Source organism: Gopherus evgoodei, chromosome 18 (genome assembly GCF_007399415.2).
Source record: "Gopherus evgoodei ecotype Sinaloan lineage chromosome 18, rGopEvg1_v1.p, whole genome shotgun sequence".
Lineage (NCBI taxonomy): Eukaryota > Metazoa > Chordata > Testudines > Testudinidae > Gopherus > Gopherus evgoodei.
Window position 1 is genome coordinate 10017933 of NC_044339.1, and position 143192 is coordinate 10161124.

General features: G+C 43.5%; 6 protein-coding genes across 6 annotated transcripts in view; 1 reads left to right on the top strand and 5 right to left on the bottom strand.

The window, feature by feature from the left end:
- Positions 1-14688: 14688 nt before the first annotated feature.
- Positions 14689-20756, bottom strand: C18H1orf158 (chromosome 18 C1orf158 homolog). Its single transcript, XM_030537909.1, has 4 exons — positions 20492-20756; positions 17889-18002; positions 16678-16855; positions 14689-15592 (listed from the first exon to the last, which is right to left on the bottom strand). The coding sequence occupies exons 1-4, from the start codon at positions 20600-20602 to the stop codon at positions 15309-15311; spliced, it is 687 nt and encodes a 228-aa protein (XP_030393769.1). The 5' UTR covers positions 20603-20756; the 3' UTR covers positions 14689-15308.
- A 1114-nt stretch (positions 20757-21870) lies between these two features.
- LOC115636905 (arylacetamide deacetylase-like 4) lies at positions 21871-29356 on the bottom strand. Its single transcript, XM_030537610.1, has 4 exons — positions 29030-29356; positions 24700-24916; positions 24210-24273; positions 21871-23221 (listed from the first exon to the last, which is right to left on the bottom strand). Exons 1-4 carry the CDS (start codon positions 29204-29206, stop codon positions 22447-22449), a joined length of 1233 nt encoding a protein of 410 aa, XP_030393470.1. The 5' UTR covers positions 29207-29356; the 3' UTR covers positions 21871-22446.
- A 5105-nt stretch (positions 29357-34461) lies between these two features.
- Positions 34462-46480, bottom strand: LOC115637058 (arylacetamide deacetylase-like 4). Its single transcript, XM_030537895.1, has 4 exons — positions 46304-46480; positions 43216-43432; positions 40457-40520; positions 34462-35236 (listed from the first exon to the last, which is right to left on the bottom strand). Exons 1-4 carry the CDS (start codon positions 46478-46480, stop codon positions 34462-34464), a joined length of 1233 nt encoding a protein of 410 aa, XP_030393755.1.
- A 4458-nt stretch (positions 46481-50938) lies between these two features.
- LOC115637027 (arylacetamide deacetylase-like 4) lies at positions 50939-57348 on the bottom strand. The gene is made up of 4 exons (XM_030537840.1): positions 57166-57348; positions 53750-53969; positions 52099-52162; positions 50939-51719 (listed from the first exon to the last, which is right to left on the bottom strand). Exons 1-4 carry the CDS (start codon positions 57346-57348, stop codon positions 50939-50941), a joined length of 1248 nt encoding a protein of 415 aa, XP_030393700.1.
- A 13297-nt stretch (positions 57349-70645) lies between these two features.
- On the bottom strand, positions 70646-82890 carry LOC115636995 (arylacetamide deacetylase-like 4). Its single transcript, XM_030537795.1, has 4 exons — positions 82731-82890; positions 78038-78254; positions 75315-75378; positions 70646-71767 (listed from the first exon to the last, which is right to left on the bottom strand). Exons 1-4 carry the CDS (start codon positions 82884-82886, stop codon positions 70993-70995), a joined length of 1212 nt encoding a protein of 403 aa, XP_030393655.1. The 5' UTR covers positions 82887-82890; the 3' UTR covers positions 70646-70992.
- Positions 82891-96866: 13976 nt separating this feature from the next.
- Positions 96867-143192, top strand: part of DHRS3 (dehydrogenase/reductase 3) — a 46594-nt gene continuing 268 nt past the window's right edge. Inside the window, exons 1-6 of the mRNA XM_030537770.1 lie at positions 96867-97866; positions 133027-133170; positions 134397-134516; positions 135370-135608; positions 136552-136677; positions 138268-143192. The exon at positions 138268-143192 is cut by the window's right edge and continues 268 nt beyond it. Coding sequence (XP_030393630.1) covers positions 97672-97866; positions 133027-133170; positions 134397-134516; positions 135370-135608; positions 136552-136677; positions 138268-138352 — 909 coding nt within the window. The 5' untranslated portion in view covers positions 96867-97671 and the 3' untranslated portion in view covers positions 138353-143192. The remainder of the gene's footprint in view (positions 97867-133026; positions 133171-134396; positions 134517-135369; positions 135609-136551; positions 136678-138267) is intronic.

A 143192-nucleotide genomic window follows, 5' to 3' on the forward strand; every position in this document is an offset into this window, starting at 1 on the left:
CTCTTTCTTTAAAGACCTCAAAAGGGAGCAGTGAGTGGAACAGCCCATCCCCTCATTATTTTGTCCACCAAGAAAGCTAATATCCGCCATACCCATTCATTTATTTGCGGGCAGGGGAGGAAGGGGGGACATCTTGAACTCTTCTTGTTTCCCAGGCGTGATCCTAACATGGTCCTTGAATTGTATCTTTGAGACTTTTTGTTTGGACTAACCCAGTCTTTCGTCTCCCTTTCTACCTTTTCCCATTACCAGTTGTTGTTCTAGGTTATTGTGACATCCTATGAACTTACACTCACTTCTTAAAGTTAAACTCACATTAAGGTAAAATTGTAGGCCCAGTTGTCACAAGAACTCCCACCTCAAGCACTCCTGTTGCTAGGCTACGACAGGGTACTTTCCATGCACCAGCCTTACAAAAAGACAGTCCTGAAGTAAGACATACATTTAAAAGGTTGGGCCTCACATGGGGTTTAAATCCATGAGCTGGGGGTAGTTTTGAGGTTCGGCAATCTCTGTTAGCAGCAATCCCTAGGGGGCCTGTGCTGGGGTGGATTGTTTGTGGCCTTCTCAGGTTGACCCTCTTCAACTCTGAAAACAGCTGATAAGGAGAACGGCTATTCTGTATTTCTGAGCCCATGTCTCCCTTCAAGTAAAAGCAGTGTTTCTCCCCCGTCGGTCACTATTGTGTGGGTGGAACTGGGCCCTAAACCAAACTCCCTGAACCCAACCCACCATGGCGGTAGAGCTAGGAATCCAACCCAGGAATTCTGTCTTACAAGCTGCTGGTCTAACCGCTAGACAGTGTTCCCCGGAGTGGGTGCTATTAGGTGGTCTGAGCCTGATAATACAAACTGTAACAAAGAACATAATGAGGTGTATCCCCCACAGGAAGTTAAAAAATTGCACAGCATGGTATATGCGATGTCGCACCTCTTTTACCAAAGCCCACTGAAAGCAATGGAAAGACTCCCATTGACTCTAATGTGCTCTGAAACCAATGGGAGGTAGGCAGCTAATTACCTTTGAGGAGCTGGACCTAAATGCCTGCCTACTCCATGGTATTGCCCACCCATGCTTAGAGTTACTCATGGTTCCACTCATGCGTTAGGAAAAATTCCCCTCTTTTGTGGCCTTCTTACTTCCATTCATGCCTCAAGATCTGTCTTTGGGAGTTTCAGATCCTAGGCCCTATATTCCCATTAGAAGATCCTGAGAGAATGCTGCTAGCTGCCAACATGGAGTTTGGTTTTCTCCTCTGCTTCTGTAAGAGAAGTCTCTGTTGGCAACACTATTTGTGAAAGCTAGATCCCCTCAATGTCCCCTTGTCCTCCTGAGGCTGGGGCTTTTCCATGAATTCTGCTGCTGTCCCCGTGAGGGCACATTGTGCTTTTTGCAGAGGCAGCAGCAGCAGAGACTGAGTGCAGTGCATCTCCGTGTATAAATCATCACCGGTAGTGACTCATTCATAATCCTCCAATCTTTGGCCTGAGGTTGGACGCTGAAATAAATGTAGGGTCTGTGAGAAAAGAGAAAACTGTTCTTGTGCTGTTTAAGAGCTTTCTCTTCACTGATGTTGACATAGATCTAGTCACTGCAAAGATCACCAAGTATCACTGAAGTTTAGAGAAATAGACCATTGCTTGTATTGAGAGAGACATCGGCTCCATTTCCAGGGTCAGCATTTCTTTTTTCTCAATACTCTGCATGAAATCCTGGCCCCACAGAAGTCAATGGCAGTGGCAAAATTCCCGCTGATGTCACTGGTTCCAGGACTGCACACTGTGTTCTGTGAAAGACCTGCTAGCTGCATGAGGCTGGTTAACCCTGCATGAGGCTGGGTAAGCCGACCTGTCAGCTCTGTTAGATTCCAAAGTTTTCCAGACTGGCCAAACAAGGTTCTTTCTCTGCTGTCCAAATGCTGCAGCTGAGCAGACAAAGGAGGAAGGCCTATTACTGCCCTAACTTACAAGGTTGAAACTCTCACAGGCTTTAAATTGGGAGTTTCATCCACAAAAGTGAAGGCAAAAATTGATCCTAGTAAGTTTTGGGTCTCTCAGAAATGCCCTGCAGTTTAATCTTTCTCCTCGTTCTCCAGTCTGTTTGTGAGACCAACAGCCTATGTGAATCATCTCTTCACCTTTCCCAAGACATCTCTAGGGAGGGTAATATCTATATCCTCGCATCCCCTCTGAGGCTTTCACCAGCACAAAGCTGATTTCAGAAATGAGTCCTCTGCACTTGGAGCCTTCTAACAAAATAGAACATGGGGGTTTCAGAAAGGCTTTTAAAGCACTCATACTGCACCACAGCACAGAGCTATCACCGAGGGCAATGTTTCTCAAACCGGGGCCCACGGACCCCTAGAGGTCTGTGAGGGGGGTCCGTGGGCCCCACTGATCAACTTCTCCCCCTTCCTCCCTTAACTCCTCTTCCTCCCAGTGCCTCCTGCATGCCAGGGAACAGCTGTTCAGGCGCCTGCAGAAAGCACTAGGAGGGAGGAGGAGGAGCAGGAGGGGGCACATTCAGGGGAGGGAGCAGAGAGAGGAGGAGCAGGGGTGGAGTGGTGGCAGGAAGAGATGGGGCTTGGGGGAAGGGATGGAGTGAGACTGGGCCTGGAGCTGAGCAAGGGGCTTGACGGTTCTTGGGTGTTCTAAAGTTTGAGAACGGCAGCCCTATGGTACATAAATACCCAGAGCACGTGCTTCAAACGATAACCTTTAAAAGATGCTGTTGCTGATGGGCATCTGATCACAGCCTGAACCTAGGGCAATCCGTGACAGTCTATCATCAGCTAGCCACCTACATGTGGAATAGAGACCAGGATGCAAAAAAAATCCCACAAGTCTCCAACTACTAAGCTAAACAAGCAGATGTTCCCCTATCTCAGCTAGCAGAGGGAGTCTGGAACAGGCCAGTAGCAATCAGGGATAACCAGTACTGCATCAGCCCCTTCGCTTGGGGCAGTCACAGTCTGATAAGGGAGTCCAGGCACTGCACTGGTCAAGCAGCAATGCTGGTCTTCCTAAAGCAGGTGCATTGGGGAGGGTGGGGACATGAGCCTCCATGCCAGCTAGTAGAACTGCATGAACGTTGGAGGGGCATATGCTGCAACGAGTGAACGGGTGTCGGCTGCCAGGCCAGGGTGCACTTCTCTGAGTCCCAGAAGAAAACCAACAGTATCCTTCTTGAGGACCCCTTACACCCAAATGTGGCCAATGAGTTAAATGCACAGTCTGGTCCATGTATATATTTAAATCAAACCTTTACTAAATCGGCTGTCAAAGATGCACAGTTTGGAATATTTACCTGACAGGCATCCAGACCCACTCAACCAAATATGCAGCCCCTTAAATTAAACCCAAAATATCGTCTGAGGTACCAGCCTAAATTACATATTTACCCAAGAACAGCTCTGAGGTAGATACATGTTTATGCAGCCAGTCCGCGCTTCTTATTTGAGAGACTGGGCTGGCTTATCCAAACATATTTTTCAAACACTGTCAGTGTATTTAGGCCTCCCCAGATTGGGAGCTTTTTGGCCCAGGGACTTGCCTTTGTGGTGTTTTCACACTGCCTCACACAATGAAGGTGGGGACCTTAGGTGCGACTGCAATAGAAATAGTAAAAATAAATGAACAATAAAGAGCAGTTCCCCCTGTGTCGTGAATACACCTAGAGAATTTTCTTCACAGCAAATAATATTGGCTTCAACCGGCCAGTATGTTACTTATATCTATCAACCACTCCCCATACCCTGAGTCATTGGAGATTAGAACCTCAGATCTTCAGCACCAAAATCACAGGCCTTTACTGCATGAGCTGAAGGAATATCTCACCTACCTAGTGTTAGTAATGGGCTCTAATGGTACATGTGGATTAGACCAGATTGTGATCACAGTTGCCCAATATGTTATGTATAGGAATACGTGTATATATATATATAAATGGGCTATTCTACAGAAAATCCTCAATACCACCCAAGTTGTTCCTTTTGTTATATGTTTTCCATGCACTTATCCTTTTCGGCCTCTGTGGCTCTTGTAGTAGAATGAGGGAAAACAAGAAAGAACAAAAGTAAAGCCTCAATGAGAGAGAGAGAGAGAGAGAGAGAGAGAGAGAGAGAGAGAGCATAGTGTGTGTCTCCTTTGTAATATCCAGCATCAACTCTGTCTCACAAAATGGCGGCCACCTGTGCAAACTGGCAAACTTCTTTGCAAAGCAAATTTACAGTACAGGTTAAAAAAATTGAGTGTTTGCACTGCTGCATACCCTACATTCTGGGTTAGACTGTACAACTCTTAAATTGGTAAGCAGTTATTCACTCAAGCAGTCCCATTGATTTAAAGGAGGCTATTTGTGTGAGTGGTCACCTATTTCAGTAAAGGTCGAACAATGAGTTTAGGGTGCATGTTATGTTTACTAAAGCCTTTAAGGGAGCTTAGTCACTAGGGTAATGTGAAGAGATATGGTTAAGGGTAATATCCAGTACATGAGGTCCAAAAACTAACTCTTATTTAAACAAACAAAGAAACAAAAGTGAGAGGGTAATGACAAAATGAGTCACTGCAGTGGTAGAATCCCAGCTCACAACAGCACTGCCTCAGACCTGCCACCTCCCCGTGCATGGATTGTACTGTACCACCAGTCAATGTGACTAGAAACCCAGCGAAACTCATCAGGCTGGTTGGACTGTCCACCCTTCTTGAAATACAAAAGCATCAATGGGAACAGAAAAAAATAGTTTTAGAAATACTTTCTCCATGTTAATGATTTAAGTTTTTCAGTAAGAAGCAGAACATTATATTTATTTAAATATTTAGGGCAACATTGTCAGACACGGGGTGCTTATATTTAGGTATCTAAATCCATCTAAATAAGTGGCCTTATTTTTCAGGCATACTGAAATCAAAGAAAGCTTTGCAATTCCCCTAGTGGGAGCCCCATCGGGCTCACTGGGTGCGTGTGCTGGGCAGTATTGCTCAGACACAAGTCAGTGGGAGTTCCATGTGCACTTTTTGAGGGCAGAATCTGGCTGTGTCCCCTAATAAGGTGTTGGTAATGCTCAGACTAGAGACACTGTTTAATAGCAAATATGACTTTGGATGCTGTTTTCAGAGACTTACAAGGAATATTTATAGCTTCCAAAAGGAGACTTCCTGGCCATACTAACAACCTCACGTCAATTGCCTGTTTCTCTCTGGGCTTCTCCCTGAAATCCTCTCCTTTTCCTCCCTAACCACCTTAACCTCCCAGCTGGCATGTACAATCCCTGTTAGAGCTGAGCCAGCCAGCCTGCATCAGGGTTCCTCGGTCAGCCCCCACCCTCCAAAGAATCCAGCTTCTTGTTTGCACAGCTCATCTGGGCTGACACCGATCTCTTTTGAGGCAAGAAATGGGCTGGCTTTGAGAGGCGTGTATCAATCCTAACTAGCTGCCTGTCTCTCTGGTGTCACCGAGATTCAAGTGTGGGCCAGATTTCACTGTGCAAAGCTCCATTGTCCTTCTGTAAGGAGGAATGGCATTCCAAAGGGGGACGGACTTACCAGGGAAACAGGCCTACTGATGCTGTTATAAAATAAATGGAGGGGGGACCGTTATAACCCAAATTGCAGCCAGTTCTTGTGCACAGAATGCAAAGAGCCCTCCCCTCCTGTATACCAGTTGCATCCGTTATGTCAGTTGACAGCCTCAGCCCCTCCTAAAGGAGCAGGAGGAATGTCCCCGCCCTGCATTAGCACTACATGCTGCTCTCAGCTAAGATGGCCCAGAGGCTGTGCTCCCCAGGAACTCAGGGAAGCCTCTTGCCTTCTCCTTCCCACTCAGGACTGTGCCTTACTAGCTCGATCTGGCCCTATACATCTTTATTATTATGCTTCCAATTAAATATACAGTCCCATGATTGCATATCTGCAGTGCCTTGATCTTTTCTGAATAAAGCTATTGTCTGTTTTTCCAACATCTGCCTGAAACTAGCTCCTTTCCACCATATCTCTGGGAAGTGGGGATGCAGCTGTGGTTTGTTGCGGGGGTGAGGTGGCAGGTAAGTGGGGTAGCAATGAGGCCTCTGTAGCCCAAGAAGGGGGAGGAGGAGGCATTTTTCCTAACAGACTTTAAATCTAACATTCAAACCATCCTAAAATAATTAGTTCCCTTTCAGCCTTTGTGAACCAAATAGCAGGGCGCATTTTTCAAGCCCCACAATAATCAGAAGAATCCTACTTGGTTCAGCCCTGACCTTTTGCACTTCCCCTCTAACTGAGAGCTTCCGTATCTTAATAAGTTCACTCTCCCAGGTTTTTCTTCGATAGTCCCCACGAGAGACCACTCAGTGCAATGGGACTGTCCTCAAAAATAGAAATAAAATAGAAATCATTGCCCACGTTTTCGTTTGATAAATTCCTCCCTCTCCCCCTTGTCCTCAGATACAGCTTGGCAAAGCTGCCATGGATATATTCCCGCTCAGACCACCTATTTACACTCCTATGGGGGATGTTTGTTGATAATGACATAAACAGAAGAGATTTGTACTTTCTTTTAGATGCTTTCTCTGCAGGCTCGTGGAGGCTGGTTGCAATCTGCAATCAGGCTCACATTTGAATCAAGCAGGCAAAACTGATACCCAAGGTGAGTTTGGAGCCAAGTTACAGCAGCTGTAAGGATTGTGCCGTATCTGACTCAAAAGAGAGTACACAAAGCTTAGCCTGAGGAGGTCGGGGCCTGAGAAAGTACAGTCTGTACCAATGTGCATATTTTCATTCCACGGTGGAACAAAACCAAAACCTTTTGAATGTTTTCACAGAAGGGAATTGTGTGAAATGTTCATTTTCTGCTTGGGAAGATCAGAGTTCTGGTTCTGATTTCTCTCTCTCACTCTCTCTCTGGACAGAAGTGACCAGAGGGCCCTGAACCTAAAAGACCTCTTGACAAAAGCTTTGTTGAACCTGACACATCTCAGTGATACAGTCCGGCTTTGAAACCGTTTATTTTGACTATATGGAATATCACTGACAATAGATTCAGAGACTTTAAAGTCAGAAGGGGCCATCATGATCATTTATTCTGACTTCCTGCACTCTGCAGGACAGACTCTCACCTACCTTCTCCTGTAATAGACCCATGACCTCTGGAGATCCATAAAATTCTGATCAGCTCAAATAAAATTATTATTGATTATTCTATTTATTAATAATAGTTTGCATTATATAGAGATTTCGGTTCTAATACCTCAAGGTGATTTTCACATATTAATAATTTCACGCAGCACCCTGTGAGATAGGATAAATACTGTGACCTCAGTTAATAGTGATGGGTTCAGGCTGCAAAACTTGGATCTGCTTTTCAGAGTCCTCAGAATTCAGGGTATTTGGCTCCAGGAATCTGTTTCGAGCCTATCTCTATTTGTAGACTTTCTATTCTTGTCTTTTTGCTTTCCAAAAAATTTGGAGATTTTTTAGTTGTAAAAGTTTTTTCTTCCTGCAAAGTTCAAATCCTCATTGTGAGAAGAGTGAGAGTTTGTGCTGTGTATTTTTCTTTAATTAACCCTGCAAATAAGTGAATGTTTCTATGCTCATATATCTGTCTGTAAAGGTAAGCTACAAAGGTTAGTCTGCATATCCTGTCACCCTCATCTCCCACTGAATTCGTTGCTCTAGTAAGACAGATAAAAATGTGAGAACATAGGATTGGCCATACTGGGTAAGACCAAAGGTCCATCTAGCCCAGTAGCCTGTCTTCCGACAATGGCCAATACCAGGTGCCCCAGAGGGAACAAAAAGAACAGGTAATCATGAAGTTATCCACCCCCTTGTCGCCCATTCCCAGCTTCTGGCAAACAGAGGCTAGGGACACCATCCCTGCCCATCCTGGCTAATAGCTTTTGATGGACCTATCCTCCATGAACTTATGTGGTTCTTTTTTTAACCCTGTTATAGTCTTGGCCTTCACAACATCCTCTGGCAAGGAGTTCCACAGGTTGACTGTGTGTTATATGAAAAAATACTTCCTTTTGTTAGTTTTAAACCTGCTGCCTATTAATTTCATTTGGTGACCCCTAGTTCTTGTGTTATGAGAAGGGATAAATAATACTTCCGTATTTACTTTCTCCACACCAGTCACGATTTTATAGACCTCTATCATATCCCCCTAGTTGTCCCTTTTCCAAGCTGAAAAGTTCCATAATCTCTCCTCATACAGAAGCCGTTTCATACCTCTAATCATTTTTGTTGCCCTTTTCTGAACCTTTTCCAATTCCAATACATGTATATCCTTTTTTGAGATGGGGCGACCACATCTGCACGCAGTAGTCAAGATGTGGGTGTACCATGGATTTATACAAAGGTAATATGATATTTTCTGTCTTATTACCTATCCCTTTCTTAATGATGCCCAACATTCTGTTCACTTTTTCACTGCCACTGCACATTGAGTGGATGACTCAGAGAACTATCCACAATGACTCCAAGATCTCTTGAGCGGTAATGGCTAATTTAGATCCCATCATTTTATATGTATAGTTGGGATTATGTTTTCCAATGTGTATTTCTTTGCATTTATCAACACTGAATTTCATCTGCCATTTTGTTGCCCAGTTAACTACTTTTGTGAGATCCTTTTGTAGCTCTTCAAAGTCTGCTTGGGACTTAACTATCCTTAACTATCCTAAGTAAATGCCATTCAAACCAGAATCAGTTCCATTATCTCTAATATTATCTCCAGACTGTCCATTCCGTTTACACATAGAATGCCTTGCAATTCCTTTTTCAAAAGTTTATGATGAGATTTCTTATTTCTCCCTTTTTTTCCCCATGTCATTTGTCAAAATACTAGCTGCGTTACCTGCTGAAAGATCAATGATGAAATTACATCATCAGTAACTTTTTTGTGTTGAATGAATATAGGCTTTATAATTTCTGGAGGGATGGGAGTGAGGTGGTTGTGTTAGACACAGTAAGGTGAGGACATGTGTTTTGTGATGACTTAAATGTTTTGTTTTCCAAATGTAACCAAAAGCAAGTACACACTCTATCCCTGTTTGCCCCATAGCATGAAAGAGGATGGTATGATCATTAATGGGGTAGGAGTCCATGATATCTTTTATATGTGCCTATCCTACCTCAGCACATTGATTACGGCTGTCATATAAGACCCTGGCCTTGCAAACTCTTATGCACATACTTAATTTCGCTCGTGTGCCCAGAACGACTCACATGCATCAGAGTTAGCAGGATCTGTGCCTTAAATTGCAACAGAACTGGACTGAACCCCGGGGCAAAGGAGAAAGAGGGAAAGGTACTGTGCTGACAGATGCTGGCAGCACCCCTGCGTTCAGCTGGGAATCTCCTTCATGTACTTTGGAACTGCCGAGAATTGTCTCGATATTGGTCACTCATTCTGTATCACAGCCAAACACAAGTCACTGGAGTATCAGTACCGTGTTCTCTGGAATATTGCATCACAGATTATTTGAGCTCTGAGGAATGTGACTGAAATAAGAGTTCATTCAAGGTTGGCTGCGGGTTACTTGATCATGGCCTGATTCTGCCACTCTTGCTGACATTGGGTAGCATCAGAAGGGCTGATTCAAAGCCCAGTGAAGCCAAGGGGATCTTGCCCACTGCAATCATCATGACTGAGGATAGAAAAATCCTGACTCTGCTGCTTTCATAGAATGAGTTCAACACAGGCCTGGAATCTTGAGGGTCTATACCAAGCCACCGTTAAACAGCAGTGACACATGGATGCTGTTTGCATTGTTAAAGTGAAAAGAAAACGGATGAAAATTTGCAGTGAATTTATGTTGTAAAAGCAAATACTTTGCTACTGGTTAGTCCCAACCGCAACTAGCACCTCCTGGAAGTTTTTTTTGCATATTTCATTTGTAAGCAGATTATTTTGAAGAGATGTCCTGTCCAGTCCACCAGCATGATATGATTCTTTGGGGTTTTCTGCTATACACTCTAATTTTACTCAGTCATTGCATTAGCTCAGACCTGTGCAACAGGGAGCCGAGCCCTCTTTGCTCACAGGTTTGAAATGAATTTCTTCATGCAAGTTTCATAGGGCTCTACCTGTGTGTTTTGATGATTCCCAAGCTGGGCATTTCTCAACACGTGTAAGCTCTGGTTTTATACGTACTGCAGATAATAATCATCAATGTTTCATTCATCATAAATGTTTAATATTTATAAATGATTGATGTCCAGGTTTCCAAGCAAATAGATAGGACAGTGTTAATGAAGAATACATTTGCATGCATGTCTAACCTGCATTTGGAATATATGGGTTCAGGTTTGCTGTTGAGATGCACACCCATCGTACCATCATTAACAGGAGTTACATGTGTGACCTATAGCACACATTATTGAGTTACAGGTCAAAATGTGGTTGTGGGTATAGGAATCCCAGATGTGATTGTTTCAGTCCTTTGAAGGGAACTATCTTATTCTGGATTCCTTTTAAGGTTGCTTTTCTAGTGCTTTTATGATGCAGCTTGTTGCTGGATGTGCTTCAGTGACCCCTGCACTCTCACTCATATTTATTAATTCTCATTCTTTAAAATTGGCCTGGTTTGATAGTCTTGGGACTCAAAAGCAAAGTAGGACGCTTAATGCTTCGTGTATTTATCAAGACTCTTCTAGCTCAGAGGGATTTCATTAACGATGCTGCTGTCTGATCCCTGGATGCATGACTTGTGCTGAGCCCGCTTGGCTTGTATGTGGCCCTGCAAACAATCACATGCTCACATCAATTAGCCAATATGCACTTTACCAATAGATGGCACTGTTGCTCTACACCGATGGGACTAAAACATCAAGGTATCAGTCCTTCAGTTGGCTCAGAAAGTGATCTGAGTTTGAAATCACATGCAACCTGAAAAAACAAAACTCTACGTTATAATGGGTAAAATTCAGCCCTTTGCAGAAGCCCAGTCCAGATCTCAGCACCACTCCTGTTGTCCAAAGGCCTTGATCCTGCAAAGACTTGGGCACATGCTTAACTTCAAGCACATGAATACTTTTTTGAGCCCTTGGGCATCACATTTTCAAGCTTTTTGCCAGAAACATGAGGACTAGAAACTTAATATTTTTTAAAATAAAAGCTCAGCCTCTCATGTGGCCACATGACTCCAAGAGCTGGGGCTTTAAGGAAAAATTCCAAATATCACAAGACTCACAATAAAATTGCAAGAATTGGTTATACTGTGTTTCATGGGACTACTCCTGCATCTTGGAAGGGGGTTAGACTAGATGACACCTCTGGTCTCTTTTAACCCTATGGTTCTAGGATTCTACTCATGTGATTAGAGTTAGGCGCATATATGTCTACAAGTTCGGGCCTTATTGTCATACAGAAGATTAAAATAAGTTTTAAAGTAAATAGACTTGTAGCAACATATCTCTTTTATCAAACCCACAAGCTCATTTAAATATAAGAGGAGTAGCCAGGACTCCTGGGTTCCCACCCTGACTGATTGTGTGTACTTGGGCAAGTTACTTGTGGCTTAGGGTATTCCTACTTGCAAATTGAATATAATTCTAACCTGTGTGACATGGTTTCGTGTGAAATTACGAATGTGTGTAAAGTGCTGCGAGACCCTTGCCTGAAAAGGTGCAAAACCCTATTAATTATCGGTATTGGTACCCATAATGAGAATCCCAGTCTCTTCATCAGCTCATGCTAGGTCAAGCAAGATAGAGACAATTATCTCATGTAGGCTATCAGTTCAAACCTCATGCTGAAATTCAAAGGGAAGTTATGAGGCACACACACATATATTTTAAATAAAACAAAGTAGGTAGTGGTGTGGACAGGTGCTGTTCTCCTTAACGTTGTCACACAGCTGTATCTCCCCTGTGTTTGTCTTACACAACCCGCTAAGCCTGATAGCTCCAAGCACATCACACGGAGTGAGGTTTTATCAGTGCTAACCACAAGAAGCACGATCCAGTCACCACTGAGGTCTATGTGAAGACCCAGGGAAAGTAGTACACTATACACTACCAGGCCAGGTTTAATAGAGAAAATGGTTGAAATCCGTTCAGTCATTTTTAGTTACTACTACTGTATTTAAAGTATGTTAGAGCGCAATAAACCTCCCCACTGCGTGATCTGACTTTTACAATGTGTGATAGTAATGGCAAAAAACCCACTGCAATAAATGAGATCCTCCAGAGAAAGGATACTCTAGCATGGAAGGAGGGGTAAATAATTGATTGGCAACCCTAACGTGCAGGTTCAGGACAGGTATTTGGCATTATTTCAAAGCTTATTCTAGCATTTTACTCTGCTAATGCATTGGTAGGTCCTGGCTAGATAGTCATTTGTGCCTGAACTGAACCTCAGTATGGGCTAAGTTCAGTCCTCAGGAGCAAGTGTGATTTAAATGCACATCTGTGGAATGACAGAGTTTGGATTGTATCGTTAGTCTGTCTGCAGCTCATTCGCAGACTTGCCGGCAACTGAAAACAGTAGCAAGGTGCCATGTGCAGCAGGATAAAGGCCGCTTCCTGTTATGCCTTCTAGGTTTACAGTGTTTGGTAACTTAAGGCCAGGCAGCATGACTTACTCTGCAAATGTCATGAGACATTTAGTAAGCTAAAGCCAAGGGCACTTGAAGGTTTGCTTGAATATTGGATTGAGAGCAACCTTGGTTCACCTTGTATGCAGCCATCTCACATGTTTATACATATTTGCAGGTTGGGGGGGTTGAGAAAAAACAGGTTTCTGGCCAGTTTCTTGAAGTGAAAGCAATAGAATTTTGAGAAAAAGAAAAGGCAAGCCAGGGGAGAGAGACACGTCCTTCCAGGGTCACACCCATACTGCACAGTGCATTTCTATTCCAGCCACACCGATAACTGGTCTGGAGACTGTGGCACAGTGTTTAAACACTAAATGTGCTCTTTCGGTGGGAGCTTAGGTAATGGGTCTGTGCCAGATCCAGGATCTGAACACCTCTGAACTTCAGGGGACTTCAGATGTGGTGGCTTGGGCCCATCTCTTGCAGTATGCTGCTGGAACCCTCCCTTTCTGTGCACCAGTCCTGTTCAGGGAAGAAATGGTAATAGGAGCGCTTGGGGCCTTTTCACTCATCTCCTTGTGCCCTTCCAAAACCAATAACTATTATTTAACCATGTTACTCTCCCCACTCCAGAAATGTAAACTCCCAAACCCCAAATTTGATCACCCCCAAACAAAGGGAGAAGGAGTTGGATTCCAAACCTGGACCCTGATCCTAATGTTGCAGCTGACCTTCCTTTTCTATAAGGGGCTGATCTGATATCGCTAAACTTTGAGGTTTCAAAATCTGGAGTAGGCTTTTTCTGTATGGTCCTATCTCTAAGGAAAGGTAAAAATTAAATGCAGAAAAACATGCACGCACACAGAGAGACTCGCTTAAAAAAATTAGGTCAGTAAAATGAAAACGTATTATTTCTTTGTTCGTTTATTAATTTAATATTTATATCACAATCTGTAACAGCCTGTCCCATAATCTGAAATGAGCAATATTGAGAAATGGACACACTATATAAAACTATTACCATTGTGAAACCTGTCCTAAATAGAGATGCATGACTTTATAACGACGCCTGTATAACTTGTCATGACAATAAAGTTGTTGATATTGAAATTGCCATATATCCAATGACAAAAACCTTTTAAAATCAACGCCTTTTAAAGAGGCCTCCCCCTCCATCTCTAGTTTTCTCCTTATTGTTGAGTTTGTTTTTGTAGGGTTGCCCATGAACACTGAACTGGAGCATTGATTTATTTTTGCTTTTAAAAAGTGACTGAATTTGTTTTGAAATAAAACAAACAAACAAAAAAACCCACATGCACACAATTATATGAACTTGGTAAATCAGTTTAGGGAAACAAAGTTAGTTTGTGTATTCTGCCCAGTTTGAAGGCTTTTCTAAACAGAGACAGTTTTTCTGCAACAAGCTTCTCCCTTTAGAAGTTATTATTGTACTTGAGTGCAAAATGCAAGTGAAAATTGAGGGACAGATGCTGCACCCTTTATTCAAAATAACACCTTACTCGGCAATGGGCTGATTGGCATGACTTCATATTCAGGTTTGATTGTTCCAGCCTTACTCACATTGGCAAGCACTTACACAGGTAGTTCCGTAGCTGGGAGTTCGGATGGGACAATCTGGCTTTAAGGGATCAGGCTGAATTCACAGTGTAAAGGACAGTACAAAATGTAATCAACACAGGTCTGACTAAGAGTTAGTCAAATCCTATTTATCCTGAAACACTAAGTGTCATTCACCCAAATCATTTAATTCCACTGCTATGCACTTAGAATTTCTGGTAAGCATGAGTCAAACTCATTACAGATTTGCAAACTAATTCAATCACAATCAAATACATCAATTTCTTCCTAGCCTGAACAGGGCCGTGTTGATTTCTTTGTTTTGATCTTTTGGCACTTATGTAATAGTACCTTCCATGCTGATGATCTCAAAGCACTTCATAATCATTATTCACCCACCCCCACACGGACAGCCATGAAGTAGGAAAATATCCTCACACCATTTTATAAATGCTCAGGTCAAACAAAAATATGCAAAACAAGCAAAAGGTATGCAAAACGGGCAGATATATAAGGCTGTCCTTGGGAGCCAAAAAATCTTACTGTGTTATATCGAACTTGCTTTGATCTGCCGGAGTGCACAGCCCCATCCCCCCAGAGCCCTGCTTTACCGTGTTATATCAGAATACGTGTTATATCGGGTTGTGCTATATGGGGGTAGAGGTGTAACATATGTTTTACCCATTGCACTCATGAGAGATCCTGTATTCACTCTAATATAAGTGTCCCCTGTCATATATGACAGTCCTCTTGTGTAATGTGTATAATATATAGGGTACGCTCCCTGTATATGGAATATATATCCTACTGCTTCTTTCCACAAGGGAGCGGCACAGAAGGCCCACCCCTAAACTGAATAAGGTCACTCGCTCAGTAGAGGCCGTGGGTGATGGTGACTTTTGTCAGTGAGTAGGCAAAGCTGATGCACGAAGGTGAACTCAGAGCCCTTCACAGCAGCACAGAAAGATCATGCAGATTTCTGATTCAAGTAAGGGAAACAAAGTCCACCCTGAGGAGTTGCCACTGGTCAAAGGCAGAGCTGGGAATGTAACCTAGTCACCCTACATTCCAGTGCTCTGCTCCAATCAGTAGACACCACTCCATCTATATAGCCTAATTCCTATTTCTGCCAATAGCACATGGATCAGAATAGACTTAGTGTTTGGTCAACATGCTGTATTTGAATAGCAGTTAGAGTATCGCAATAAGCACTCTACAGCATGGCCCCAATGGCTGCCGGGTCTCTGACCGGCTGCTCGGAAACTTGAAGGCATTTTGGTGCGCTGTCACATTCCAGACTTGCACTGAGGTTGTGGGGAAGACGCTGCCCATCATGGGGGGACCGGTGGCAATTTGTGACCGGACGTCGGCGAACGGCAAAAGCAGAAACAGGCGGCATCTCATAAGAAACAGTGTAGACACTGTTCATCACTCCAGCCTCTTGGTGGGTCCATTTTTTCATTAGTTGCTCAAAAAGGCCATAGTTGGTGGGTGGCTCTGGAACAAACAATGATGAAATGTCATAGTAATAGAAACAATTCATGGCAACTAGGGTTCCATAACACAGGGCACATGGGGTTAATTCAGAACTTCGTGACAATAGTGAGGACATAATTTAGACCCTCTTCCTCCAAAACCAGAGACCTTTACTCCTCGACTGGAAAGAGAAGCACGGTGAGCTGTTGACAGTAGAGGAGCTATGACACACAGGCGAACAGTTTCGAGTCCATGCAGTCGAAAGCAATGGTATATAGGCACACCCTCTGGTGCATAGAAAAGTTAGTGTAATTACATTTAACATTTTAGTTCACAATTTTCCCTGGGTAACTGAACCAACTTACTAGAATATGGGTACAGTTTTCTAAAATACCTAAATGACTTAGGAGCCAAAGTGACTTAGACACTTAACTAGACTTACACTTCCAAGGCCCAGATCCTCAAAGGTATTTAGCCACTTAATTCCCATTCCTACATCAAAATGGGATTTAAGTTCCTAAGCCACTTAGGAACGTTTGTAAATTTTGCCCTGAAACCACAAGTGTATTAAGCAGGTGCCCCTTCAACTATAAGCACTTAAAGTCAGAATGAAGCTTGGGGTACTTCAGCCCCCAAATTCAGAAGTTCCGAGCTCGAACCACTAGATGGGACATTAATGACTTTGTGCTTATGCAATAGAAAATTAACAGAGAGTCTACCCTGTCTGTTCATAACACTTAGCACTCAGTCTGAGGCACTTCTAATCTTCAAAGAATTTTGCAACCAATAGGCCAAATTCTTCTAACAGTTATATCAGCATTATTATCATTGGCTGTTGCACATGGGAGGAAAGTTTGGTCCATTAACTAAACTTCGTTACTCTCCTCTGTGGTGGAGAAGCATTAATCATTATTATTTATATTTTACAGATGGAAAAGCTAAGGTGCAGAGTGGGTAAGCAATTGGCCTAAGGGATACAGCAAGCCATTTGGAGACAAAAGGTTAGAATTTAGTGAGGTTTCTGGCTCCTAAGGCTTGAATGCTGAGCTCTAGACCAGACTGTCTCTCTGTCTGTGAGCGACTGCCAGGATAACCTTCAAAAGTACCGAAAATGGGGAAATCTGATTTCTCCGGGAGCCAGGCTAGCTTTTGTCCATTCCATCTGCGGAGCGGAGGCAGCATAGGATTATAGCCATGTCTGTTGTAATGATCATCATACTGAGTTACTAAATTTCGGTTGCTCGGTTCTTCATGATGTGTAAACAGATGCTGCTTTGGCAGGCCCTGTAAAGAGAGGTGCACGAAACCATATTGCTTGTACGGGCAGAGCACTTAAAAGATGCTGGAGCCTATTAGGTCAGATTGCACCCCAGGTGATCTGGCAAATATGGGTCAGAACCAAATCCCCAACAAACCCCTGCTTTTGCACTTGCAAAACAGCTACATATGTAGCAGCTTTGCACACACACCCATTCAGGCATGTGCAGGTGCAGTGAGGTATGCAATTGAAAAACTGATCCTCACGTGTTGCTAAAGTATTCTGAGGCATTAAAACACACATACAGTACAGGTATCTGGAGGAATTAATCAAGGTGCCTGGGGATGAGGGCATTTTGCAGGAAGAGACATTGTAGGGGTGGTGTTTGGGGACAACTCTAACATTCTGGAGGATCTGGGCCCCATTTAGTGCAAAATCCTTTCCTGTTACATGGGGGTGCATTGGTGAGAAGAGGGCACAAGGAGCCTCTTCCATGTGCACATCTGTGTTGCAGCAGTGCAGGATCCACTCCAGGCACTCTGCTGGGGGATGTCTTCCCTTAGGAAACATGTCCTATTCCTCCTGCACACATGTTGGGGTTAACAACAGGAACTGTGGGGGGAGCTACAAGAAGTCTTGAGGGATTTGTGTTTTCTCCCTCTTCCGCAAGCCGGCCTGCCCCAAAGCAGCATTTGGGATGGCTCTGTATCACTCTGTACCTTCCCCGGATACACACACATGCACATATTTGGGCAGAATTTTAATCTTAAATTTAACACGTGCCTGTTTTGAATGCTGACATCTACAGTCTTAAATCTGAGGTCTTGTCTATATGGCCACTTAGTGCACGGCAAGCCAGGGTGTAAATCTACAGCCCTCTAGCCTGCGGTTTCAAACAGCAGTAGATCAAAGCACACTATGGAACTTTTAGCACATGGTAGCAAAGGCTATGTGACCATTCAGCTCCCAGTAGGCTGGTGCACTGTAGATTGACACTCCTGCTTGCCGGGTACTAAATCTCTGTATAGTCAAGCCCTGAGACTCCCTTTTTTTACTTACATCAAGTTTCTTCATAATGGTTCTCCTGACTGTTTGATCTGTTCTGTGGCCAGGGAAGCGAATAAAGTCAGTCCCATAGCTGCTGTTGCTGGGTTTCCCAATGTCTTTTGTAAACTAAAAGAGATCCAAAAGGAGACACTCGCTACGTAGTGATTATTCACACTGAAACCACTGCTCGTTGGGAGAGATTTTCAAAGGCCCAACATGCAATTAGGTGTCTTTTGTACAGGGACCATTCACTGCAAGCAAACACACTCTTGCTTACAGTACTACAGGCAAAAACCATTCTGCTTCATTCAACTATCTACAAACAGAGTAGGGGAAAACATACGCTTACGAAACAGGAAGGGAGGGCTAGAACATGGCTCCAACCCGTAGTACTCTGGTAATCCAGTTAATCTCTTGCTGGCCACTTTACTAGAGTGTCAAACTCCAGCTGAACTGGGTGACTCACAGGTGCTCTTGATGATGTCCCCCTTCGGCCTTCTAAAGATCAACGGAACAACTGAATTAAAATGAACAGATCTGGCAGATTTGCCCAGGGACTCTCATTACAAATGATCCCAAAGCCCCGATGCTAATGATTTCCTACCCCGCACTTGGGAGACACTTTTTGCTTGAAAAGGCCTACTCTGAAGACCTTGGCTCAGATGTTACAATCAACCAGTAAAACCAGCCATTGTAAAAAGCCTGGGATGGTTCTTATGTGTAGACATTACAAGTTCACCAATGGCTTGTTGCCACACTTATTCACCTAGTGTAGGTTTAGCTACTGGAAGGAAATGATCAACATTCATTTTGATCCTTCATCCATCTACCACCCAATGCTGGATTGTTCCCTACACTATATCTTCTGGGATTTTGTCCAGTCTAATTTTAAAAATCTCAAGTGGTGGGACCTCTTCCACTTCCCCTGGGATATTATTTCATGGTCTAATACATCTCACTGTCAGGAAGTGTTTCCTGATCTGCAACCTATGTTTTCCCTTTTTCATATCCTCTTATTTTATACTGCCAGGCAACACCCTAAATAATTCCTCTCCCTGTATAATGTCTACACCCTTCAAATATCTCTTCCCATTGAGATCCCATCAGATCTCATAAGATAAATGGTGTCAGGCTGAGTGAGAGTTTGGCTGCAATTCCAGGAAATAGTGGGGGGCTGCCAGAAGGAGTTTGAGTGATTTTAAAAGGAGGCAGTTCTCTGAATCAATACTGAATCAATGTGGTGTATTGGGTTGCTGTGCCACTGGATTTGCTGTTCTTTACCTAGCTTGTAAAACCAACATCCAGAATAACTGTGGTCATTCCAGTCCCCATGGCACTTTTTATAAGGAGATCGGGGTGCTACTTGGAGCAGTTTGTTGAGGGAGAAGGGTAATCAGGTCTTGAACAGTGTTGTTGTGTACTATTAAACAGTTGCGTGTTCCCACTCTGAGGTGGCTGCAGTTTAGTGGTGGGTATATATTCTTTTTATGTATTACAGTGGTGCATAGGGACTCCAGCCAAGATTAGGATCTCATTTTGCTATGTCCTCTACAAGCATAGAGTTAAGACAGTCCCGGGCTTACAATGTAGGCTAGATCGCTATATACAATTTGTTCCATTTGTAAATTAATTTGACATAAATTGATATAAAAAGTGCCACTTAAATATAAGATAATTTCTACAGACCATCTGTTTGGAACGAGAGAGGCTGACTGTGAAGAACAGAAACAATTCTAGTATCCTACAGTAAAAGGAGCTAAAGTTTTTTTTAAAAGGATCTTAGGCACCCAGTAAAACTTGAATGTGTTTATTTTCTTTACGTATTTAAAATAGGGTATTGCTTCACCCCCAGGAAGAACATGTCTGACGTGTCATTATGAAATGAGCTGTTTTCCTTATTAGAGAAAAGAGATTGCAGGGGTTGGCTGCCACGCTGTGTGAAACAGGGCTATGCTAAAGCAGAATACAATAAAAATGAATAATAAAAATAATGAAATGGACATTATAAAGCATCTTTTACCCAATGACAGCATGGCACTTGACAGATTTTAGTAGCTGGTTACAAAGTATATATGCTAGTACAGGGCTGTCTGCATCCACCACAGAAATATGGCTGCACCTGACTGGGATGCCTTTATGCAGAATTCAATAACAGTGCAGGACAAAGAATCTCCTATCCACCTGAAAGCATGAATGGATGGGGAATTGGAGGTACACAGAACTTAATTACATAACTGGAAGTGAACCAGAAAACTGGAGTGAACATACCTGGTCTTGGGAGAAGTGCCATGGGATCTTTAATGGCCCAAAGTTGTCAGGACCACCACTTTGTGTGTTGTCTGTAAGAACCTCTCCATCTACACCACATTCCTGGGCATGCATCATGCTTGGGCATTGCTTTAGTAATGGCTCAGTGGGAGGAGTACTCCCTCCTGACTAGAAATGGAAGAAGGCCAGTGAACTTTGTGGTCAAGGCACCCAAGGTTCTGCCTTTGTTCCTCTTTTGAGACGGGCCTGGATCCAAACTCTCCTAAAGGTTGGTGTCTGATCATCTCCAGAGCATCAGGTCTGACCCTCTCTGTTCCCATTCTCCCTTTTCCTTTAACCCTTCTTACCCTTTTCCTCTCTTCCAACCAGTTTCCAATGAGCACTTTCGCGGAGTACTCTGGTTTTATTTTCCAGCTGGGAAGGTACCATTCCTGCACATCCCTCTGAGATGTAAGCATTCTTAGTCTCAGCAGCACCCTTTCCCGTCCACTCCTGTAGAATCAATGCCTCCTCTGCCCTTCCCCTTCTGGGATGTGAATGGTGGTTCTGCGTTCATGCAGCAGAGATCAGGCAGAACGAGATCTATGCTTCCCTCTACTTGTGTGCAGGGCGAGCTAGTTAATGTGTGGAACTCCCCTGCCTTGGAATCTCCATTGTTTGCTGTCTCCATGGTGATTGTAAATGGATGCAAACACTCTTTAAGCAACAGCGGATCCTACTGCTAAGAGAGAGAGGCTCCTGCTGCATTGAAGATAAATGGAGTTTTGTTTCTGATTTCAATGGGAGCAGGATTGAAAACAAAATAGTCCAACAGTTCTGTATATTACAAAGACAGAGTAGGAAGGACATAATTACTGGAGCTGAAATTTGGACAGGGCAATGGGACTAGCTTTACGGAATGCTTCTAGAATTTAGTAGGGGTACAGCCAATAGGATTACTACAGAAAGTATGCAGGTTTTTGTAGAAATTACTCTAAACCTAAACCTAAAAAAAAAAAATCAAACATGTTATCCTTTCTACAGAGTTTTTTTTAACCCTCTTATAGAATTCAATAGCAGGGATATAATTAACTACATTTTATAGGATGGTTCCCAAAAAGGTTGTGATTTCCTAAGAGAGTCTATAGAACTTTTCAATAAGGGGAACATCTTTTACTCATAGAGGTGAAAGAGAAAACAGTGCAGGCAAATCATCAAGTATGTCTCACTGTAAGGGAAGATTTTAGTTCCCTAATAGAACATAAGATTAAACTGATACAACACTGGATCTTACTAAAAAGCGGTGGAGCATTGTTAAATGGAAGCACAGAAATATTTCTGATGTTTCTGTAGAGGGATGTAGCCAGGGCCAGCTCCAGGCACAAGTTTATCAAGCAGGTGCTTGGAGCGGCAACTCCGGAGGGGGGCGGCACTTTCAGGTATTCAGGGGCAATTTGGCGGAGGGTCCCTCACTCCCGCTTGGAGCGAAGGACCTCCCGCTGAATTGCCGCAGATCGCGATCGAGGCTTTTTTTTTTTTTTTTTTTTTTTTTTTTGGCTGCTGAGGTGGCAAAACCCCTGGAGCCGGCCCTGGATGTAGCAAAGATGCTTACTTCATGACACCACGACTTTGGTGGGCACATTAGATGGACAACAATGATCTTTTTTCATGTTTCATTCTATTTACAGGTGTGGCACACTGGGCAAAACAAAAAGAGGTACTCATAAAATGTTTGGCTAATCTTTGTTTAATGCAATATAAGTCATATTCTGCACTGAGATGAAAAATATTCCATGATCCATAGTGAACCCTTAAATTTGCAGAAGACAGAAGACCAAGGGTTTCACCACTGCAGCTGCATGTAAGTTGGATGCTTGTACCGCTCTCCGAAAGTACTGCAGTGCACCGACTTTGCATCATAATGCTGTGATGTAGGTGGCGTGTACTTTTACTTACATACATAGGCACACATGCACCATATCTCTCCATGGAAGGATTAACAGTCAGGCCATGATTGAATCAAATGGGTCAAACCAGAAAATCAATTACAAATCTTCTTTAATATTTACTGATATTTATAAAGACAAAAGCTTGCAGCATGATGCAAAGAAATCACTTAAAATATGTAGGTGTGTAATCAACATTCCACCCAGTAACGGAAGGGACTTCACGCAAGCCTGTGGACTTCATCACCAACGGAAACCATGTCATGGCAGCTCATCATGTGATATAAGATACTGTTCCTACAGATCTCTTCCCAGACTTTGGGGGCATATATGAAGACCAGAGGAAATATAAGACCCAATATTTGAGAAGATTGTTTTTATAAGCTCCTGAGAAAGTTTACAATGTTGTCCAGTCCCTTTTTTCCAGCTGGAAATGACAACCTGCCCTTATCAAACAGGCTTATGATTCCATGGAACCCATTCTCAATGTGGTACCAGGTCACTGGCACACCACCATCCTCTAATCGCTTCTTGTATAACAGGGCATCATCCCTAAGCACGTCATACTCACAGGTCAAGATAAAGGACTCAGGGAGCTGGCGAACAACAGCATCTTCAGTGAGAAGTGGGGAAAAGGTTGGCTCACAGATTTTTTTAACAGCCTCATAAACTTCATTTGAGGATTGGATGGGCACCTTCGGTTTGTACCCTCTGACCTTAAATTCCTTAGGGATATTGTCTGCACTTAGCCATTTTCTAAACTTCAGTTTTACATCTACAGGCATATGGCAACCCTCCAGGACATCTTCCAAAAATGACGCATCCCCCTTGAGGTACTGCAGAACATAAAAAGCCGTACGTTCTCTGAACAAGATGGGGACTGCACAGTTTTGCTGATATGATGGCAAATTGAAGTCTATTGCCTGGAGGCATGGATAGATTAAGACCTGAGCATGCACCTTTGGAAGGTCTGGTCTACCCACTAGTGTTTGGCAAACAGCAGCAGCAAGATTGCCCCCAGCACTGTCCCCACTAATGATAATACAGGCAGGATCCACTCCATAGTCTTCTGCAGTCTTCATAAAGTGTGTGGTAGAAGTGAGACAATCCTCGTACTGTGCTGGGTACGTGTGCTCTGGCGCCAGACGATACCTAATATATCAAAGAGTCAGGGATTATAAAAACGGAAAAAAATCATTATGATTTGTTGGAAGTTTATTTGCTACAAAATCCTCCACTTTCAGCCCTCCTGTTGTTTTGCAGCCATGGACATCGATATTATCTCATAAACGTGTACCCACCCTCCAAACGATCATTCTTATATTTGCAGATCACAGATAAACTATGACCAGCTGGGCCAAAAGCTGAGGATTGTCTTCTGGTTAAGGCATTAGACTGAAACTCAAGAGAGCCATGTTTGATTCCCAGCTGTGCCACAGACTCCCTGAGGGACCTTGGCTTAGTCATTTAATCTCTTTTTTTAGCCCTCCATTTCCCATCCGTACAATGGGGATTAATTATACTTGTTTTGTCTGTGTTATCTATTTAGATTGTGAGGTGTTTGGGATGGGGACTGTCTCTTACTGTGTTTATATTGGGATCAGCATCATGTGACCCCAGTTTTGGTTGATGCCTATAATCATAATACCTAGCTCTTATAAGTGCTACTGTTATACAACAACAATCTTTTTTACTATCCGTGCTATGAAAATACATATATTTCTTGTTTATTTCTTATTCAGGCAAAATTTTCATTTACCTCAAGGCCTCAACGGCAGTTTGTGGACTAAGATGAAGATTTGGCTCAATATCTGACAACTTTATGCTAATTGCTGGGCGCAAGACAGATTTACTTTTATTAAAATGATCTGATAACTTCTTTCCAATTTTTTTTCCCCTGGCAGATGACAAAATGTGCTCATATATAGCAATCTTATTCTGAGTCTGTTCTGTCTAGCTCAGCACAAAAGCGGTGAAAAGCTGCAAAATCGTAAAGTCAACTTGAGCATCTTGCTGAGCCTCCTGGATTCTTGAAAATATAGTCCTCTGAGATGGGGGGCACCCTAGAACAGTGCAGCTATTGGCTATCACAATGAAGAGTAACTAGTTCCTAGAAAAGAAATGAACCAGGCCCACTTACTCAACAGACACGACCACTGATTCGCTTTCTCTGGCAATGTAGCGGCATATGGGTTCATAGGAATCTGGAAAACAAATGTTTTCATTGGTGTCTTGCTAGCACTCTAAGTAGTAGCAATTCTATACCCTGTTAGCGCTCTGATGCATTTAAGGGAAATGACAATTCTCTCCTTTCCCCCATCTAAGTCCCGCTCTTCCCCACCCTTTATGCACTATCCCGGCTTCATTTCTCACTGTCCCCTTTGTTCATCATGATATCACACCTCTTTCCAAGCTGCCCCACTGTCTGGAACAGCCATGTAATGTTCACCAAGTCTTCTCTTCTTGCAGCCAACATTTGCCAGAGTATGTATGTATTTGCTGGTGAAGAGTCAAACCACAAACCTTCTTCCAAATCTCAGGCCCAAACCAACTTCCCTTTGATGTTTGTAAAAATGGGGTGACTTTTTATCTTTAATTATCCAGCATATTTTTTCTGTTAAATATCTTACTAATGCTTCCAAACATCCAGCCTCCTCCATGAAAGTAGATGACCCCTCTCCTTCGGCCAGCAGAAGGTGCTCTAGGCTGGTAAATCCTCACTGGCACCTTCCCAAACTGCAGGTCCTTGATGAAGAGCTTTGGGTCCTCTCCTAATTTCTTTCCCTGTCGCATATAGCGGGTGAAGCCAAGTTGACTGCACAGACCCAGCTTCTCCAAAATCTTTCCCTGTTTAGAGTGAAAGAGACCAGAGATTAGCATAAAGAAACTCCATTCTCCTCAATAGGCATAAGCTGTGCTCTCTCTGGAGAAACTAAGGCAGGATCAAAAGTCTAGAGCTCATACAGAAAAAAAGTAATGAATGTAGAGTTTCAGGAGCTAGCACAATACAGATAAATAAAATAAAAATAACAACAGCAGCAGCACCACAGAGAAATGAAATGCAGGCAATGTCTATGCAGCCATCTTCTCACTCTGCGTTATCATTGGTCCTCTGCCCTTTACTGGAGAGTTCTGTCTCCTTAGGTTATTCAGTCCTTAGTTATTCTAAGAGTGCCACCAAGGAACCAGATAAGTTACAACTGTAGTGGTGGTTTTCTTGACATGGGCATGCATCCACAAGGACTGAGAGAATAGGTCACCAACCAGAATTCAGGTTACAATGATTTTTCATTATACCAGCAATTAGAAGCAAATGATTCTACCATGTACCCATCACCTGGTCTGCCCTTAAAAGAAAAAAGCAGGCTGAAAATCAAGCTGTACCACAGAGTAATTTGCCGTCCAGATGGTAGGTAAAAATAAGGAATAGATTCTAATGCTTTTGTAAATTCCAAAGGATGGTATCAATTTTTCTCCAAATCTACTGAAGGTAGGACAAGAAGTAATGGGCTTAATCTGCAGCAAGGGAGATTGTTTGGTTCTCTGGCCAAACCAAGAAATCAAATAAAAATCATTGTGGGTTTGCCCCAAAACAAAAAAAGTTTTGTTTTTTAAAAAATTGTCTGTTTTGGGTCCAACAAAATATTTTGTTGCAGTGTTGAGTTTTTTTAAAATCCTGTTTTAAAAAAAACAAATTTAGGCAAATTTGGACGCAAAAGTCAAAAATATCGAGATGGTTTGTTTTGAAAATGTTGAAATGGAGTATTTTGACTTTTTCAGTTTAATTTGTTTGGCCAAAGCTATTCCACAAATTAGTCACAGATTCGCGAACGCGATTCAAAACTGCATTATTCGGCAAATAACACCTATGTCTGAAAATGTTTTGCCTAGCTCTAGTTATGGGTAAAGTGATGGTATGAGCAAAAAAATGAAAGGAGATCAGCCAGGAGACGTATTGAAAGCAAGGGAAGAAAGAAACCTTGAATTTGCTACATAAAGGTATGAGCAATTAGCAGAGCCCTAATGCACTGCCTACAAGAATCAACAAGGGGTATAAGATGTAAGGAAAAATACCCTGAATGAATGTGAATGTGAGCCCAGTTCACTGGGTGATTATCTAATCTAGATTCAGTGGGACTTTGTACCACAGATAATGTTAGCAGTGGGCAGTTACTTCAGTGCAATTGTCCTTGAGCCTGGCAAGGTGATTTCTGGGAGCGAGTGACATTCGCAGGCTAATGACATCAGAACAGTTTAATATTCAGTAACGTTAAGCTCTCAATATGAGGCTCGTGGTTATGGGTCCAAATGTGATATATGGTATTGTTGACTCAAAACTGTAACACATTACTTGGAATTTTATTGAAACCATAACCCATTAAATTTGTTTCTTCCAAAAAATTGAACATGTCATGGTTTACTCCCTCTATGCCACTCTCAGACTCTATCATACTTCTCAGAGACTTCAGAGCAATTATCTTCTGTCCTGTCCTCTTTTTTCCTTTTCTTCTGATGCAAACTGCCTCACTTGATAACATCTGGGTATTTGTCACTTGCCTCTTGAGTCAGAAGGTTATTAGCTCAGAATTTGGGCTCATCCCCACTACTAACACCGCAGTGTGTTAATTGACATTGGAATTAATTAAAGAGGCAGCAGGTTTAAAACAAACACAAAGAAGTATGTCTCCACACAATGTCCAGGCAACCTGTGGAACTCATTCATTGTCACAGGATGTTGTGAAGGCCAAAAGTATAACTGGATTTTTAAAAGTATTAGATAAATTCATGGAGGAGAGGTCCATCAATGGTTGTTAGGCAAGATGGTCAGGGACACAACCTCATGCTGCAGGTGTCCCTAAATCTCTAACTGCCTGAAGCTGAGACTGAACAATATGGGATGGATCACTTGAAATTGCCCTATTCTGGTCACTGCCTCTGAAGCATCTGGTGTTGGCCACTGCTGGAAGACAGGATACTGGACTAGATGCACCATTGATCTGATCCAGTATGGCAGTTCTTAGGTTCCCATGGAAGGTGCTGCACCATTCAAAAAGCCTTGCTTCAGACTACATTCCTGCTGCATGTCTCAGGCAAGGATGGGCGGGTGGGCAAGAACAAATTAGAGCTAACTAGACACTTCACGAAAAAGAGTCAGGGTGCCCCAAGGCTATTGTTTCCTCTCTTCAAACAGGTTATAGGGCCTGAGCTATAGCTCATGGAAGTCAATGAGAGTCCTTCTACAGATGTCACTGGGTTTTGAATCCATCCACTAATGTCCAAGTCTATTCTCAACAAAAAATGTCCGTCACATTTGCCTCAACTGTCACTGCATTATGATAGAATTAGGTGGGTGAGGTCATCTCTTTTTCTGGACCATCTTCTGTTGGTGAAAGAGACGAGTTTGTGAGCTTACACAGAGCTCTTCTTCAGGTCTGGGCAAAGACCTGTGTGTAATCTCAGAAGCTGGTCTGTTTCACCAACAGAAGTTGGTCCAATAAAAGATATAACCTCACTCATTTTGTCTTTCTGTTATCCTGGGGATAACACAGCTACAACACTGCAAACTGCATGACTACTCTCAGTAAAGTAATTACCTATGAAAGGCATTTTGTTAAACCAGTAGTGAATTTGCTTGTAAATAAATATGTTCCGTACACTTGACACTGAAGATAACCAAACTAAGCAGACTCTGTGAAGTAGTGATTTAAATTCCGTAAGGTTCTGGTAACTTTAAAGAAGCTAATCCTTGTGCTTTTGATTATATATAAACACTGGGTGACTTGATTTGTACAGTCGTATTTTCTAGATACCAAAACAATTGAAATAAAACAACTGCAAACAATATTGTTGCCTCAGTATATGCCTTGGTTTTTTTTAATTATTCCCAGTTTAAAAATGTTCTAAACCCAGTCACTTATATTGCTGCATGTAAAGCTGACTTATCATACAGTAGCCAATGTGTGGTTAATAAGAGAGAGAGAGAGAGAGAGAGAGAGAGACAACTGGATTTTCTGGTTTGGGAAGCTGGAAAATCCAGAACCCGGTTGTTAAAAATTCAAAATGATTCATTACATTCTTGTCATGAACTGTAAATTCACATTGTGTTACAGAATTCCACGCCATTTGGGCTATAGCAACTCTGGATATTCCCGGCTGAGAAACAAGTATGTCTTTGCTTTGTTTTGCTTTTATTTTAAAATAATCTGCAGAGGTTAAATACCTGGATTGAAATATACATTGAGTCATAGAGCCATTTTCTATTTAAAGGATTTCTTGTGCTTCCTTCAGTTTGCCCTAATATTGATTGACTGGACCAGAAATGTCTCAGATCACCAAGGTCTGCTGTCATTGCAGAGTTCCCCATAAGCCACAGGTTGGAGAGGTTATTGCTGGAGAGCAGTGGGCACAGATAGGTGCCTCTTGTGCCTGGGTCCTGCCCTCTGCTGAGCTTTGCCTCCCCACCCCCGGACCTTTCCTGCCCTTCCTGCCACCAGCTGATGAGTGGGGAGAAAGTGCTCCAGAACTCTCCCTTCAGAAACTAGCAGGGAGAGTACATTGTGTGAGCATCACGCTGCCTGCAGGCAGGGCCCACCATAGACTTGTTGGGGCCCAGGGCAGAAACTAAAGAGTGGGACCCCACCCAGCCTTCTTTACCTGCTCACACATTGGATTTCTGCCAAAGGCCAAGCCACACTAACCGGGGTCTGAGCCACACAATCTGGGGCCCCCTGTGGAATGGGGCCTTGGGCAATTGCCCTGCTTGCTACCCCCTAACACCAAACCTGCCTGCAGGGCAATGTGCTCCTGGTAGGGTTCCTGTTCCAGTAGCTTTCACCGCAAGTAAATGCATCTGGCAGGGTTCCTATTTCCGGCATTTGCATTATGCTTAGAGTGACATTTACATGCTCACCTAAGCACCCCACCTGTCGGAATCCTTTGTGTCAGACAAGGTAAACTCACCAGAACCGCTGTGCCAATCAAAATACTATGAAGGATTCGGAGCTTTAAAGGCTGGTCCACTCCAAGAGGGATTTCTGAGTTGGAGAGATCAAAATAAATTGTCCCCACGACTAACAATATGAAAGCAGCAATGAAAACTGCCAGTACTAACACCAGCAGTGCATAAACAAATTCCATTTCGTGTAACGAGGCCAGACGTAGCCAGGAATCTGACTTTCGCTTGACTCCTCCGTTCTCTGTGATTTGTTACTTCCTGTTTCTGGAGCACCTCTGCCTGTAATCAGGCTGCACTAGAATGAATTTTTCCCCTTCTCAGTTACAGGTCGTGCAAAGGCCTCTCGGTTAGTTAGCAAATGCAGCAGAGTCCTCCAGGTCTGGAACTGTAATTCGTCAATGAGTCTCACAGCTGTGCATATGCCAGCAGCTCTGCCAATGAGGTGTTAGACACTCCAAAACACTGTACAAGCTGCCAGCTATTCATACACCGAGACTGCATTTAATCTTACATTGATTGTGGGAAGGATAAAGGGGGTGGGCCACGGTAATCTATGTCTATAGTTCAGTCTCATGTCTCCAGGATGGTATATGAGACTGTTCGTAGGTGATATTTATCTAGGACTATGTAAAGAACCTGAAGTTCAAAGTTTGTGGTATGCAGATACATTTACCAGAAGAGAGAGAAAAGACTGTACTGTACATTGCATGTGATCTGCATCCATAATTTATTCATTTCAGAGTGCACTGGGATTATGCCATTATTTAAAAAAAAATCAGAATGGGACCTTTAGAAAGGCATTAGCTAAACAACAAGCCATTTTATCCAAAAAAAGAGAGAAAGCAATCCCATTTTAAAGTCTGAGTTCAGATAAGCATCCCAAATTTTAGACGTGTAGCAGATAATAGGAACTCTGAACATTTTGGAGGTGCTTACGTCATGCCTGCATTTGCGGTATCTCTCAGCAATGCAGTCCAGTGTTCCCAACTCTCATGGTTTTATGACAAGCATCTCATGATTGGGGGTGGGGGCGTTCTTAAAGGCCCAGCTCTGGGAATGATGGAATTACATCAGTATCTCAGCTTCTATTTTAAAAAAAAGTAAATGTCTAACCCTTGTGGTTGCGTAGAGAAGATTGAAAATGTGACCCAAGTATCCCCCAAGGGCTCAGAAGCCAGAAAGCAAAGAAAATGTACCTGACAATTATTTTTGTAACATTTCAGGATTTGTAATTATTTTTGGAGGCCTGATTCATCATTTTCGGTTTGGGATTGGCCACTCTGCATATCCCTGCGCTTTCCCCAAATATTCACTGGCAAGGATAATCTTGCCACCAATAATAAGATGTTTGTTGGAAATGGGGTGCGACCAGATGCAAAGGTGAGAGAGCAGTCTGTTTGATTCCCCACTCAAAGCCCAAGACACAGAGCTGTTGAAAGAACCCCACATTAATTCCAAAGGCTATTGAATTGTTTTACATCACCAGTGTTTGGAAATTGGTTCTGAAAAGCCAGCAATCATGGTTTATATTTTCTAATGTCATGTGGTTACTCTGTTAGCGTACATAGCCCCTTTGTGTTATTTCATATTTATTTCATGACATAATAATGATAACTCTGCAGATTTAGAGCCCAATTTTGCAAGTTCCCATTGAAGTCAAGAGGGCCTTATGCATCGAACAACTTGTGCCATCTAGACCTTAAGTTTTCAGCTCAAGGACATTATTCTTTTCCTTTGTTCATATGCTTTCATATCATTATGAGGTTACTACAAATAATGATCTTCTACATGGCGATATCTCACTAATTCTTATGGAAATGTAATCATAGCCAGCATTCTAGACAGAGAAAAATATTTTTGATCAAATCAGTCTTTTTTTTTAAACAGTAAAATATTCAGCTTTATTTAAAATGCTCACAGTGCAAACGCATGTGATTACAAGGTACTTTACTTGCTTTAGTAAAACATTGTCACAGACAATGCTGTAATTTTGGCTTCAATATATTAAGTCTAATATTAATTTACTGAGCCATAATAGAAAAGCTCTCTGACATCTTAAGGTAGATGTGGATGCGAAAAAATGGTCTGATTTAAGAGTTTAATTAGACCTTCAACCAGAACCAAGGTATGGAAGAGAAAAGAGTATGAATAAGTGAAACGTTCCAAACTTCCAGAGAGCAAATCCTTTATTCGGCAATACTGTGTCATAGCACATATAACTGCAATGGTTCTGAGAGTGAGAAAGAAAAGCAGCCCTCTTCCCTAAAAGAACCTTTATTAGTGACTGATTCACTCCTGCTGAGACACAGCACTGGAGGCTTACTGTCTTACAGGAGTTACTTAGGGTGACCAGATGTCCCAATTTTATAGGGACAGTCCCGATTTTTGGGTCTTTTTCTTATATAGGTTCCTGTTACCCCCCACCTCTGTCTCGATTTTTCACACTTGCTATCTGGTCACCATAGAGTTATTACCCTTTTTTGATGCAAGAGGCTAGTCAAAGTAGCCCTCAGTATGTTCCAGCTGGGAGCAGGAACTGATGATAGAGTCTGTTATTTTATTTAATGCCATCTTGCTTATTTACAAGGAATGTACAAAGGCTTGCTTCTGCAAATGCAGAGGGAACGGAAAGCAAAAGGAGTGCTTCTTTTCAGCCAGCACCCTGACTTAGGCCCTCTCTCTAGGGTCCTGGGCTACGCTGTGTTTACAGGCTTCTACTCAGATTTTTTCCAGTTGTCTCTGTCAGCCAGTCCCTCAAAGGTACCTTAGGTGCCTATCTCCTATTGAAATCATTGGGAACTACAAGCCTAAATACCATTGAGAATCTGGGCCTGTATGTCTGTCTTCTCTCACAGATACACCCAGCCCCACCTGGTTACAATACACATCTCCGCCCTCTTTGCCCTTGGGTCCTTAGTTTTCAGACTCTATCTTGCTTTAGGTATGGTCCCTTATCTGTCTCACAACTCTCTTAAGTAGAGGGCATGTTCCTACATGAGTTTTTAATGAGATTTTAACTCAAGTCATAACAAAGTTTAACCCAGCTCATAGCAAAAACTCTTTCCCAGCATCCTTTTCTGGCAGCTGTCTCTTTAAATTTGGCAGAGAGAAGCTGCTGTAGCCCTAAAGTGACTGTTTTGCAAATGGTTAAACATCTAGTTAAACCTCTGTGCAAGAGAACCAGTGCATAGCTTTACTCTAGTACTTATCTGGAATAATGTAGCTTTCAGATAAATGTACCATTTGCAGTGTCCATCATGTCAGCTGAAGAAAAAGGTAGTTTTATTATGTTGTCTACTTTTAATATGATAGTTTTCAGGCTAAAAACTGCTGCACTGACCTTACTGTGGTAGAACTCTGCTGCACTTACACTGTAAGAGTCATAGTATAAATGTTTTTTCTGGGTGATTGGTTCAAAGGTTATGTTCTGGCTGTGCTGGTCAGTTGTTCTGAACAGCAGCAGATGTGAGAATGGGAAACCTAAATGCCTGCTAACCAAGCATCACCTGAAAATACTCAGTCATATTCAGGGTCGGCTCTTCCATTTAGGCGACCTAGGCAGTCACCTAGGGCACCAGGATTTGGAGGGGCGGCATTTTGCTGCTCTCGGCAGCAATTCGGCGGCGGGGGGTCCTTCCGTGCTCTGGGTCTTCAGCAGCAATTCTGCGGCAGGTCCTTCATACGCTCCGGGACCTGCTGCTGAAGTGCCCCGAAGACCAGGAGCGCGGAAGGACCCCCCCCGCAGCAGAATTGCCGCCGCCACCAGGGAGCGCGGAAGGACCCTCGCCTAGGGCGCCAAAAACCCTGGCGCCGCTCCTGGTCATATTCTGATACCAAATGTAGCTGATGTTTGTTTTTCTTGAGGAATTAATTATGTGACTCTCCCATTTCTAGGAGAGGGAGAAGGAGGCCCTTTGTGGCTTTCTTCCCGTTCCCCAGGGGCGGGGGGAGTAAAGAGAGAGAAGTGACCCAGGGACTTGATGTCAACTTGCAGAGTATACAGGAGGTGCACAGGAGTTTCCAAGGATCACATGGGTCAGATATATGCATAATAATTCACTAAAGGGTGGCACATGATGTATCTACCAAGAAACAGTAGCTCACTGGTCAACATAATCGCTGCAAAATGTATGCTCAGACAATATTTAAGAAGTTATGTGTCTATCCTGAAAATGTTGTTCTTAAGGCAGGTAACCAGGAGGTGACATTCTCAGACAGTTTCCTTTCAGGCAGGGGGTAACAGATGCTTATTTCCAATCTGGTCATTGTGTATTGTGTGCCTAATAATGTATGCCTCTTTGCGTTTGATTTGATTTGATTTTCTATGCCACCATCTGTTTCCAATACTTCTACCTGCTCTGACTTGTATCTCTCTACTTTGTTAAATCAGCTTGTACTTGTCTGCATTATAAATATACCTAAGAGCTGCGTGTGAAGCAGAACAATGATCTGAGGTGAAACTGGTTCGCTGGGGTGTCCTGCTTCTTTGGAAGCAGTGAATCTGTGAATACTGTGAATGTCCAGCAGACTGGGGCTGGGCACTCCAGGCAGATGCTTGGAGGACTAGGGGGTTGGAGTGTGACTATTGCTGACCTGTAGAGAGAACAGGGCCTGCATAGACCTAGAAGGGAATGCTTATGTTTCCTGGGGCCTGTGGCTAGGATTGCCAAGTGTCCAGTTTTCGACCAGAATGCCCAGCTGAAAAGGGACCCTGGCAGCCCCGGGCAGCACTGCTGACAAGGCCAGTAAAAATCCAGTCGGTGGTGTTGCAGAATTAAGACAGGCTAGTGCCTACCTGTCCTGGCACCACGCTGCACCCCGGAAGTGGCCAGCAGGTCTGGCTCCTAGGCAGGGGGTCCACCTCCTGCACCCCAACCAAGGCCTCAACCTACAGCCCCTCCTGCAAGCTGAATCCCTCAGCTCCACCTCCCAGCTGGAGCCCCCTCCTGCACCCTACATCCCTCATCCCTGGCTCCAGCCCAGAGCCCGCACTCCCAGCCCAGAGCCCATACCCTCTCCTAACCCCCTGCCTCAACCCACAGCCCCCTCCCACATTCCAAATTCCTCAGCTCCACCCCCTGGTACTGCTTTGCATTGTGTGTTTCTTTTTCTATTGTACTCCTGAAAGCATTGTTTAATTAGTTATTAAAATTGCCAATCATTTAAAAGGACAAAAGAAATTATTACTCCAGTCTGGGAGTCAAAACTGAACAAAAGACAAATGTACAATACCCTGTATTCTTATAGAATGTGAACCCAATAAGCCTTAAAAGTAGGCCTGTTTATTTTGCCCCTTCCCCCCAAACTAAAACACAGAAGAGAGCAGAATCAAAACCACAAACCCCTAATCCTGTCATAGTAATTCTTTTATCCAGACTTCCGGAAACTTGGTATAAATATAGACTTTAAAATATATACAAACATTTAAAAACAGTTTTCATAAGCTTTTTAAAAAGTTTACAATGTTATCCATTGCTTTTTTACCAGAGTGAAATGATAGAATCCCAAAATCAAATAAGCTTATCACTCCATGGAAGCCATCTTTAACGTGGTACCAAGTCACAGGGATGCCACTGTCTTCTAAGCGTTTCTTGTAGAGCAGTCCATCATCCCGAAGCACATCGTATTCACAGGTTAAAATATAAGACAGGGGGAGTTGGCTGACAATGGAATCTTCAGCCAGAAGAGGTGAAAAAGTTGTCTCTAAAGCTGGTTTAGCCACCTCATAGACTTCATCTGAGTATGAAGTGGGCAAATGTGGTTTGTAGCTTCTGATCTTAAACTCCTCAGGGATATTGTCTGGATTTACCCATCTCCCATACTTCAGTTTCATGTCCAAAGGAACATGGGACCCCTCCATGACATTTTCCAATACTGAGACGTCCTTCTCCAGATACTTCAGACAACAGCTGATAACGTGCTCTCGGTACAGGAGGGGCACTGCACAGTTTTGCTGATATGAAGGCAAATAAAAATCTATTGCCTGAAGGCCTGGATAGATCAAAATCTGAGCAAGTGGCTTTGGAAAATTTGATCTGCTCACTAATGCTTGGCAAACAGCAGCAGCAAGATTGCCTCCAACGCTGTCCCCACTAATGATAACACAGGCAGAATCCACCCCATAGTCTTCTGCAGTCTTCATAAAGTGTATGCTAGCAGTGAGACAGTCCCTAAATTGAGATGGATACTTGTGCTCAGGAGCCAAACGATACCTACAACATTGGAGACATTTGATTATTGGAGAGGCAGCAGAGACTGGGGGTTGGGAGGACAGTTCTATTCCTAGGCCTGTCACTCACCTTGCAACAAGCTTCTTCATCTAACCGTGGCCATGGCTACACTAGAGAGTTGCAGCGCTGGTGAGGGGGTTACAGCGCTGCAACTTAGGATGTGGCCACACTTGCAAAGCACGGCCAGCGCTGCAACTCCCTGGTTGCAGCGCTGGCTGTACACCCGGTCGAGCCTCGGGCGTAGCGATTCCAGCTCTGGTGATCCAGCGCTGGTCAGCAAGTGTGGACCCCACCAGCGCTTTTATTGACCTCCGGGGTATAAGGAGGTATCCCAGAATTCCTGTCTACAACAAACCGGAAGAAAGGGGGAGCTCGGAGTTCAGCCAAACTGCTTATTTAAAAAACAAACACAGCTCCTGTTTGCTGAGCGAGCGGAGGCAGGCAGGGGAATTACTGTGGAATGTTCACAGCTGTTTGCTTGAAGAGAGAAACAGCACGCTCACATGGCAGAGGGGGAGGGGGAAGTCCGTGTTGAGCAGATGCTTATCCGGTCTGACGGCTATTTAGGAGTACATAATTTGCATTTAGTGAATGAGAGAGGGGTGGGGGAAGGGGGTCAGAACTTTTAAAATGATTGAAGGTAGGCACTGTGTGTCTTCCAGTCCTTAGAACTTGCAAGGCAGGGAGCTGAGAACAGTTTCAGCTCCAAAAATCCATTCTCTCTGTCTCCTCCACGCTCCCTGTCACATTCCACCCCACCCCCCTCTTTTGAAAAGCACGTTGCAGCCACTTGAATGCTGGGATAGCTGCCCACAATGCACCACTCCCAACAGCGCTGCAGATGCTGCAAATGTGGCCACACTGCAGCGCTGGTAGCTGTCAGTGTGGCCACACTCCAGCGCTGGCCCTACACAGCTGTACGAACACAGCTGCAACTACCTGCGCTGCAGAACTCTAAGTGTAGCCATGGCCTGTGTCTCTGTTTCCCTCACGCCCTTTGACTGCCCTGTCTGTTCAGAGTGCCGGTTGAAATTTTTCAGACAAAACTTTTTTTCACCTAAAATGCAGATTGTTTGTCCAAAACATTCTGCAAATATGTACTGAATTTGCAAATTGTTTCAGGTGGCGAAAATAATCAAAATGTTTTTGTTTCAATGTTTTTTTTTTAAAAAAGTTTTGATTTTTCAATTCAAAATTATTTTTGTTTTAATTTTAAGAGAATTTTATTTTAAAAGAGATGGGGAGTTTTAAAATAAAAAAACCCTAAACTTTTGGTTTCGGGTCAACATTTTGTTCAAATTGAAATGACATTTTTAAGGAGTTGTTTTTTTCTTTGAGAATTCACCAGAAAATTTTTGTTTTGGGTGAAACCAAAACAATTTTTTAAATCATTTAGTTCAGCTACTGGACAGAAAAATCAGTTAGTCATATAGCTATCTATTTATATTGGAGGCTCTGAAAAGCTGGGACTGCTCCTCACTGTGGGTTCTACTATTTCTACCACAATGCAGTGCAGATCTCAGGTAGGTTCTCTGGGCACAACTGTAATCTACATACATCATAATAATTTAAAAATTTTCTTTCAACATTCTTCATTCTTTGTGGTGGGATTTTCTCATAGAAAGAGCATCCTTTTTAGATGCCCCTAATATTCTGTTTGTTTTTTAATTTGATACTTGCGACCTGTGAGCAAGGAAAGACCATAATTGGGAGAAGAGATTCAACACCAACTATTTTCTATTTATAGTCAATTTTTTTTTCTGCTCTTCCATCCCTCTACCCAGGGCCGGCTCCAGCTTTTTTGGGGAAAAAAGTGGGGAAAAAAAAATCAAAGGTAAAGCTGATCGGAGGCACTTCGGTGGGAGCTCAATCGTGCCATTCCTTCTCTTCCTCTTCAGCGGCAGCTGTAAGAGGAAGAGAGGGACTGAGGGACCTGCCGCCGAAGATCCAGATGTGCTGCCCCTTTCCATTGGCCGCCCCAAGCACCTATTGACTTCACTGGCGCCTGGAGCCAACCCTGCCTCTACTATTCCTCTCCCAGGGTGCACACTCTGGAAAAGTTTTAATATCCCGACCTGGAAGGAGTTGGGGAAACTTCATAGCGAGTTTAATGTAGAGTGTAGCTTTGTTCTTCACTCTAAGCGGTATGAAAGTGCTCTTCAGAATGGCTATTGTCGTCTAAAAAGTACTCTGGCTTCATCATGCTTTTGCATTTTTCTTCACTGAGCTGTACACAGTTATTATTAAGTGTGCTATTTAGTAATAACAATTACTGCTATTATGCCAAAAGATAAATAAGTCTTCTGTGGGCAGGAAGCATTTCCTTTATATAAGTTGCAATCTTATTGCAACTGTTCAAATTTCAACAGGGAGTCTTCCCTCAGGAATGAGCTCCACTTAATAGCAGAAAACAATCAGAACTAAAACATGATCAGCTCTCTTTATGAGACACAGACTGCTTCATTAACTGTGAATGTAGTAAATATTTTAAAATATATGGGGCCAAGATGTTAAAGAGGTCTTAATCTGCCTCTTGATAAACATTAATTTGGAGCCTGTGATTAAGTTATGAGTGGCATGAAAGAAGGTCACCAATGTGGGAGTGAAGGAGACAGGGAATGGAGGAGACAGGAAGTATTTATAAAAGGTGGAGCATAGCCAGGAAGAGGCATACAGGAGGCGACAAGTAGATATGTTCCCTAACATTAGTCTGGGGTACTGAAAATGCCAAGTATCTACCTCCCAACATGAGGGACATATGAGGAGAAAGAGGTAGACACTTCTCTTAACTCTGCTGCAATAGATTGGACAAGGAGAGATTTTTGACAGAAAAGGCAAATGAAGAATAAATAGTTCACTCATAATAAAATGGGGTGAGTCGTTCCTAAACAAGAAACAATTATGTTAACAGTTATGATACAAGAGAAAGAGGCATTTCAGAGGGGCATGCACCTTTTGTATATTGTAAATAGGAAAATGATGCATGCTATGTCTTAATTTAATGGTATACGTAATATAAGAACATATCCCAAACAAAGTAACCCTGAGGAAGAGTCTCCTATTGCAATGTCTGCTTTCCACAGGCTTGAAGCACATGCCCTCGCAAAAAAGAGTAGAGGACATTAGATGTGTGTTCAAACACCCTCTTGTTCATTCTGCAGCATAACCTTGTGTGACCTTCTCAATAATATTTGCATGCCATGTGTAAACTATTTCTTGGGTCTGCAAAAACCATAGTAAATATTGGATTAAATGCAAAGGAAAAAAATCTGTTTTCATGGCAGGAACCATGTCTCGGTTGTGGGGTAGCAGGATGACTAGTTTGTGACACAGGGCAGGCCCGGCATCATCGCAGCATGGAGGAAAATAGGGTACAGTGCAGAATGTAAATCTGGGCCTTTTGATGAGCTGTTTTCATGCTGAACAAGCAGTTGTCCAATAAAGACATATTCCTGAAAGTTCAACGTGCCAATTCTAAACTCTCTGGCACAATTTCAGAGTAACTACATTTGTATCCCACTTCCATGGTCCTCTCCATGACTGCCCATTCAGGTCTCTAGTTGTCATCTGTCCCTAGGCAAGGACCTGTGTCCCACTCCCTTCTGACCAGGAGTCTGACAAGGCTCCACAGCCCCCTGACATACACCGTGATCTCCCCAGCAAGCCAGTCTACCTGATGGCCAGCCCCGTGTGGCTTTTTCTCCAACGTCTATGACCAGTGTATACCAGCAATTATGAGTTACCACACAGCTCTTTCTCAGCAGAGAACATTTATTCGTAAGGTAAAAGCATCACAAAGAAAACCTATAATAAACCATAAACAGATTTAGACACAAAATGTACCCAAAATCATCCATTGGTTTTACAGGGCTGTGGTAGGCCAATATGGCTGGGGGCCCTATTAAGACCAAAGATCCTGTCCATTTGCTGAATCAAGAGAAAGACCCTGTATCCATTCAAGCTTAGCTTTTTATACCAAAAGCTCTTTTTTTGTCTCTTGGTCTCTGGAAAATCCAGTTTCAACCAGAACTTTCAAACCAACCCAGAGGGTGGTACCTCTTTGGAGTTGTTTACCATCTCAGCGACTTACCACAAGCACCCCTGTGACAGACTGATAATTTCCTGCAATATCCTGAATATACTTTATTGAATTACGTTAGACCTTGTTGAATTAGGTTTATTGTCTTTGGGATCCATCAAATTAAAAATGCAATTGAGTGTGTGATATTGTGGAAATGTATGTATATAACTTCTCTAGGAGACTGACCAATGCAATCCCTGGAAGATATTAAGAACTTCAAAGGGCTTTTTCGAACAATGCATGTGAAGTGGGTTTTCTAGAAAGTAGCAGGGGGAATTCAAATGATCCACTTCAAAACCACCCTTTGGAAGTACGGAGGAAAACCCATTGTTTACTAATTATCTGCTCCTTGAAACTCCAGATCAAAGACCCTGACCTGCATAAAGGGTGGAGTAAAATATGGTAAGTGAGCTAGTTCTGAGCAGATCCTGTTATGAAGTTAAGAGACCAGGAGTACTTGTGGCACCTTAGAGACTAACAAATTTATTTGAGCACAAGCTTTCGTGGGCTAAAACCCACTTCATCGGATGCATCCAGTAGAAAGGACTGTTCCTGCTGGAGTCTATGTTAGAACTGGGTTGATGTCTAGTACGCTTGTTAGTATGTATGTAGGTTTTTATTGTTTTTAGTAGGTTTTCTCTGTAGTGCATTTGCCAATAAAATAGACTTGCATAAAAAGAGCTGTGATATATCTGTAATGATGGGCAGTCGCTCTGTGAGTCATCTCGGAAGAGAAAGCAAGCAGGTGTGCTTGGGCAGCCAGTCTGTACTGGGAATGCCACAGTGAAGGCAAGGAGCTGGGTAGCCTAGAAATAACCCGGTCAGAAGGGAGCAAGAGGCAGATCTCCATTCACAAAAGGCAATGGCTGGGGAGGTGGAAGCCTGAGAATGGGTGCTCTCGCTGGACCATTGAGCGGAAATCCGGGTGCAGCTGACCTGATGTATGAAAACCCGCAATGTTCTTAGTTCCTGGAAGAGCTGTGGTAACCCTCCCACAGGAAGTAGAACACAATAATACAAAAACATTGAATACAACGGTCGCCAAAGATACTGCACAAGGTTGCAATATTTGTCGTACCCACTCCTTGTACAAAATCTCCATTTGTACTGAATTAACTCACCCAACAGACACCACCACTGATTCGCTTTCTCTGGCAATATAGCGACACACTCTGTCATAGGAATCTGAAAACAAATGTTTCCAATGGCACTGAATTAGTGTCTTAAATTCAGATGAGTCCCAGCTGAACATTTGTTTCTTGATCCAGACCCGGATCCAAAATTTTCCATCCCAAATAGTGTGGGGTGAATCCGTAGTTTTGGTTTGGGCCTATTTCTAATTGTCTTGGGTTTGTTTGTTTTTGCCAGTTAAATAGTTGTATTTGTTAGCTCATGAACTGCATTTTCACTTGTTTGCGGCACTGTTAAAGTGCAACGCTTTTCACCTTTCTCTTCACATGCATATTTCTAAGAAGCTCAGGTACGGTATTTTCAGACTACTGCTGCAACCAAATAACACATACCACCCATTCCTGATTTAACAGTAGGCGCAGGTTGATACGCTAGAGAAGATTTCTACACGTTTTCTACTGTTCAGCTCCACCAGCAGTGGAAGCCTTAATCCAGAAGGGCCATCAACATTTAACACCATATTATGTTACTCTGCTCTGAGGCGGTCCAATCAGTACTGATGTATATTCTGTAACACAGCTAATGGGCTTGTGCTAAATCTGCCTTGTATTTATCTGACCTTTCTAGTGTTCCGTGAAGGCAGTGGGGTTGAAAGGGAGAAACTGAGGGCAGAATTTTGTCTCTTGATCCTTTCTACAGCAATAAATGGATAGTGATGGCTAAATTTTCTTGAAAAGGACCCTAAACTTGCACTCCTGATATTAAACCTGCAATTGAAAGTGTGAGCCAAACTGGAGACTGGCTTGAAGACCCGTCAAAAATCTGTTTGAGATGGGCAAAATTTTCAGACATAATTTATTTGCCAAAAATGCAGTTTTGTTTGACCTGAAACTATTTACTAATATGACAGAAATTCGCCAAATAGTTTTGGCCAAAAAATGTTGAGGGGGAAGGCTAGGTTTACAACTTGACAGACAGCCGTGCTGCTGCCCATCTTATAACCTTTAGCTCAGTGGTTAGGGCACTCATCTGGATGTGGGAGATGAAGGTTCGAATCACTCCTCTGGAGCAACAATCTGAAACTAGGTCTCTATCTTCTCAGCTGACTGACCTAACCACTAGACTATGGGCTGTTCTAGGGTGGGGCACTCTATCTCTTCTGTTGCAGCTGTTCCAGTTTATATATATATAATTATTCATTGGCACAAGGACTTTAACTTGAGTGTTCCCCTGCTACATCCCTCTTAACTCCAGGCTATAGTGTCATTCTTGCTCTTAAACAGTCACTGGGCCAGAGAGCAAGTATTTTATACAAAGTGGAACAGCTATGCCAGGAGAGATGGAAATAGACCCCTATAGCCTGGGGGTCGAGGCCCTTATTTAAGAGAAGAAAGATGTAACTTCAAATCCCTGTTCTAGGGTAAGGATCTGAGCCTGAGACCGCCACGTCTCAAGTGAGTGTCCTAACCATTGGGCTGAAAATTATAAAGTGGATGGCAACAGATCAGAACGCACCACCACCATTTTTTCCCTGCTCAGTTTGATCCAAACTGATGGCTTTAATTAATTAATTAATGTGCGGAACCAAAAAAATCAATTATTCGTCCAGCTCTACCCTGAGTATTTTCAGTTTTCTAGAAAACAAGAAAGATACCTGTGTTAGCCCTCCAAGCAATTTGTGACAATCCACTTCCTAGAGAATCATAGAATATCAGGGTTGGACGGGACCTCAGGAGGTAGCTAGTCCAACCCTCTGCTCAAAGCAGGACCAACCCCAACTAAATCATCCCAGCCAGGGCTTTGTCAAGCCTGACTTTAAAAACCTCTAAGAAAGGAGATTCCACCACCTCCCTAGGTGCTTCACCATCCTCCTAGTGAAAAAGTTTTTCCTAATATCCAACCTAAACCTCCCCCACTGCAACTTGAGACCATTACTCCTTGTTCTGTCATCTGATACCACTGAGAACAATCTAGATCCATCCTCTTTGGAACCACCTTTCAGGTAGTTGAAAGTAGCTATGTAATCCCCTCTCAGTCTTCTCTTCTGCAGACTAAACAATCCCATTTCCCTCAGCCTCTCCTCATAAGTCATGTGCTCCAGCCTCCTAGTCATTTTTGCTGCCCTCCGCTGGACACTTTCCAAATTTTCCACATCTTTCTTGGAGTGTGGGGCCCAAAACTGGACACCGTACTCCAGATGAGGCCTCACCAATGCCGAACAGAGGGGAATGATCACGTCCCTTGATCTGCTGGCAATACCCCTATTTATACAGCCCAATTTTCTTTCTTTGTTTCTTCCAATCTTTGTAGAAAAGCTTTGGGTGGCCTATGACAGGCAATCTTTTCTACCTAGTGTGAACTCTCCATCCACCCCCAAAAAACAAAACCCTCCATGTGACATTTTAACATCACTTGGACACCCAAAATACAGGCACCAATAAACATTACAGACCTCAATTCTCCTCTTGGAGTTCAATGGAGTTGCACAAATTTATATAAAAACAGGGCATTAGGCCATCAGGCTTCAGAAGGTTGGATTTGAAAGCTGTTTTTACCAACAGCAACCATTGTATATTAATTTCGATAGTAATATGGAAGCCACAACTCCATTTGGATACAATAAGAACTGGTCCAAAACTTCTCCTGAAATGGGAAACAGACCTGGAATCTTTTCAGAGGTTCTAAACAGTTCAGATGAGTTATTTATTTTAAATACTGTTAGTGTTTGTTTCCCCCTTTAATGACTTACTAATGCTTCCAAACATCCAGCCTCCTCCATGCAAGTAGATGACCCCTCTCCTTAGGCCATCAGAAGGCGCTCTAGGCTGGTAAACTCTCACAGGTACGTCCTCAAACTGCAGATCCTTGATGAAGAGTTTGGGATCCTCCTGCAGTTTTTTTCCATCTTGTGTGTAGCGGATAAAGTCAATCTCAGAGCAGAAACCCAGGCGCTCCAAAATCTTACCCTGTTTGGAACAAGGAAGGCCAGAAATTAGTTGAAGATGGCCCTGATCTGGCAACTGTGCAGGCAGTGCACAGGGCTTAATGGGTTTTTTTGGTTTTTTTTGCTATGGGCAAATAAATATGTGGCTATTTACTGTAGTGTTTTGAGCTCATAAAAGAGGGTTTCAAGTAAATGTAGTGATGATCATCAGAACTGGGCAAATAACTGATTTTTTGACCATTCTGAAAAACCAGGGGATGGAGGACTGGTGCAGGTTGAACCAATTTTGAAAAACTAAAAATAAAGATTTTGGCACACTGAAAAAAATCCATTACAGGTCAAAAGAAACTTGTTGTTTGACTGAAACATTTTATTGGTGGTATTTTTAAAGGGTTCGATTCATAAAATGGCTGGAGGAGGAGGCAAGTGCTGGTGCTTTTCTTGTAACTTTTAGTCCAGTGATCAGGGCACCTACCTGTATTCAGTTCCTCCCGCCATTTACCGTGGAGAAGGGATTTGAATCTGCATTCCCTGCAGGGCACAAAAGTACCCTAGCTACCGGGCTATGGGGCAGTCTGGTGTGGGTCTCTCTGTCTCCATTGATGAAGCTGCTGAACTATGTATAAATTATTAAACAGTCATTGGAACAGAGACTTGAATTTGGGTCTCCCATACCACGGATGAATGCATGTCTAACCACCTCTATAGAGACAGCCTCTCTTTCCCTCGCCCAATGGCTATTCACTGTCATTCACAGCAGCACTCCACAGGCATTCATAATGTGGGAGACCCAAGTTCAAATCTCTTCTCCACATCAGACAGCAAGAGGAACTGGGCTACAAGGAGGACACCATCACCTGCTGCTGGTTGTGTGAATGGCAGCTAAATCTGGGGGAAATTGGCCAAAATGTGAATTTGTGTCAAATTTGGTAATACTTTTGGTTTACTCAAAACTGCCATTTTTTTTGGTGAATATGCTGTTTGTGTGAAAATTTTCCCCCAGCTCTGATGGTAAAAGTTACCATGTTGATAGGCCTGGAGATGGAAGTCCTCTGTTTTTCCTCAGAATAAATGCCTCATTGGTAGTTGCTGTGCAAGTTACCCCTACATCTCCCAGTTTTTATGCCTCAAAATAGAGGGTGCTTTAGCCCTCCTGGCCTATTAAGTCCTTTGTCAAGAATGCCAACAGAAGTTCCAGTCCATGCCAATAGTGGTCATTGGTCCTGTAGGAAGTGAACTAAGATCATCAACTCCTTCAACATAGATGACCAAATAGCCTTCAGATTATTGTGAATTGTGGTTGCCACAACAGTTAATTTGAACAGTTGACCTGGAGGTAAAAGGCTTTGCATTCCATCACCAATCCCCATGAGTCATCTAATCCCCATTGTTAAAAAGTTGTGCTATAAAACTAGCCGTCAGAAAGAGAAATTTGGTAATGCAGTTGTGCATCAGATACAGGAAACTGATTATTGTTTCTGTAACCAAGAAATAAAATAATCATCTCCTCATTACACAAGCCCTAGAATTGTGTGAAGTGTTCAAATTGGATCTCAAAAGTTGTCAAAATTAGACTTTGTCCATTCACAGCCATTTGCTAGGTCATTGGACTTTTAGACCAGTGTTTCTCAAACTTGGGACGCTGCCTCTGTAGGGAAAGCCCGTGGCAGGCCAGGCTGGTGTGTTTACCTGCCCTGTCCCCAGGTTCGGCCAATCGTGGCTCCCACTGGCCACAGTTCACTGTTCCGGGCCAATGGGAGCTGCTGGAAACGGTACTGGCCACCGCTTCCAGCAACTCCCATTGGCCCGGAGCAGCAAACCGCGGCCAGTGGGAGCCGCGATCAGCTGGACCTGCAGACGCAGCAGGTAAACAAACCAGCTCGGCCCGCCAGGGACTTTTCCTACACAAGTGACGTCCTAAGTTTGGGAAACACTGTTTTAAACAATAAGAAAATTAATAGCTGTAGGTGAGCCGGGGAGGGGGGAAGTTTACACCTTTCCACTAACAGAACAATCAAAACACACCAACTTACTGCAAACATTTGAGGCTGCTATTAGCTTGTGAGTTTCATTCCCATACATAGTTCTGAACATATGCAAATCTGCACGAACATGCAAGGGCACATCTTGTGAATTGTGGGCTCACAACAATCCAACTAAGCTATGGAAAAGGCAACATCTTTTTGAACATGAAGGCATGCTAGCCCACACAAACCAGTTTAAAAAAAAAAGTTAAACCATTTCAGTTTTGCGAACAATTTTTATTTGAGTTATGTTTCACGGAAATATTTCACACAGTGAGATTTATATATTTGGTGGAAAGCCAGGTGTTGCTTCTTAACAGTATGCATTGCATGAATCTCCTTGCAGATCCCAGAGAATTTGTGAATGCTCTACCGTAAGTATTTCTGCAAGGATGGAGCAGCAAGGAAAGGAAACCTCTGTGTCAGGCCAGCTTCTGGTCTGCAGGTGTTTTTTGCAGCCTTGAGGACAGTAGCTGCTGTTGCCCTAAGATACCCTTTCCCTAAAGGGCAGGGGTAGCAGATGATGTACATAGCAGCAGATTTCCAGCTCCCTCAGTCACAGACTTGGTCTCAGCTGGTCCCTGGACAGTGGAATTCAGGGTTGAATTCTCTGCCACACTAACTTAGTCATCAAATTCTGCTGGCAGGAGCATATCTGCACCCTCAGGAGAAGAATGGAATTTGCTCCATAACTCAAAGTCAGCCTTTCATCTCATCTTAAATACTTGTCCCGTCTCTCCTAGTTTCTGTCTCAGCAGAGTGCACCACATCTCAACATTTACTTTTAAAACTTTCCCCCTGCTTCCCCTCCAACCCTCCCATGTCAATCAAAAACTCAAATGAAAATGCAGTTCCAAACGTCAACTCACCAGCACACATGAAAAAATCAGCAGGCAGTGAAGGATGCGAAGCTTTCCAGGTTGCTCAACTCCAGGAGGGATTTCGGAGTAGGAGAGCTCATAATAAATTGCCCATGCTGCCACCAGAATAAAAGAAACAATCAATATTTCTGCTGCAATTGTGAACAAGGAGTAAGCAAGCTCCATGTCTCTTGACTGGGGGTGATGTAGTCAGAGAACTGACTTTGACTTGATGTTCCTTCCAGTTTCTGAAGTGTCTTGGTTATATAATTAAGTTATTACATCCACAAACGAATGTGGGTTGTAGTCCCAAGCTGAAACAACAATGGAGAATGTTTTTGTAGCACTCAACATTTCATCACAGCACTGTTGGCACTGTGAAGGATTTCGTAACAATTTACGCAAGTGTTGCAGATAAATACTAGTTAGAGGATCACACTGAACTTTGTGCAAAGATGGGATTGTATGTGCCTGCCCTGAAGCTGGCTGGATTCATGTGTTTAACAAGGCTTTCTCATGCACAGCAGTATAAAATTCTGCTAGCAGCTCTTCTGGCAAGTGTGCCCATCCTGGCAGCCACACAAATGATGTGCAGATTTGGTCATGGAGAGGCAGAGCCAGCCAAAGTACGGTAGCTCAACCTAAACTGTACATATACAAAGTTAACAATGCTACAGGTAGTCAGCAGGACAGTTCTGTATCTACAGTGTGTTTCTCCCAAGGGACATGGGACTTATGAGTTTAATTTTTGATGTGGCTGGTAATTTTAGACCTTAGGCATCCCACTGTTTTCAGAGGGTAAAGGAGGGGGAGGAAGTGACAATGTCTTGAATCTTTTAGAAATTTGATTTAGACAAGTACCCAGAAGTTCAGATGATTTTCTCTGTATATTTGGTGGTATTCATCTGGGCTAATCCACAGCCTCATTCCTTCACCTCACAACAGGCACCAGAAGGGCCAGCCTACAATACAGCAGGAATTTAAGATACCTATTTTAGCAACAAAGGGAGCAAACTGTTTAGTTCTTCAATAGTGGTTCTGCATTTAGACTGTGGGATGAACTCCAGACTATGTTAAATGGGCCAGATTGCCAGCTAGTGTAAATTGGTATCTCTTCATTGAATTCAAATGGAGCTACATCAATTTGTACCAAATTGGTTTAGCCCTTGGTGTTTGGAAGCAATTCTGACAGCAGGGAACAATTCTTAGTTCATGTCTTGTCACCCTTCCCAACTTCGTTCCAATTCGAGGTTCTGCCAGCATTTGTAAGTAACTGTGTGCACTTCTCCTTCTAGCAGTACGTTGGTTCCACCTTTTACCAAAATCCTCATCAGCCTTTGTAACACCTCCCACTTGGCATCCCTTAGTTCTCAGCTCTTTGAATCGCAGCATATACAGAATGCTACCTAGTGCCTCCTGACATGCACAGAAAAGTTCACCCACATCAGTCCCACTTTCAAGCAACTTCCATGGCTCCTTCCTGTAAGGACCCAATTTAATTTTTTTCTTTTAATTCCCAAAGCTCTCTATGGTCTTGCTATGGCCTGTCTTGTGGCTTTGGTCATGCTCTCTGCCTCTTTTACACTCCCTATTTTTTCCTAATGTTCTCCTTCCTGTACCTCTACCTGTACCACTGTAGGCACAGGAGCCATCATTTCTGCAGCTCCTGACATCTTGACCAGCCTTCCTGCATTTCTTTGCCTCAATAACTCTCCATCTCATTTGGAAACTCAGCTGAAACAATATAGTTTCCTTCTTAGCAACATTTCTTTGTTTCCCCCGGGCTCTGATATTATTTAGCTCTGTAACTGCACCGTTTATGGAAACTCTGAAGTATTTTGGGACACACAGTCTATAAAATACCATGGAGTTCATTTCTGCCTTCATCTGCAAAAATAATAATTATGATTACCCACCTTGGCTGAACTGCTTTGAGATTAAAACTATGGATATAATTATAGACATGCCATTGACCTGAATATTTTAGAATCTGATCAAATCAAAACAGACAACAAAAGACAATGGCCAACATCTCCTTTGAGGGAGACAGTGGGGAATATTAATGTTTAGAAGAGGGATTTCTGAAAGACATGGGTTTGAAAGAAAGAGAAAAGAGGGTGATTCATAGGTGAGGAAAAGGGCATTATTCCAGCAGCAAGAGGATGGGACAGCATGATGGAAGGGGAAAAGTCTGTTATGGGAGAAGCAGGAAGGTGTCAGGTTTGCAAAAGAACAATGGGAACAGGGATACGGAAAATCAGAGCAGAGATGGGGGGAGGGGAGAGATGACAATGGAGCTAGGTCTGAGAACAGTGAGCCTGATTCTTGACCTTTCAACTAAGCTCTATTCAGTGTAGGACCTGGGAAGACCGAAAATAGCTTTTCGCCATATTTATGCCCCTTATTGCTGGCCAGGAGCCGGTTCAACCATTGACACAAGTTAGAATAGCCTCTAGACTGCTGTGACTTGCATGGGCAGGCAATGTCCCTGCAAGGAATGTTATACCATTCAAGCATCATTGGCACACCGAAGCATTATGATCAATGGGGGGTAGAAAGACACCTATGACTTAAAAAAAACCAAACCCTAGTTTCCTGTATATCCCAATATTCTGAGGCTAAGTATTATGGTAAGCAATTGCTTAGTTCATTAGTAGCCAAGAAGGTTGCAAAAATACTCAGCGGGCTGCCTATAAAGGGATGTTCTTTATCTCTTTGTATCTGCTCAGATAGTGCAAAGAAAGAGACACTGATCTGTGTGATGGTGTCCTTTTAACAGCAGGTGTGGAAAGTTGCCATCAAAAGGTTCTGGAAGGTTGCCTGAATGAGGCAGCTGGGTGTCACAAGGCTTGACACAAGGCTGTTGGGAGGAACATTTTCAATTGGGATCGATGGGAGGGTCAATTTGAAATGGGTCCATTTGACCTGAGGTTGGTAAAAGGGCAGTTTTGGTCAGTAGCTGGAATAGGGCAGTGGAGAGCGATGTTGGGCAAAGGTGAAAGCCAGGAAGAAATTGAAGTCAAGTGGTTATTATCTAATATCCATCAATGTAGAGTATCTCCACTGAATTCAAGAGTAACGAAGACTCGACTGACTGGCCCAGTGTAGTCACCCTCCATCTTGAGGATGAATGAGACAGAATAACGGGGGAAGGTAAGGATGGCAAAGTGTGAGAAAGGGAAGGGCAAAAGATGAAACTAGACAGGAACAGAATGTAGAAAAGGATCCTGTGAAATCCATCTGGGAGGGGCAAGTGAACTCCTAGTTATCCCCTCTCATTACAATGATGCTCTGAGGAGGCTTTGGCCCATCTGTTGTGTTGCTTTAGAAACAAAACCACATGGAAAAAGCTATTCTCTCAGATGTTTTTTTAGTTCTGGGACAGAATTGGGAGAGTGGGAAATAAAAGGCAGGGATACTCTCTGAAGCTCTTCCCAAAAACTAAGATCTAATCTGTTCTGTACAGATTCTTATACTGCCCTCATTACATAGGATCTGTGCACTGTCCAGCTGTGTGTTAAGCAGTCATGAGTCACTCCGCATACATGGGTCAGATCAGAAGTGACTGCAGGGCTCTGGGAGCTAGGGTGAAAGGGTGACAGATGTGGGTTTTGTTCTTGTCCATCCTCCTGGTTGAGGGAAAGGGCCCAGGCAGGGACACATGCATCCTGGAGATGAACACACAGCTGCACTGACAGTGTGGATGGGCAGACTTTGACTTCCTCAACCATAGGATGCTATTCCAGGAAGAAGGTGTTCTGGGAAGAGATGGAGTCCACTTGACCAAGAAGGGGGAAGAGCATCTTCACATACTAACTTGCCAACCTAGCAAGGAGGGTTTTAAACCAGGTTCTAAGGAGGCAAAAGCCTGCAGTATAAAACAGGCAACCTTAACAGAAGCTTATGTGGGGGGAGGGAGGGAACAGGAATTACACTAGGGTCATAGGAGCAACAAGAGGGACATCTGTGGGGGATTCTGCTCTACATCTTAGATGTCTATACACAATTGCAAAAGTATGTTGAATAAACAGAAAGAACTTGAAGTATTAGTACATAAGCTAAATTATGACTTTATTGGCATCACAGAGACTTGGTGGGATAAGTTTCATGACTAGAATATTGGTTTAGAGGGGTATAGCTTGTTCAGGAAAGACAGGCAGGGTAAAAAGGGAAGTGGTGTTGCATTATACATCAAGAGACTCTTCCATCCTTGTGTTTCCCCAAAAATCCTTCATGTTGATGAGGAGCAAGAGACAACAATGCCTCTCTTTTCCCCTTTCCTTGCAGGTCCCTTCACTTTCTGGAGGGGCTGGAAAGTTGTCCCCGTTGCTTCTCTCAGGACCCTGACCTGTTGTACAAAGATCTATGAATTGTTGGAGGTAAGCTCGGGCGGAATGAATATTTCTGTTTTCCCCCCTTGTCTTAGGCATGTTTTTATTTTCAGGGGTGATACTGGCTTTACTGTGTGCTGTTATAATTTCTATCTGAGGGTCACAATTATGCAGGTGGAAACTGGAAAGTGTAAAATACTCCATAATTTAAAAAATGCAAACCTAAACAAAAAGTGCTTAATTTATTTGCATAAAGTATTTTGCGCTTGCTGTTGGAAGTACAGAACCTGCAGCGTTTAAAAAAGAATATTTTTCACAATTTTTTAATAAAGTTCACAGTATTATCCAGTATCTTTTTTGCAGATGGAAATGAAAAAATTCCGTAACCAAATAAGGTTAATACTCCATGGAAACCATCTTCATTATGGTACCAGGTGACTCGAACACCATTGTCCTCTAATCGTTTCTTGTACAACAGTCCATCATCCCTAAGCACATCAAATTCACAGGTCAAAATATAAGACTCAGGAAGCTGACTAACAATAGTATCTTCAGCTAAAAGTGGGGAAAACATTACCTCTAACATTTGTTTAACCACTTCATGAACGTCATGCTTATATGTATATGAAGGCGGTTTCTGTGGTTTATAGCCTCTGATCTTAAATTCCTCAGGTATATTGTCTGCACTTATCCATTTCTTATACTTCAGTTTCATATCCTCAGGAACGTGGGAACCCTTCAGGACATCTTCCACTACTGATGTGTCCTTACTGAGATAACGTAAACAAAGGTAGACAACGCGATCCCGGAACAAGATGGGGACTGCGCGGTTCTGCTGATATGAAGGCAAATAAAAGTCCAGCCCCTGGAGGCCTGGATAGATCAAAACCTGAGCACGTATTTTTGGGAGGTCTGTCCTGCTCACCAGTATTTGGCAAATAGCAGTAGCGAAATTAGCTCCACAACTGTCCCCACAAAGGATGATGCGGGCAGGATCCACCTGATAATCTTCCACATTCCTCATAAAGTGTATGGTGGCATTGAGACAGTCCCAGTACTGGCTTGGATACAGATATTCAGGAGCCAACCGATAACTAAATATCAAAGAAATGATGATTTTTAAAGAAGCCATTACAAAAATTTTGTTTCCATATTTTATGTTTAATTGGAGTGGCATCTTCTCTTAAAAAAACCATTCTAAATTTGCACAATTATAAAACCTATGCATTTTAATTAGTTCAATAAAAATGTCCAACATTTTAAATAATTTAATTTGAATTACGCTAGCACAATTTGCCTAAAAATACATGCCTAAAATGAACAAAACCCTCAAACCAGAAATATAGGGCACAAGCTAAAATAGTAAGGACTGTCACATTTTCAGATCTCCGCATGTATCGCAGAAGCATTCCAATTGTAAACTGTCACATTGGAAAAAAATCTATAAAAAAACACTGGGTTGAGCTCACTTACCCAACAGACACAACCACTGAATCAGTTTTTCTGGCAATGTAACGACACACTCTTTCAAAGGCATCTGAAAACAAAAATTTTCAAGAGTGACATATTTGAATTCTAATACGTGTGAATGGAAGGCAACCAAAGGGAAAACTGAAAACTCGGTACATGAACCAAATATCAGCAGACCTGAGAGACCAATCTGTGCGACAGCCTCATGTACAATCATGAGTTCTGAAAGAAGGCTATAAAAGTCGCCAACCCCAAATAAGGAAGTGGCAAGGAAGAAGAAGCTATTTGAGTTCTCATATATTCCATATTCTTTAGAAATAAGACTGAAACTCGTGAAGAATTATGTAAAATCTAAGTACCAAATCCTGCTGCGTACTCTTTTGTGCCAAATTCTTGCCCAGTGTAACTTTGTTGATCACAGAATCATAGGGTTAGAAGGGACCACAACGATCATCTTGTCTAACCCCCTGCCAAGATGCAGGATTTGTTGTGTCTAACCCATTCAAGAAAGGTGGCTATCTAGCCTCCTTTTGAAAACCTCCAGTGAAAAAGCTGTCACAACCTCTGATGGCAGTCTGTTCCATTGTCTTACTCTTCTCACAGTTGGGAAATTTTGATGTCATAATAGTTCATCGCCCTTGGAATACATTAGACATTTATTATGTACACCCTTTGATAAGGTGTGGCGCACACATGCTGTCGAAACCACTGCAATCCTGAGTCCTGTGAGTACATTTCTCCACACAATAAAACCTTTCCATCAGTCAATGAATCAGGACTGAATTCAATATACAATATTCAATATACCTCAAGAAGGGCCAAATCCCTATCACCTTACTCTTGCATGTATTCCCACAGGGCCAAATTAATCACCAAAGTATCTTTAGTGGTCTGGTGACTCTTGCTCCCATTTACAGATTCTAGAGGTGTATTCTACAGTCAATAGGTGCCTAGAAGATGTGTAAATATAAAAGGAAATAAGTACAGAACTATGGAAATGTATTTCTCTTGGTCTATAACAAATGGACCAAAATGTTAATTCATGCTTTAAGGTGGCTCATCTTAATTAATTAGCCTCTGACAGTTGGTATGGCTACTTCCACCTTTTCATGTTGTGTGTGTGTGTGTGTGTAATATATATATATATATAAAATCTTCTTACTATATGTTTCATTGTATGCATCTGATGAAGTGGGCTGTAGCCCACAAAAGCTTATACTCAAATACATTTGTTAGTCTTTAAGATGCCACAAGTACTCCTGTTCTTTATTCACAACAGTTGACAAGAAGTGAATAGGCTACTTCTGCCTTAATTTAATTGGTTTGTTAGCACTGACCCCCAACTTGGTAAGGCAACTCCCATCTTTTCATGTGCTGTGTATTTCTACCTGCCTACTATATTTTTCCATGCATCTGATGAAGTGGGTTTTAGCCCACAAAAGCTTATGCCCAGATAAATTTGTTAGTCTCTAAGGTGCCACAAGAACTCCTCGTTGTTTTTGCTTTTGTTTGTTTGTTGGATGGACCAAAAAAATTTAAAAACTTATTTTAGATCTGGCTTCAAGCCAGACACAAACCTCTTCTGAGATTCCAAAAATGTGTGGTGTATTTTTTTTTAACTATCAATCATCAATTGAAACTTGATATTTCTTACTAATGCTTCCCAGGGTGCCAGCGCCTCCATGAAAGTAAAGGACACCCCTCCTTTGGCCAACAGATGGTGCTTTTGCCTGGTAAACCCTCACTGGCACCTCAGCAAACTTCAGGTCTCTGATGAGGAGTTTTGAATCTCTCCATTTTGGTGGTATTCCATCCAGCAGAAACCGGAGTAAGCTTATGTCACTGCAGATACCCAGCTTCTCCAAAATCCTTCCCTATTAAAACGAAAAAGATCCAAAATTGATTACTGCAAAGAAGCCCAAATCTTTCAAATTACACAAAATGCGTAGACTGTAGCTTGCGGCAATGGGTTGAATTTAGTGCAGAGTATGGTCACAAACCAAGAAATGGTCAAACTGTTTTTAAGTAAATTGAGCGGTGCTGAAAGTGGCCAAGTTGGCACTACTGGAGACCTAAATCATCTCTGTCCACAGACAAAAAGCAACGGGGGCATGGTGCAGTGTGGAGTTCCCTACACAGCCCTATTCCAAACAGAAAAGGGTCGTCTTTTGTTGTTGTTCGTGGTTGTGATCATTCATTTTTAGGGAGCCAAATAATAAAAAAAACAGCTGATCTTAAAAATATAGGGAGACAAGGAAAAATAATTTCTGATTTGGAAACGGGCTAGGCAAGGAGGCATCTAAGGATATGTTTCCACAGCAAAAGCTATGCATGGGCTAACTTATTCAAGCTAGCTTGAATCCAGCTAGCACGAGTCACTATAGCAATGAGGACAGTGCAGTATAAACTTCAACTTAGATAGTACAAACCTGGCACATACCGTAGGTACATACTCAGCTCGCTAGTTCACTCTGAAGTCTGTACTGTGCTGCCTTCACTGCTGCTACTCACCTTAGCTAGATTCAAGCTAGCCTGGGGACCCCTGCCCCCTCATGGCCTTCACTGTGTAGACATGTGGATATAAGGGAGGAGAAGATGGCATAGAATTAGGAAGCCAGGCTACTGTTTGGAGGCAAGAAACGGGGCTCTAAAGAATATTTGGGAACCAGTGGGCTCTGTGAGGTAGTCAGGAAAACAGACAGGAGTTCTTCTCCTCAGCCCTGAAGTACAGCTATGATCCTCAGCAGCCAGTCCCAGCTGCTGTGTCCTAGACGAACAGATTCCCTCAGTTCTATCAGCCCAAGATTGCTCTCTGACCAGCATCCTCAGAACGAGCAACTGGTTCTGCAGCAGAGCTGCAAGTCTTTGACCTTTCTGACAACATGGCCATCAACCTTCCCAGCTCCTTCCATCACCTTTTGCTGCAAACAGAAGCTACAACAGGATCTGAAAGGCTAGGAAGAGAGGAATAGTTGCATCCCAAGTTATCAAAGACCAGAAAATTGTAAATGGCACCACAGAGACAGCTAACCCCTGTAACACTGGAAAGAGGAAGTAGGGGAATGTATTTGAGCAGTTCTGTTGGCTTTTCATGAGATAGCTCAATAAAATTATCCTAATACATTTCAAACCTAGCTGATGTCTGAGAATATATCTCTGTGGTCTGTGGGAAGTTTGGCAGCTGGCTGTTTAGATTCAGGAACCCAAGGAAAAGAGGATAAAAATGTAAAATCAAATGCTTCCTCTACAAAAGAAAGAAAATACTGTGTTAAAAATTGCAAAGAAAATTGCAAAGAAAATGAGGTGTCATTATGCCAGATTTGGAGACTATGTGCAGTCATTAAAGTGTGAAACGTGAGGAGTTTAGTCCTGCTTTAAGTATAAATCTCAGGGCAGCTTTAACTTGTCCTTCAAAATATGTAATAGGCCGACTGGACATGCGGAGGTGATCTCCATGTCATAAATTGCACAAGCATGTGATAGATAAATTTACCGTGTACCTGTCAGATTTATTACATGGATATGACCATATCACCTATCCACTAATCCATCTGACCAGGACTTAATATCACATTCCAAAATCTTCAGTATGTTCAAATACCTGCCGTGCTTTTAAAGCAACCTGTCAAATATTTCCTCCTTTTCCTCCCAAGAGTGAAATTTTCCTTTAAAAACAAAGCCCCCAAACCAACCAAACAAAAAAAGCTTTATGTTGCTCAATGCCCAGAGTGGCAAACATTTAACCCTGGGTCCAGGACAGCTTTTTCTTTACATAAAAATGAATAACTTTTAAGATATAATGTCTATGAGCTATAAAGTTCAATGTCAAAAGAGCTTTATGTCATTTGTTAGAAGCAAGGGGACGCATTGGTCACTCCTCGCCCTGGAAGGCTCACATTTCAAGACTGACTTTTTTGGTCTAGAAAAATTATTTTTGGTTATTTTTGAAGATGTTTTATGGTTTAGTTTTAATTTTAATTTTTCTCTTCCTCAGATCCATGCACAATCATAGTAACTAAGGCACATAGCTTTACAAGTGGAAGATTACAATCAATAATCCCAATACAATGTCTTAAATTCCCTAAAATTATCCTAGGATTTTTTTATGGATGCTGTGTAATATATAAAGAACACATGTAGGTGTGGCAGGTTTGGTATGGTATAAAAGTTTTATTTATACTCATCTGTCATTATCTGCATAACTCCATTCTTCTCTTTGCCATTTGTGATTAAGCAACCGTCCCAAACTCAGAGTAATATAACTTGTAGCACATCTTTTTGTATTCCATCTGTGTGTGTGCATACATAATACATACAATATAAAAAACATGGGTATAGTATATACATAGTACAAGCTGTATTAGTCTGATCTGTAGCTAAAGAGTACATCTATTACTTTCTGGGGTTGTTGCTTCAGATAGGTTTCACTGCAGTAAAATGTCTCTGAATTGTCAATGTCTGTGAATCTGTCTCAGTGAACGTATAAATGTAGGTGTGTGCATTTAACTAGAGCTGGATGGGATTTTTTCAGTGAGATTTTCCTGTCAAAAAGTCAACTGACCAAAACCAAAAAGTGTTTGTGGGAAAGGGTCAGTTCTGAGGCATTTCTCAAATCGAAAATAGTTGAAGAAAATGTTTAAAAATTATCAGAACCAAAAACTTTGGTTTCCCACTTTGAAATGACTTCATTTTTTCTCTGACATATTTGACAAGGAAATGGGATATGGAAGAGGATGTATTGGAATTCTGTCGGGTTTGCTATTATGTGGGTATCTATCTATGGACACCTTCAATATGTATAACATAGTTTTTTTTAAACATTTTGTGTGAAGCAGTGTTTTAAAAATTATGAAGTGTCTAGAGTTTGAGAGAGGCACTGAAAAAAAATCAAAAGAAATTCTAAAATCAGCCTCTAGTCTTTACCTTTAAGAATTATGATAATTTAATCTGGTATAATTCATATTCCAGATTTTTCTAGACTAAGAAAATTTTTTTTACAGATCTTCTAACTCCCATCCCATTAGTCAAAGATAAAAGTTGAATCCCCTCTTTGAAGCCAAGTCAACTTACCAGAACAGCAGCTATAACTAAAAGCGAGTGATAAAACCGAAGCTTTAGCGGCTGGTCAATTCCAGGAGGCAGCTCTGATTTGAAGAGATCATAACAAATGGCCCAAATGAACAACACCAGTAGCAAAAAGGGAGAAATCCAGATCACTCCTATTAATGTCAAAGGAGCACAAACCAACCCCATTTCTCTTGAATGAGGATGATGTACTCAGAGAAATGATTCTGATTTGATTCTCCCAGGACTTGTTTCTGAAGTGTACTTACAGGAGACTAAGCAATACAGGGCACCCTCTGAGAGATAGCACAAAATACATAATCAGATCGATTGCAATCTTAATAATTCTCTCCACCCTCCTCCCATGAATCATGATGATGGCTCCACCCACACACAGAAGAAATTAGAATCTGACAGTCAAACTCCGGCAACATGAACATTCAAAATGGGCCTAAAACTCTATTTATTCTGAATCTGGTTTCATTATGACTCAGTTCTGGATGGACTTCTTGGTGGGACTGCAGAATTAACCCTTGGACATTCCAAAAGCCCAACATTTGAGTTGGCAATAGTGGTAGACACTTCTCTAGAGAAGAATCAATTCCATGATTGTTTTCATACACTTTGTTTCATAGTCTCATTTGTCAGTAAATATGAGTAAAGTACACAGGTGTGTAGTCAGATTTTATATACATATAAGAGCACAGCTACTCAGTGTGTTGTTTGTCATGTGCCTCTATAAGATCTACCCATGGTATATTGTTACACCTATATCTCAGCACTTAGCTAATATAAAGTTTTTGTATATAGATATTCGCCTTTATGCTGGAATAGATGGTGCTGTAAAATACGGGCTTTACTGTGAAAACTGTACACAGCTGGACCTGAAGTCTCTCTGATTTTCGTATTCCTCAGGAGACTCCCCGGCAGGGCTCCTGCACTTCAGAAAAATCTTTAGTCAGACAGTTGTGCCATACATATTGCAGAAGAAAGCAGGGCACAAAGATGTTCCTATTTTACCAATTCCTCTGAAAAATTAGCAAATATTCGACTTAAGGTCCAGGTTTTCCAGAACAGAAAGTTCAGAATGTGAGAATTTCGTCTCGCAAATTTCTACTGGGAACTTCACATGAATTGGATTTTTAGTCATCAGACTTGTCCATCTTCCTTTTAGGGCAGGATGTGCTGAATTTGTGTTCTTCTTTCCACTGTGCATATGCACAGCCCAACCCACCGTCAGTGTATTCCACCTTTCACCTGTTTTCCTCAGCAATACAGCAGAGTGATCTAGCCTTTAACAATCCCATTAACTATAAGCTACTTGTCTTCACTTTCATGGCCCTTCATAGCCTATTCCCACCCAACCTACATCATCTCTCGTCCACTCGACCGATGAACCAGCAATGCCAGCATCTTATTGTCCACTTGTTAAATTTTCAAATAAGTGCCTTCATGCTTTCTCCCATGCTGTCTTTCATGCTTAGGAGAAGCTCCCTGAAACTATCAACAGAGCTGCCTCACTATCCTCCTTCAAAGCCTTCCTTAAAACTCTTATTTACCATGTGCCTACAAAATAATGGTTAGGTTTCTGATGTGCTGAATCCACTACCTCTCATGCTGACCAATATTGTTTCCTTGTATGCCCCCGTCTGTCAATAGTCATCTCTTGTTTTATACTTAGATTATTAGATCTTTGGGGCAGGGACCATCTTTTGTTCTATGTTTGTCCAGGGCCTAGTGCAATGGGATTCTAGTCCATGACTAGGGTTTCTAGGTGCTAAAGTAATACAAGTAATAATGATCATACAACCCTCCCTCCTCCCAGCTGGTGCTAATGGAGAAGCAAAATGGCTGCCATGATGTAGAACAAGATCCATTATTAAATGGGAAAAAGTGCCCAAAATATCACATGGCTGTAAAATTGCTGTGGCCAGATCTATCTGCATACAGTGCTTTTTCACAGCAAAGGAAGGTTCCCAAATACCAATGCCCCTACTTTAGTTCTTCAAGTCTTTCATGATTTCAAGATCTACTTCCGCTGAAGAAATTTGTGCACCCTCTTCTACCAGTGGGGTAGGACATTTGAGAGATTCTCCCAAATTTCTGATGCTTCTCACAACAGAGTTCTGAAGCTTTCTTCAGGAAACATCTAGGCCTAGAGGCATGAGTCCAAATTAATTCCGCAGTGGAGGAATCTGTTTTTAAGAGACCCTCTAACGAAAGTGAAAAGGAACCCATTACATGTATTTGTGACTGTCGTATGTTTTACTGCTCTGACCGCCATGCACCAGGTCTCAATGCCACTCGCTCAGTGTTGGCCCTGGCACCGTCGTGATGCAGGGCACCAGAGCTACCACTCAGTGGGTAGTGAGGCAGCTGGTGCTGCTACTCCTTGCTGCTGCCAGGGACTGCCTGCTGCACCAGTACCTGAACTAGACCAGTCAGGGATCATGAGCTAATATTTGGTGGCCTCCCACAAATTGGGCCCTAGGCACGTACCTACATTGACTCTGCCTTAATCTGGCTTGGGTCAAGACTCAGCAGCAGCAGGGGCTTATGAAGACATTGAGGCTTTACCAAAGAAAAAAAGTGAAAAGACTTTGTCAGTTTAAGACTGTTGAGGGGTAGGGGGCTCAGCACAAGCATCATTTTCTACCAAAGAAAAAAAAAACCAACAAGGCAAAGGGCTAACATTTGCTTTTTGAGTATGGCAGAACTGATTTTTCTGTTAGTCATGGCGGATACAATGATATTTCAAGACACATTGCTAAGGAGAAACAAGCGAGCCATGCCAAGGCTGCAATGCAGTCAAAATCTTTGGTAGTTTTTTCTCCATCTGCTGGGTCAAAAATGAGTGACTGTGTAACCAAAGCTGAAGTGTTATTTATAGGATTACTTTTGGAGCATACCATTCCTCCTGCTAGCAGTGATCATGTGAGATCTTTCTTCAAGAAAATGTTCCCAGGCTCCAAAATTGCTCAGCACTATGCATGTGTTTCCAGAAAAATGGCCCCTATTTTACCAGGGACTATCTCACCCAAAGCCCATGAAAATGTTTGAAGTGTGATTGAAGACCATAAACAATATTTTGGCACTGGATGCTAGTTTGAACAAGTCTGAGAAGTATTTTCCAATCTTGGCTGTGTATGAGCTCCCAGAAACTGGCCTTAGTTACTGAGGTTTTAGATATGGTTTCTTGTGCATCAAATACATCTCAGGAATTGTTTGATGCAACCAACGTTGTGCTGTCAAAACATGATTTTGACTGGAATAAATGTGCTACATATTCCATGGAAAATGCTGCAAACATTCACAGTAAACACAACAGTATATTGTCTCAAATTAAAGCCAAGCAAACAATGAACCAGAGATTGTAGGTAATGGGTTGCCTCTCCTACCACCTGCACTGTATGGCAGAGCACGTATTGAACTCATGACAGATGAATGTTGAGGATTTGATCAACATTTACTACCACTTTCAAAGAAGTATCAAAAGAGCGGCCTCATGAATGGATAGATTGCATTTTGCAATACGAGTGTGAAGAAAAGTGTGTTGTATGTGAAAATGCGCTTGCTGAGAGATCAATTGATGGTACCTGGGCTATACTCCTTCTTTGTCTGTACCTTTGATGAAAAAGAGAAAAGAGGTGCTGCTGGAACATGGGAAATAACAATACCAATGAGCTCCAAGAATCCTTTAATGAATCCTTTTTCATGCAGTGCACCGGTGAGTCACCTTTTGTACCTAGTAATGATGACTCTATACAAAGATATTCTTCTGAGATTTATGAAACCTTTTGTGATAGCTGCAAGTGAGAATGTTATGAAAATCAATTACAAGGATTCTCCTGTGCCATCACCGGCATCTGAAGTGTTGGTGCATTTTGAGACGTGTGACTACGCAAGAATGGAAAGCATGATCAATACAAGACAATTGTCATTGAATTTTTTTGCAAAGCACTGGCTTATGTGAGAAAAGGCAATGCCTTTACAAGATCTTGTACGTGAGAGCCTGCTTTTGTTAATCCAAGCAGTTGTGTATCAGCACCTTGTCGTGATACAGAGGTGGTGATTGATGAATCTCCTGATGTGATCAGGGCGCAACAAATGGATCCTCTGATTTTGAAAGTTAGGGATTATCAAATCTGTGATGCATTTTCTGAATATGACAGCACTATGAGAACAGATGAATTTTGGTACCATGTATTTGAAATGAATGACCAGGTAAGATTCAGTGTGTCACAATTCAGGGCAACTGCGCCTGTATTCCCCCTCATAGAGCTCGGCTTGTTTAGCCTAACCAAATGAAGGCTGAGGGGAGATATTTCTGTCTCTCTGTAAATACATCAGAGGGATAAATACCAGGGAGGGAGAGGAGTTTGTTAAGTTGAGCCAATGTGGACTCAAGAACAAATGGATATAATTGGCTATCAACAAATTTAGGTTTGAAATTAGGTGAAAGCTTCTAACCATCAGAGGAGTGAAGTTGTTGAACAGCCTCCCAAGTGGAGCAGTGGGGGCAAAAAACCTAACTGGCTTCAAGACTGAGCTTGATAAGTTTATGGAGGGGATGGGATGATGAGACTGCCTACAATGGCATGTAGGTGATCTGCGACTGCTAGCCGCAAATATCTCCAATGGCCGGTGATGGGATGCTAGATGAGGAGAGCTCTGAGTTACTACAAAGAATTCTTTCCCAGGTGACTAGCTGGTAAGCTTGTCACTTAATATGGTCCTGCAGTGACATCTGCTGGCTGCATCTGATCATTTCCCAAATTTCAGGGAACGTTCTAGGTATCTGTGGCTAGAACCCTAATAGTGTTGGTGAAAATCGGAAACACCATAAGGGAGAAATAGGGGACAGAGGGAGCCCCAGGCAACTGGTTAGGCAGAGCCAGCAGCTTCAGCCACCTCTGTGATTGTCTACAAGTTAAAACTGCAGAATCTTCTAGAGACCAGGGTCTATTGGGGCCAATTGTCCCTCCCTTTACAGAGGATTCCAAGACTTTAAAAGAGGAAATAGGGTCCAACCACCCTTGAATTCCTTCTTAACCACTGAAAGTTCAGCAAGCTCAAATCCCATGCAGTGTCATCAATGCTTCTCTCATTGTTTTATTCTTCAGCCCTTTCAGAGCTATTTTCCTTTTAATTAGCTAGATCATCAGTTACTAGCGGTTTCCTTTATTTAAAAGAACAAAGTGGTACCTGTGCAGCATAAGTAACGCCTGGACCTGCATGTATGGAAAGGGCAGTCTTACCCTATTAACTAAGTTTGGCAATCTGTAAATCCAGCATCAACTTTAGAGATCCACTAGATTCAGTGGCTCATTTCCTGGCTTATGTGATGACCAGATCCCCAGTCTTATCCCACTGGCTGAACCCAATGTCAAAGTTTTGGCACGCTGGTCATGGCACCAAATTTCCTGGATCTGAACTGGCTAGCCTAATCTGATGCCAGAGCTTCCTCACTGTTGATAAAACACTGAGCTTCCTGCATCCTTCTAGATTGACCTTCTTTGGTGCTGAGGTTGTGGAACTGTAGACATGACACCAAAGTACCCTGATCAGCCTACTTCGGTGTCAGCTTTTCAGCATCATCAACTCTAATGAGCTGCAAGTGGCTGAGTCAGGTGTCAAAGTTATGGCACCTTAGATTTTCTAGCACCATCAGCTCTAACCGTGGCAGTCCAGCACTGGGGATGCTGCACCACAGGTTCAGGTGAAAGGCATAAAGAGGGTCTCTCTTGTCATTCTGGTGCTGAGAAACTTGCACCATTTACTCTGTTGTTTATAGATGGCACCAGAGTCCTTTGACCCTTTGGGGGCTACTAAGTTGGCACCTGTAAAAAGTCTGGGACAGGGGACCCAGATTTATCATAGCAGACACTTAGTTTCATGTAGACCACACAAAAATGTTGTCTACTGATATTTTACTCCAGGGATAATTGTCTGAGGATTTACTTTTTGGGAGTCCCTCTAGACTTGAATACATTTAACGCAACCTTTCAGAAGTGCTGTGCTGAGTCTTCATTTATTCACTCTGATTTAAGGTTTTGCGTGCCCGTAATACATTTTAACATTTATAGAAGGTCTCTTTCTATAAGTCTATAATATATAACTAAACTATTGTTGTTTGTAAAGTAAATAAGATTTTAAAAATGTTTAAGAAGCTTCATTTAAAATTAAATTAAAATGCAGAGCCCCCCGGACCGGTGGCCAGGACCTGGGCAGTGTGAGTGCCACTGAAAATCAGCTCATGTGCCGCCTTTGGCACCCGTGCCATAGATTGCCTACCCCAATCTAATGTATCTCAATAGTCTTTATTTAACCTGTTCTTTCCCTATTTTGGTTGGCATTACCTTCCCTGTGGTGTTAATGCTAATTGTGTTGTGTATCTGGTCACCATGTACCCTTGATTATTCCAAGTCAGTTCTCTGCTCCAGTAGAGAATTTGCCCTATCATGTGTAGGGATGAAGGCGCACACCTTGATAAAGCTTCAGCTGGTATAAAACACAGCAGTCCATCTGGTTAGCGATGCAAGTAAGTTGCCATGAATGTATTGGCCTCCCTGGAGCTCCGTTCTGCATAGGAGCTCCCCACTGAATTCAGAGCTGAGTCAAGGTCTCTGTCCTGATATTCAAAGACCTGGCCCATAGTCGTGACCAGAAAGATCACTTCATTCTCTTTAATCATGTCCTCCTCCAGCATCTACAATACACTGTAACAATAAAACAGTTGACCTACACTGGGAGGCTTGTTAATGCAGGAATTAGAACTAAACTAATCTTGGAAGTAGATTATGGAACTTGCTTCTACAAGAAATCAGAATGATACCAAACGTCACCCCATTTAGAACTAAAGGAGCAAGACTCTGATTTTAAATAAAAAAAATTGGCTTTCCCTCCACCATTTCTTTAAACAAACACGTATACACAAAGCAAAGAACAAAAACCTATAAACTAGTTGTCAAGGTTTCTTTCCCCACTTTGAACTTTAGAGTACAAAAGTGGGGACCTGCATGAACACTTCTAAGATGAATTACTAGTTTAGATCTGGTAACGCTGCCGCCAGCCAGAAATTCAATGTCTGGCGCACTCCCTGTCCCCGCCGCAGACTTTCCCCTCCCTTGGTTGCCTTGGGAGGCTTCACCAATTTCCTGGTGAACACAGATTTAAACTCCTTGGATCTTAAAACAAGGAGGAATTAACCATCCCCCCGCCTTTCCCCCCACCAATCCCTGGTGAGTTCAGACCCAATCCCTTTGGATCTTAAAACAAGGAAAATCAACCAGATTCTTAAAAAGAAAGCTTTTAATTAAAGAAAGAAAAGGTAAAAATTATCTCTGGATAAACTACTTTATAGGGTACTCAGATTCATATAGCCCAGAGGAACCCCCCTCTAGCCTTAGATTCAAAGGTACAGCAAACAGAGGTAAAAATCCTTCCAGCAAAAAGAAACATTTACAAGTTGAGAAAACAAACATAAGACTAATCCGCCTTGCCTGGCTATTACTTACAATTTTGACACATGAAAGACTGATTTAGAAAGATTTGGAGAGCCTGGATATATATCTGATCCCTCTTAATCCCAAGAGCGAACAATGAACAAAACAAAAAGCACAAACAAAAACTTCCCTTTACCAAAATTTGAAAGTATCTTGTCCCCCTATTGGTGCTCTGGTCAGGTGTCAGCCAGGTTTACTGAGCTTCTTAACCCTTTACAGGTAAAAGAGACATTAACCCTTAACCATCTGTTTATGACATAATCATGCTGTTTCTCCTGCAGAGAAAGAAGAAAGAGAGAGAGAGAGATTGTTTTTGCTGTTTTAAAAACCTGGAAGGTGCTCCGATACTACAATAATGGGAAACATATAATTACTTAGATCCTCAGATTAAAGATATTATACGAGTGAAAAGCTTTGTATTAGTAAACAGAGCTCATCCTTATCCTTTATATGAAAGATATTTTCCAAATACAGCCATAAAGCAGATAAAACAGCTCCTTCTTTTCACCTTGAAGAGCTAATCATGCTGAGATGTTCCCATATGACTGACTTACAAATTCCAGCCCTCACCTCTGTCTCAAAAACCAAAGGGAAATCCCAGTTTCAAACCAGGTACATTTACCAGACCAAACGGCATAGACAACAGCCAATTAAAGATTCTGAGCTTCAGCGGCTCAGCAACTCCAGGAGAGGTTTATGATTTGACGAGATCATAATGAACTGCCCACACCACCTACCAGAGAAAGCAGCAAGCAAAATGTCTACTACTGATGTCAAGAGTGCAGAAGACAATGCAGTTTCACTTTGCTGAGAAGAATAGATAGATTATCATAATGGTCCCTTCTGACCTTTAAAGTCTCTGATTCTGTGGAGCCAGGCAACCGACTTGGATTTGACTTTCCCAGCACTATGACTTCTGAAGTGTCTCAACAATTAAATTAATGTAGTTATGGTATTAAAAATTCCCTCCCTCCTGTCCTTCTAGATGTGCTCATAAGGTTGTGAAAATGAATGCTAATCACATTATATATCTCAACACAGGTATTAATTAGGAATGGAGGAAACTTGCATGATGGATCTTTTATTGTTTTTACCTTGCTTTGGCATTGTATCTATCTATCTTTTTATATCCTATCATCATGATATATCAGAGTCACTTACAATTCTGTATGAATTCTCATAAACAGTCTTCCAACACACCAGAGACTTCTCTCCTTCCTCTAGTAACAGGAGTACTGTATCAGTGCTTCCTAGTGGGGAGTAAGAACCCAAATGTGCTAGGCCAGGGGTCAGCAACCTTTAGAAGTGGTGTGCCAAGTCTTCATTTATTCACTCTAATTTAAGGTTTCACGTGCCAGTAATACATTTTAACGTTTTTAGAAGGGCTCTTTCTATAAGTCTATAATATATAACTAAACTATTGTTGTATGTAAAGTAAGATTTTAAAAATGTTTAAGAAGCTTCATATAAATTAAATTAAAATGTAGAGCCCCCAGACTGGTGGCCAGGACCCACGCAGTGTGAGTGCCACTGAAAATCAGCTCGCGTGCCGCCTGTGACACATGTGCCATAGGTTGCCTACCCCTGTGCTAGGCACTGTACGTTCATATTGTAAAAAGACAGATCCTTCCCTAAAGAGCTCATAATCTATATGATATGTTAAACAAAACTAGTCATACATGGGATGTTACATTTAATTGCTGAGATTCTAATGACTGAAAATTGTTTAACAGCCACTTATTGAGTCAACAAAACTGCAGCAACCACTGAGAGAAGCTAGTCCCTACTAGGGTTCATAGATTCTATTCCTAGTTTGGAGGCAAGGAGAACTCTGGCTACAGATCAGAAGAGGACAATGGGGTTTAACCCTTATATTGCAGAGAGACAAGTTCCTATGATGTGGGGGCTAAACCCACGAGTCTTGTTGATATTTCCCTTCTTACCCTGAGGGGGTGAATAAAAGCTTGGAACCCTAACTCACAAGAGTCTTTGCTTTAATCACTTGACTACACTCTCCATCCCTTTTTTGTGAGGGTAGGAGTATGTGTGCAGGGGGACCCTATATGCATTTGGAAAACTTTGCCAGCTTAAACGTACTCAAGGTTCATCGTGGCTTTGCTGCTCTCCACTGTTCCTCTGCCTCCTCCCCTTCTGAGGAAGGAGAAAAATTATTCTTCTTAGACTCTGAGAATAGGGCAAGAAGCAATGAGATTAAATTGCAGCAATGGTGGTTTAGTTTGGACATTAGGAAAAACTTCCTAAAAACTTCAGGGTGGTTAAACACTGGAATAAATTGCCTAGGGAGGTTGTGGAATTTCCCCTTGCAGCTCCCATTGGCTGGGAATGGCAAACCACAGCCACTGGGAGCTGCGGGTGGCCATGCCTGCAGACGATCAATGTAAACAAACTGTCCTGCGGCCCACCAGTGGATTACCCTAACGGGCCACAGGTTGCCCACCACCGGTCTAGATAATACTTAGTCCTGCCATGAGTGCAGAGGACTGGTCTAGATGACCTCTTCAGGCCCCTTCCAGTTCTACAAGAAACAGCTCAGCTGCTGCAGAATGACTAAAGTGCTGCTCATTGCTTTACTCCTTACTGTTTTGCTCACAGTATATGCAAGGAGAGGCTATGTAGAAACACCTCGCTGGAAGGCTGCAGTGTAACACTACTTCATTGCTTAGAATTCAGAACAATTACACACAAGAACCCCAACACAGAGACAGAGAATATTGGTTGCTTCCTAAAGCAGATGGGCATAACTCACCCACCCTGCTTTAAGCTGTCTCTTTCCAGACTGACTGATCACTTCCTTCCCCAAAAAGTCCCCTAACCTGCAAGCAGGATCAGAAACCTCCACACATATACTTTTAAAGCGATAGCTAGCAATTCCAAAACAGACCTTAATACACCACACATATGGGACAAGTAGAGAGACACTTAACATTGTTTTTCTTGGCTCTGTGATCAGTTAGGATGAGGAAAGCCTCCTTTTGTTCTATTTATTTACAGGGTTTTGAGGTATTTTTTAAGTATTACATTTTTCATAGAGTTTATGGAACTGGCTTTCTTACAATTTTTTTTTTAACTTTATACCAACAATTTTGGAGGACCATAGAGCAGTAGGATTTGCAGCCAGATATGTCATCACTGGAAAGAGAATTTGGCACTGTAGTTTGCATGATCTTCAGTGTTACGACCCTTGTAAAATGGGAAAGGTGTCTTCCATTTGTCCCCAGGAATAGTTATGCCACTGTTGCATGACCACAAAGTTCAGAATCCAACACATTCAACCGTATCTTTATTTACTAATGCCCATCTTCAGCCTACATCACCCCTGTTACTTGCTCATGTCCACTTCATCCATCCAGTTCAAAACATTCTTTTCTCCTTTGCCTACTGCTGTTCCTAACGTCTCACATTCTGTAATGTATTTACCAACTCCCAGCTGGCCCTAGCTTGTCTCTGAAACTATCTAGTTACCCCAGACATCCGATAAAGCTAACTGCCCCCCACTCCAGTTTCCTCCACCCCATGCCCACAGACCTAAACCCTCAGCAACGCTCAACCATTGAACTTACCCTTATCTTCTCCCTTCCTGGACAGTCTCTGAAACCCATATTACTCCAGCTTCTCCAGCTCTTCAATACAACAATCAAAGTAACATCAAAGGTAATTTGATCTTACTTTATTCTGTTCTCTTCTAGAAGATTGTATTTATCAAACATTAATCCTTAATACAGATCCTAGTTGAATGAGTTACCCTGATAGTGACAATACCATCAAAATCAGTTTGAAAGGTTTAAAATTCATAATAATTTATATCATTGCTTCTGTTACTGAAAGCCAACTAATATAAACTATGTCCCCGAAATTAAAAACATACATCAGTCATATTTTCACACATGCACAAACATTTCTGGATTGTAAACCTTAAATAAATATACTGAATGATTTCTAAGCTATTTACTATTTTTTCTTGAAAATCACCTGTTGGGTGTAACCACAGACAATTATTGACAATGCTTAATATTTTAGTTTTCTACATTCAAGGTTTTTTCTCTGTTTTTAAAAACAGCTGCAACCTCTTTAGTAGTATTGAGGCTTATTCCCCTTATTTTGGGGTAAGATTCTCTCTCTGTTTTTCTTTGAGCTACTGAGAGCTTTGATTGGTATCAGGTCATTTTAAATGCTTAATCCTCTGTGTATTGCACTGTATCTATGTCTTATAAATATGTTAATTACATTTTATTCAGCATGTAGGATATTCTCTGATAGCAGGGGATTTATGTTTATTGCAAATAACGAGCACCTGAGATTTCAGGGCCTCAGAGTATTGAATAATCATCTTCTTGGTATCATTTTTCTATGTAGGTTATCACCTTGTGATGGGGTATGCTCTCCATACTCACCCTGATGGGGTAAACGTAGCCCAGATGGGCCAAGTAACCCATTAGTCTGCAAACAGGGCCAGTGGGGATTTAGGCTGAGAGGAGACCCCTAATTAAGGGAAACACACCTTGCAAGAACAGGGAGGAAGGCGGCGATTTTTCTCCCTGAGATAAGGGCGAGAAAGGAGTGGGGATTACTAAGGAAGAGTTTGTGTAGCAGATCCAGGAAATAAGGGGTTAGCTAGAAGGGTGGAGAATGCAAGCCTAGGACAGGCCAGGCAGGAAGCATTCCAGGGGAGTGGCAGGAAGGTTCATGGTAATACAGACCTTAGCTGCTGGTGCCCCTGGGCTGGAACCTAGTGTAGGGATGGATCTGGGTTCCCCAACCAGCCACTGAATGGGTGACACAATCTGGGCAGTGAACTTGGGATCGTTTCTTCTAGTCATTGCAGGAGTGGCACAGACAGCGCAGTGGACTAAAGGACTGCCTGGGCTGGTGTGGAGGACTTTGAGAGTATCTCTGAAAGGGGAGGACTATTGTGACTTGGCTTTCCCCCCATCCCTCAAATCACCAGTCTTTTAAAATCAGTGTATCTTGGGGTGTTCTGGATTTTCCAAGAGCTCAGACCAAATTTGCTCCATCCACCTAGTCGTCGTCTTTCTTATGGCTTGGGGAGGTAGTAATGACTGCAGATTTGTATCTAAGTTTGATAGCCAGCACATTGCCACAGCAGTGAGCTGGTAATGTCCTTCAAGCCCCCGACGAAAGAACAAAGGGGACACTCAGATATGATGTGCTCCATTGTTTGTGCCTGTCCACCTAGTTAAAAATCATAAGGCATTTTTGCTTCTCCGTCATTCGCTCCTGGATACGGACCATTTGAATGTTGGCAGTTCCTTTATCCCAGCTCTTTCTCTGCCATGGCATGGTAGAGTGTTCACGGGTCCATTCTTATTATCAGAAATTGTTTTCAGCTTTGGATAATACAGGTCTAGGATACGTAGTGACATGTCCTCTTTACAGTGGCTGATCAAAAAGTACATTCATGGGAAGTCAACAATTATTTATTTTTAAAATGCTGCTTTTGAAACCGAGGTAAAAGCCTCTTCCTTATGGGTGGCTCTTTAATACAGAAGTTCGAGTCTAAACAACTTTACTTTATGCAGCATCTCTGTGGTGCATACCATTTGATTACTACTCAGGTTAAACACACTAACCCTGCCTATCTCCTACCTCCAGGCACAAGGTTGTTTCATTTACCTTTGAAACTCATAACAGCATGTAGCTCCTGATTAAATATTGTTCATATTTTATGGCTTTATAACTTGCACTGCTCTGCTCTCCACAAGCTGATTCCTCTACTTTCCTCCTTTTTCCTTCCACCATTTTTTCTTTGCCTGCATCCCCAGATCCAACCCCTTTATTCAGTTCTCTATGCCCTACAGCATTTGCTCTGGATTCAGCCTCCATCAGATTTAGGTTCCTCTGCAGCCAGCTCCAGATTCAACACCCCAGGAGTCACCATTTCACTTATCCCTCCCGCTCCCCCATTCACCCCCCACACCATTACCTCCAGATTCAGCCCCAAATCCCTTTTGTCTGTTCAGTTTCCCAGCCTTAGAGTTTTCTCCCATCCCCTGGGCAGCACTGCACAAATCTCTCCCTGGAAGACCAGCTGAGTAGCAGAAGGAAGAGAAACAGAGATTCTTAAGCTCCTCTAGCTGTGCTTCTCACAAGCAGCCATAAACAGCAGCCGCAGGTGGGTAAAGAGGGGGCAGCCCCATAGCCGGTATTTCAGAGCTGAACAAAGATCATTGAAATCTGAGAGTTTCTTGTAATTTCTGTGTCCACTCAGAGATATTGTTTTGGGAATGGAAAGCAAGGCTCCCAGCTCTGAAGAGGGGGGGGATTATTTTTGTTTTTTGAGGGGCGGTGGTTACAAGCCTTTTATAAAGTTTACTACATTGAGCATTGCTCTCTTTGCACATGGAAATGAAATATACCCACAGTCAATTAGGAATAATGCTCCATGGAATCCATCCTCTATGTGGTACCAAGTCACTGGAATGCCATTGTCCTCCAGTCTTTTCTTGTACAACAGTCCATCATCCCTGACCACATCATATTCACAGGTTAAGATGAAAGTCTCTGGGAGCTGGCGAATAATGGCATCTTCAGCTAAGAGTGGGGAAAAGGTTGTCTCAAAAACTGGTTTGGCCAAAGTGTGAAGTTCTTTTGAATATGTAGCAGATGCAGGTGGTTTGTAGCCTCTGATCTTAAATTCCATGGGGATATTGTCTGGACTCAGCCATTTGCTAAACTTCAGTTTCAAATCCTCAGGCACATGGGAACCTTCTAGGATACCTTTCATCAGTGACACATCCTTATTGAGATACTGCATTCCAAGTGTGAGGGTCCGTTTCTTTAACAAGAGGGGAACTGAACCGTTTTGCTGATATGAAGGCAAATTAAAGTCCACACCTTGGAGAAATGGATAGAGTATGATCTGGGCTCGTGCCTTTGGGAGGTCTGTTCTACCCACCAGGGTTTGGCAAACAGCAGCAGCGAGTGTGCCTCCGCTGCTGTCTCCACAGATGATGATACGAGTGGGATCCACCCCATAGTCTTCTGCTGTTGTCATAAAGTGTACCGTGGCAGTGAGACAGTCCCAGAACTGGGTTGGATATGGGTGCTCAGGAGCCAAACGATACCTAAAATATCAATGACAGTGTTTTAATGTCATCATATCTATGGGTAGAGTCATCTTCTCTTTCAAGTACCTTTTAAAGTTAGAAAAATATGTGTTTATTATTACTTATGTATGTGTTTAAAATTCTGCTTTGTAGAATAGCTTCAGGAATCACCCAATCTTTTTAATTACTTTCTAGACAACTGTAGACACATCATCTGAATTTGTGTGGTACTGAAGCATTCTGGAGTATGTACCAGTAATCGGCCTTTCTGCTTTTAGGTTTGCAGTGAAGTCTAATACTGCCCCGAGCACATATGTGAGAATAAACACTGAAAGTTATAAAGATTTACTATTTTTTGTGTCAGGAATTATTTATAGAGGCGCTAAGGATTCCTCATGGTTGTTCGCTCAATTCCAGTAGCCCAGGATTAAGGGAACAGGTAGTGCAATTTTTAATATAATTCGAGGGAAACAACTTTTTATCCTTTTTTAGGAGTAAAGAAATTGGGAAATAAAACTTCCCTTAAAGAAATGCACAATATTAAGAAACATAAAAGCATTAACCCACGAACGCACCACACAGGGTAGTCAGCAACAATCAGCATTCATTTTAACAGCTCCTCATAGACACAGAAGGGTTGGAATATACAGATTAATATTCATTTGTGGTTATGTCTTTTTGTTAGCAATTTATGATGCACTCCTGATTGGCCAAAGGTCTCAGGATACCGAAAACATTTGTTAATCAGGGAAGCTAGTCAGACAGTCAATTGAGTACAGACCGCAAAGGCTTTTGCTTGCTTTTTTCTCTGATTATCCTGCAGCAGCCATCTTCTATCAGGTTTGTCAGGTTATCAGGACTAAAGCAATTTAGCTAGAGCTCTTTAGTTAAAACATGATGAATGCTGAGGAATTGAAGCCTTTAGGGAAGCCACCTCCCTCATTCATTACACAGACATAGTTTCCCTGAAAATCCCAGTGATCCATAACAGGATCATGTGCTTTGACATTAGCATTTGGGGGATAACTAGCAGGGAGGTTTTTAAAATCTGTTCTATCTGTAAACAGTTTTTTAATAGGTAAGGGACAGCAGATGACTCTCCAGAGTATGTAGAATAATTCCTGCGGTTGGTAGGATCAATAACATTTCTTCCTGTGCTCTGCAAATGGCTTCCTCTTACAGCCCTTTGCATCAGCTCTCAGCAGAGGGAACCATGTTTTAAATAAAAGGGGGTTGGATAACTGCAACTCAAATCATTCAGACTGTTGCATTTTAAAATGGATTGGGTATGTTTTTTGAAAAAAGCCTCCAAGCTTGAACTTTTAATAGTGGATGCCCATATAGACAGATGTCATTTAGGTGCATACCAGGGCAGTGGCTGTTAGTTGATAACTAACACTGGAATGAAGTAAGCTGGCCGTCCATAAAAAACAATCAGTGCTGGGGGATGGGAGGAGAGGCACAACTTCCCTTCCTGCCCCCATGCACGACCCTTCTTATCAGCCCTACACAGAAGCATTCTATAGTGCTTTCAATGAGCCCCCCAGTCAGCAGACCCTTGTATATCTTCCCCCTTGCTCCCAATTCTGCAGTAGTCTCTGTGGAGAGAGACAATGGCATGCTTTGCAGTGGGTTATAGGAGGGCCTTGAGGACTTATTTGCCAAAGCTGCTCCCCTTCTCCTAGGCCTCTGTGGTATACAGCTGTGAAGCTGCTGCCTAGAAGAATATTTCCATTAGCTGGATGAATCCAAGTTGGCAGGGCCTAATGAAATTCACCCTAGGGTACTTAAGGAACTAGCTGAAGCAATCTTGGAACCAACAGTAATTATCTTTGAGAACTCATGGGAGACAGGTGAGGTCCCAGAGGAATGGAGAAGGCAAACATAATACCTATCTTTTAAAAAGGGGAACAAGGGGGAATTATTGTTGCCAGTCAGCCTAACTTCAGTACCTGGAAAGACACTGGAACAAATTATGAAACAATCAGTTTGTAAGCACCTAGAGAAAAGCAGTTCTAAGGAATAGCCCGCATGGATTTGTCAAAGACCAATCACACCAAACCAACTTCATTTCCGTCTCTGACTAGGTTACAGGCCTGCTTGGTGGGGGAGCATGGGAAGCAGTAGACATGATATATGTTGATTTTAGTAAAGCTTTTAACACAGTCACACATTCTCATAAGCAAGCAGGGAAACGTGGTCTAGATTAAATTACTATAAGGTGAGTGCACAACTGGTTGAAAGACTGTACTCAAAGAGCAGTTATCAAAGCTTCGTTGTCAAACTGGGAGGGCATATCTAGAGGGGTCCAGCAGGGGTCAGTTGTGGGTCCAGTACTAGTCAATATTTTCATGAATGACTTAGGTAATGAAGTGGAAAGTAGGCTTATAAATTCAGTCAAGATATGTGCAGAGTGCCTCATTGAGAAAGGAAAAATCAAATGCACAACTATAAAATGGGGAATATCTGGCTAGGGGGTAGTAACACTGCAAAGGATCTAGGTGTTATAATGGATCACAAACTGAGTATGAGTCAACAATATAATGCAGTTGTGGAAAAGGCTAACATCATTCTGGGCTATATTAACAGCAGCGTTGTATGTAAGACAAGGAAAGTAATTGTCTTTCTCTAAGCAGCACTGGAGAAGTCTCAGCTGGAGTACTGTGTCCAGTTCTGGGCATCACACTTTAGGAAAGATGTGGTGGACAAATTAGAGAGAATCCAGAGAGAGGCAACAAAAATAGTTTAGAAAACAGGAACCTATGAAAGCTTAAGAAAACTAATCAAGTTTAGACCTGAGAGAATAAGACTGAAGGGGGAACCTGATAAGTCTTCAAATATGTTAAGGGCTGCTATAAAGAGGATGGTGATCAATTGTTCTGTGTCCACTGAAGGCAGGACAAGACATAATGGGTGGAATCTGCCATAAGGGAGGTTGAGTTTAGATATTAGGAAAAACTTTCTAACTACAAGGATAGTTAAATACTGGAATAGCTTCCACAGGAGGTTGTGGAATCCCCATCACTGGAGGTTTTTAAGAACAGACTGGGCAAACACTTGTCCCGTCTTTGTTAACTTGGTCCTGCCTCGGTGCAGCGGGCTATACTTGATGGGCTTCTCGAGGTCTCTTCTAGCCCTTCATTTCTATGCTTCTATCATTCTATTGCTAACGCACTGTCATAACAGCCATCCTAAGGATTGATCTGGCTGCATAATGAAAGGTGAGAGTAAGGTATGTGCAGTCCCCTTCCTCCGACATTATAGGGGTCAGGACTTGACCCGCTATCTATAAAAATGATGCTATATATTAAAATATTTAAAGGGTTTTTTCTTTGTTTGGTCTGCTCTTTCAGGCTCCATAATAGACATATTGCAAGTCTGCTCCAAAGAACTCAACAAGAGGGCAGAGCATAGAGTGCAAAATTATATCCATCAGTATGTTCCTTTTGTTGAACCACTTTCTGAAAGAGCAGACTGAGAGGGAGTGGCTCATGGACATATACACCTGGAAGCTGACACATTGTAAATGGTTCCCACATAATGCAACTGAAATAAAATCACTTACCCAACACACACAACCACTGAGTCACTTCTCCTGGCAATAAAACGGCATACTCTTTCATACATGCCTGCAACACAAACATTCTCAATGGAGTTGTATTAATGTCTTCAAGATATTCAGTTCTATGTCCTTACAAAACGAGAAGAAAATTCAGATGAGTGCTCATTTTTGATGAGGGACTCATGATCTTACAGGAGGATTAAGGGGGTTTATGTGACTTGGAATTCCGCTCCTCCCACATTTACTAATCCAGAGAAAGTCTTAGGGTGGTCAATATGTGGCAAAAGGGCCTCTCAGATTTTTCACTGGGAGTTGTGTGCATTGGGGCAGAAGTATCCAAACACCATACTCAAAATACTCCTCAATGCCTCTCTGAGTGAGTCAAGGTGCGGAAGTAACGTCACTTAAAAGAAAGTCAGACTTTCTGGAATCTGTATCTTCTTCATACTAATGAGCCTGTATTGGATTTCTCCTGTCCTTGGCCTTGACACTACTAGATTTTGGGGGGAGTGGCACAGGGATGAACTCTCCCTCCATTTTGTTAACATCTGTGGAAGCCCTAGTGCAGACAGGACACCAATGTTGATTCACATTTCTACCTTCACGTTATGTAAACAGCCCTGTGGGAGGTTGAACAAAGACACCACTGGTACCACTAGCAGGGCCATATAAAGGGTAATGCAATGGCGGGATTTTCCTAAGGGGCAAGTGTGGTATTTTCTTTCACACGCAGAGAACTACCTCAGACCTCACCACTTTCCACTGCAAGGGCAAGACACTTTTTTTTTCAAACCTTGTCTCTACCAGCATAAACACACAGCACATGCATATACATGTATATATGAAATAAATATTATCTTAATGTTTTTATAATTGTTCATGCAGCTTTTTTCCTGTGTAAGGAAGAACAACACATGACAGATACCAGGAACATTGTATAATACACTTCAGGAGGTCCTCACATGGCTGCAGCAATGAGCAACAGATAAGAACCAGAACAGAATATTGTAAAAAAGAAGTGGTGCGTAGAACAAAGAAAGGGAAGGGAAGGGAAACTTGCACAGAAAAGAGAGTGAAAAGGAGTGCTGTAAAAGAGTCAATAATGAGTGTGGGATATAGAATGAACGATGAGGCAGGAAGGAAGGGATGAGTGAATGAAATGGTAGCTGGAATGGTAGGGTGGAGGTGTAGAAAGAGAGGGAGAGAAAGGGCGTGCAAGAAACTGCATCCACAGATTTTTAAATCTGAGTTAAGGCCGCCATTTGTTCCATGTATGGAAAACAAATGAGAAGGAACATTGTCTGGGGACCAGTTTCATGGAAATGTAGTAATTGTCCCTTTCACAGGTGCTCGGAATAGACCAAGCCATTATTCCAAAAGCCACAACATTTTAACGCAGATCTTAGGAAATGTCTCAGCTGTCTATTTGTCCAAAACAAAAAAAAGAGATGATGGAATAGTGCAAATTGGATGTTGGAAGGGAAGATAGGTGCATCTCAATTGCACATTCAGGAATTGAGCAGCTTTGTTAGCCAAATCCTCTGAGGCATCCCCTGTCACAGGGCTTAAAACTTGCACCAAGGAAGCATATAATGACAAAATGAGCTGCCCCTTCAAAAGGGTTTATTATAGCTCACAAAAATAATAGATGTCTGATGAGGACATTTGTAAAGTTTTCTATCTGTTTTAATACCTCCTTTTGCAGACACTACTAGACCTGAGTAAATAATTGTTTGTTTGTTTTCAAGTCAGTGGCTGAACTGAAAAATCCAAATAATATTTTGTTTTGGTTCAACCTGAAACATAAATTTTTCATATTTTTTATGATTGGGTGTTTTCATTTAGTTTTTGGGTGCCTTTACCCTTTTTGCTTTATTTAAATCTTGCTACATTTCTAATCAAAACTTTGTTTCAAACCAAAAGGTTAAAACACTTCATTTAGAAACAGTTGAAACAAAACTTTGACTAAAAAGAAAAAATTCACAGAAACTATTCACTGAATTCACTCCTAATTCAAGAATAGTTTTGGTAAACCCCAAACTGCATTTTTCTTTGAATAAACTATGCTTCTGAAAAAATTCACCCCACTCTAATTACAGCATCCAACACTCAGCTTGCATAAAGGCCACAATTTCCCAAAGACAGCAGTGATCTTGGATGCCTCAATTTTTTCCCAATGTGAAATGCCTTTAAAGGGCCCTCATTTTTTCAAAGGGTGGATACTCAGCACCTGCTGAAGTCCGGGTACCTTGTGATGTCTCAGATTGGGCAACCAAAAATATATCTAGGGGATTATTGTTATCATGGGTAGATTTTTCAAAGGTACAAAGGACATTTCAGTTCTATAATTATTAACAAAGTTCAGAATGTTACTGATCTCGAAGACTTCCAGCTTGGGAGCAGTTTGCCTAGCTGTGGCCAAAGGTCCAATTTTTCTGTCTCCAATAGCGACAATGAAAGGGAAAAGTAAAGTAATTCTCATGAATGGTCAGAGAACAGAAATCCAAGGATAAGTACAAATTTTCATAGAAGGGAATGCTTAGCAGCATAATACCAGCCAGTCTGACTAAAAATATGTAACTTTTAAGTTTGGTTATCATTCTTGATTTATTTTTTAAATTCTTAATTGCAATCGTTCTTAATTATCATGTAGGAACTATCATAATTGAAGGAACTAGATAATACTTTATATTTATCATAGTTCTTAATTTCTTTAAATTTCTTACCTATGCTTCCAATCTGGCCAATTCCTCCGTGAAGGTAAAGGACTCCTCTCCTTTGGCCAGCAGATGGCACTTTCGGATGGTAAACCCTCACTGACACCTTTGCAAACTTCAAGTCCTCGATGAAGAGATTAGCATCATTCCATGGTGGTATTCCATGCAAGAGGGTCCTGATAAAGTAAACCTCCTTACAGATGCCCAGTTTCTCAAAAATTCTTCCCTGTTTATAGGGAGAAAGAGACCAAAAATTAGTTCCCTGTCAATGTGCTTCAGCTATACCCTGGAGGATGAACAGGAAATTGTCTCCATAACCAATTCATACTTTGGGGTCTGAGCTGGAGCTGCCATCAAAGGGTCCTGTTATGATGGTCACACTCTGAAGTAGATTCAGACAACCAGCTTGTTTCACATGTGCTACCAATTATCCTTCATATTAGTAATCAAAAAGTTGTAATGATAACTGTTGGCTTTGAATTGGTAACCTACAGCAAAGTTGAAATGCTTCTTCTCCCACTTCCAGTGCCCTGAGTCATGCTGTCCTTACCATCACAGAATTTTACTATAAGACTAGTATAGTTGACACATTTGGCAGCTGGATAATCCAGACCTTCCTCAAATAAAAAGTGTTATTTTCAGACTCTGTTACCAGAATAGGAAATCAATGTTTCCCTCCCACTTGTAATAATCTTCATCACACAAGCTAACACTTTGTTAAAGTGGCAAAATCAGTTCTCTGCCCCCTCTCCAAATTCACAGCAATTCTGAAATTGCTTTAGAAATTTGAACACTAACAGACCTTCCTGGTTGATTGGCAATGATCCCATGCTTGTGATGTCAACGCTACCCAATGCAATATGGAGTGAGGTTTTCCTTTTTATTTGGTAGAAATTTCCAGTTTACAACAGGAAACTTAAAAAGCCCAGACAAAAACCTTCTAATCTAGGGTATCCTTGCCATGTCTCAAATGGGTTCATTTTTAGGATTCATAAAAAATCTGGGATGAAAACCTGTCTCCATTGAAGTCAATGGCAAAACTCTTGTTGACTTCACTGGAGCCAGGATTACCCTCCTAAAATATATTGGGGTATGTACAGGGCTCAGATGAGCAGCTTTATAGGAGGCACTAATTTTTTTTATTATACATTAACATACAATAGCATGTGGCTGAATTTAACCCATAGTGTGGGGTTTGTGGAGCTGTTGATGCACTCTGCTAATAGTGGCAAATATAGAATTATTGTTTGTTTTTAAATGGTTCTGTTACAAAGTGGAGACATGGTTTCTGCCCTGACCAGCATACAACTGAAATGTATCATGAGCCAAAGGAAGGGACAGCAGGGACAACAATAGCAATAATTTTGTAACTCACATTACCTAACAAAACAACAACAGCAAGGAAGTAAAAAACAAAGCTACCTTCCCATTTGTGCCATCTACTTCTCCATTTGCTGATATACAATTCGGCACTACCACAATTACCATGATCAGCTGTAACCCATAAGGATGCCAGCCTCCAACTCTGAAATGTTGCAATATGTGTAACACAGAGAGTTTCCAGAGAAGAGTATAAGTTGTCATCAAGTCTTAGCATGCTAAAACCATGAGCTAGTCTCTTGATATCTGCATATAAATGGCCTATCTTCATGCATTTTAATTCCTAAATTAGTAACTCGTGAGTTGGCATGGTTTTGAATGCGTCACCTGTTGCAACACCTAATCAAAAAACACATGCAATTTTCTGGAGCTGATTGCAGCAATCTGTTTCTTGCCAATAGGTGTGGCAGTGGTAGGTGTATTCTCGATTGTTGTAAGAATTGCAAGCTAACATAAAATAAGCTGAATGACAAGTCAATTGTGACCTCATTTCACAAGTTTGTCCTGCTCAAAGATTCCTCCCACAATCAACACAAATGGTGTAGCATGCGATCCACAGTAGACACTCAAGCTGAAACAGTGAAAAACAGAGCCCATTGGCAACAATAGGCAGTGGTGGAGGTTTGCATCCCTAGGGAGGAAGGGTTATGGTTGTGCTTTGTAGTCTGTGGTATACAGCAGCTCTAGTGGTAAGATGTGCAGCTGTGGTTGGAAGGATAGGGAATATGTACTCTTAATTCATTTAACTTTTCATACCCTTGCTTTTGTGGTTTTGGTCTTAGTTATGGCATGTGTGGTGGCAACCGTAGCTCACTCGCTCTCTCTCTCTCTCTCTCTCTCTCTCACACACACACACACACACACACACACACACACACACACACACACACACACACACACACACACAGATTTTGTGTATGAATTTCCTAGGTTTTTGAAATGTGGAGCAGTTGGTGTCACACTTACATATTGGGGCAAGTGGGTAGGATTCAGAGTTTTGGAGGTAGTGGTGATTATGGGAATAGAACTTGGATAATGCTGAGGGTAGGGTATAGAAAAGGATTAAGCAAAGGAAGTGGGTGTGTGCGTGTGGACTGTCTAGTTGTGCTGGGGGAAGGGGGCAGAGCTGTCCTGGCATGGCTCAGGGGTCCTTCCACACTCCCTTCCACTGATCTACATCCCTCTTCTCACCAGCCCCCGTCCCAAATCTCTCTCTGTGGAACACTGAGCAGAGACCGCTTGTAACGTTTTAAACACTGTGAATATTATTGTATCAACAGACAGTTCCCCAATTTCCATAACCCTGCTCCCTAGCCAGCTTCACTCCTGTGACCATCAGCCAATCCCCATCTTCTGTTTTAAGATATGTTTCTAAACCTCAGGGTTGCTAAGACAACTCAAAAATTGCGGCCCAAGAGTAGCTGAACGGCTTGAGTCTGTGCACAGTCTGAAACAATAGCGCCAAGAGGTGCCTGCTGCCTGCCATCTTAACAGAGGGATCCAGTTATTGTGTGGGCAGAACATGGCTGTAGAGGTAGCATGGTGGGAGTCATACAGCTGTAGGGAGAACTGGAAGAGGGGTCGTTGGTGGCAGGGCAGGAGAGAGGGCTGAGCTCATGGAGGGGGAAGCCCATACAAACTCATAGCCCTGCTCAGCTCAAGTTCTCTCTCCAGACAAATCATTCCCCAAACATTAATCTGATGTTCCTGTACATCCCTGGACCCACAACACCCTTCCCTGAGCTTCCCATCCCACGTGGCCCTGCTACCCCATTTCCACCCCCAGGCAGGGGGGACAATACGGGACAAGTTGTTTTTAAGTGTATATTTCGAAATTTGGAGAGGCGCTTGTCTGAGAGATGGGCATGGGTGAAGCTTGGTGCTTGTAAGGGCTGTATTTTTAGCTTGGAAAGGTTCCAAAAAAGAAAAAGGCCACATTTCTTAAAGGGACCATTCTAAATTAATTTTAAGGCAAGTCTACACTGCAAGATGGAGGACATGATTCCCAGCACCAGGAGACATTCTGGGATTATTTAGTCTTCAGAAGAGAAGAATGAGGGGGGATTTGATAACTGCTTTCAACTACCTGAAAGGGGGTTCCAAAGAGAATGGATCTAGACTATTCTCAGTGGTAGCATATGACAGAACAAGGAGTAATGGTCGCAAGTTGCAGTGGGGGAGGTTTAGGTTGGATATTAGAAAAAAAATTCACTAGGAGGGTGGTGAAGCACTGGAATGGGTTACCTAGGGAGGTGGTGGAATCTCCTTCCTTAGAGATTTTTAAGGTCAGGCTTGACAAAGCCCTGGCTGGGATGATTTAGTTGGGGATTGGTCCTGCTTTGAGCAGGGGTTTGGACTAGATGACCTCCTGAGGTCCCTTCCAACCCTGAGATTCTATGATTCTTTTGTTAGCTCTCCTTGAGCCAGTGTGCCAGAACTAGAGAGGTTGGGCTAGTCACCCCAAGTCTGGGCCAAGAGGTGCGTCCTCAGGGCTGCCAGCCATCTTGTAGTTTGCCTCACTGTGGCTCCGTTCTGTCTGTAGTGTGCTATCTTGAGAGCTAGCGCATGTGTGTCTCCTCCCCTTTCAATCACACACTCACAGAGAGAGAGCTTGAAGTGTAGACTTACCCTTGGTTATAAACTAATAAGGATATCCTTGAAAATCCTCAGTAAAGTCAATGCTGAATCAGATGATGTGCTGTGAATTTGGCAAAGATACATTGTATTCATCACACACACAAAAAGAGGTGGTTGAATCCCCACTTTGAAAACACAACCTAAGCCTCACAGCTAGCGGCTCCTTACTACTGCTTTTAAGTAGAAGTCTCTTAATAGCAGGAGTCAGACCGTGCCTAGCTCCTGAGCTGATGTAAATTCCTGCAACTCCATTGACGTCAATCCTATCTCTTGCCTCATTTTAACACTTCATATATATATATATGTAGACACTATAGTCTTCCTTACACCTTGGACTGAAGAACTGCAGGCTATGCTACCCCCTGCTTGAAGTCTTTCTACTGCATTTGCATAAGCAACAGGTTTCACAGCCCTGCCCGGAGCTCCTACCTAGCACAGATTTTATCACTCTTTATACTTTTTCTAGAAAGGTTTTTGCCTAAACACTAAGAAATAATTCTCCCTTGCAACTACCTGTGAGTGATGTTGCCTGGTGCTTTCTTCTCTTTACCTCCGAGAACTAATCCATTTGACAGGGACCTCATGCCAGCTCTTTACAATATATTTAAACGCTGACTCTTACAAAAATCCACCTCTGTATTTGGAAACAACAGTCAAACCTGAGTTTCAAACAAGGTACACTCACCAGACCAAATATAAAGTTCACGATGTAATGAAGAATGTAAAGCTTTCTGTGCTGATCCACTTCCCGAGGGATTTCAGCCTTTGGATGTTCATAGTAAAATGCCAATGCCACCAACAAGATAAAAGCAACAAGAAAAATTTCTAATGTGAATTCCATTTCACGGTGCTGAAAAGGATGGAACTAGGGACTGACTGCTCTCCTGCAGTTGTCTCCACAGTTAAAATCTCCAGTTGCAGGATCAAAAAATCCCTCCACATCCCATCCTCCTACTCCTGGAAGTACTCATAGATAGGTGAAGATCTCACCACACAGGAAGTATTCATTAGGAAAGGAGAAGGCTTGCATAAATGATTGTTTCATAATAGTAGATATAATGGCAACACACACTCTAGATGTGTTTTCCTATTGTGCCTATAATTATGGAATTAGTGCTTCTCTTGGCAAAGATATATTAGCTCTAATGAGAGACCTGAGATGTCTCTTCTCTTTCATATTGCAGTAGCAGGAGGATTTTTCAGAACTTCATTTCGGTGATCTTGCATTTCTGTTCTTCTCTTCTCCCTTCGAGTCCTGGGAGCTGGCAGTCTGATTTCTTATACATTTTGCAACAATTTTATGGGAAGGCCAAGATGTGTTACATTTTCCTCAGATACAATCAGGCTTCTGTCATTCTTCAACTCTTGTGGGAAGTTGTTTTACAGCCACCTGCAAGAGCACTCACTATTAGGTACTTCCTTACCTGTTTTCTCTTGTTGCTGTGCAACCACACCTTTCTCTACCAATGATGCCAATCTCAACAGCCCATTTGTCAGCTTTGCCCACAAATTTCTCTGCCCTATCTTCCATGCTGCCCAATTCACATGAAACACTGATTTTTAAGGCCAATTCCTTCTTCTGCAAACCTCTTCTCAAGACCCACCTCTGCTATGGCACCTATAAGAAATCATCAAGCTACTTATGGCTAGATCTAGTGAAAGTTCAGTCATCTGTTTATAGTAACTCACCAAAAGGCAAATATACATACAGCTATTGAAAGCTGTAATTGCTTTCCCTCTCCCAGAATCCTATGTATGCCTCTTCTGTGCTGAGAATGTTATCTCTTCCAGGCAGCGACAACATTGTCAAAGGTGTTTGTACAACAGGGCAAAAGGCATATAACAATCCCGAGTTTCAATAGTCCTCCATCCCCCCTTCCCATAATGCAGTGAAACTTTCCTGCCTGACTCTTACCCAGTCTGTAAAGGGCTCTGTCCCCCCGTTGTCACCAGGAGTAGTGAGCTGCAGTCACCACTTCAGAATAGTTTTTTCTGCTGCACTTTTTTTATTAGCACAGGTGAACGTGAATCATGTTCCAAGAGCAGCAATCTGTTCCACCACTCACGCCTGCCTGCCGATCAGCGTGTGGTTGGAACACACCATCTTACACAATTTTGCTCAGGACAGCAAGAATCTACACCTGAACCAGGAAACTTCATGCAGGCTGGAGGAGGTCAGCGTTTCCCAGACTCTGTCCCAGTGCCAGGAATTCATGAAGCATCTGAGGCTTCTGTATCAGAAGACAACAGACTTGAACAGTCACTCTAGGGAGGGACCCTCATACCTGCCCATTCTAGGTAGATGCCAGGACTGGGTGCTGTCCAGGTACATGCCAGGACATGCTTCGTACATGCCAGGACTGGGTGCTGTCAAGGGCTCCCACTACTCAGCTCATAATCCTCTCCTCAACCCCACTGGCCTCTTCATGCAATGGGATGCTGACGAGGGCCAGAGGCACCATGGGCCTCAGAAGAAACCACAGAAGACTCAGAGTAAAAGGAGCATGTCATGTTGTACCTCCACCTGGAGGGATCCAGTTGAGCAAGCCCCACAAGGAGGACTCCAAGCTGCAGCAGGAATCAGAATCCCAGGCTGATAAATTACAATGGCCCCCCACTGTCCCCACCAAGATCCCCTCTTGCTCCAGCACTACATCCCTGATTTAAAGACCAGCCCTGCTCTGCTCATTTCCAGAATGGTCCCTGAGCAAGGCACAGCTATAAATCAATGATTTTATTGTTTGCTTTTTTTTCCAATGAACTGCTATTACACATGTGGCAGAAGCTATAAACCAGATTAATGAAGCAACAATCATGGCACTCCTGCGACTGTGCATTTCTCAGCCAGTGTGCAGGCAGTGAAGGTTCGAGGGCCATGTGGACTGGGAAGAGGATGAGGGTGGCTTTAGAAAGGTCCTGGTTGGGCACAGTAAATGTACAATTGGTAGTAACTATTAACTTTATATTCTTCCTTGAAAGACTATCTATGGTTCCTAGAACAGGAAAGGTTGTCTGAGGAATGTCTGAGGAAGTCCTTTCTCCCTTGGAAGATGTTACTGCCCAGCGTTTGCTGTGGAGGGGCAAGCAGCTTGTGGCGTTGATATGAAACTTCTGGGAACACCATACCTGTGGTGTATCTGTCTTTCCCTGTCCCCTTCACTGCTGTCAGCTGAACAAGGGCTGGATGTTCTGGAACTGAGGATGAGAGGGTGTTTTCAGTGGTTCGCTTCTCCCCTTCCCTGCAAACTCTCCCCTTCCCTGCATAAAGTTGGTAGAACTTTTTATATGATGAACAAGATTTTCAGTAATCATCATATTTGACTTGGCTGTCTGGGTGGGAGCCCAAGGTTGGATTGCTTTAAGAGAACTGTGTTTTGGGCTTCTGGGTAGCCATTAAGGTATTGTAGAAGCTGTTTTGTTGCTACCTTGATGAACCTAAGTATTAGAGTAATAACCAGTTTATAAAGAATATGGCAGGCAATTCCCCAGTTTCCCCTGGTTAAGCAATCTCAGCGTGGCCCCTCTGGGACTCCAGTCACATAGTTCTTTCTTAACTGCCACTTTCAAGTCAAGGAAGCAATAACATTTACTCAGTGTGGAGCCTCCTTCCTGCATGTGATAATGAACATCATGTTTTCAGGCTTGGGATTGGTCCCCATGATTCAGAACGCATGAATTTGAATAGTGTAAAACTCTGGGGCATCCCACTGCAAACACATTTCTGCCCCTTCCACACCTACTTCCACCCCACCCGCAGGTCCATAACTCTCTGGAAGGGATGAAGAAAATGTATTTTGGTTTGCTTAAAATGCAGGAGTAGTTTCAAAAGCAGCAGAAGTCATAACACAGAAAATGGGTAGATAACCCTCTTTTATGGCTGCTTCACATGTAGAACAGGAAAACACAATTAAAGTAACAAAGTCATCTGCCACTGAACAGTGATTTAAATGGCCCCTTCTCCTGCAGCCCCTCAAAACCTTTACCAGTTTCAACCTCGGGTGTGGTGATGCATACCAGCTTCCAAGTGTTCCTAGCACTGCCCACAACAAATGGTGAATAGAAAGAATGTGTGAATCCCTCCCACTGCTTGAGGAAATGTTGATAAGGTTGTTTAAACTGAGTGCTCCAGATAACATAGTCTTGCAACAGGTGTTCATATGAACACACAAACCTTGCACAATGATCATTACACAACTAGGCTTGTACCCTCCACAGCACCAACCCAATCCCTAAGGTGTTAACCCAGTGGAGAGACCCTGTAGTGGGTGAATAATCACAGGAATGAATGGCTAAAGACTGTCTGCGACAGGGGAACAAAACCCTCACAAAACTAGGTAGCATCACAGGTATGTGCCAATGTCCCCTCTTGTGCTTTTCCAGCACCTGTGCAGGTGTGAAAGTGTCCCTCAGTGCAGGAAGATGTCACCCTCTGCCTCCCTGCTGTTCTAACATGAATGCACACCCGGCATCCCTGACACGCCCACTGGGAACCAGGACCACATGCAGATGAGTGGCATCCAGCTGACTGCAGAGAGTTCAGACCTCTTCTGTGCCCACTCTGGACTGAAGCACTTCCCTTTACCCTCACAAATGTTATGCGGCATGCAGCACGTGACCATTATGCAAACAGCCTTGGCCCTGGTGGCCTCCAGACCAGTGCACAAGCATCACCAATGAGCTTTCAGCCTGCCAGATGTGCACTCCATGATCATTCTGCAGCTACTACATTTGTAAGTTAATTCCCTTTTTCCAGAGTCATTAATATTGGGGTATGGCTTCATGTGTGTATGTGGGGTCCCCCAAAATAACTGTTGGCAAGAATATAAAATTGTGCCCTCCCTCCTACATATAATTTCATAGTAGTTACTTTGTTTAAAAAAAAAACGTAAATAACAAGAATCATACTGATAATGGAACGTTTATTTATTTTAATCATAAGATCCATGTACAAAATCAACTAATACATATAAGGTGTGCATCATAGTGCATCATGAACTGTGGGGGTCGGAGTCGGGGCTCACAGCCCAGCGCAGGTCTCGGGGTCGGAGCTTGCTTCACAGCCGCACACTGGGGTCAGGATCGGGGCTCGCAGCCCGGCGCAGGTGTCGGGGTCAGAGCTCACCTCACAGCCACACACTGGGGTCAGGGTCGGGGCTCGCAGCTGTGTGCAGGGGTCGGGGCTTGCAGCCCAGCACAGGGGTCAGGGTCAGGGCTCGTAGACACATGGTAGAAACTCACCTCGTCTCTGGGGAATAAAGTCCCTTCTTTGCCCCCTCAAGTACACCCCCATGCTCCTTAGTACCCTAGCTTTGTGAACCTTTCCAGTGTTTCCCATATCTGTATTCATGAATCTGCCTCTGCAGTCCACCAACCCTTGAAAGACAGGTCAATAGTGATCTTTTGGGTTCACATACTTAGATGCTGCTTTTGGTGGGCAAAGTATTAGGATATGGGTGCCACTGATGGCTCCTGCATAGTTCAGAAACCCCCATCCTCGTCCCTCGGCCCACGCCGCTTCCAGCATCTCCCATTGGCCTGGAGCTGCGAATCACAGCCAGTGGGAGCGGCGATCGTCCGGACCTGCGGACATGGCAGGTAAACAAATCGGCCCAGCCCGCCAGGGGCTTTCCCTGCACAAGCGGCCTCCCAAGTTTGGGAAACACTGCTCTAGAGAGACAAGGCAGATGAGATAATATCTTTTATTGGACCAAATTCTGTTGGTGAAAGAAGAAAGCTTTCTAATATCTTGGGTTCCGCTGGGCTACACTGACGCTGCAAACAACAATGGAAGTTAATTGTCCAATCCAGTGAGGGAGCCACCTAATTGGCTAAAGAGCCAATTAGCCCACCAGCTCAAAAGGAATAAGAAGGGAATCGGAAGGAAGTGAGGGAGGAGAGGAACAAGGCTAGCTGAGCCCAGTCTCACAGAAGGGAGACCTCAGGACCTGGGGAGGGGCCAAAAGCAGAGGAGACACTGTAGGCACGTACTCTATGCATGTAAACAGCATTGCTGCACAGGACTGTAAAGATATTGGTGGAGGGAGCACAAATAAATGATACAATGTTGATACACAACCAGTGGAGTCAGAGCCATTCCTGTGGTCGTAGAAGGCAGGAGTGGAGCTTGCCCTGTTCCACATAGAAATGTTTTAAAATGTGTATAACCTTTTTCTTTTTATTTCAATTTTACATTGAAAACTTAAACAGTTAAGTAAAACTTCTTTGTAACAACTTCCTTGCTGCCCTCTTTCTTTGTGCAGAGGCCTGTAAAATGAAAATCCCTTGCTCTGACTGTATCTTAGGGGGTATTAAATGCCCTGAGTGGGAGACAGAAAAAGGCACTTTTAGTTGATGGATCTTGGGCTGCTAAAGTCCAATCCTATTTCTCATTTAAACAAAACAAAACACAGACCAATTGGGAGGAGGAAAGAATCAAAAAATAAGAAAATGCATCTTCTGTCTCACTAATACTAGCAATTTAGTTGCTGGAAAATATAACGTATATGCTCAACCAATCTGTTCTCAATTTCAGTGGCTTGGCTGACCCATTTTTCCTGCAAGAGGCTAGTCTGTGGGAGTTAAAAAAAATAGTAACCCCATTTCTGAATTAAATCAGGGTGGAGTGGCTTCAGTGTCACACGATTTCTTCACCCTCATCAGAAGCTAAGTATCAGAGGGGTAGTCGTGTTAGTCTGTATCCACAAAAACAAGGAGTCCGGTGGCACCTTAAAGACTAACAGATTTATTTGGGCATAAGCTTTCATGGGTAAAACACCCACTTCTTCCGATGCATGGAGTGGAAATTACAGATACAAGAATAAATATACTGACACATGAAGAGAAAGGAGATCCCTTGCGAGTGGAGAACCAGGGACGAGAAGGCCAATTCAGTCAGGGTGGATGTGGTTCACTCCCAATAACTGATGAGGAGGTGTCAATACCAAGAGAAGCTAAATGTTCTTGCTGATCCTCTGGTTGCTCCAGTTCAAGTGACTGTGTTCTTAAAGGAAGCAGCTTAGCATTTACCTCCCTTATATACACACCATACCAGCCCTCCAAGATACCCATGGTTTAGAGATTATTCTGTTTCTCCCCAGCCCTCTCCTGGACAACACACGCTCATATAAAGTCCAACATTTAATTAATAGAAAATGACATGCCCAGATCCTGTTATCTCAAATGAAGTTTCCCCAAACACTTCAATCCAAACATGCTGGTTTAGATAAAAGAGTAAAACAAGTTTATTAACTTGAGGCCATGAGTGGAGATGAAGGGAGAGATGATTTAGTTCCTTTTCTTTTTGTGAGTCATCTCCAGCTACTAGTTAGGAAACAGGAAGTCTATGTGGATGGGAACCCCAAGCCGAAAGTAGATTTTTCACCTGCACTCTCTTTACTGCCAAAGAATGGCCACTTAACCATATTATGGCCCATTTCATCTTGTTGTCACCTAGCTGAGGCACTGGCTAGCCTTTTGTCTCTGGAGAACCAGTTTGTGACTGCTCTCCAGATTTAGGATATGTCTTAGTGGCAGCCTACAGTATAATCTTACAACTTTACACACAACATTGCCACACATCTTTTACCAAGACAATAATGATCAGCAAATTTTGAGTTTCAAATAATACCTCACAAGGAGTGAACATAGGGATAAAGACCGTCATAGCGTCCACACAGATATTTTCATGCGCAAAGTTACGCCTTCGCTGATGGAGACTGAGGTGAGGCCACATTGAAAGGCAGGCCCCTCGTGTTATCACAAATGTGTGGGTAAGACAACTTTAGTGTATTTGTCTTATATTATGATAGGACCTTTCTTTTTCTTTTTTATCATTCAGAATTTTGGCCCCTTCTTAATTAAATTGTAATTTTCAATAGACAATGACTGACCGATAGCAATCCTCTTTCAGCTGAACAAAATAAGGTTGGCAGTTATTTTTAGTACAAATGATTTGGTTTCTCCGGCTTTGATAACATTTAAAGTAGGATAAAATTAATTGATGACTGAATGAAATGGAAGGTCCTGTCCTGAGTAATAGAAGCTGTAAAGATAACTTTAGTAGTCTGAAAACACCCTGCCTGGTATTCCAGATGAATATGTTACTCTCTTATATATACTTTGAATTCGGAGAAGGGGTGTTGCCTGGTACTTAGCGCCAGGCAATAATTCCTGTGTTCCATTTTTGTCTATACCACTCTCTGTGAAACTTTGAGCAGGTCCTATGTGTCTCCCAATCCCAAACACAGAAACGTGCACAAGGCTGGACATTAGACTAGCTTCTGCTAGAGCAGGGGTGGCCAACCTGTGGCTCTGGAGCCACTTGCGGCTCTTCAGAAGTTAATAGGCGGCTCCTTGTACAGGCACCGACTCCAGGGCTGGAGCTACAAGCACTAACTTTCCAATGTGCCGGAGGGTGCTCGCTGCTCAACCCTTGGCTCTGCCACAGGCCCTGCCCCCACTCCACCCCTTCCTGCCTCCTCCCCTGAGCCTGCAGTGCCCTCAATCCTCCCCTCTCCCCCTTCCCAGAGCCTCCTGCATGCCATGAAACAGCTGATCGGGAGGTGTGGGGAGGGAGGGAGAGGCATTGTGTGACAGGTCTGCTGTTGGGTGGGAGGAGCAAGGAGCGTGGGGGGTGGAGCTGATGGGAGGCTGCTGATGTATTACTGTGGCTCTTTGGCAATGTACATTGGTAAATCCTGGCTCCTTTTTCAGGCTCAGGTTGGCCACCTTTGTGCTAGAGCTAGAGAATTAAAGGCCCAATCTTGTTCCTAACTGAAGTCAATAGGAGTTTTGCCATTGAGTTTCATGAAAATGGAATCAGGCCCTTGATAGTTACACAGAAGGACATTGTGAGATCATAGTGCCACTGAGACATGTTTCAAAGGGAAAATGTGAACTCAAGGGGAAACAAAATTAAGAAACACAAAAGAGGTCATTTTAATCAGGTCTTGATTTATCCAGGTGTGACAGCAGTACTTCATGGAACAGAAAATAGCTCAGCTTGGCAAGAACTTTTTTTTCCCTAAAGAGGTTTAATTTTAATCAGTGACCTGGAGTGCCCGTAGTAGGGCACCCTGCATCATGTAAAAAGCTAGTGCTACTTGTCATAAAAATTTTCTATTTTGTAACAGCTCTGGTCTGTGTCCAAAGGGTTTTTTCAGCTCTGCTGACAGCATATTAGCTGACAATGTATAGTTGTTTTAAAAGAGTGCTTCTACAGCAAAGCTCTCAAAAGTAGCAAACTGAAATGGCAGAAAAGCTCGCCCTCTTCTGACTATGCTTCTCCGTTTTCCCCCTCCTTTTCTTTGAGAAAGTTTGTGACATTTTGCTACCATGTGTGCAAAGGCAGATCACTATGCCTGTCTTGGGGCTCACTGAAAACAAAAGGGCTATATACAGGTGCAGGTTCCACCCACATATATGTCGCTACAGGATCAGGACTTAGCTGTGAATGCTGAACATACTTCCTGAGCCTATTTAAAGTGCAATTGTACTATGAAAAATGGCTATGGAAAAATGGCACCTTGTTACTCAAGTGGCTTGTATTCAGAGGCACATCTGTTCTAGTGACAAAACAAGTTTTAACTCCTTTTTATTTCTAAAAGCCTACACAATTGCGAAGGAGCTGAATTCTGTTAATGTTTTCACTGAACATAAGAACATAACGTAAGAATGGCCGTACTGGGTCAGACCAAAGGTCCATCCAGCCCAGTATCCTGTCTACCGACAGTGGCCAATGCCAGGTGCCCCAGAGGGAATGAACCTAACAGGTAAGGATTAAGTGATCTCTCTCCTGCCATCCATCTCCACCCTCTGACAAACAGAGGTTAGGGACACCATTCCTTACCCATCCTGGCTAATAGCCATTAATGGACTTAACCTCCATGAATTTATCCAGTTCTCTTTTAAACTCTGTTATAGTCCTAGCCTTCACAACCTCCTCAGGCAAGGAGTTCCACAAGTTGACTGCAGTTAAGTTATCTACACTCCCATTAAGTCCTCTAGAGTCAGACTCACCTGAATGAGAGCAGTCATGCTGCAAAATAATGCTGCAGAGTTATATTAGCAGCTGATCAGCTGCAGAATTTGAGTTGCCTATGCCCCCTGACAATGAGTTGAAAGCATTACCCTACTTAATGGTTTTTGTGTGTGGACAGGACTCTGGTTATAATTAGTGTTTTGCCCTTAACTCATGTTAACTCAGCTGTAAAGACAAGCCCTAAGTATCAACCACAGAATTGATGATGTTGATGAAGTTCAATAAAGACAAATGCAAAGTGCTCCACTTAGGAAGGAACAATCAGTTTCACACCTACAGAATGGGAAGAGACTGTCTAGGAAGGAGTATGGCAGAAAGAGAGCTAGGGGTCATAGTGGACCACAAGCTAAATATGAGTCAACAGTGTGATACTGTTGCAAAAAAAGCAAACGTGATTCTGGGATGCATTAACAGGTGTGTTGTAAACAAGACACAAGAAGTCATTCTTCCACTCTACTCTGCGTTGGTTAGGCCTCAACTGGAGTATTGTGTCCAGTTCTGGGCACCACACTTCAAGAAAGATTTGGAGAAAATGGAGAGGGTCCAGAGAAGAGCAACAAGAATGATTAAAGGTCTTGAGAACATGACCTATGAAGGAAGGCTGAAAGAATTGGGTTTATTTAGTTTGGAAAAGAGAAGACTGAGAGGGGACATGATAGCAGTTTTCAGGTATCTAAAAGGGTGTCATCAGGAGGAGGGAGAAAACTTGTTCACCTTAGCCTCTAATGATAGAACAAGAAGCAATGGGCTTAAACTGCAACAAGGGAGATTTAGGTTGGACATTAGGAAAAAGTTCCTAACTGTCAGGGTAGTTAAACACTGGAATAAATTGCCTAGGGAGGCTGTGGAATCTCTATCTCTGGAGATATTTAATAGTAGGTTAGATCAATGTCTATCAGGGATGGTCTAGACAGTATTTGGTCCTGCCATGAGGGCAGGGGACTGGACTCGATGACCTCTCGAGGTCCCTTCCAGTCCTAGAGTCTATGAATCTATGAATCTATGAATTGTGTCCTATGTTCCAATCATTTACACCTGTGTAAACTTGCTGAAAGCAATTTGGATGAACTGGTGTAACTGAGGGGGGATAATTGAGCCTGCAGAATGTTTATTGCTGATGATGATACTCCAGAAAGAAATAGCTCAGCTTGACCATTTGAACCCAGTTTGATTTCTGCAAAGGGGTTAAAAGAAAAGGTCTCTCGTAAAATAAGGAAACGTGATGTGCATTCAGTGACAATAACATGAAATTCCAGAATACCACTTTTCGTCATCTTTCGGTGTAGAATGGTATTTTAAAAGATGATGTCAGGATAAGAATATATTTAAAATTTTCTGTAACACCCTAGATTTTTTAAGTGGAAAGAATTTTACAATCTAATATGCCTAGTCTCATTTCTTTATTGTTTTACTTTTTGCACTACATTCATTCTGGAGAAAACAGGCTAGTCACTTAATTTTTATTATCAACCTGCCTGCCTCACTTTCTGCCCTTGCACAAAGACGTTGTGTTTGTGTTGCAAATGCTGCAGGGGAAGCTTAAGCTCGTACTAACCATAATCCATATTTTCATTGATCTTGAAAAATAAATTATGAAATCACTTCTGTTTAAAGATCTAAAACCGTTTGCTGGCTTTGGGGGGGGTTTTGTTTGGTTGGTTAGTTTATTTTATTCCAAATCTAAATGTTGGGCTTAATTTTAACAGAAAAGCAAATCATAAAATAATACTTGACTATTCTTTCAGTGTTCCCTAGCATACCCAAACCGTAGACACATATGTGAGGTAGCCACTAGAGTAGATCCATTGACATCAAAGGCAGGGCATATACTGCAAAGCACAGCTGAATTTAGCCCTTTGACTCAAATACATGAATAATGTCAGCAGATTTTTCATCTTTTTTAAACACACACCTCTGTATTTAGATCAATACACAGAGCGAATTATATATAAATATAATAAATTACATAAAAACTCCTCCTCCTTGGAATAAACTGTCATTTATTCTCCCTTCGTTTTTACCACCGCCCCTTACTTCCGCACCAGAAGGTGGCTACATTTGTTACCAGCCCAGAGACTGAGTCCTCCTTGTTCAAACCAGACACTAGGCCCTCTGTGGAATTTCTTTTTCCCCTCCAAAACTATCGGACGGAGACGAAAATTGCAATGCCAGGTGGCCTCCAACCACTCACGTTCTAAAAATATCACTGTAATAACATAGAGGTGCTGAATGCTGCCAAGTGGCAAAAGAAGCTCTCTGAACTGCGACTCGTTTCATACGCTCTGAGGTTAGGGCGGCCATCTCATTTTTAAAATCTAGAGTGTACTCTCCTGCAGTTAGAAAGTTTAGATTTTCATCTCTCCCAAATAACCTCTCCTGAGGGTATTGTGCCGTATGATGGCAGTCAGATGGCCTGCTTCATGTGAGGTAATCTGGCATTTAAGGATTAGGATTGTGAAGAAGGCTTCTCTTTAAATTCTACATTCTTTCTGAGGCCCTTGTGGCCTAACCGACCAAGATGGGGCTGAGATTCAGGACCACTGGGTTCTGGCCCTGACAGTCCAGGCTTTATGATCTTGAGCAAGTCACATAACCAAATTTTCAAATGTGGGTGCCTCAAATTAGATATTAAATCCACATGTACGCACGTAAATAGGGGTGGTCTTATTTTCAGAGGTGGTGAGCACCAAGTTCCCATTGGCATAAATCCACTTTTATGTGAAGGTAACATTGTCAAGAGCGCAAGAGGGTACGTCTACACAGCCGATGGGAGCAAGCTTCCCAGTCCAGATTGACAGACCCAGGCCTAGCAAGGCTAGCGCTAGTCTCTAAAAAGAACTGTATAGCCCCTACTTTGAAGTTATAGCTGGAGCTGGAGCTTGGGCTTTGAAGCCCATCTCCTCCCTAGAGGTCATCGACCCTGGCTGGGCGGCTGACTTCAATATGCTGTGTAGATGACTCAGGAGGCTAAATAAACCTCAGTGATGTTTAGGCTCAAATCATTTCAGTGCTTTTGAAAATTCTAACCTAAGTACTTACGTACAGATTTTTTTTTCCAAACCAGCCCACTTTAAAAGTAATTCAAATTGACCGTGTTTTTTCCCTTAATAAATGTCAATCTGAACGTGTCCCTTAACAGTTCAAAATTCATTGCTCCAGATCAATCATTTCCATTTTCTTTTTGACCACTAGATGGCTTCCCAGTACAACAGATAAAGAAAGATGCACTCCACATGAATTTGTGTGTGGACTTAATTTGGTAAAGCCTTTACTTTCACCTGGTTTACACAAAATATGCAATCATAAAAATATCATTTTAAAAAGCCGCTTTTTCCAAGGTCGCTGAATCAAAGACACCACTGATAAAAATAGCAGGGCGGGGAATGGCATCCTTTGTTTTTAGCTCCAGGTGAATGAGATGGCAAGTATCGAGGAGTAGCCATGTTAGTCTGTATCCACAAAAACAAGGAGGGGTCCAGTGGCACCTTAAAGACTAACAGATTTATTTGGGCATAAAAAGTAGGGGGGGGGTTACCCACAAAAGCTTATGCCCAAATAAATCTGTTAGTCTTTAAGGTGCTGCCGGACTCCTCGTTGTTTATGTATGAGATGAGCATTCCTAACTGTAACTACAATTATTAGCTGTGTATACTTAGCGAATGTGCAAACAGACCCTCCTCAAGAGCGTTTACACCATAGAACTGAATATAAAACAACCAAACACTTGCTTGACCAATGCAAAACAACCAAGTCAAGAGACCTGATTACAACACATTTGCCTCTTCACCCAGTTACAACATGGCTTTATCCTATTGATGTGACCTAAATGTGTTGTAACCTTGCCCTGTACCTGGGCTAAAGCCTAGGACAAGTGAAGGGAAAATGAAGGAGCAGAGTTTCAAAGGAGTTCCACTCCCCTTTAGGCAGCGAAATGAAGAGACCAAAAGTGACCCCCTTTGAGGGAAGCAGTCTCCCTGGTGCTGTTTTAGCCCACAAAAGCTTTTGCTCAAATAATTTTGTTAGTCTCTAAGGTGCCACAAGTACTCCTGTTCTTTTTGCTGCTTCAGATTAACAAGGCTGCTACTCTGAAACCAGTTCTCATTGACTCCTGTGTTGTGAACTTGGTCCACTAGGAACTGGATTAAATCTTCCAAATTAATTCCATACAGCAACCATCCAATGGTAACAGATTTCAGTCCTTAACCAGGCTGTGCTGCCTGGATTCAGACCAGGAACCAAGGGGAGAAAGCGTCTATCCCATTACCAGCAAAGAATCCTGTAGCACCTTATAGACTAATAGACGTTTTAGAGCATGAGCTTTCCTGGGTGAATACCCACTTCATCTGATGCATGCCTTGCCAGAGGATCCTCTGCTTTTCTACCTCACATTAAGCTGAAACTCTTAGGAACAGATGAGTCCCTTGAATTGACCCTTAACCCCAATTTCTTTTGCTTCCCTTGGGTTCAAGTAAGATCACTGCATGTTATCTGAAATTTATTAACGTGGAGGAGGATGTTAGCTGGCTCTCTCTGTTACAATGCTCTTCAGTTACAGCCACAAGCCCAACGTGGCATGCAGCAAGTCTTGGCTTGCAGGCTTGCAACCCAGAGAGTGTCTGTTTCAGTGTGTGTGTGAGTTTATGTGCAGTGGCTCAGAGATAGCTCTGGGGGGGAGGGGAGAGCAAAGCCAGCCACTCAGAAACAGTAGTAAAATCTCCCCAACACTTTAACTGTCAATCAGGCTCAATGGGGTATAAAACCTCCCCGGGGCTGCAGCTGTGATAGGCAGAGAGAGCAATGGGGAGAAATGAAGAAGAACTAGAGCTGAAACAGTGCCCAGCCTAATTCCCTGCTTGTGATCACAGATACTCCAAGTGAAAGAAACAGGAGAAGGGGGGGAGAGAGTTAATCAGCTCTGCCTTTTGCACCAGGCTCGGAAGAGAAGTGCCTGTAGATATTTATATATATATATTTAAGAAACCGACAACCACCTTACACTGAATAGACCCTTTCTTAAAAAGAAAGTCCTGGCAAGCCTTAAGCAATTTCCTGAGTCTAAGAATAGAAATGGGCTGTCTGGAAGGCACTGCAGGCTGAAATTTGGAGACCTAGGTTGCTTCATTTTTTATTTTAATTTTTTTAAATAAAACCCTGCTATTTGGAAACTGGATTTTCATTTTGCACTTTTAAACTGTAGGGGTTGGTGGGGTTTATTTTTTCTTCCCCCCCATCACCCTCTCTCTTTTTAACTTAAACAAACTCTCTGTCCTCCAGTAGAAAAACATTTTACCTGCATGTGACAATCCCAAAGGGAGCTGAGCAGCGAAAGAGGGGAAGCAACTATCTTCTGCACCATTTTACTCCTACCCCCCCACGGGTTTTTTTTCTAGTGGGGGGGGAAGAAGGATCTTTCCCCTCCAAGGTTTTCTCTCCCCTGGGTTTTTGGAAGGGGGCTGAAGACTGTTCCCCCTATCGGTGGGGAAAGGAAGAGGGCGTGTTGCCCTTCATATTCTCTTGCTTTGGTTTTGTGAAGGGCTGGAACAGTTTTGGGGGTTTGGGGTCTTCCTTCCCCGCCTGGGTCAAGAGGATGGTTTGGAAATGGCTGGGCGCTTTGCTGCTTTTCCCCGTGCAGATGGTCTATTTGGTGGTAAAAGCTGCCGTGTGCATCCTGCTGCCGGCCAGGCTCCGGGACTTGTCCGGGGAGAACGTGCTGATCACCGGAGGGGGCAGAGGCATCGGTCGCCACCTGGCCAGGGAGTTTGCTAAGCGAGGAGCCAGAAAGGTGAGGAGTGATCTGGGGGGGAGATGAGTGGGGGGGGGAAGCAGCCCCCCGCCCTCGGCCGCCACCTGCTGCTGATACCAGGTCTCCCTGCGGGGTGACTGGGAGAAACAGACCCTCCAACCCTCCCACCCTGCCCCGGGTTGGTGTGGGGCTGATCAGCGGGGAGGAGGGCGGCTGCTTTGCAAACTCACCCCCTCCGCAGCCTTGCTACCTTGGTTTCTGTGTCCTCAGAGCCTGCCCCCCCCCCGCCCCGCATGCCCCTGCTGCAGAGGGGTCTGTCTGGACTCCGGTCCCGGTTTTGCACTGGGGAGGAACTGGAGTTGCGTTTTCTGTTTACACGGTTGTCGTCTCCGCTGGGGCGCAAAGCGCACCGGGAAGGGGTGGGCACGGGGGCACCAGCTGCCTGAGGGTAGGGTGACCAGATGTCCTGGATTTATAGGGACAGTCCTGCTATTTGGGGCTTTGTCTTATATAGACGCCTATTACCCCCCACACTCTTCCCGATTTTTCACACTTGCTGTCTGGTCACCCTACCTGAGGCAGAGAATCAATGCGCTGATCCTCTCCTCTTACAGCCCTTTAGACGGGATCCTGGTTCGATTCCTAAGCGCCTGGAAAGGGGCAGAGCTCCGCTTTTGGGGGGAGAGGGCGAGGCAACCATAAGCAGCAAAGTTCAGTTCACCATGGCGGCTTTCAACTGAAAGTCAGTCTCTAAGCACTCCCCCTATTTGCTGTTTGCTCCCCAGAATCATTGGAGGTGGGGGGAGGAAGAGGGTAAGACTCTAAGTTGCGATGTAGGGATGCTGGAACAGTTTCTGTAGTGGGGGGGACTGAAAGCCACTGAACCAAACTGTAAACCTTGTATATGATGGAATCCACTTCAAGCCAGGGGGTGTGGGAGCACCCCGAGTTCCAGCACCTATGCCGGGATGTGAGGCTGAATGCAATTCTCCCCTTGAAAAGAGGTGGGGTTGAGTCACTTGAGTTACCCAAAGCAATCGCATAAGAATCTCAGTTTTTCACTGGCCCCGGTGAGTCCAAAGGTGAGACTCCGGAAAGCAAACACCACAACATGGCTTAGATAGATTTACACTTTAGCTGTTGTGAAGCGGCTGGTGGGAATCCCCCACAGTCAGCTACTAGGAGACAATCACATAGTGCATGGAGATAGAGTAAATATGTATTCAAAGTAAATCCTGTATGCAGCCTGCAGGGTGCATGTGTGCATTTGTCAAGATTCACCTAGACTTGTGTGTGGCATTGAGATTTACCTGCATCGAGCTGCGTAGGGTGTGTGGCTTGAGGTATGCCTTGCATACAGTTTTGAGTTTTGTACGTGTTTGAGTTTAAACCCTGCACTGAGATTTACAGTTCCTTGGAGGCTGAACATACAAGTCATTGAACTTTGGACCTAGACAATCTGCTGACAGTGTACATTAATCATCTATTAAAATACCATGATTCCTGATTTATTTGTTTTGTCAGACTGGTGGCTAAGCCTGCCTGCGCTATGAAAGTATCACCGTTTCTGTAACTAGTTTTATTAGCTATTTAGCTGCAGCCCTGTTGGAGATGGAACAATAGTAATAAGCCCCAATAACTTAATTGACATGAGTGGAAGGAGACGGAGCTGTTTTCACTGAGGGTGTAGAGCTGGGAACAAAATAATTGTCATCTGTTTCACAATACTGTTCATTTGTATATTAAGTTATATAGAGAATCATGAAATGTCTCAGAGAGAGGGGTAAACCTAACTAGATGGTGGTAAAGTATTTGAGAGTTTAGTACTTTCTATGAAAATATCCCCCTGTTATCATTTATGTGGTGGTACATCGCCAGACAACTATGTTCTGGCTTTGCTCTCCATGTCTTCTGTCTTGGCTATCATCTGTCTCAGGAACTGTCTTCACTGAGAACCTTGGATGAATGTCACCATTTCATAGAATATCAAGGTTAGAAGGAACCTCAGGAGGTCATCTAGTCCAGCCCCCTGCTCAAAGCAGGACCAATCCTCAGACAGATTTTTGCCCCAGATCCCTAAATGGCCCCCTCAAGGATTGAATTTACAACTATACTCTGGGTTTAGCAGGCCAATGTTCAAACCACAGAACTATCCCTCCCCCTCATTAGCCCATTAAGTCTGATGGACTTGCACAGGGCATGATTTGGCCCCTTTATGTAAAAGATGGTGGTCTGTATATAAAGCAGGAATTCTCGGAGTGGAACTTGATTCATAAACCCAACTGTATTCCTCCCTGAGTGTTTAGGGAAAGTTTTCATAACTTCCACTGTCTGGCCCTGAGATTTAACTGATCTCCCTTTTACTTCAAAAGCTGACCTCCTCCATGTGATGCAGTGTCTTCATAAAGGATGCGACCCATCTCTTAATTTATCAATCTCCTTAATTTTGCATTTTGATTGTAAACAACTGGAAAGAATTGCAAAAAAGTTAAAAAAAAAATAATTAAATTGCATATTCTAGTATGTTGCCGAGAGACACACAGGAGTTAAATATTCCATTGTCCTGCTGTTCCTCTCCCATTAGAGTTAATCACTTCAGATAATTGTGTACTCTGGAACTATCTGTTGTAGTTGATTTTCCACTGTTGATCCTGCTTGTCTGATAGCAGGTTTTACAAACTCGGGCTCTCATCCCTGGTATGAAATTCTGAGGTCACAAACATTGCTGGGTGATGAGGAGAGGAAACTAACATTAAAAATCAGGTTCTAATTGTAGATGCACAGCATGCCTTGAAAGATCCACCACTGCGCCTGCGCACACAGGCATAGTGGTGGAGTTTTGGAGGTAGGCGGCGATATACAACCATGTATTTGAGATTAGAATCTTCCTACAGCGGGGTTAGTTGTTATGGCTAAAGTATGATGTAATACCTGATAATTAAACAGGGGTTGGCTTTCCCTGAGATCCTATCCCTCTTACCATGGCCTGTTTGGGGTTTTTTTAAGGATATGCAAGATATAGTTAAACAGATTCTATGCGAGGCAGCAAGAGAATATCGCAAATACTGTATCTCACTGAGAATAAGTTTTAAAATATCTCCGATTCTGAAGATTCTTTAACTGTAAAATATGATGTATTTTCAGTTAAGATTGCAAAGATGTCAGCAAATAAGGAGGATGTGTGTGTGTCTGTGTCTCAGTGAATGTCATGCTTCCAAAAGAGCTGGATTGCAGCCCTGGAGACTGAAGTTCTCTATTGACAGGACAGAAGCATCATGGACAGTGGCAGTGTGCAAGTTCCTTTCCCCACACTGCCCTGCCAGTGTCCTTCAAATCTGATCTGGATGTACCATCTCAAGGAGAGGGAATTTCCTCTTCTAGGTGTAGTTTGTTTTCTATCTTCATTCATTCATTGACCTTTTTGTTGAAATTGCCAACAGCAGGACAAGTTAAGTGCCAGTTGCAGTGTTGGATTTAGTTACGTGAATACGTATTAACCAGGTTTTTGGGCTGAGACCACCAGCAACCAGTCAGATAGTAAGAGATTTGGGTTATTATAGACCCGGGATGAATTTGTGCCAGCGATATACCATAGAGATGAAAGGCTCTATATCCCATTACTTGTATCCTGAGTCCTTTCAACTTCTCTGGAGAAAAAGTTTTCAAGACCTACATTTGAATAAGTGGCTGGACAGACGTAAAAGAGAGGAGGACTTTTTTTTTCTTTACGTTTGGCTGATTATTGGTTGATTGAATGATTAGAACATCCCAAAAGCTTGTTTTGATGTTGTCTGTAACTGTTACAACTTTTTACTCCAGGTTTATGTTCATTTGAGCATTAGCTCACAATGGGGCTTGCGGTCTTGTGCCATAATCTCACACATAGGTCGTGTAGTGGGACGCACAGCTTGTCATCATGGGCCTTTAGCCAAGAGGAATAGCATAGATCTGCATTATTTAAAAACAAAAAAACTCTTTATAATTGATTTCAGTGTTGGGTGTATGATGGTGTGTCTTTATGTGGCGTACTATGAAAATACATTTGCAACTGACCCGCACTCCTTTTCCTAACTCTGTTTTGTAAGAGACGTGTTATTGACATAACACTGGAAATTCTGGACCCTAGGCATCGAGAGTCCTGGCCAAGAAAGCAGATGGCGTGAAATCAGTGACTGTATAAGGGCCTGAATGACTGAGCCCTCGTCTATACTGGGCGGGGGGGGATCAACCTGGTCATGAGGACAGTGGCGAGTCAACTACTGCCACTCCCCCATCGACTCCGCTTCCGCTTCTCGTGAGCTGGAGTTCCGGAGTCGACGTGGATTTCGTTCGGGGATCGATTTAGCTGCGTCTAGACAAGATGTCATAAATCAATCCCTGCAAGATGGATCTCTACCTGCCGATCCAGCGGGTAGTGAAGACCTGCCCTGAGTATGATTCATTCATTGATGGTTACATTTGGAGGGTACTGCTTGGATCATCCAGTCTAACTCGCCACATCCTGCAGGGCTTTCTATTATACTAGTGTGGTCAAAAAATCTGTCAAACTATTTTTTTTTTTAAATAATCCCCAGTGATGGAATCTTGGTTACCACATCAAGCCATCTGTTCCATTGTCGAATGATCCTTTTGAGACAGTTTCCTTGATGTCTCACTTCTCCGCTTCTAATTTTTATTTACTTTGTTGATAGTTTGTTTATTTAGACTGAGCCATGATTAAACAAAAGAGTTGTTCTGACTGGACACATCCTTTAATGTTTGTCACTGCAGACTGTAATAAAGCCAACAAAAAAAACCCCAAACCCTGTATAATTACTGCATAGAGATAACCCCTTTGCTCCAATCTGTGGACCGAATTTTGGGTTCCAACCATATCAATCTGAATTTTGCAGTGCATCTTGGGCTATCCGCTACTGGAAGCTGGACAAAATTGATTTTCATTGGGCACTGCATTGACGAGCATGAAATTTGGGCTCTGAAATTATCCATGGGCATTTCCCCAAAGCATTCCTACAGGTGACCTTAACTATAGCAATGTTCTCCTGCTGCGTGAATCCGTTTTTAGTACTATTCGTAGTTTCTTTGGAAATCTTTGCAGGTCTGTTCTTGTCTGTACTAGGTGTGCCCAGCTGGCAACAGTAGCTGACGTAGAATGGACAGGTGGTGGCTTTTAAGCTGTCAGTGTTGTTCTTGGCGCTAAAGATATCCCCAAACTATCAGATAGTAACTCAGGGTGGCCTTGAGCCTGTGTTAATGCAAGCCTGATGCCACAAGGTGCTGCACACCTCCCCAAAGATGTTGAACGTCCTCAACTCCCATTAACTTAAGAATGGCCATACTGGGTCAGACCAAAGGTCCATCTAGCCCAGTATCCTGTCTTCCGACACTGGCCAATGCCAGGTGCCCCCGAGGGAATGAACAAAACAAGTAATCATCAAATGATCCATCCCATGTTGCCCATTCCCAGCTTCTGGCAAACAGAGGCTAGGACACCATCCCTGCCCATCCTGGCTAATAGCCATTGATGGACCTATCCTCCATAAACTTAACTAGTTCTTTTTTTAACCTTTCAAAGACTGTTATGAGCACTCTCCGCTTTTATAAGATAAGGCCTCGTGTGTGCGAATGTCTCTCTCTTGGCCTGTTACACCTTCTGAATGGCCACTTCCCTGCACTAGCAGAGACAAGATGATTAAAGGGAATCACTTGCTTGTGGTATGAAAATAAGGCAGGCAGACTGGACAGAAAGGAGCCAGTGCTAAATGGCAAGAATCTCCTATTGCCAATAAAAACGACAAAGAGAGAATTCCCGTCAGGCTGAATATGTGTTGTTTTATGGCCATGACCTCACTCTGTCAGCACTTGAATCTAGACAGTTATGTCACTAAGTCTGCAAAAATACTATTAACCAGGATGACGACATGGTGGGTAGCCGTAAAATGCTGCCCTGATAATAACACAATAATTATTTTGGGATGGTGAAAAAAATTCCCTGCAAGTATTATTTGAGAAGTTTTGCTTTGAAAACTGAACATGGCTTTTGGGTTGGCTCATATTTCCTCCACCTAAAGGCTTGTTGAGGTTTTTTCCTCCCTCCAGCCAAAAACCAAAGAACAAAATTCCATGTGGCTTTATTCAAGCAAAATTTCCAGGATCAAATCCTAAAGTCCTTCCTAATGTAGACAAACTCCCATTGGGTCAAATCCTGTTTGGTGATGAGTACACGCAACTCCCGTCTAAATCAATGCTCCAAATCCTGAGCTCTTTACCCTGTTTCAGCTGAGATCTTACTCAGTCCTTATTCAAAGAAGGTTCCACAGAAATCAGTGAGAATAAGGACGGAGGAAGGACTTGGGTATCGTTCCAAGTTCCAGACGTTGAATACTTCTCGTGATCCTTCCACAGTAATCGTGGATTGTATCTGTGGACCTGTGAATGTTTGACTTTGGCCTTTGTTAATCATGTTTAGGTGTTGTTTTCCCTGTTGTATCTTTGTGTGTAGATAGTTGCATACATTTTTGAGGTGTTTTTGCCCAGTTCTATATATTAAAAGGTCAACTGCATTATGGCAACAGATGGACTTACAAATGATCCTGAGGCCTTGAAGTGCTGACATATTACAGAGTCTGAAATTCAAAGAAAGACTTATCCACTGCTCTGATGTGCCCTTTTTAGAGAGAGACACTCAATAATCCATTTCGGAATGCACTGCTGAAGACTCTGAATGCCCTGCTATTTTGTGTTTGAAAACTCTCTTCTGCGTAAAGCACCTGCCATCAGATATTTAACTTATAGGAATTTAAATCTGCCACATAAGCCCAAACAAGACACACCTGTAGGGCAGAAACATTCTTCAGAGGAAGACATTTCTAGTACGCACAAGATGACAAAGAAGTGAAATTTGTGATATGGTGGATTTTGACCTTCATCTCAAATGGGTATGATCCTGTATTGGCAGGGCTGACCTAGCATACCCAAAGTAAACTCATTTGATTGCCTTTTGTTTCAAATTAGATTTTAAGCTCTTCAGGGCAGGGTTCATGCCTACCTATGTGTTTGTAAAGCCAGTGCAATTTGATCCTGGTCATCATTGGGGACATTGAATACAATCACAATACAAATAACAAACCAGACTCTGACATGCAGTTTGATTATTAATGTACATGGCTTATAGTGTACGCTGACTTCAAAACAATGAAAGTGCCAGACTTAAACTCCTCAAAACAGGTGAATTCCAGTATAAGGATAAGAGAGAGTTTTCTATCCTAGGACCTTCAGAAAAGAGGATTTGATCTTACTTGCACCATAATTCACCATTGTATTTGTGATCTGACACAATGAAATCATAAATCCTTTAAGAACACGGTTTACAAAAGAAACTGACACACTCCCAATCTACTTTTTCAAGGGTCAGCTGTGATAGGCAAAAAGTATTGTGCAAATAAGCATTCAGTTGGCTTTATGTACAATGTTTTGAACTCGCAGTATAAAACTAACACATTATAGTGTTTGGATTTTGGATCAAAATGTATGGGTGTATTGAAGCTCCTTGGTACTGTGTAGAGACACCAAAATGACATCTGGTTAGAGATTATCTACCCATAGGTCATCACCTGAGGTGTCCATACGTGGTTTAGTTACCTAACAATACTGAAGCCAGACATACTGAAACTACGATTTGACCTGTCGCAAAGACGGAAGAAGATATGCTTGTTTGGGGGGACTTTTTGCACAAAAGGAAGTTATTTAACATGGTATAGATATTTGGGTACGTTGATGGAGCTGTGATAGACCCACCCTAGCTTTAATTTAGCTAGTACGAATACCAATAGCAGTGAAGTCATGGATTCAGTGGGGGCTGTACAAGCCCCACCAGAGACGTAGTTGGGTGACTAGTCTGCGCTGAAGGCAGTGCTGCCCATGGCTTCACTGCTATTAGCACTTGTGCTAGCTAAGTTAAAGCTTGCTCCAGTATGTCAGCACATTCTGAAGTCACACCTCTAGTTGCAGTGTAGACTTACATTTAGATACTACAGCACTGGAACTGGATGGTTTCAGGGTTTTTCTAAGAGGTTGTGTGTGATGGAATGCAGCCCTCTATTCACACCCTACACACTATTGTAATAATCTTTTGTACAAAATATGCCATGCAAGGTATCATTTAAAAACTAATAACTCACTGGTCAATAATATCATGATGAAAGGCATTAGCAACATCGTATCTAAGGGCTTGTCTACATCACAAAGTTGCAGCGCTGGTGAGGGGGTTACAGCGCTGCAACTTAGGAGGTGTACACATCTGCAGGGCATCACCAGCGCTGCAACTCCCTGTTTGCAGCGCTGGCCGTACTCCCGTTTTGTCTCGGGTGTAGAGGATCCAGCGCTGGTGATCCAGCGCTGGTAATCAAGTATAGACACTTACCAGCGCTTTTCTTGACCTCCATGGAATAAGCAGGTATCCCAGCATACCTGAGGAAGCCTCTCTGGTAATCAAGCAGGTCTCCTTCCCTGCGGTTTGCTCTCGCATTCCCCAAACCCCCGAGCAAGCAGGTCTCCTTCCCTGCGGTTTGCAGGAGGGTTCGGGGAATGCGAGAGCAAACCGCGGGGAAGCTGGTCTCCTTCCCCGGTTTGCTCTCGCGTTCCCCGAACCCCAGTGCAAGCAGGTCTCCTTCCCTGCGGTTTGCTCTCGCGTTCCCCGAACCCCCGAGCAAGCAGGTCTCCTTCCCTGCGGTTTGCAAGGGGGTTCGGGGAACGCGAGAGCAAACCGCGGGGAAGCTGGTCTCCTTCCCCGGTTTGCTCTCGCGTTCCCCGAACCCCCGAGCAAGTAGGTCTCCTTCCCTGCGGTTTGCAGGGGGGTTCGGGGAACGTGAGAGCAAACCGCGGGGAAGCTGGTCTCCTTCCCCGGTTTGCTCTCGCGTTCCCCGAACCCCCGAGCAAGCAGGTCTCCTTCCCTGCGGTTTGCAGGGGGGTTCGGGGAACGCGAGAGCAAACCGCGGGGAAGCTGGTCTCCTTCCCCGGTTTGCTCTCGCGTTCCCCGAACCCCCCTTGAAGCCGCCCAACAGCGCTGCAGTGTGGCCACATCTAACACCACTTGCAGCGCTGGTTGCTGTAAGTGTGGCCACTCTGCAGCGCTGGCCCTATACAGCTGTACTAATACAGCTGTAACAACCAGCGCTGCAAAATTGTAGATGTAGACATACCCTAAAGTTATGAACATAAGCTGAAATCACAACTGAAGTGTGTGGAGGGAGTGGGTAAACCTGTTTCTCAAAGACAAAGGACAAGCTGATGCCTCTTGCCAGGTGTCATCAAAGCTGATGGGCAATCTCCTATCAAGTGGTCATTCTTTGGCAAGGAAGTGGGGGGCAGAAACAAACAAAACAGCATCTTAGCAGACGACAGCAGGAACTTTCACCATCAGACTCTTTGTCTGCATCCTCGCAGCGGGAATGAACTTTATATAGGGGTACCCCTCAGGAAAATGCAATTTCAAAAGGTGACTGAACTATAAAAAAGAGGGGCAAAAACACCCCAAGTGAACTCTCCCAATCCATCTCTCTCTTTTCCACCTAAAAAGACAAAAGAAACAGACTATGGAATTTGGGAAAAGAGCCTGACTTGAAATTTGGTCAGCCCTGTGTCTGGGAAAATGTGGTAAGAATTTCACCTTGAACCAAGCAACAAAGAGTCCTGTGGCACCTTAAAGACTAACAGGTGTATTGGAGCATAAGCTTTCGTGGGTGAATGCCCACTTCATCAGACACGTCACCCACGAAAGCTTGTGCTCCAATACATCTGTTAGTCTTTAAGGTGCCACAGGACTCTTTGTTACTTTTTACAGATCCAGACTAACACGGCCACCCCTCTGATACTTGACACCTTGAACCAAGTCTTGTTTAAATTTAGAAAGCGTTTTATCTTTATTTCTCTTGTAACCATTTCTGACTTAAATGCCTTATAACTGTACTCAAAATCTCTCTCTTTGTAATTAAATAAACTTGTTTTATTCTTTAATAAAAGTAATCCAATGTTGTTTTTAAACTGAATTGTGTGGGAAACTCCATTTATGGTAGCAAACTGTTGTATATTGATCACCTTAAGTACGTAATATATGTGGGCTGTCCAAGAGAAGGTTGGACAGTGCAGAACATAGGTTTTTGGGGGGGAAATCCAGGACTGGGAATGTGTTGAGGTCACCCTGTAAGTCGTAACCAAGGCTGCTGGAAGTCAGAGTGTGACTGGTGTTTGCGGACAGGCTGCTGGGGTCAGAGTTGCTGGACCAGGGCTGTTGCTATACACAGACACACAGGGTGTGACCTACCTGCTGTTCGACTGTTTGTGAGGAGCCCAGGTTAAGCGCTACAGCAGCAAAGACATTGTGAGGCACCCAAGTTGCACAGCAGGGGTGACGCAACCCCTCACTGGTGTGGATTATGCCCTGAAATGTCATAGGGGGTTAAAGCCTTTAAACTTGTGAGTAGCTGTTAAATCCAGTCTAGGTTAATAGTGACCAGAAATCAGTTATTCGGTGGCCTATTTGAGATGAGTCGGTAGGTCTCAGTCCAATTCTTAGTAGACGTTTGGCCACATCGTACAAAATGCCCCATCAATTTAGAACTGTTGCTGAGAGCCTAACCGGTGAGAACGAGGTGTGATTGGGCCATTGTGTCTGATTTCCCTTGTCTGAGTCGATTGTCACAGTTAATGCACGTTCTCAGGGTGGTAGCGGGGAAGACTTCGTAGGCTGTACATATTCTATGGCTAAAGAGAGGACTTTGCCTCCCTCACCTGTTGTTCAGGTGTGTTTCAGCAGCAGTAAATGAAGTCTCATTCATAGCAGGCATGGCAGCCAAACTGGATTTGAAATGGTCATTGGGAACACTGAAAAACTGGCAATAATCTGTATTCCTATGGGTTAAAGGAGCTGAGTATCCAGCATTGGTTCTAGAGACGGATTTCTAGGAGTTGTCCAGACACACATGTTGTTTTACATTCCTTTTGTATCATTCTAAAGTGATGAATAAATACAATTATCTTTGGCCAACACGGCATTTAATAAATAGACAATTACGTTTATTTCTTCTCTCTCTCTTTCCATCCCCCTTCTGTCCACTGTGCTTGCATTTTGCATACCTGTTCCCATGATGACTGTGCAACTCATCTGCAAGATGCAGGAGCTGAGGAGAGGGCTGGTGAAAACTTTCTGCATTTTGAATTTTCTACGAGCATTTTCATGAAAAATACGGTTTTTGACAGCAATAAAAATGAAAAACATCATCAAAAATGTTCAGGACTTTTCCATGAGTGCTTGTCGGGGGTGCTCTGAGCGCACTGTAATATCAAATCCTCTTGTGGGTTGTGCATGGAGGTCTGAGTGATTATTTGCCCCCTATATCCCCTGTCAATTATTTCATCAAATGATTAGCTTTTCTTGCTGGCTTTGTTGACCTACAGCTTCTCAGAGTGAATCTACTCCTTTATATAGACTCTGGAAAGGCGTCCTCTCTGTAAGGATGACGTAATCACAGCAATGTTATTTAAGTGCTTCCTGCTGGCAGCTAACTTTCCTGTTGATTCATGGATTTAAATATGGGCCAGAACCCTTGATCCAAATCCCAGGAATGGATGGCATTTCTTCTTCTGACCTGGACTGAGATCATGGCCAGCAGCTTGAATAAAATGCTGAAAGACACAATCTCTAGCTGGCAAGTACAGCCGGAAAGGTCAAATAGCCAAACTTTGGGTATCTGAGAGGCAGCATTATGGCTGCTGCCTTTTTCAGTCTATCCTTTGGGACAGACTTGGCATTTGCAACCAAATGTCATAGTGTAAGGAGATAAATAGCAATGTCATGGTGGAGGAAATCGCATCGCAACAGGGTGGTATCATGAAACTCTATCATATCATGGTGTCATAAAGTTGTCAAAGATTATCCCTCTGCAGCAGCGGTGTAGTGAGGGGAAAAAATGCGTTTCAGAAATTTCAGTGAGATGCAGATCAGCGCTGTAAAACTTGGATGTTCCTGTACAGTTTGAGAAGCTTGACCATGCTATCTGAACCTTAGATTGGTTTTAGTGAAGATGAGGTGTCTCATCAAGGTCACAGCGAGGAAAAGAGACTGCATAGCCGCACTTTTTTCAAACAAGAGAGGAGCTGGGTTTGATTTCAGTGTTGGTCCTTTTTTTTTTTTTTTTTTTTTTACTGTTTCATCCATCGCTGTTTCACCTATGTGGTGCCATCCTCTATAAAGACTTGAAACCTTGCCTCAGTCTGTGTACATCGCACTCACACCTTGAGTCTGGTGCAGGCTAGGAAAAAGTTGACTCAGATTGGCAGAACTGTTTCCCTCTGAAGCACTAAAATATATACATGGCTTTTACTGCACTATAAAATGAGTTGAACATGCTGTTGAGCTAGTGCCTAATTAGTCTGGCACAGCAATTTGCTTTAGGAGAGAAATGCATTCAGGGTGTCAGGTCAAAGGATTGCAGCTGAAAAGTCCAGAAGGGATAAAGAGCTTAATATCCTTTTTGGTTGTTGTTTTTGTTCTTTTTCATGTGGATTCTGGCAAGCAGAAGATACAAGGACTGTTTTGTGCTGAACCCAAATAGCCTTTGTAGTGCTGCAGGGAAGGAAGGGGGGATGGGGTGACTTCAAAACAGTAACTTAATTGTGGAAGGCAGGGTGGAGGAAAGAGCCTTTTGAAATTCTGAATAAAGCCAAGTGAAGTTTCTTGTGCTCGCCTTCATGGCCCTTGGCAATTGTGTTCCACCCTATCTCTTTGCTCTTGTCTCTTATCAGAGAATCAGAGAATATCAGGGTTGAAAGGGACCCCAGGAGGCCATCTAGTCCAACCCCCTGCTCAAAGCAGGACCAATCCCCAACTAAATCATCCCAGCCAGGGCTTTGTCAAGCCTGACCTTAAAAACCTCTAAGGAAGGAGATTCCATCACCTCCCTAGGTAACCCATTCCAGTGCTTCACCACCCTCCTAGTGAAAAAGTTTTTCCTAATATCCAACCTAAACCTGCCCTGCTGCAACTTGAGACCATTACTCCTTGTTCTGTCATCTGCCACCAAGAACAGTCTAGGTCTGTTCTCTTTGGAACCCCCTTTCAGGTAGTTGAAAGCAGCTATCAAATCCCCCCTCATTCTTCTCTTCTGCAGACTAAACAATCCCAGTTCCCTCAGCCTCTCCTCAGAAGTCATGTGTTCCAGCCCCCTAATTATTTTTGTTGCCCTCTACTGGACTCTTTCCAATTTTTCCACATCCTTCTTGTAGTGTGGGGCCCAAAACTGAACACAGTACTCCAGCTGAGGCCTCACCAATGTCGAATAGAGGGGAATGATCATGTCCCTTGATCTGCTGGCAATGCTGCTACTTATACAAAGTATAATCATGTCACCCTGCTGGACTTGCAGTGATGCTGCCTCTGACCACCCCTTTATCTGCTTCTTCCACAATCACTGTTGTATTTTCTTCTACTTACCCCTCACACATGGAACTACCTCCCTGAATTAATCCATAAAGCCTCTGCTGTCTCCTTAAAATCCCTCTTTGGGAGGTGCGTCTGCTATGATACCTTCAAAAAAAATCATCCAGCTCACAACAGCTAAGTCAGGTAAACAAACAAACTGAATCAAACAACCTGTGAAATGATTGAGAACCAACAAGTTGTGCACATGGCTGGCCTGTGATATATCACAAACATATTACTGTTCCCGGCGTGGGTGCTGAAACTAGGGGTGCTCGTGGTGGGGGCTACAGCACTGCCTGGCTTGAAGCAGTTTCTGTCATATACAGCGTGTATAGCTTGATTCCATGGCTCTCAGCAGGACCCCTATGATACAAATTGTTCCAGCAGCCCTGGTTCCCCACCTTCTCCATCCCTTCTTCCTTCACATTGATTGCTGCACTCCTTGTTGTGACTTGTCCAAAACTAGTTTGTCAGTACATCAGGCCCCGGCAATGGGGGTCAACATTTTAAATAACAGGAGCCTACAGTTAGGCTCTTGAACTGATATTTAGGGACGTAAATAAGCGGCCTGGATTTTCAAAATGGCCACGCACTCCTCAGCTCCTCTTGAACTTTCTTCCTATATGTTTGTACAGCACCTAGCACAGTGGGACTCCAATCCTGAGCAGAGCATTTGGGGGACTCCGTGACACAACTAATAATAATGAACAGTAGTAACTATAGGCCTTAGTAAAGTCTCCGGGTAGACTCCGAACACAGTTCCTCAGAGGGTACCTGAGAAGAGAGCATAGTCAAAGACAGCACACCAGGATTCAAAGGCAATTTGACGTGTTCGTGACTAGATAATTTAGCTTTTTACAGTATCCCCGTGAGGCAGGATACTGTAGGCTGAAGAAACTGAGGCACAATGTCTGATGAAAGTCACAGAAGGACTCATTTCCATTGCAGTGATGAAAGGAAGAAGAACAAGAAATAGACAAGTGTTTATGCCTAGCACGTGCTCTCTCCAAATTTTGACACTCGAATGAAAAGTCTGCATCTTCTTCAGTCAGCCCTTTGAAACTGGATGTTGCTTCCCTTCAGAAGGTTGATCCTGTTTTAGTTTTCTACAATCTAGTGACTAGTATCAAGTTGTCTTTATTGTAAATCTTTCACTTGGATTTCTAGACTGAATTAAAAGTACAAGTCTAGTCATTTTGGCTTTGGGTTTGGAGCAAGTATTTAGGCCGAGGATGCCAAACTGATAGGGGGTAAGTCCTGAAAGCCAAAGAACAGCGACCGCTTCAGATCTGACCCCCTGGGAGAACAAATGTGGATTTGTACTCACAGGGCTTTATACCTTAGTGCTTGGCTGGAATATAAAGCAGAAGTTATTGGAGGGATGTTCTTAGTCTGGCTCGACCTCTCCTCTTCAAAGCATCGTGTCAACACGTTGAAGATTCGGACAAGTCAGCCCCAGGCAGTGCCAGATCCATTGGCTGATTACGCTGACGCCAGCAGAGACGGGTCAAATCCATGTGGTTTGACCTTTGTCCCAGCAGGGATTAAATTGATTCTAATTAATAGTCTTGAGAAGAGATGGCTACCTTAGCAGAATTTGTAATGAATTTAAATTGCACCTTCTCATAGGTTAGCGATGAATTGCACCTAATTAACTAAGGGTCCTGCAGGCAGCCACCCTAACTTTGCCATCTTCTTAATTACAGCTTATTGACTGTATTGCAACCCTGTGCTAACCTGAGCGAGTCATGCTTTTTAACTTGGCCTGAGCAAATGCCTAAGAACTGCACTTGTGGCGAGAAAAAGACATTTGAAAACCGAAATGCTGTCAGTTACACACACAAAGCGCTGCTAAGTCAGCTGAGTGGCACCTCTATAGCTAAAAGCAGAATTTGGTTCACATTCTGTCACCTGTGGCCGTTGTACATTTAAGGAGGGATTGTGTGTGGAGGGGGTGTTAATATTGCATTGTGCTTTGCAGGGGTATAAACTTACTGCTCAGAAATGGATCTGGACTGTGACAGCCCTGTCAGTGGGAGGCCCCTTTTTAGCAAAGCAGGTACAACATAGGCAGGGCTTGTGGCAAGCTTAATGCCACACTGTTTCTGTTTTAGCCTTGACGTGGATGAGACCACCTGTGTAGGGATGTGAAGGAGGTAGCTCAGGCTCTATGACCCATTCAGTCCATGATATCTCCCTGGCCAACTTGGGGGACCAATTAGCACCATTGTGTCAGTAGCTAATTTAGTTATATGCACATTTTCCCTAATTAGATACTGAACTGAAACCATTAACTTATTTTACACAGTCCACTGAATACCAGCATCAGATGGTACCAACTTTCAAATCCTAGCAAAATTGCATTCAGAACTTATTGGGGGTATCCTTCCTCAGCATTAAAACACAGTATTGCCAACCTCTGCTGTTCAGAAAACATGCATCAGTCCTCAAAACATCACAAGATTTAAAATAAATTAATACAATTGGGCTCTTTTTATTAACCTTGTGGATTCTGAACCCTTGGGGTACACTTGGCTCACATTTCATTGTTTTCTTCGCAGTCATGAGGGCTAGAAACATACTTTTAAATGAAAGACAAGATTCTCAGATAATCATTTGACTTCAGGAGCTGGAGCTTTAAAAAGGACACCAAATCATAGAAGGGCAGGGCAGGGAGGGACCTGGAAAAGTCATCATGCCCAGCCCCCTGCACTTGGCCAGGACCAAATAAACCTAGACCATCTCTGAGAAGCGTTTGTCCAACGTGTTCTTAAAGCTCTTCAATGAAGAGGATTCCACAATCTTCCTTGGAAGCCTATTTCAGTGCTTAACTATCCTACAGTACGTCGACCTAAGCTATGTTGACTCCAGCTATGTTATTCTCATAGCTGGAATAGTGTAACTTAGATCAACTTACCCCCATGAATGAAGACAAGCCCTTAGACTTCCTGATTTTTGTCCCTATATGCTTGTACTAGTCTTTTGTGCTCTTCCTTAGCAATTTGTCTGTATTTCCACTTTTTGTAGATTTTATTTTCTTCTTAGTTTTCAGGTCCTTAAACAGCTCCTGATGGAGCCATATTGGCCTCTTATCTATTCATCCTATCTTTCCTTCTCATCAGGATAATTTGCAGTTGTGCCTTTAATATTGACTCCCAGAGGAACTGTCAGCTCTCCTGAACTCCGTTTTCCCCTAGATTTTTCTTCGATGAGACCTTACCTACCAGTTCTCCTAGTCTGCTAATGTCTGCTTTTTTGAAACATTATCCTACAAGATTAAAATCATGAGATCTGGCAACACTGAGCATGACAAGGGTGCACTATTCACGTTTCCCTCCTCTTATAGGGAATGGGCAGTTCTGTCACTAAAGCTCAATAACAAAAAACAGATCATTAGACCTTTCCAGCTTGAAGATTAAATTAGTGTTTTTCTTGGATCTGTGATTTTTAACCTCCTTGCTAATAGTAAACAGAGACACCAACCCCTGTGATTAGAATATTCACTGAGTGGGATTTGGCTCTCTTAAACTTGGGGGGCAGGGAGGCCAGGAAACGCAGAGATCCAGTTTTAACAACTTGGAACTGTGTTGAATACGAACTCACTAACTTCCCTGCTCTCTGCAAAAAATCATTTAACGGAGGGAACAAAACTCCAGGTTGTTGCCTGAAGTGAAGAATTCATGCTTCCAAATGAAATGTTGAAAGGAGTCCCCTCCACAGCAAGGCAAAGAAACATTCAGTATTTCACTGCAGCTCACTTGCTATAAATATTTCCTTCCCTAGGCCACAGGAGTACAAGACTAGCTCCTGCCACACTGAAGCAAGAGCATTTCCAAGAACCTTGTGAAACTGGGTCTCCCAGCGTCTCTGAATCAAGTTGCTCAATTTTAGGTTGCAGGATGTGATGTCTATGTAAAATTGCACAACCTTCTTTTCTTGCGCTTTTATTTTAATCCAAACACATCAGTGATTATCCTGTGTTTGCTTGAATGTGTGGTTTATGGGGAGAGGAAGTTTGCCTCCTTAGAAGCAAAGAGGTTGACTATCAAAGGGGCTCTGCAGGGTTTATATGTAACAGTTGCAGATTGGTGTTTGACACCTTTGGCTCTGTGTGCGTGTTGGGGGGGGGGTGCGAGTTGGCACCTTGCATCTCATTTACAGCCCAGGGTTCATCAGCAGGTCAGCCAGCTCTTAGTGACATCATTACACTTGTTTACCACTCACGCAGAGGAAGTGCTATACTGATGATGGGCTTTGACCACCATCTGCATCATTTTGTTTTTGTTCAATCCCAGCAATTTTTTGCAGAACCAGAAGCATAGTAAGGAAGTGTCTTAACACTGAAGGGATTTAAGTTTCTGTTCCTGATTAGGAGTTCAAAGGAAAAACAAGAGTCAGAAAACTCCTAGCATTCGGAATGTAATATTTCAAGAGCAGTACTTCATATTGGCGTTAAAACCCCAGGTGTCAGAGCCACATGCCAGCTCTGCAGTGTAAATCTAGAGTAACGTCACTGAAGACAACCAATTTACTCTGGATTTATTCTGGTGTAACAGAGACTTTCTAGTGGTTAAGGTCAGAGTAGATGCAGTTAACAAAGTTTAAAATAAGATTTTGTGTTCTTAATTCACAGATTTAGGCCAATTGAGGCTGCTAACTCCATATTTAGGCTCCTAATGATCTGATTGTCAAAGGTGAGGAGCGTCCAGAATTTCCCACTGAAGTCAATGGGAACAGCTGTTGCTCAGTCTTATTGAAAATCTAATTTTTAAACACCAAGTTCAGTGAGTGAATTGATTGTGTCTGATGTTAATAAGTAAGAGCCAACCTTTCAAACAGCAATTTAGTACATGTTCATCTCATGCGTGCACCCACCCTCATTCACGGGCAGATATCACCTCTGAAAATCTTTCTGTAAATGCCTCAACTGCTTAAACTGGTGAAGAGAAATTAATTGTTCTGATCTTGTTTCACTCCAGTGTAAATCTGAAGTCACGCCAACTTCATTCGCTCTTAATTTAAATGGATGTAGTGGAGAGACAAATCTGGCCATGTCTATGGATGTGGCCTCCTCCAAGGGATGCAGACAATTTGCTTTAGGTCCAACTTTTTTTTTTCTTAGGGTATGGCTACATTTGGAATTTCAAAGCGCTGCCGTGGCAGCACTTTGAAGTGTGAGTGTAGTCAGAGCGGCAGCGCTGGGAGAGCGCTCTCCCAGCACTGCATGTAAACCACATCCCTTACGGGTGTAGCATGCAGCGCTGGGAGCCGCGCTCCCAGCGCTGCTGCCCTGATTACACTGACGCTTTACAGTGCTGTATCTTGCAGCGCTCAGGAGGGTGTTTTTTCACACCCCAGTTGCAGCGCTGCAAAGTGTGAGTGTAGCCAAGCCCTGAGTCACTTACGGCTGTGTGGCTTTCCACACTTCTGCAGTAAGCAACTACCCCCACATACTTTTAAGGTGGATCCTGACGGCCATTATGGCCAGTGGAAGATCCTGGCAGCGTGGCTTCTACAGAGCTGCTCTCTGACAGGGTGCTGTGGGGGGTAACCATACCAGGGGCACAGTCTCCAGCACCAGTGCTGAGCCTGGGGCCTCCTCACAGATGACTGACCTCCTACTGCTCCCCTGAGATCTGGATTCTGCATTTATCATGAAGGATCTGCAGCATTTGTGAATGCGCTTCCACTGCCTGTTCAGCAGGGGGAGCGCAAATCACCCCTGCCCCTCCCAACAAACAGATCACAACTTAACTCCACTTAACCCGCTCCTGTGTGCTTTGCTATGGCAGAGAGCAGTCCAGCCCCATGTAATACTCTGGTTCTACCTCTTTCACCTGTTGTGTTAATTGCAATGAAATAAGTGAGCCCAGAGAATCAAAGGCATCAGCATGATTCTGTACAAAACTAAACAGTTAAACATGGTTTGGGGTTTCAGGTACTGAGAGATCAGCCTGCTTAGTCCCAAGGCCACAACGACCATTAAGAATCTTTATAAGCTTTTGTTAAAGCTACAGAAAAAGAGTTAAAGCATTTAAAATGTATTAAAGCAGGTTTTTATTTTAACAACATGCCTTATTCCCTTTCACTTTAACTATCAAGAGATATTTGCTAGGAAACCTGCCTGTTCGACAATCTTTACAATGACAATAACTGCCCGTTTGGGGAAAAGGAGAAGTTAGTTGTGTGGTCTGGAGCTGTCACTAAAGTTTGTTTCTGCTTCCTTGAAGGCCGAACAAAACAAACTCATAAAAGGGGAGAAAAAAGAACAGCAAAGCTGGGAAAAGCAGCTTTTGTCTTGGGTGTTGACTTTTACTGCAATCTCGCTGCTGGGGAAACAAGGACAAAGCACCTGGTCTTATATGACTTGCAAATCGTGTACCAGTGTCCAAGCACTGCTGTTAGCTGCCTCACTGCTGGTGGGTTCACAGCAATGTTGCAGAAAAGGCAATCTTGGACACTTAAGCCAGACTCTTATTAAACTAAAGGGAACAGGGAAGAGAACAGACAAGGTGGGTTAGGGAGGGAGTGCGAGCTGGAACCCCAGTGTCACATTCCAGGTGCTATTTAGGATTTAGCCAAAGGTGATGGAAGTGGTGATGTCATCCGTTCCCTTTCTCTGGCCTAGTCTGATCAGGACATTTCTCAAGATCAGAGTTATGGGGGCCTAGCAGTGTCATGGTGAATCCTGGGGTCCCAACAGATGGTGGGGTGGCAGCCATGATAGTAAAACTCACCCCTTCTAGTCCACCTGTACCCCTGTGGTTTGATCCCCTCCATTTTTGGGGGGGGCATTAAGGTCCCAAAAAAAGTGTGATGGGCAAAATAGTTTGTCCAACAATTAATTAGGCCTACTTTCCAACACATCCATTTTGGTCCATTAATTTCCACTTGCAATCTCTTGTTCTTTGCCAGTGATGATTTCATCAGGGTCCTTGGAGGGTATTGATAGACCATTTTGTTTGAATTAATCCAGTCTTTCTGTCACCATTTATTGATGTAGATGATATAACATTATGAATTTACACCCACTTTTCAATAATTGATCTCACAGTTGCAATAGGCCCGCTGGATCACAATTATTACAACGCACCCCACTCAAGTCAATGGACTAAATTCTGGTCCCAGCTACACTACTGTGAAAGCAGAGCATCTCCCATTATATCTGGAGTGACACCAGTGCAAATGTAGAGTAAGTGAGAGTTTGGCCCCATGTGGTTGCATAAGGTGTAAATCAGGGCATAATTTGGCCCTACTCTTTAATTCCTCCCTCCGCCCCAAAGCCTACTTTAAAATTACTCAGTGTTCCCTCAATAACCTAATGGGTAGATAGTCTCTTTGAGAAAGGACTCTCTTCCTGTGCGTATGGACAGTGCCTACACATTGTGGACCCTAGTGGAATGCAAGTAAACGATAACAAATAACTCATCGCAGTGTTAGAAATTTGTTACTCCTAAATTTGCTCTGTTTGTTTTGTTTCAGGCCATTGCTCCTACTTATACTTTCCTCTCCTTTAAGACCTGAAATCTTTTTTTTCCCTGTCATTCCCTCTCATGTATTTAAAGATGGTTATCATATCTCGCCCTGTCTTTCCCCTGAGCTGTATAAATTCTTTTCAGCTCTCCTCATAGGTCAGAGCCTCTAATCTGTTTATCGTTTTGTCACCCTTCTTTGGAGTCTTCCATTGTGACAGTGCAATAAAATGCAAAATCCCCTGGATTGCAATGAAGCCAGAAGGCTGCGTCTTGGCAACAATGCTGTGCAAATCCCGGCCCCAGTTCACAGAACAGCATTCATAGACTGAGGGCTTGTCTACATCAAAAAGTTGCAGCGCTGGTGAGGGAGTTACAGCGCTGCAACTTAGGAGGTGTACACATCTGCAGGGCACCACCAGCGCTGCAACTCCCTGTTTGCAGCGCTGGCCGTACTCCCGTTTTGTCTCGGGTGTAGAGGATCCAGCGCTGGTGATCCAGCGCTGGTAATCAAGTATAGACACTTACCAGCGCTTTTCTTGACCTCCGTGGAATAAGCAGGTATCCCAGCATACCTGAGGAAGCCTCTGGTAATCAAGCTGGTCTCCTTCCCTGGCTTGCTCTCGCGTTCCCCGAACCCCGAGCAAGCAGGTCTCCTTCCCTGAGGTTTGCTGGGTGGTTCCGGGAACGCGAGAGCAAACCGTGGCGAAGCTGGTCTCCTTTCCCGGTTTGCTCTCTCGTTCCCCGAACCCCCGAGCAAGCAGGTCTCCTTCCCTGCGGTTTGCAGGGTGGTTCGGGGAACGCGAGAGCAAACCGCGGCGAAGCGGGTCTCCTTTCCCGGTTTGCTCTCTCGTTCCCCGAACCCCCGAGCAAGCAGGTCTCCTTCCCTGAGGTTTGCTGGGTGGTTCCGGGAACGCGAGAGCAAACCGCGGCGAAGCTGGTCTCCTTTCCCGGTTTGCTCTCTCGTTCCCCGAACCCCGAGCAAGCAGGTCTCCTTCCCTGAGGTTTGCTGGGTGGTTCGGGGAACGCGAGAGCAAACCGCAGCGAAGCTGGTCTCCTTTCCCGGTTTGCTCTCTCGTTCCCCGAACCCCGAGCAAGCAGGTCTCCTTCCCTGAGGTTTGCTGGGTGGTTCGGGGAACGCGAGAGCAAACCGCAGCGAAGCTGGTCTCCTTTCCCGGTTTGCTCTCTCGTTCCCCGAACCCCCCTTGAAGCCGCCCAACAGCGCTGCAGTGTGGCCACATCTAACACCACTTGCAGCGCTGGTTGCTGTAAGTGTGGCCACTCTGCAGCGCTGGCCCTATACAGCTGTACTAATACAGCTGTAACAACCAGCGCTGCAAAATTTTAGATGTAGACATGGCCTGGCTGTCAAAGTTTAGACACATCCTAGTATCTGAGGATTAATTCATCTGCCTTTTTTACTGTATCACCTGGTTAGCGTACAGTTCCTCTTATAAAACTCTTCCCTGATTTCTCCAGATTATCCACAAAAAAATAATAACTAGAACACCGATAAAATATCAATAACGTGTTAGTTTAAAACAATTTAAAATTAAGAAAATTCTAAATTAAACTGAACATCCTTTTTTGGTCTGTGTATTGCAGTCAACATGAATGTTGGGTGGAAAGCATTACAGCTTGAATTAAAGTGTCCAGTCTGGGGAGGTTCTGAGCATTTCCTGGGAAGGGCTAAGGCCACGTCTATACTACCCGCGTAATCGTTCTGTCGGGGATCGATTTATCACGTCTCGTCTAGATGCGATAAATTGATCCCCAAATCGACGCCCATACTCCACCTCAGCAGGAGGAGTAGGCGGAGTCAGTGGAAATTTTTATATGAATGTGAGTTATGTGGGCAACTGGTAGGGGTGAAAGTAAGTTAAAGGACTTACTGGTTCGCCGGAGTCCTGGGCAGGGGCAGGGCCTCAACCAGAAGAGGCAAGGCCTTTAAATCAAGATTTAAAGGGCCAGGGGCTCTGGCCAATAAGGAGAGCCCTGGGCCCTTTAAAGCACTGCTCGAACCCTTCTACCAGAGCGCCAGGGTAGCAGCAGCAGGGCTCCCACGGGGATTTAAAGGGCCTGGGGCTCCGGACGCTGCAGGAAGCCCCGGGCCCTTAAAAGCGCCACCTGAACCCTGCTGCCACAGCCCCAGGGTAGCAGCGGCAGGGCTCCAGTGGTGACTTAAAGGGCCCAGGTCTCCAGCCGCTACAGGGAGCCTTGGGCCCTTTAAATCACCAGCCTGGGGACAGTTCGGCACAGCATACCAGCTGTTGCCTGCTTACTTTCACCTCTGGCTAGTGGCCTGTCTTGCAGAGTAGATGGAGAGGGCTACAGTGTAGCAGTTTGATTATTTTTTTTAACTATTAATGTAGGAAGTTTTCCCTGGTTTACAGATCTTTGCCATGAAAATATCAGAGAAGACAATAATCATTACAACAGTGAGCGTTGGTTGAAAGGAACATTAGACAGTAATATAATCTTCAGGCACATCTGTTTACCAGGGTGTTACAAATGTACAGAGTGAGCATCTTTACACGACCCGTGATATTTCACTTTAAGTGATTTTATTAAATGGAGTGAAATCTCCAATTGCGCATCTTTTAGACCTGCCAGGCTTGTTAAGCAAATATTAACAATAAAAATAAATAAATAAATTGGACAGGACACAGCAATTATTTTTCCAAGATGGCGCATTGTATTTCTGTCTCTGGATGTTTTCAAAGCGGTTCTACAAATAAATACTTTTTTTTTAAAACTAATCCCCACCAGTGAGCCCCTCCCCTTTGTTTTTGACTAGTTGCAGGCAGAAAATTTTCTGCCTGGATGTTACTTTGGGTGCTTTAATTTCCCAGAGCAGAGGCAAGTTCTAACACATTGTGCGGCAGAAACTGACTGTTAAAAAACTGTCATTTCTCCCCCTCATTAATGCCTCCATGAACCTTTGCAGTGTGGCGGTTTGTGGCCACTTGGTGCTTTTGTTGGCACAGTGCACTCCAGTTGACCCTGTCCCAGCGTTAATAGGATTGTAAAGTCTGACTCCTGCATGACCTCTTCTTGCAAACAACCCACCCTTCCTCTTCCTCCACTGTTCTATACAACGGAGCTGAGAAGTGTTGCTCCCCATGCAATCTGCAGTTGCAGTTCTGTTACAGACAAAAGCGACTGGAAAAACCCCTGAAGAGAAATCAGCATGTGGCCACCTGTCCTCACACCCCCAATAGGTGAACAAATGCCCTCTGTTCTCACAAAGTGGAGGGAAATGATCTTAAATTCCTGAATGCAGACAGAAAATCAAAGTGTTCTTTCCCATATAGCGAGGAAGACCTCCATTGATCCAGCTTTACTGGGAGCAGGTGTCTGCATATTACTCCTGGGTTTCAGTTGCTTTTCTCCATCCCCTTTCCTTCCCTGTGGGGAAAAGAAGGGTACATTTCAGACCTGGAATGTGGTTTGCATTTAAACGAATAACATAACAACGCCCACCAGTGATTTTTAACACAGTCCTTTGGGAGGTCAAAATTTACAATAGACAAGCCAGAGATTCACAGTCGGAGGAACAAAACTGAGCAAACCTCGTTTATTTAATTTACATGACTGAGAACTACGGGGGCTGATTCTCAGGTATGGCCAGGCTGCGCTGAGCACAGGCCATTTTTGTGGCACTGCCCCCTGATAAGATAGATCGGCCTCAAAGGTCAGGTTAGCAACCCAGAAATGCTCCGGCCTTTTCTCCCTGGCCTCATAGCCTGTTACGGGGAATGGTGGAGAGCCAGTGCACCAACTCCACACCAACCAGGGATTTCCTGCATCCTGGCTGTGTCCGCTCTGTACCAATGGAGCTGCACAATAAGATGTGGACCCCATTTGTTGCTATCTGTTAAGTGCTGACAGTGTGTTTGCTGCTTTACAAGGTCAGACACTAAGGCCTCGTCCAGACTAGGGGAGGAAAATCGATCTTAGATACGCAACTTCAGCTACGTGAATAACGTAGCTGAAGTCGAATATCTAAGATTGAATTACTCACCCGTCCAGACGGCGCGGGATCGATGTCCGCGGCTCTCCGTGTCGATTCCGGAACTCCATTCGGGTTGATGGAGTTCCGGAATCGATGTAAGCGCGCTCGGGGATCGATATATCGCGTCTAGACTAGACGCGATATATCGATCCCCGAGCAATCGATTTTAACCCGCCGATACAGCGGGTTAGTCTGGACGTGGGCTAAGGCTAGTCCCTGCTATGCAGAGTTTGCTGTCTAAAAGAACATTTATATTTAAAGTTCTGGGATCAGGTCCATGGGTGGTGTAAATCACCAGCGCTCCCCTGAAGCCAATGGAGCGATGCCAGTTTACTCCAGCTGAGGATCTCACCCCTGGCCTCCAGATATGAAAGACTTCTTCGGAGAGGATGGAACCTTCAAATATGTTTGATGTTCATACACCAGCTGGCGGAAAGGAACATTTGTGATGGCGGAAGGAAAGAAGATGACTTTCGCTGGGATGGATTGCAGCCGTGCTGCAGGAGTGCACCTGGCTGCTGCCAGCGCCTTCGGAGATGCAGAGTGCAGGGAAAAGAAGTTTTTTGTTTTATTTTGTTCTTTTCTGTCTGGAAGGAGAGGAAACTGAGAAAGGGCAAAAGCAAGCAGGGCCGGCTCCAGGCACCAGCCGAGCAAGCTCGTGATTGGGGCAGCAGATTCTAAGATTTTTGCTTTGCGGCTTTGGCCGCCGTGTAGGGGGTGGCGGCACGGAGGAGGTGAACACCCTGCTGGGAACGGGCTGCGCATTCCGTCTGCAGGCGGCGCGGCGGGAGGGTCCGCGTGGCGAGTGCCCCAGCTGAAGGAATCCCTGGATGCCCCCTCCTCTCTCCTCCTCCCCCTGTTAGCCAGGGCATGCACTCTGCTGCCCAGAGCACGTCTGCAGTGCAGGGAGTCCCCCTGCACCCTGGCTCCGGCTGCCCCGCACGGGGTTTTATTTTTTTGGTTGGGGTGGCAAAAAAGCCAGAGCCGGCCTTGAAAACAAGGATTTCAGAGAGGAGGAACCTCAGAGTAAAAGTTGCAGTCCTGGAGCAACATTAACTCAACATTTTCTGAAGATACCATGGACTGCTCTCCTACTCAATTATGCATGAGCTCAATAGCTAAAACTGAACACTAGATTCTGATCTCACAGAGGGCCCAGCTGTGCTCCAACTGATCCACTCAATGGGAGTGAGATCAGATCTTTTTCTCCAGCATAAATCCAGCATATCTCTGCTCACCTCAGTGGTTACTCTGCATTTACTCTCATTTACAAGGGAGTACAGGAGGCCTCTCATTTTATGACAGTTCGATGGATGCCTTTCACAGTCTTTATTGACCTTTATTCTTCATAGCTCAGCAAATGTTCCCACCTGACATGGCAATAATGCCTGGCTCTGTAGCAGCCAGGGAAACGATGCATGGTGGACTAGCATCACTACTTTGTGTAAAACATTTGTGCTAATTCTGTTTGTTTGCCCCCACGTCCCTCAAACAATAAATCTGTATTTTAGCTTTGCAGGTATGGCTCAATTTACCCCTTGTATGTCATAAAGCATTAGGGGCTGTGATTATTAAAGGAACCTAAATGCTAAGGCACCCACATTCTGTTGAAATTCAATAGGAGTTTAACACCTTAGTCTCCTCTGAAATAGCCAGCCATAAGCATTGCACCGTTATATAGCTCCAAACCATGTTTCATTTCTTATATTGTCTCTTCCATAACTCTGTCTCTAACGGCTATTTTTCTTCCTCAATTTAGCCTTCCACTCAAGACTTTGGACCTGACTCTGCTCACTCTGACCAGTGTAAATCCAGAACTCCGCTGATGTCCGTTCAGTTAGCCTAGTGTCAAAATATGTCTATGTGAGAGCAGAGTCAGCCCCTTTAATGGCAGGGTGTCCTCATTTCCCTTCACGGAGGTGTTCCCAGCAGAATGTAGCAGGCCTCTTTGTGATATTTAAATTCAACAACACTGAGGCTCTCCCGGGCTTTAACATGACCAGCATAGCATGTTCTAACATACGACTTCCCTTGGCTTGACTGAAGCAAGTCTGTTAGGTCGAGCTAGCTAATGTGATCCAACATCAGACCTTTAAATCCTCGTCTAGAAAAGCCTGTGTGTGAAATGGCTAACTCGGGGCTACCCTCTTGGTCCTCCTATGCCCATATTTGTCCCTTTCCACCCCACCCCCTGCACTTTTGATTGCTCTCCAATATAGGAACTGGCAGAAGTTTGCCTTTGTTCTGCTTTGTTTACTTACAGTCATAAGTGCATAGTGGGGGTGCTGAGAGCCATTAAACCAAACTGTAAACCCTGTAAATGATGGAAACCACTGTAAACCAGGGGTGCTGCCGCACCCCCAGCACCCCTAGCTCCAGCACCTATGCTTACAGTTCATACAGATTTCCCCCAGGGGCTGGGTTGCGTATTTTGATCTACTCCAGGCATCAAAAGGTTCTTTTTTCTTTTTAAAGCAAAGGCTGAGTTTTCACGCTGAACAGCCACACCTCCCACTCTGCCTGTAATCAGGTCTTTAGCATACCTCTCCTGTGAAGTACTCCTGAACTAACTTGTCTGTATTTACCCTGAGGGCAAGGGAGTGGAAGGAGTGGGGGAGAAAATCCGCACATCAAAACCAAAATACATTAATGTTTTTCAGGCTGTGGGGGTCTACAAACACCCTGAGGCCAGGACGCCAGAAACTCTCCCAGGATATAGAATATACTGAAATGTGTGTCTTGAGAGGCTAATTCTAAGGTGCGAGTGCCAGGGCTCTGCAGATATACTGGGATAAAGCTGAAATACTTCTCTGGATTATCTGCACTTTGTCCTTCCTAAAACTAGGCAGCAGCTCTCAGGACTGGGAACACAAAGGCTCTCTGTTTAAACATGAGTAACAGCTTGGGCAATTGGAAATGCCAGCTCAAACAGAGCGACTTTTGTTTCTCTGACAGAAGGAGGTTGAGAGGGGCCAAAATGTGTTATCCTACTCCCCGCCCCGAATAGCTCTAGAAATCTGTGGCTAGGAGATGCCGTGGTTTCTTTTGATTTGTGAGGATAGCAGTAATGAGATCAAGGTGAGAAGGGCTCTGATATCTTTATATAAACACCTTTATCCCAGAGTGTCTTCAAACTGATCTACAAACAAGATTGCTTCATCCATCCTGAAATGCTACCCACTTTCGGGATGGAACTCTGCGTCTGTTAACCATTGCAGAGAGTTGAGTTGCTCTGATCTAGTAGAACACGCCCTGACTAATATAGAGTGAGGAGCATGGAGTGGGAGACGTTCTCTCTCAAAACTGTTTAAGCTATGCACTCTTTTCCTGTCCTTATTTAGTGAACTTGTAGCTTCCCTAAATATTAGGGGCAAATTCATCACTGATGACATAGTAAAAGAGTGACCATTCTCTGGTTGTGTCCCAGTTTATGCCAGCAACGCATCTGGGCTGCAGATTAAATAGCTTTGCCAATGCTCTCCAATGACTGTAAAAATCCCTGTAATGGATCTCTAAAGGTCGGGAGTTATAGATCATCTCCCCTGCAGAAATTTTTCTTTCTCGTGCTGTCTCTCTATTTTTTAAAATACACCTTTTTCAGGCTCTCTCCTTCACTCCTGTAAAATCTTATGCTATTCTTGCTCTGTTTTCGGTGATGTGATATCTCCCTGGAGGACAACTGAAAGCTGTGAATAAGCCATAGGACACCTTTATGACATCACTGGCTAAAGGGTCCGTCCCACTCCCGATGGACCAAATATAGCTCACGTTGTTCTGCAGTGTGTTACAGCAATCTCCAGCCGCCTTTCTCTTTGATACAGAGATGCAATCAAAACCTGCTCGGAGCAGGTCATGCTGGGGCCTCCATGGGTCTCCTATCTGTGTTCAGGACAGTGGCAGCTGATAATCTGTACCAGTTTATACAAATCCCTCAATAGCATAACTCCCATTGACTTGTTTGATGGGGGAAGGTTAGGATTTAAGCTGGAGATGGAGAGGGGGAGGCATTAAGCTCCTGGCAAATAGCCAGCACAGGCCTCTATGGGACATTCTTGACTTAGAATAAAGGCATCCTGGGGGCATGTCTCGTTAGCACCCTAAAGTTCAGAGTTAAAGATTCCTGAGTCGAACTCTGTCTGCTGAGCCTGCTGCTCTGGCTAGAATGATTCCCCTAAGGCCAGGTAAGGAGCTTGGTGATTTGCCAGAGAGGAGAAGATAAAGTGATAGGGCTTGTTTTTCAAACCAAACCTGAGAATCAATCCTGGGGAAATGTGCAGTGATCTGAGAGGTCGCAGCCATTAGCTACTTTTAAAGATCCTGTGCCCTCATAAATCTCCCAATATTTCATGTGTCCGCTAGCAGGAAGAATCCCTCCACCACCACCAACTGGTAGCCTAAGCGATTGCTTTCACATTCCACCTGCCTCCCTGACTGCCAACCACTGGGGTCACCCAGAGGTAACTACAGGGCAGGAAGCCTCTGTGAGCAGCCCTGCCACAGCAGGGATTAACCGCCTCACTGGGCCGCTGCCCTCAACAATTTTCTGGTCAGTAACTTTTTGAAAGGAGAGCGTGTCTTGTGCCATAGGGAGGGGGTGGGAGTGGGTGGGGAGAGAAGACACGGTGGCTGGATTCTTTCCAGGGTGGGAAACCATCTGTCCAATAACTTCTTCATGACAGAGATTAAATTTTCCTTCCCATCCCTCCCCTCTCCACTTCCAAACCCATGAATGGATGGCTATGCAACATCCTGACATGCCACGTAATAAGGAACAGTGTCTCTCTGTCTCCTTCACCACTGCGTCTCTCTTTCTAAGGCAGGAATTCCTGGCACCGTGAGGATTCCTCTCTCTAGCTTTTAGCTGCCAACTTAGTAACCAGTTTGGGACAAAAGCCTTAAATTTTAATACTTGTACCAAACTGGAATCCCAGATCCAAAAACCTCGGAACTTTGGAGCATTCAAAGTCCAAATCCCCCCTCTGCATTTTGCGAATGCCCCTATCTTTAAAATGGGCCGTTCCCTGAACTCCAGATCCAGACACCTTTCAAGTTTTGGCTGTTAAAAAGCTACATGCGTGCTCTTTGCAATAAGATAAAGCTGACTGAACTCTCTTAAGGCTGTTTTTAAGCATAAGGTACGATGACAGTTGCTTAGTGTGCCACGTCCGAAGGAGTGTCAGAGTAGTGCAGAGAGCACCACGTTTGCTCATCTACAGCCCAGCAAGAGCCAACATCTGCAAAACACGGGCAGGGATTCTGACACTTAACAGTGAGAGCCCAGGAAAGGGCTTATTTGGAAGCAGTTGGGGCTCCCAAGCCCACCTGTGACTCTCAATCCCTTTGTAGCTAGTCGTGATATGATCTGATGCAACCTCACCAGGGCGGTCAACAGAAAACGTCAAGCTGCAAATACGTTAAGGTGGCTTGAATTCAGATGAGTTCGGCTCCTATGAGCAGGGCGGTGCAAACACTCCTTGGGAAGGGACAATAGAGAAGCCACCAGGAAAAAGACAATAGTGGGACTGAAACTATCACATCATAGGAGCAGAAGAAAAAGAAGTAATGACATCTACTAGCCAGGCATCTACGGGCCACAACCCACCGTGGCGATGGAGTTCAGGAGCAATGGATAGTACTGCAGGCCTCAGGTTGCAACAGCAGTTGAAAGTCTGCTGGTGCTTTGGATTGGGAAAAGGTTTCTGTCCCTTCTCAGCCCCTGTCCAAAACCCTGTCAGGATTTGAGCTCTAAAGAGGCAGAGACGCAGGACAAATAGGGATGTGCCAACTCAGCCTTCTGGTCAAATGTCAGACAGAGACTGAAAGCCTCACACGTGAGCCTGGTCTTGTGAGAGTATTCAGTCTGGTTTCTAGACCAAAGACATTTTGGCTAGACATAGAAGTGAGGCATTTTGAGTTTTGCCCATCACTAAAATCAGTAAAAATGGCAGTAGGAAGGTTGACCTTGTAGCCATTACTTTTCTCCTCCACAAAGGCTAACACATTCTGAGTCTGGGCAGTGCCATGGACTGGGAAAACTAAAGGAAGAGGAACTGGAGCTGTGGCAAGGGTACAGCACCTCACCCAGTACCTCCAGAACAGCCCACATTTTGATGGAGTCATCTTGCAAGATTCGTCACAAGCTACTTAAGGTCTCAAAATAGCCATGACTGGCTTACAAAATGTTACCGTCTCCCACACATGCACCATAATGCGATGGCACGCTCGTCCCCTGCTTGTACAGTTCTTCACAATGTATTTCCTGACATCATTATGCGTAAGTTTGTCCCCATTTGACTCATACAGATGGCAGTGCTGACAAGCAGAATGGAAATGGAGAGAGAAATCTGTTTCCTGTTATCTATCAGTCGTGTGATAGCCCAGACAGCTGGGGAGGATAGGTCATTTTCTTGCCTCATCTGGTTCCTCCTGTCTGGCTCACTCTCTCTCTCCACCTCTTCAGTTTGTTGATTTACTGTACTTTTTCACCAGTTGCATCGATGGGCATGAACCTGGCAGTCCCCGTGCAAACAACAGGCTAACCTCCCCATGACTGTAAATGCATAATTCCATAGATTTTGCCTGATGCCTTCATAAGCAGCCACCAGTGTTGTTTTGTTTCCCTCTTCATACATAAATGAGAGAGGCCTAGATAATTTTATATTATCCCTTTTAGATTTCATCACTCCCTCTGTGATCACACTGTTCCTCTTCCTCCACCCTTTTAAAAATACATCTTCAACAGTAACTTAAAATCTTGTGAAATTTCACACATTCTGACTTTCTCTTCGAGTCTACAGAGCAGATATTGGAAGTGACGCCCAGTCAAGCTATGAATACAAGATGGCACTGAACACAGGCTAACTTCAGTTTTGCAAGCTTGGTGGAGGTGGTAGGGATTATTGGGATAGGGTGAACCATAGAGGCCTGCAAGCACAGGTTTGTCAAGGCTAGCTTTTAAAAGGGTGGCTTTTAAGCAGGGGGCTGCTGAGCTAGCTAGGAGAACATTCTACACTCTGCCATTTATTTGTTGAGACTTTTGGCCATAGTGGATATTTTCTTGAAGAATTTTAAAGTTGGAGACCTATTTCTCCTTCCCCACGACCTCCTCTGTGAGCCAAGATTTCCAGCAAAATGACTCTGGCCCAGTGTCGCCTGCTCTAAAAGCTCTATGCATCCTATCCCCCGTGCATAGTACTGAAGTTTTGCTTCTTTTCTTTCCTCCCGAGTGTTATCCTGAGACAACCCCAATGAAATGTGAGTGTCTGCCCGCTTAGCTTTATCATTGCATATCACAGCAAGACCATAAGTAGTATGGTTCTTCTCAGAGCAGCTTCGAAATAGGGTTAACTAGAGAGATTTGCATTCTTGTGTCTTTTGGTTACGCCTTTGGAACAAATGGGTGTGAAGGAGAGAGACAGGCAGACTCGTGCTTGAGCTACCCTCGAACCAGCTCTTTGTTTGATTGTGAAGCCAAATGGAGCACAGTCAACAAACCTCCAAAGAGACAGAAGCTCCTTTACATCTCCAGATGTATATGCGTTTCTGGGTTTGTGTCTAAATAGAGATACATAAAGATCCAAGTGGTTTAAAGAACAGCATTCATTTTAAATTTAACCCATTAAGGAAGTTGGCTGGAACCCAGGTACACTCAATTTTTAGCCATGTTCAATTGCACTTCAGGTGTCCTTTGTGCTGCCAGAGCAGTGTAAATAAGAACCAAGCCCTGTGCTGATAACGAAGAGGCTCATCTTGTCCTGCGGAGGAAACTTTCCTCAAGAGCTTTATTGTGGTCAGGGAATGCTGAATACCGTGTCCTCTTGTGCTGTCATCCAGTTGACTCTGGGGGTTCCGTTACGGGCAGTTATGTAATTCGGTCTCTGGACCTTTTTGTCTTTCAGCACTTGGTTACCCAAAAATCAAAAGATCGTGAAAATCCTAAAGATGAAATATACTACTTCTTTAACCCTTTTTAAAAAAACCAATATACAAATCAGTTCACACTAATCATCACAGTGAGTGCAGTGGCCGAAAGCTTGAGTCACACAGCCATGTAAGGTCTGTATTTCAGAAGATTTTTCTACCAGCAGTAGCAAATTGCTCGGAAGTGATGCCATCATTAAGGCTAAAAGCCTTTCCTGTTATGAGCCCAATTTTCCAATCTCCTATGCAGAATAACCCGCTTAGGAGGAGCATTTGGCCCTGAGAATTTCTTGCCCGGGGTCCCGGCTGCCGCCCCATGCCATCCCACATCCAGCTCGACTGCCTGCGTTTGGTGCAGCGAGTCTCCTGTCCCCTCTGCCATGGCGCTATGGCAAACATTAGCCCTGCAGTGGGTGCCGGCAGCTGCCAGCAGCAACAGGCAGCCTAGCACCAAGCTGGATTCAACCCGCTGGCCTAGCCACCGATGCAGAGCAGGGCTCCCAAGCCGGCAGGGGCTGATTAGCCCCGGGCCCTGCACCCTCCTAGGGATGGCCCTGGATATGGAGGCTGAGAAGTTTTTTTGTAACTGTTAGAGAGCAGAGGAGGTGGATTGGTTCATGGGCAAGAGTCTTAGAATTTGGGGAAGTAGAAATACTTCATAAGAGCTTTACAGAAAGGAGAAATTTATGGTGAGTTTCGGGGGGAAAAATCTGCCTGTCAGTTAAATCTGTTAGACCCTGGTCTTAATGCTCCACGGGAAGTGATGAAAGCCTCATTGTTCACTCAAGACATTTTAAAACTAGACTGTATGAGTCACAAGAAAACGTGCTGCAGAGTACATTCTAGCTGGAAAAAGATGAACCTCGAGGACCTTTTCCATCTCTAACTTCTGTGGGGCCACTGAAATGTGGAACATGGTAGCTCCACTTATGGCTTCATTATATCCCAATTCTGTGCTGGACAATCTGAATTTCTTGTTCAGGTGGCCATTAGGAATTGTTCTAATTCTTGTTACAATAAGCTTTCTCCCCTGAGTGTTGCTCTCAGCTTGTTAAATAAATGCTGGATGAGAGCTTGCATGTATTCACTGCAAAACAAATAAAAGTAACAATTGCGGTTTCTGACTTCAAATGTCCTTGTCGATGTGTGTTTAGAGTTCCCACAGCCCCACTGCAGACACTGACCCATTATTCTGAGCATAGATCATAGGTGCTGCAATGTCCCCAGCACAGCAAGTCTGAGACAAAATTGGTTTAGGAATCTTAGGGCTTGAGTTTGTGGCCTTACTTAGACAGACAGCCTGTTGAACTCACTCAGTGGTGAGCGTCCTTGCTCTTGTGGGCTTAACTGAAAACCACAACATTGTTTTATAATGAGCTTTTTTAATTTTTTTTTTCTTGCTTAATTTCCTCCTCTTTAGTATAGTTTTGGCCTCTCCTCCTCCATTCTCTTGAGCTGGGAATTCACCTAGAATAGTGGTTTTTCAGACTTTTTAGACTGGATACCTCTTTCCAAATAATGTAGTCTACTGCATACCCCCGTCTGAGATAAAGTCATAATATACCTATGATTAGATTGCCAAGTCTTACTAAATAAAATGCATTGTCCGCCATTTCGGAATTTTTCTTGTGTATCCCCTGACAAGAGCTCACATAACCCAGTTTGAAAACCTCTGCCCTGGAACAATAGCTTATAATGTCAGCATTCTAAACTGTTATTTTCCATGGGGTGACTAAACTGTAATTCACCTTACTAGGGAGCAGAAGCTCTAACAAAGTGTAGTAGTCAATGTTTGACAAGCAATAATATGCAGTGTGTATATATAGGGTCAGTGTTTTTAGGGTTAAACATAACCCACTTCCCTGAGTTCCACCCCATGTCTGCATGACAAAATTAGGATTCAATCGGAGAAACTGTGTTTGTTTTGATGATTTGTTTGTTTTAATTCCCCATGTGCCTGGCTTGTTTAAGGATCGCCACTGGCCAGTCATTCGGCCCAGAGCTCAGATTTTCAATGTCAGCTGTTACACAGGTTGCAAATAAAAAGCCTTCACCTGGACGCTGTGCATCAGTCACCATCACAATGGAGTCACTTGACTCTGGCCACCACCACCATCGTAGTTCCCTATACCCATGTGCTACATAAATATTTTTGTTTAAAAATCAGGGTGGCCCTAAATGAAACAACGTGACAGAACTGGCACTGCAATTGCAATTAATGATCCTTGTCGAATTGTTCACGTTAGAAACAGATTTTAATTACGGTAGATTCACAACAGGAACAATTTTACTTGAGCAAATGTTTCTTGCTGCAGATCATCCTGTGGGGTCGAACCGAGAAGTATCTTAAGGAAACCACAGAGGAGATTAGAATGATGGGAACGGAGTGCCATTACTTAATTTGCGATGTGGGAAATCGAGAGGAAGTCTATCAGCAAGCCAAAGCTGTCCGGGAAAAGGTTGGTCTGTGTGGTGGATCCAGTGATGGGCAGAGCTTAGAAAATCCCCTAACCAGGGGCAAATAGGAAACATTCTCTGGCAATTTAGGAAGAAAAGAAGCTACACATTCTGCCTCTGGCTATGTCTCAAAGACCTGGCCCGTCTGTTTCTTGTTTTTATGGTAGGGACTAAAGGACCTGATTCTCCAATACCATGCGACCTTGCTTTGACATTTATATCTGGGCAAAGAAGTTATGGAGTGCTACCAAATCAGAATTCTCTACCCATTCACACTGGGTGTCCACTTGACACCAATTTTGTACAGAGGAAATATTTGCACAAGGCATAAGGACAGCAGAGAATCAGTCTTGGTAGGTTTTATGCTGGATCCTGACACGGTATCAAGAAGTTGAGTATGGAAGGAGCAGAAATAAATAGCTGTGAAAGAGCAAAATATCCCATCACAGAGCCAGCCTGTCTTCTCTTGAAATATCTTGGTCAGTGGTTCTCAAACTTTAGCACTGGTGACCCCTTTCACACAGCAAGCCTCTGAGTACGACCCCCTTTATCAATTAAAGAAATCTTTTTTACATGTAACACTATTATAAATGCTGGAGGTGAAGAGGGGTTTGGACTGGAGGCTGACAGCTTGCGACCCCCCCCCCCCATGTAATAACCTCGCAACCCCTGGAGGGGTCACAACCCCAGTTTGAGAACCCCTGATCTAGGTGATATTACAGGACTGAGACTGAATTATAAAATGCAAGTTATAATAATATATAAGACAAACCTAATAATAGCCCAACAAAGAATCCTGATAATAGCCCAACAAAGGCAATTGGCTGTTGATTTTCAGGGAGCTGTTGATTTTCAGGGAGCTTCTTTTAACTAGTCCTTCTCATGCTCCTGGCGATCTTTCCAGCTGCCTTTCTCCTTTTGAGTATCTGTTTGTAGGGATAAATGTTTTCGACCACTTTGTCTTTGTTTCAAAACTGTGTAGAATTTCATTAGTAGCCAAACTGTATGCTAGGAAACTGCCTGGAAAGAAGAACCATGGAGAACTCATTTGTGCAAACATTAAGTATCTGTGCTTCAGCTACTTTAAGCTACCTGGGGGTACACTGCAGTAACCAGAAAGATGACAAAGCCCCTTAAGGCAGGAACTCAGAAGAGGCCATAGATTCTGTATTTGTGAAAAGAGATGTTCACCGTAACTAATCAGCTCCCCCCCCTTTTCTTTTTGCAGGTGGGTGATATCACCATCCTAGTGAACAATGCTGCTGTCGTTCATGGTAAGAGCTTGATGGACAGCGATGACGATGCTCTACTCAAATCACAACACATAAATACCCTGGGACAGTTCTGGGTAAGATAAGCTCCTGTATCCAGCGTATTCAGACTTGGAAATGAGAGTGACAAATTACAGCCAGTAAACACTTGGCTGCTGCTAGACTTTTCCAAACAATGCTTGGTAGAATCAGCCTGACATGAAAACGAGCCAGGAAAAACAATGTGAAAGGCAAAGGCCAGAGGAGAGACGTCTGAGGGAAAAATTGAGTTTGACAGATTCCCTCAAATTGATTTCAGTTACTTCTGCTAAAATATCATATTAAAGGCTTCCAGTAATTATAAAGCCTCTGATGCTCTTTTAAACCCGCCCTGCGACTTATAAGAAAAACTCTGATTTCCTTTGAGAAATCCCAGGGGCACAAAGGAGAGTTTCTCTGTTTGATGCACATCTGGAACATGAGAGAAACATGACCAGATGCATGGCTGCATTGTTCATGGAAGAGAGCTTGCATTAAACTCATTCAGTTTCTAATTAGATCAGTTAAAAAATAATGTATTTGTGTTGTTCCTCTCCATGTTGAAGTCTTTATCCTAAATAATGTGTATCTGAGCAGACCAGGGCATGATCTTCATTGCCTTGTATTTTGCGCATGGCTTAGTATTGTGATAGCGCAGGTTTGGTTTTGTTCACATGAAATCAGGTTAACTGAGGCTTTTTGGAACACCTCACAGAGCAGTGAGGCTCCCTTCAACATGAAGCTGGGTATGAATCATGAAGTTTGAATGGAATTACTTCACATACCCCTGCACAACTGAAATCACAATTGGGCCCTGCTTCACTAGGCTTGTTTTCTTAGTAGCTACCATTTCTGTTGTGTCTCTGCTTAATGAAGTTTTCTCTCTCTCTCTCTCTCTCTGTTCCTTTACAGACCACCAAGGCCTTCCTGCCACGCATGCTGGAGCTGCAGAATGGGCACATTGTTTGCTTGAACTCTGTCTTGGCCTTGTCAGCCATCCCTGGTGCCATTGACTACTGCACCTCCAAAGCCTCTTCCTTTGCCTTTATGGAGAGCCTGACCTTGGGATTGTTGGACTGTCCTGGAGTGAATGCTACAACAGTCCTGCCATTCCACACCAGCACAGAGATGTTTCAGGGCATGAGAATAAGGTCAGTCCAGGAGAAGCTGGTTAAAACATCTCACTGAAATTATTCAACTGAACATGTTCGTTAATGCCTGGGTGTTTTTTTAAAGAGAATTTGATGTCTGATCTGACTGTGATCAGAGGGGTCACTCTATGCCTCCTGAAACCATCAGGCTGGTTCTTCTGATTTGCTGGCACACCCCAAATGTGTACACTTCAACTTGCCTTTCCTATGAGAGAATGTCTTCCAGGCAGTTGTTTCTAGAGAGAAAATTAGAAGTGACTTTGAACTGGGAACCAGCTGTGGACATCAGAGCAGAGGAACCAAACTGATGTCTGAGATTGTTCAAAGGGGCGAATAATCCTACAAATTGGGAATCCACACAACAAGTTCCTAGTTCCTTCTCTATTCCTATTGAGGGGCTCAATCCCCCACACTGAAATGAATGGCAAAAAGTTCCACAGACAGTGGCGAGAATAGCACTGGACCCATGCATGTTCCTGTGAAAGTTAATCATATTCAAGGAGTTAATGACTAACCAAATTAACTCTTTGCCAGTGGATCTGTATCTCTTGATATGAACCGCTAATACAGTTTGTGCAACCTCCACCTTGGTGAATGGTGCAATGTGACGTCACCGTTGGCAGCTGGAAATCCATGTTCCTGGTATTAAAAGGAGTGGGGAGCATCTGTTTTTTGTCTTTCACTACCAGCAATTTAATCCAAGAAAAAGGCAGGAGAGAGGAAGAGGAGGGAGTGGCCCCTGTTATGCCCTCTTATAGGATGCAGCATATGCTTCCCTCAGCCTTTGCTGGTTTGGGTGGTGAGTGAGAGGATCAGGGTCTCCTCCTCTCTCTGCTCCTCCCTGACAGTTTTGTAGGGTAGTTGAATGCTGGCAGCAGCTCAGAGAGCCCAAGGACTGCACCCTAATTAGATAATGAGTTTACTTCTTAATTTCTTCACTCAGGTTCCCCAATCTTTTCCCCCCACTGAAGCCAGAGACAGTGGCCAGGAGAACAGTAGAAGCCGTTCAGCTGAACCAAGCCTTCCTCCTCCTTCCGTGGACAATGCATGTACTTGTCATCTTGAAAAGGTAAATATTTCACTTGTCTGTGGCTGCCTGACGCTCTCATTTTACCCTTTGGGCAGGGATGGGAGGCAGTCTCATTTTCTGTCTGCTAAGCCAAATCTCAGTTTGGCAGTTGCACTATACAATAATTCCCTAGGACCAGATTGTCCCCTCTCACAGAAGCCAGAGGGCATCAAGGATGGGGAGAAAACTTTGCACGGTTCCGTGTGTGGAGTTGTCTTAAGCTTGTTACGTCTGAGTATGCGTCCCCCCACACCTCAAAACTCACAGATCCCTGAGATCTGTACTGACAATCCATTTCCAGGAAATGTCTTACTTATTAAAGCTATGAGAACATAAAAATGTAAACCAAAATTAATTATTTTTTATGTGATCACTTTTTTAAGGGAACTTGAAACAGTGTGCGGAAAGTGAATCCTAGTCTCACTCACTGAAATAATTGAGGACAGCACATTGTAAATTTATTTTCTGTGAGCATTGAGACCAGAAAACATCTAAAAATAGGGCTCATCCAGTCACAGAACTGAAACAATGCCATGTGACTTATGTCACCAATCACAACTAAATGACACATCCCAGATTTCAGATAGGAAACCAAAAGTGAACAAAATTCTCAAGATATGTTAAATAACGTTGAATACCAAATAAATCTGAGAAAATCTTAATCAGTTCATGGACACATTACAACCAGAAAAAGAATGGGCATCTGTCAAATACACCTCTATCTTGATATAACACAACCTAATATAACATGAATTTGGATATAACGCAGTAAAGCAGCTCTCCAGGAGGGGAGGGGCTGCGCACGCCGGTGGATCAAAACAAGTTCAATATAATGCAGGAAGATTTTTTTGGCTCCCAAGGACAGTGTTACATTGGGGTAGAGGTGTATATTATTTGTTATGAATTATTCACTTAGCTTGTCATCACAATAGACAACAGGAAAATAGCACTTCAATCATACCAGGACCATGTGATGAAAAAGGCAAATACCTAAACAGATAGATGTGTACTCAAGATAAATATATAGACTGATTCTCAACATAAATTCTCAAGATTTATAACATTGAACAGAATCTTGCAATTTAAGAGACGTAGATAAGAACATAAGAATGGCCGTACTGAGTAGGACCAGAGTCCATCTAGCCCAATATTTTGTCTTCTGACACTAGCCAATGCCAGGTGCCCCAGAGGGAATGAACAAAACAGTTAATCAAGTGATCCATCCTCTGTCATCCATTCCCAGCTTCTGGGAAACAGAAGCTAGGAATGATGCCTTCTTACAGGTTACATTGTTCTACCAGGTCCTGTTTAGTAAACTGTCTCTTAGTAGGAGGAGACTCTGTAGCACTTTCTCCCTTAGGGCCAGTCATGCCAGGTTCCGATCAACTTCGGATCCCACCGATGTTGTTGAAAACACAGCAACTTGCAAGACTGGAACCTTGGTATTTCTGACTGAAAGATTACTGCCCCATGCCACAGTAGTCACCCCGTCTTGTGTGTGGGTGTGGGTGTGTTTGCACGTCTTCTCATTAGAACAGATGAAAAGGTTGCACAGTGTGTTTATTTCCTTTCCCTTGGCTTCCTCTGCAGCATTCTCCCTCGGTCAGCACTTGAAGAAATCCACAAGTTTTCTGGAAGCTACACCTGTATGAACACGTTTAAAGGGCGAACATAGACCTGGCCGTACTTAGACTCATTCGAAAGTGAAGCCAACACAAGCATTAAAATCCTGACAAGATTGTGAATCAGCAGTCTTGGCTTTTAGCCTGCCTTGCTCGCGTGACTTGTGCTGCTCTCAGGCAACAAATTTCTTGCAGGTCATATTCGTAGCAACACGACCTTTGCACAGGACCGCATGGCTAGACTGGACTTTTGGCCGGAACAACAAAAATGTTGAGCTTGTACAATGTTTAATTCTTTAGAGTTTGATTGTTAAATCTGCTCATAGTTTTAAGATTTAATTGTCATTTGAAATGTACCCTTAGGCTGCTAAAACCAGGGCACAGTACGTCCCTCCCCACTCTGCTAACAGGAAAAGCAACTAGTGTTCATTTCAGATCAGCTTTTTGAATGAGAATTTTAAAAATGGCTTTGCAGGGTTACTAGCTAAGGGTGTTGATTGGGATCCCACTTTTTCTCCCCTCACTGCATTGGGTGGCTGTACCTTACAGCTATTGAAGCAGATCATTCCTCTAATTCCTTCGGCATCTCTGGAAAGGAGCAAACAGCTGGTCCGCTCAGGGGCCACTCAAGAAGCCTGCATGTGGAAGGACAGCACTAGCCATAGCAAGTCTTTATTGCTGCCTGTCCAAATGCTGAAGTGGGAGGCTCAGAAAGAACAGTGAAGAGACAGATTTCATGAGATGGACAATCTGATTAGCGGAAGGTCCCGCCTGCCGCTGAAATCATTTACAGAAAATAATGGTCTTTCTGAATATTTTTGTTAATTTAGGGTGAAATATAATTTCCTTTTAGCAATAATCACTAGATTTCCTCTCATTTAGCCAGTGTTGGCTTGGAAACAAACTAACCTTAGGGCCTTCCTCATCACACCCCTATTCACCCAAGCAGTCCTTACACCGAGAGATCCCACTGGTCACCCCGCATAGAGAAGTAAATGGAATATGTTCCAAAAAGCAGAAGGGATGTAACACGTGGCCATGAAACATGAAGGTGGGAAGCGCAGTTAGGAAAGGCCTGATCTAAGACCCACTGAAATCAATGGGGATCTTTCCAATGTCTTATGTGAGAGTTGGCTCAAGCCTTAAATGAGCTGAAAAAGGGAGGAAGCCGTGAGGTAGACTTCCCAACTAGACGTTCATTTTTATTGTTTGGGCCGGGGGCGGGGTTTGTACAATACAGTTTCTTTAACAACCCAGTAAAGTACAGCAACACATCCCCATGACCCATCCAGTGTGCAGCCCTGGGCATACTACCATGTATTAAACATAAGAACACAACCGAGAGAGGAATTAATCCTAACTGCAGCGTAGATTGACTGCGGGTGTGATATGTGAGCACCTCAAGAAAAGTGCTTTAAGGACTGTCTTGTGGCCAAAGCACAGGAGTGTGAGATAGGATTCCTGCCTTCTGTTTGCAGCTCTGCCTCGGATTTTGTGTGTGACCCCGGGGCAAGTCACTTCTCTCACTGTGCTTCAGCTTCCCCACCAGCAAAGTCAGGGATACCAATATTTCCTGATCTCACTGTTGTGAGGCTTGGTTCCTTAATGTTTGTCAAGTGCTTTGCAGTCCTCAGAATGGTAGGAGCAAAGTGTTATTTGCTTACAGGCTGAGAGGTTACTTGCAAAAATGTAGAGACAAGAGGAAAAATCCACATAATAAAACATCTCTTTCTAGAGGAGATCTGTGTTTCGTTGGAAAAGCTGGAAGTGGATCCTAGCATTTGGATGCTCTTGTTGTTCTCTTGTGTAGCATGGATAGCAGAGAGCTAGGTTTGGTGATACTCTTAAAATCTGAGGGTCTGATCTTTGGTTGTTGTATTCTGTGTAGATTCATCAATGAATGGATTTTGCCAATTGTACAACCTTCGGCAGTGGTAGGTAGTCCGTCGGCTGCATGTGGCCCATCAGGGTAATCTGATGGCGGGCCGCGAGACATTTTGCTGATGTTGACTGTCTGCATGCACAGCTCACCGCAGTGCCCAGTGGCTGCGGTTCACTGTTCCCGGCCAATGGGAGCTGCAGAAGCCCCACTGACCTAAGGGCTTGTCTACACTTGAAACACTACAGTGGTACAGCTGCACCACTGTAGCAATTCAATGTAGACACTGCCTATATTGACAGGAAGGGTTCTCCTGTTGGTATAGATAATCCACCTGCCCAAGAGGCAGGAGCTAGAATTCTTCCATCGCTCTATCACTGTCTACACTGGGGTTTACGTTGGCTTAACTACACTGCTTAGGGGATGGATTTTTCACATCCCTGAGTGATGTAAACTGGGTAGACTTAACTTTAAATGTAGAGGCCGATTCTGCAAAGAAATTGATCCATGCAGACTTTTTTGCCTACATAGAGTCCCAGAGAAGTGAATAGGATTCCACCAGAGTAGATCCCTTTGCAGGATAAGGGTCTTGGGGATCTTTATTGCAATGATGGTATCCAACTTCCCTAGCTCTGGAGATTTACTTGTAACTCTTCTTTCCTCCTGAGGTCAGGATCCACATTATTATTATTATGGCATCTCCTTTGAAAAGGCTTCCTACAGTGGGGTTTTGTATTGATTCCCTAGATATCTGCAGCTCTGCTCCCCTAGTGGGCTCTTGGAGGTTTATTTATTTTCTGAGAAGTGGGAGAATTTGTCAAGAGCTCTAGTTAGTTCATGGGAGAGCCCTTCCAGGGATCTGCCAGGAATACAAAGGTACCATCTGTATTGAGATCCATTTGGGGTGAGGGGAGACACTGCCCTCCTCCTCCTCTCCCCGTCTAATCCTGTGTGTTTTCTCATTAGCCGTGATCAGGCATGCCAGCCTTGCAGCTGTAAGAACAAACAGAATTGGTGGAAGGGGGCTTCCCTGCTGGGTGTCTACCCTTAAATTAAAACTTAGTTTTGAGGGTCCATTCATTAAGAACATGCCCATTCAAAGAGGAGGTAAAAGAAGCATTCCCTCAGACTATACTGAATGGCCCCACCGCTGCCAGTCGATGGACCTGCTCCTTCCCTGCACACTCAGTGCTGTCTGTTTCTTTCTAATGGCTATGAACAAGTCAAATGCCACCCGGGACTCACCCTTCCCCTCCCCACCCACACACCCCTCCCCTCAGGGTCTCTGAGCGGACAGCAGGTCAAATAGCAGTCACAGTGGGGGAGAGGTATGCAGCAAACAGAACATAACAAGGAAAACATTGGCGCTTCGCTTTAGAATTCGAGTTGGACAAGATCCCTCCCTCTGGTGCTAAGAGAAGGAATGTTATGCGTCTTTATGAACTCATTTCTTGTTTGGCTGGATACATTCTGAAGACTTTGTTTCGCTGAGAGACGCCTCTGGAATGCTTAGTGAGGTCTTCTGTCCCCTTAGACATAAGGTTGACATGGGGTAAGCTGGAGGCACGGCTCATGCAGGCATGCTTTGTAGAAGCCTTAAGGCTTCTGCAAAAGAATTTCCGCCCTTCCACTTCTTTTAATTTTGGTTTTCCCTGCTCTCTCCACCCTTTTTTTTTTTTAATCCCTATATCATTATTGCACATTTCAGTGCCACCATCTTGTAGCCAGATGTCAAACACAGGGTCTGGAATAAATCTAAGACAGAGGTATATATTTATTAGCCTGTCGGAGAAGGAGTCAAGATGAGGCTGCGGGAACAGGCCGTTGAGGTCTCCTGTGACATTAGCAAAGCTTTTTCAGGTTTTCTCTGCTTGGCCCAACTTGTGACCCAATAGAAAAGTACCTAGAGTGCATTTTATTTTCCCTGTGCAGGAGGCAGCTGCTGCCCCTGTTAGAACTAGATTGGTAGGAAAACTTTACATGTTGTTGGACTTGTTCTGTCCTGCCTTAAAGCCTGCAGAGTGCCTGGGGTTTAAGTGGGGGCATAGGGCAGTGCTGTGTGTTGTCAGAGGCTGGTATTTGCACGGGATGATTTGCAGAGTGGGTGGATGGGGGATGGGTCCTCCCCACTTCACTTTGTTTAATGAAAAGCCATGCCACTTAGTGCTACCTGGGGCACTTAGAAGCAAAAAAAATAAAAATAAAAATTGCCCTCTTCAGCTGTATGCTTTATGCTGAGTTGGTTTAGAAGAATCCAGAGAAGAGCACGAGCTCCCCTTGATGCACTGACGTCCTGCACCCCCATTTCTTTCTTCAAGTTAAGCATTGATGGAGACTATCCACATAGGCCTCCTGGGATTGTAGCGCCTGCCTGGGCGAGTGACTGCAGCATTTGCAAAGAAAATCTTTTACACGTTTCTGTGCTGTGTTAATCCGCGTGGGTAGGAGTGATTAGATCTAGGTTTACAAGCCTTTCAGACTGCTCCCACTACCCCCGCCCCCCCGGGCATTCAGATACTAACAGATCATGCTACACTTGCCAAATCTCAAAAAGCAACAGGCCAAATTCAGACTCAGCATAAGTGGGTGCTTCGTCTTTAGTGGGGCCACACCTGTAGGCATTTGGCCCAAGGTTATTTTTCTTTCATTGAAATCAAGCTGCTTTTCTGCCTGAAAAAAGGATTAACAGCGCAGCCGTGGAGCAACCACTTTGTATTTTCTGGTTTCCTTGCACGGCAGCACTGGCTTTAATAAACTGATTCAAGGTGATAAATATTGTCGCTCTTTGGCTGAGCCTGTCATAAGTTTTTGGCATCTGGCAAGATGCTGATGAGGATAACTTCGTGCACTTTCGGCTGCCAGCGTCACCAAGCAAACAGCAGTGTCAAAAGTGGTCTCTTTACAGCCACCATCTCCATCGTGGATATTTCACGTTTGAGCCAGCACTGTAAGTCATTGGCCACAGGAAATGCTCTGCCCCCTTGAATTTCCCTCCAGTTTTATCTGCCTCCCCA

Bases quoted from the DNA above. Each gene is read 5' to 3' on its own strand.
- LOC115637027 (XM_030537840.1), bottom strand. From the start codon at position 57,348: ATGGGGTTGGTTTGTGCTCCTTTGACATTAATAGGAGTGATCTGGATT. The intron at 53,970-57,165 runs GTAAGTTGACTT...TCGTTTTAATAG, and splicing joins TAGTTATAGCTGCTGTTCTG to GGAAGGATTTTGGAGAAGCT. The intron at 52,163-53,749 runs GTAAGAAATATC...TTTTGTTTTCAG, and splicing joins TGGCACCCTGGGAAGCATTA to ATGCCTTTGAAAGAGTGTGT.
- C18H1orf158 (XM_030537909.1), bottom strand. From the start codon at position 20,602: ATGCTTACATCTCAGAGGGATGTGCAGGAATGGTACCTTCCCAGCTGG. The intron at 16,856-17,888 runs GTAAGTAAAAAA...CTCTCTTTACAG, and splicing joins CCATTATGAAGAAACTTGAT to GGCCTGCCAAAGCAGCATCT. The intron at 15,593-16,677 runs GTACTTTTGAAG...TGTTTGTTCCAG, and splicing joins ATCAGATTTCCCCATTTTCG to AGCCACCCACCAACTATGGC.
- LOC115636905 (XM_030537610.1), bottom strand. From the start codon at position 29,206: ATGGAATTTGTTTATGCACTGCTGGTGTTAGTACTGGCAGTTTTCATT. The intron at 24,917-29,029 runs GTGAGTTTACCT...CACTCTAAACAG, and splicing joins TGATTGGCACAGCGGTTCTG to GGAAAGATTTTGGAGAAGCT. The intron at 23,222-24,209 runs GTAAGTGGGCCT...TTGATATATTAG, and splicing joins TCAGTGGTCGTGTCTGTTGA to GTATCGTCTGGCGCCAGAGC.
- LOC115636995 (XM_030537795.1), bottom strand. From the start codon at position 82,886: ATGGAATTCACATTAGAAATTTTTCTTGTTGCTTTTATCTTGTTGGTG. The intron at 75,379-78,037 runs GTAAGAAATTTA...TTTGTGTTGCAG, and splicing joins TGGCCAGATTGGAAGCATAG to GCATGTATGAAAGAGTATGC. The intron at 71,768-75,314 runs GTAAGTGATTTT...TTGATATTTTAG, and splicing joins TCAGTGGTTGTGTGTGTTGG to GTATCGTTTGGCTCCTGAGC.
- LOC115637058 (XM_030537895.1), bottom strand. From the start codon at position 46,480: ATGGAGCTTGCTTACTCCTTGTTCACAATTGCAGCAGAAATATTGATT. The intron at 43,433-46,303 runs GTGAGTTGACGT...TGTTCCAAACAG, and splicing joins TGATTTTTTCATGTGTGCTG to GGTAAGATTTTGGAGCGCCT. The intron at 40,521-43,215 runs GTAAGTCATTAA...ATTTGTTTTCAG, and splicing joins CTGGATGTTTGGAAGCATTA to ATTCCTATGACAGAGTGTGT.